At 39.3% G+C, this 144,179-nt stretch overlaps 1 protein-coding gene across 2 annotated transcripts; it reads left to right on the forward strand.

The window, feature by feature from the left end:
• Window positions 1-40,162: 40,162 nt before the first annotated feature.
• On the forward strand, window positions 40,163-98,500 carry LOC110741372 (E3 ubiquitin-protein ligase COP1-like). 2 transcript variants are annotated; one of them, XM_021927298.2, is made up of 3 exons: window positions 40,163-41,071; window positions 60,013-60,160; window positions 97,876-98,500. In XM_021927298.2, the coding sequence occupies exons 1-3, from the start codon at window positions 40,682-40,684 to the stop codon at window positions 97,908-97,910; spliced, it is 573 nt and encodes a 190-aa protein (XP_021782990.2). In that variant the 5' UTR covers window positions 40,163-40,681; the 3' UTR covers window positions 97,911-98,500. The 2 variants fall into 2 exon arrangements, with proteins under 2 accessions (XP_021782990.2, XP_021782989.1); XM_021927297.2 differs by lacking the exon at window positions 97,876-98,500 and having other exon boundaries at window positions 40,730-41,071; window positions 60,013-69,248.
• Window positions 98,501-144,179: the final 45,679 nt, after the last annotated feature.

Genomic DNA, 144,179 nt, shown 5'->3' on the forward strand with positions numbered 1-144,179 from the left:
CCCAGAGTGCGGAACATGATTGTGCAGAGCCAACCTCCCAGGGACTCTCAATCCCACATTCAAGTAGCGTAAGAGGGAAGTAAACTTTTATTATTTGGTGTCCCAAAGACATTGGGGTTGTTTGTTACTGCCACATAATTCAGTCTACCCTGATGAATACAAACACTTTCTGCAGATTATTGAGCAAAACTCTGGCTCCTTTAAACATCAGGTTTCTCCTTTCTCAAATGGCAGTAACTATAAAAATAGCTACACTCATCCAAGGGTCTAAAATTTGCACATCAACAGTAAATCCTTTTCACAATGGCAATTCTTTTCCTTGCCAGATCTCCATTAAAAAGGATGGAAGAATTTGTCTTCCCAAAGTGACTTCAGAACATATTTCCTTCACAAAGGCTAACCTTGGATGATGAAGAATAGTACCAAATATAACAAAAATCTCCAATGAACTTTATCATCAGGCTTTCATTAAGGAGCAGAATCCACTGCTTAAACATTAGCTAGTAAAATCTGAGTCTTAAAAGTAAAGAATTTTATAGTTGAAATGTGTCAGATCCAAGAGATTTGCATCTGATTGACCAGCCAAGTAGGAGCTAATAGAGCAGCAGAACATCCGGTCAGAATACTTTCCTGTTCCCAAACCTGAGAGGACATCTTGCTACCTGCAAGGCTCTGTGAGCCAGAGTACAACCAGGAAGCTTGAGCCTTCCATCTTGCACTATTAAACATCTGTCCTCACTGCTCCCCACTATTGAATGTCATTCTTTGCATTATATGTGTATGTCTGTGTCCCTTAGTAGACGAAATTTCCAGACCACCTTCTTGTCCTATGGGCAGTTCCTATTACAGTATCTATCATGGATGGTCACTAGGTCAGACTTTAAGCATTTCCTGTGAATGGGGACCTTACTGCATCCCAAGACTTTTCTATCTGTGAAAAGAATATTCTTATTTTACATACCAGAACAGACCTCTTTAGAATGCTCCCCGACTTTGAGTCCCATCTCCTAAAATAAAGCAGAATACTTCCGCACTCTCTTCTAGGGAGATTAGGAAGACAATTATCATGTTGACCTTTAATCTTCAACTCTCTTCATGGGCTCTAATGTCTAGACATCTTATCACATTTATCAGGTCTGGACTCTAGTTTTCACAGTCCCTCTTAAAATATGGTGCATAGACCTAGTCTGTCAAGTAACGTGCAATTACTTTGGTGCAGAAATAGCCTCTATTATGGTAATGGTTAATTCTTCAATGACTGACAAGATTTCTAGCTCATTACAGAGACTCGACAAATAAAACTAAATAAATGCATAAGTATAAACAGTACCCTCTGACACGGTCTATGCCAGTTCATCGGAGCCCACATCTTTTTATCATGACCACAGACCTCTGTCCCACCAGTTTTCACTGCACTTCCTTTTCCATGCGTGACCACACAGGAAAACATCGGACTGTTCTGTGTCTTATCAAGCAGTAGACTGCATGTGAGGCTACACTCAAGATCATCTTCCTAAGCACTCTATGCAGCTGCTTTGCTGGCCTCCTCCCTGCTGTCGTACCCTAGGAACTATCTCAGGACCTGCCACATCCCTGGGCAACCTAAGTGGAAAGTAGTGCCTTTCCCTGGCCTAAAAAATTCTACGAGGTCTGTCCCCTGCCTTCTCTAGACTCATCTCATTTCATCCACACACCTCCACCCTGCACCTGTGCTCCAATCACACTGCTGTCTTCTGGCTCCTTGAAGATGACGTGTTTCTTTCTGCCTCAGGGCCTTTGCACATGCTGTTCCTGCTACCTGAAAAAATCTCTCTCTCCCCTTCTACTCCCCTTCATCTAGTTAACCCTTGCACACATCTGCACTTAAACATCATTTTCTCAGAATAGTCATGCCAAACCACCACTCTATGGCTGGGTGTTATTTGGTCATCCTAGCATTGTATACTTTTCTTTCAGAGAATTAATCATAGTTGGTAGTTATGCAGTTTTTATTTTCATCTCTAAGTTTTGCGAGTGCAGAAACTTTACTTATCTTGATCATTGAGTGGTACTCAGTGTCTAAAAGAGCACCAGACATGTAGTAGATACTCAAGAACTATGTGTTAAAAGAATGTGTCTGCAACCTTCTCCTTAACTTGCAAGCTGCATGAGGGTTGATGGTGTTATTTTTGCAGCTCATTGTGTGCCTTAGGGAGGACCTATACAGTAGCTGGCACAAAGTAGGTACTCAATAATGTAAATAAATAAAGAAGGAAGGCAAGATGAGGGGAAGGAAGAACAGGATGAAGAGACATAACTAGTAATAACACCTCCTTTACTCTCAGAAGTGTCTTGGTTTGGACAATAAATTACATGGCCACCGTATTTATGTCTTATTAATGTTTCAAAGATATTTTTTAGGTCAGAGAGCAAGGTATATGAAAGAAATTAGGACTTGGAAATGTGCCTTATCTCTACAGAGGAGTTACAAGGCAGTCAGGAAGCCAGATAGGACAATTCCATTTCTTATGGTCCCTAAGAAGTCACAGGAGTCTTAAGGGTGTTCTGAGTCTCAAAATGGGCTGTCTCTATCCACCTGCTTGTGGAAGCTCAGATCTGAACTTGATTTTTTTTTTATAATATCTCCAAAACATTTCCCTACCCTGTAACACACACACACACACACACACACACACACACACACACACACACATCATACACACACACACAGATGAAAGATGTCTTGGCCTGGCACGGTGGCTCATGCCTGTAATCCTAGCACTTTGGGAGGCTGAGGTGGGTGGATCACCTGAGGTCAGGAGTTCGAGACCAGCCTGGCTAAAGTGGTAAAACCCCATCTCTACTAAAAATACAAAAATTAGCTGGGTATTGTGGTGGGCACCTCTAATCCTAGCTACTCGGGAGGCTGAGGCAGGAGAATTGTTTGAACCCGGGAGGCGGAGGTTACAGTGAGCTGAGATTATGCCACTGCCCTCCAGCCTGCACGATGGGAGTGAGACTCCATAAAAAAAAAAAAAAAAAAAAAAAAAAAAAAAGAAAGAAAAAGACAGATGTGTGAGTTCATTTGGGCTGCTATAACAAAACAACATAGACTAGGAGGCTTATAAATAACAGGTCTATTTCTCACAGTTCTGGAGTCTGGGAAGTCCTAGATGAAGGCACTTGCAGATTTGGTTTCTGGTCTGGGCCTTCTTGCTGTGTCTTCACATGGTGGAAGGGGTGAGGGATCTCTCTTGAGACCCCTTTTATAAGTATCCTACTCCTGTTCATGAAGGCAGGGTCCTTATGACATAATTACCTTCCAAAGCCCCAACCTCCAAATGCCATCCGTGAGGGATTAGGTTTCATCATAAGAATTTTTTGAGACAGAGTTTCACTCTCATCGCCCAGACTGAAGCGCAATGACGCGATCTCGGCTCACTGCAACCTCCACTTCCCAGGCTCAAGAGATTCTCCTGCCTCAGCCTCCTGAGTAGCTGGGATTACAGGTGCCCGCTACCACACCTGGCTAATTTGTGTATTTTTAGTAGAGATGGGGTTTCACCATGTTGGCCCAAAGTGCTGGGATTGCAGGTGTGAGCCGCTGCGCACGGCCAACATATGAATTTTGAGGGGGCACAAATATCCAGTCAATAACAGGGGAAAGCAGAGAAGAGAAATATGTGACTTTTTATGTTTTCACCATTCTCCAAAAGTCATGGCTTCTGACCTGAAACCTTCCCTGTAAGTCTAGTTCATATTCCCTAGGACAAGCCTGATGAAAATCTTGAAAGAGAGAGGTATGTTTGAGCCCAGATCTAAAGAAATCAAAACTATTCTGTCTTGTCCGTCTCCCTCACCTTATAGTAAAGCTTTCAAAGCTGAAATTCTGAACTAGTTTGTTATCCAGTTTAATAGAGAACAGAGTTCATTCCTGACACTCAAGTTCTGGGAACCAACATAGTTCTCAGCGTCCAAAATCTATCTCCCAGTGTCCAATGTAGATTTTTTCCCCCAAAACTTCTTGCTACCCTGGACTTATCTCTCTATGAACTATAGTGATAGTTTATTGTAGCTAGGGTGCCCAGGGAGTCACTTAGACCCACTCCTTTCACATTCCAATGTGAGTTGCTGAGCACATTCAACAGGAGCAGATACTTTCCATACACAAACACACACATGCACACACACACCCCTTACCAATGTGTCTCAGTTCCTTTGAATATGAACACATATATGCTTGCATTTAACCATAGGAATGTTTATAGGAATAAATGTTGCCACTCATAATATATAGACGTGGTTCAGCAAACGTATATATCTACATTTTATTCATATATGAGTATATCGATTCATTCATTCATTCAACACATATGTATACCAAGTGTTTTCTGAACCTAGCTCTGTTCTAGTTGCTTAGAACATTAGTGGACAAATATAGTTTGTTTCATGAACAAACCAGAAAAATAGCCCTGTCCCTCCTAGAGTTTACATTTCAGCTGGCGGGGGCTGAGGGTTGATGGAAGGTGGGGAGAGTAATGATAGAAAGTAAACGTAATAAATAAGTATATGATATGATATCTTATAAGGTGATAAGTGCTAGAATAAAGCAATTTAGATAAGCACATGGGCTGGAATGAGTGGGCTGCAATTTTAAATAGAATGAGTGGTTATATAGATTTCATTGAGAAGCTAATATTTGAACAGACATTTAAAAGAAGTGATAAAATAGTCCTCATGATATCTCATGGCTTTGGTGTCTTCTCCAGTCTCATGACTTAAGATCCATAGTCTGGTGGATCTGGGATGGGTATTTCATTTACAGGGAGCAACCAGTACAAAAAACTCTAAGGTGAGGATGTACTTGACATTTGTGGGACGGCAGGGAATAGTCTGGAATATAATGATGGAGGGAGAATTATTACAGTCATAGGGGAAATAGTCAGGGATGATGGGGACCAGATCATGTAACTCACATGGATATTATATATAGATGCTGTGTATGTATGTATGGTACACATATCTGGGTATGTTTGTAGTTCTACTCTTAAATGTATTTTTAGACTTACATGTATTTTCATATAAATACCTGTTGTAATTGTGTAGAGAAATATAGTGTGTTATATTTGCATGACACCATCTATTTGATTATGCAGATATATGTTTTAGCTATCTATGCTAATAGATGTTCACTCATGTATCTATTGTGCAATTGAGTGCACACATGTATTTATGGAATATGTGTAGCATCCTGTACACGTGTGTTCATGTGTACTTATATACTATACTACTGTACATGTCTACTAATAGCCTGCATCATTTCAAATGACAGAAAAGTCTCATGGGTGTGAAATTTTGTGAAATATCCATGAATTCATGGGTTCTCTCTGCAGACACCTGCCAGGAGGCAAAAACCCCACGTCATTCCTCCTGACCATTCCTTCTCCAGAGAGAACCTTGTTTCCTGGCAGAAAGCATCAGTGCTAAAACTAGCGAATACCAACAGGTTTCAAAGACTATGGATCTTAAGTCATGAGACTGGAGAAGACACCAAAGCGATGATCATTTGATTCTGGAAGAACATGTAAAGGGTTCTGTGACATCAATAAACCACTGGCCTCATTCTGGTGTTTGGCCATTTAACACGGGAGTTAAAAGTGCCAGCCTGTTCTTTGTCATATCCTACAAGATAATTTCTTTTCTTTTCTTTTTTTATCCTTTTTCTTCAACTTGTTGCTGGCAAATCAATTGTTGATACATTCAGATTTCAATTTGAGATTTTATTCTTAAAAAGCTTTGTGTTATAGGGTGAGATATGAGATTGTTTTTTCTCTCTCTCTCTTTTTTTTTTTTTCATTTTCCATACTTGCCAGAGTTGTAAACCTAAGGCCAAGTTAATTAAAGTCAATGGAGAATGTATTTTTTTTATTAAACTTTCTCTTTCTATTGATTTTTTCCTCTCATACAAATAGTACAGACTTAGCTCTCGAAATCAAAAACACCATAGAGCAAAGAAAAGGAATAATTGGGCTCCCAAGATGATTTACAAACTCTGACATAGGATTTCAGAGGTAGCTGAGATTTCAGAGGTGGCTAAACTGGCAAGATGGTGAGAATCAAGGTGAGCTAAGGACAGACAGACCCAGCTGTGTGCCAGCTGAGGTTTGTGAGGCCAAATTCCCAGGTATATTTGGTTTATAAAAGCTGTGTTGGTTTCTCCATGGTGCAAACATGTGGACCATTGCAACAGCCTCCTAGTTTTTCTTTCCACTTTTATTCTATTCCCTGCAATCCATCTTCTATCCAGTAGCTGGATGCATCTTCCCAAGGAATAATTCTGATGATGCCATTTGTAGGGTCAAAGTCTTCAATGGCTTCCTTTAGTTCAGGGTCGGAAAACCACAGCCCATAGGCCAAATATAGCTCAATGCCTATTTTTGTAAATAAAGTTTTATTGGAACTATAAGGAAGCTCTCTCTCTCTCTCTCTACAGTATGAACTCAAGGATTTCTATTTTATGCAATGAGTGGTTGCATAAAATGTTACAATCATTATTTATTTTGATGGTTAAATTGTCCTAGATTTGGGACAAATCTGACTCTTAGTTCCTTTGACTTGTTACCATATTCTTTGAGCATTTTTCTATTTTCCTACTTTCTGTTGCCAAAAATGTATTGAGCTCATCTTATACTTTTCCTGCCTCAGCCTTGGAATCAACCCTTTTTCCATGGGACCTTGTTTCCTTTTAGCAAAAAATTATATTTGGAAAGCAAGATATGGGAGCCGGGTGTGCACATTGCTACTGGAATGGCATTGTTTTTAGGTCCTTTCAGCAGTAAGAAATATATGCATGTATATACATACATTATCACACATGCATATATATACATACATATATATACACATCTATGTCTATTTCTACATCTCTGTATATATATATATTTTAAAACAAAGCTATGAGTTTACTCCTTTATCTCCAGTTCCAATCTAACACTTCAGGTTTCTCTCTAGACTTCCTCTCTCCATATTTGTAAATCTCTTCTCCAATTATGCTCAATATTGACTCTGATATTTTAACAAACTTGAGAGCAAGGATCTTTTCTTGCATTCGCATTCACCAGAGAGCTGCCAATGTGTTCAAAATTCAGGGACTAGATAAATCAGTGCTGTTCTTTGGTGCCTGGGCCAGGGGCAACCTTGGCTTTAGCAACAAAACTACAGACTGGAGAATTTTCAAGAAATCTGGAGGCTAGTTGTGTGCCTCACTTTCTGCATGTGACAAGAGATCTCTTTAACTGACATTACAGGCTTCTTAAAATGAGGAATGAAAAAAAATATTCTCAACGTCTCTCTGAGACTCTCCAGAGACAGGTGCTATATAAATTTAAAGTGTAATCATTGTTGCTGTGTGGAAAAAATGTTCTCCATCCATCGTGTTCTACAATAGATAGAGAATGTTTTCCAGGATCACTGCTCTTCTCAGGCTTCTAAATAGGTAAAACAGCTGAATATTGCATTAGATGCGATGGCATCAGTCAAAATGAATTATAAACACTCAACTCTCATTTTTAAAATTTATTTTACTTAAAAAAATGCAGCACAACCTAGGGAATACACATGAACCTGTCTTGTTACTTAAAGTAGGGAATGCTTTCAACTCAGGTCAGATGGGGCATGCTCTCTGGGGTGAAGCAATAGACAATAAGCCAGAAGTGTCGAGGTGGCCTCAACCAGATAACTCTGTCTTTTCTTCAGTTTGCAGCATCACAGAAAATGATGCTCTCTCCTGCCAGGTCCCATCTTTTGGAAGGAGGAAATTGATTAGGTCCTGGAGGTTTTCATAAATGCATCAAATGACTTTCTTAGCATCATCTGAAACAGTAAGTGAAGAATAAAGACTCAATCAAAGAATGCTACCCTCTCCATTTACCTAACAGCTGCTTTCTGGCCTCCAGATGTAGGTTTCTTAGAGCATGATTATTTATTGCTAGCTATATTTCAGTCCATTAAACTTAGAGACTTATATAGACATAATCTCAGTTTCAATCCCTGCCTAGGATCAGACAGAATAGCCAACATAGAAGGACCTTTAGGAATCTTCTTGTCTAATTGCATCTCTTTATAGATGAGAACACTTTATAGATAAGACTTGTCCAAAACAAGTTCCACTCTACCATGCTTTACTTCCTCTCCCTTGTGATTTGGCCTCCTGATTTAAAAGCTGTATCTTGGTTAGAGGTCAGCTCTGGGTTTAGCTACTTTTCAAGATATCACAGTTCCTCAAAACAATTTTTGATTAAGAGAAAATGATATACTAAGATTTTGCTCTCACTTGGTCTCAAACTGCATGCTTGGCCTAATGGAAAATGCATTAAAATGACTCTTATTCTAACACTGCCACCAACCAGTTGAGTGAGCCTAACCTTTCTGAACCTTAGTTTCCACATCTTTGAAATGACGGTATTGGATTAAAATATCCACTCATTCCCCAAAAACTTATTGAACAAAATAGAAATCCTTCCCCTACCTACTTTATTTGGCACCTGACCTTGGGCAAATTACTAAACCTATCTGTAACTCAGTTTTCTCATCTGTATAATGAGGAATAATAGTTCATTGCACCTACTTCATTGCTTTATTGTGAGGATTGAATGAGATGCCCACACAAAGCACTTACAACAGTAATTGGCATATATGGCAAGTGCTCAATAATTGCTTGCTGCTATTATTGTTATTATAGTTATCATTATTATTATTACTACTATTCTTTCCCTGCTCCTATTCTTGGCTCATGCTGTTTCCTCTGTCTGAGTTGATCTTCCTCTCATCTGCACGTCCAAATCCTACCTGCCTTTCAGGACCCAGTTCAAATACTCTCCCAAGAAACCCTCCCTGATTCTCACCAGCTTCTTCCCTGGAACACCCACCCATGGTACACTGACATCACCATCTCATTTAAATATCATGTATACTCATCTATTATCTGTCCTTCAACGCTTCTTGATGGCAAGGTTTCCGTCTGACTCATCTTTGAGTTCAAGTGGCTGGTGCAAAACCCAGCAACTTGTAGGGAATTACTAAGTATTGGTTGAATGAATGAGGTATAACATTGCTAAAATAGTATGTCTACATGGGTTGTGTAAATGGTTATATCAATCCAACCAAGAGACATTTTTTTCTAAATGTTGTTAATTAAACGCTGAGGATATAGAAACCCCCTCTCAAAAAAAAAAATCTACATTACTGATCCTAAATGCTAGTCCTTAGACCAGTTCAATCTAAATCATCCTTGGAGTTCTTTAAATATGTGAAAACCTAGTACCCATCTCCCAAACATTCTTACTCAGTTGGTTTTTGTGGGAATGGAGGTGACTCAAAAATCTTTATTTTAAAAGGCTTCACAAGGGATTGGGATGTACAGCCAAAACGAGGATGCTCAAGTGTATATTATGTCTAACAACTTTCTTAAGGCTTCCTCCCCAGAATGACTGATAAATTTTAATACGTAATCATCAAAGCCTGAGAAATTTTTGCTCTTTTTATGTTGTCATAATCAATGCTGTTTTTTTCCAGATTGAATATTCTAAAAAAGAATAGTAGCTTTTAAGAGGGACTATAGTGGAACAAGCAATATTCTAAGTGACAAGAGACATAGGTTCTAGAATAAACTTAGCCAAGTGTGTATGAACTTGAACAACCTCCTTTGCCTCTCCAGGTTTTAATTTCCCCATCTTTAAAATGGGAGCAATGATAACAGCAGCATGCAGCTAGTTTGGAGATTTTGAAGTCAGCTTAACTATTTAGCATTAACCCACCGTGGTGCTGCTTGATCTTGCTAGACACAAATCTGTCAGAAGTGAAAGCATCTTGAGGGTGTCTTGGAAGCTGACTGGGAAAATACAGGTTTAGCAGTACCTTTAAAACGACAGGAGCTTTTCTGCATTGTATAGAGACAGAACGAGCTTTGTGTAAACTGTGCTGTAGCACATTATTCTGAAAGCCCACTGGGGAAATGCCAATAGTAATTCAGCTCAAATTATCTCTATTAGCCATAACCCTTTCGGTTGCAAGAGACAAAAACATGACTAAAATTATTTTCGGCTAGAAGGATCGAGCAGACTTGCAGCATAGCTTTGAGAACAGCTGAAATTAAAGACATGAATGCTGCAAGTGTCTCTGCTACTCTATGTTTATTAACTTTATGTGCTCAGCCTGGCTTCCTCCACACCGCAAGGTATATGGCTGTTGCTTACGTTTTCATCTCCATCTTTGCCACCAGAGAGGGACTGCCTTTTCTCTTGTTCCAATTTGGGAATTCTTGGGGAAGGACTTTGCTCTGGCTTGAGTCACGTGTCCACACCCTGAATCAAACATCTGAGGTCATGGAGAAGAAGTACACTGATCGGAAGATCCTATTAATATTGAAAAGTTTGAGGAAGAGAAGGAGCAATTGCCTCTATAAAAGGATGCTACTCCTAGAAAAATGATGGGTGCTGAGAAGGCCAAATGATCAGTGCCTACTGAACTGTCCCATAGGTATTTAGGTAGATATGGGTAATAAACTTCTTGTGAACCAGCCCACTACATAGAATGCAATGTAAGGAAACACAGCTTGGTTCTGACACCAACTAGCTGTGTGACTTTGGACCTCGTAATTTGTCTCTCTGCATTTTGATTACCTTGTATAAACAACGGTCTTTCCCCCAACCCCGCCTTGAGTAGGGCTCTTTGAGATTGGACAGAAGGTATTACTTATATTTACATCTTCAGGACTGAGTACAAAGTATAGCCCTTAATTAGTACCCCATGAGGTGGCTGTTTTTTAAGTTAATATCCAAGCAAAGTTTTTGATGTTGCTTACTGAGATACTTGTAACAACTAGATTTTTTTAATGAAGAAAAGGGTGAATGGAAAATAAACAAACAAGATAAAGCCAAGTGCACACCATAAAGTACTGTTAGAAAACAATGATGATACATTTGCCTTTAAGCTTCCTAAGAGTCAGAGCAAAGATGGGAGATGAAAAGACACTCTATAATTAGGGTTGCCAGATATAGAAAAATAATAACAGAAAGCCAAGTTAAATTTGAATTTCTGATTAAAATGAATAATTTTAGTATTCTATATTTATGCTGTATTAAGGATACATTTATAGTAAAAAAAAAATTATTTGGTGTCTGTCAAAAATTTAGCTTTATCTGGATGTCCTGTATTTTATCTGGCAACTCAATCTATAATCAGGTTTTCCATACCCAAAAGATAAGGACCAAACCAGTTGCTCAGGTGAATTGAGTTTTTCCTAATACCAGATTTCTCCTAATAAAAGAGTAATGGAATGCCTAATAATACTTGGTTAGCTGAGCTTTCCTAAACTCTTGGTTTTCTCCTTTGTACAATGAAGGAGTTTGAATCAATAGCCTATAAGCTTCCTCCTTGTACCAATGTCCTGTGATTGTTTGTGATTTTTCATACCCTGGGATTATGCTTTTTGACTAGATGGCTCTGCTGCAGCCACAAACTACCAACTGGAGTACTTTCATTTAGCTGAATTATTTACTTCACTCAAGGTGGTGGCGTAGCCATGCTCTGATTCCCCAAACCTTTTGTGCCCGTTCTGGCTGGTGGCTCTTGTGCCCAACCCAAAAAGACTAGAGACAGTTGCTTTCCCTCTCTCACTCATTATACATGTGCATTTTACTGCTAACCTCCTAGGCCCAGCAGAAGCAGTGGTGACTGCAGCTTTCCTGAAGGAAGTTAAACTGAGGGCTGGAGTGTAAGTACTGCCCAGGAAGCAAAAGAAGACTCAGGGAAACAAAGCAACTAATCCTGGGTTGTTTGGCCAGTAAGTCACCAAGTGCTAACTTGTATCCAAATTCTACAGCCTTTGCACTAAGTAGCACTGTCTCACAAAGAAGCTGAAGCCCAGATCCTTGGAGAAGTTTGTTTAGTTTACCACAGTAGGACCCAAGTGAAGCTCTCTGAGTTTAGATTCATTTCTTTAACTTATTTATTTATTTATTTATTTTTGAAGCCTGCATGTTTGAGAAAAGAGAGTCTGGAAAATACTTTCTGTTTGTGAAATCAAAAGTTTGTTTGTTTCATGGACCAAACTGGTAATAGTTCAATGAAAAGATGTCAGGCTTACAAGATCAGGCATCTAGACCACCCTTCCAACCTCCTCACTTGGTTTCTGTCTGCCCTGAGATGGCCTAATTCAGTAGTCAGGTAACTGTTTGCATTTCCCTGAAGACATCACTCCCTAGCCTTTGAGCCTCTCCTTACCTTTTCCAAGACCCAGCTCAAGAATCACAGCTTCTGAGAAATCTCTCCTAGTTCCCTCAAGCAGAGCAAGGCATTGTCAATAAGCTCTGAGTGCCTACAACTCTTACTACATAACACTATGATTCCTTGTTTACACATCCTTCGTCCACTAAATCATAAGGTCCTTATAGAATTTTTTGCTTTTTTATCTGTTTATTTTATATCTACATACCTCTGGCATTTAATGTAGCACCTAGCATAAAGTTCGAGCTCAGTAACTATTTGCTGAAGGGAGAAAAGAGGAAAAGGAGGAATGAAAGGAGGGAGGCAGGAACGAAGAAAGAGTATTTGCATTAGTCAGGGTTCTCCAGAGAGAACAGATTACCAAGAGTATTGGCAAACATTCATTGATGACATAGGCCAGGTAGTCCCATGATCTGCCCACTGTGAACTGAAAAACCAGGAAAGTTGATGGTGTAATTTGAAGGCCTAAAAGCTGGAGAGAAGATGGTATAAATTTCCATCTGAGTTTGAAGGCCTGAGACAGGATCACCAAGGCAGGGAGAAGACTGATGCTCCAGTTCAAGCAGACAGGCAGAGAGGACAAATCCTCTCTTCCTTTATATTTTTGTTCTATTCAGATCCTTAATGAATGGGATGATTCTAAGCCACACTGGAGAGGGCAATCCACTTCACTCAGTCCACCAATTCAAATGCTAACCTCTGGTAGAAACTGCCTCACAGCAGATACACTCAGAAATATTGCTCGGGCAGACATCTGTGCATCCCATGGTCCAGTCAAGTTGACACAGACATTAACCTATCACAGTTTCTGTGCAGTCTGCAGAAGAAAGGAAGCCCCTTGATGTTTTGTTTGTTTCTTCTATTATTATTCTCTTGGTGACTTCTTTTAACAGTCCTTTTATTTGTTTGTGGGCTTTATACATAACCAATTTTAATAAGTCCCCACTGTTTTTTAATATTGAACCATTAGGAATAGGACTTACAATTGTCTGGACTGTGCCACAAGGTCTGAGTCAAGGCTGGAGATACATTGGGAGGAAATCTGTCATTATCTACTTCAGTTTTTTCTTTGGTTTGTGTCTTCTCTCTTTGTACTTTTGGGCATAGGCTCAGTTAGTTGCTCACAATATAAGGATAATTGCAATGAAAGCAATTTGCCAGTGCCATTCACTCACACATCCAGTCATGTCACCAACTGCTGCCAATTTTCCTTCATAAATATTTTCCATATCTGCTTCATCTTCTCTAACCACCCTGCCACTGAGTTGGGCCAAGCTTTCCACCTCTCTCTTCTGAAGGATTTGCCACAGCCTCATGGTGTTCAACCAGCCTCTCTACTTCCCTACCTCTGATCTATCCTCTATCCAACCATCAGAACGAGTTTGCTAAAACTCAACTCTCAATTGCTTAATTGTCTTTACTTGTCTTCTATTAGTCTTCAACAAAAAGAACTGGTCTGTCTGAGAATAACACTGTTTGCATTGGATGAGGGTCTACCCTAATAACTTCATTTTAAATTGATTGCCTCTGTGAGGACCCTATCTTCAAATAAGGTCACATTCTGAGGTACCGGGGATTAGAAGTCCACCATATGAATGTTGGAGGGGCACGGTTTAACTCATAACATCACCCATCCAGCTTCTTTCAGACCTCCTTGTTTTTATACACATTGGTTCATTCACTTGAGATTCTTTTCCTCCCAGCTCCTAAGCGCCACAGGTAGATTTGAATAATTAAAATCTTCTATTTTCTCTTCATCTTGTTCATCATTTTCTTGTATTCCTCTTCTATTATAACCTTTCTTTCAATGAATAATATCTATAGGTTTCCATGTCTGTCTCTCTACCTATCCTTTAGGGCAAAGATCCCCTAATTTGCCATTTTGTTCCTAGTGCCTAACAGTTTTTGGCATAGTGTGGATAATTAGATGTGTTAGAATAAATAAATTAGAATGGATGAGACACAGAAATTGACACATAAAGTGAGCCCCACAAAAAGCTCAAAAGTTATCCAAATGAAGAAAACGAGGAAGAGCTTTCCAGGACTGTCCAGAGAAGTGACATAATATGATGTGTTTATTGAATTATTAGTATATAAATTAGTGAGTTAGAAATTATAGGAAGTATGACTAGAAATGTAGGCAGAGACATATTATAAATGGCCTTGTGAGCCAAGGAGTGTGGTCAGTATCTTATCTCATTCATTCATTTTATACACACACACACACACACACACACACACACACATTTACTGACTTCCTAGCACATCATGTTAAATCATTGAAAAGTCCCAAGAAAGGAAATGACATGGCCACATTTGTTTATTAGAATATTGTTAGTTTTGGTAGCAAAGTAATGACAGATTGAAGAGAGTCAAGACTGGAAACGGGGGCCATTGAAGAAGTTGTTGTCCTGGCCCAGGCCTGAGATGATAAATAAACCAGCACAGATATTACAGAGATTGAGAGGAGGGGGGTGAATCACAGTAATACTTCGGAAATAAAAGCAAATAAATGTGATGGCCGATTAAACAAGAGACATAAGAGCAGTTGAGGAAAAGATGAATCCCATGTTTGGCTGGGTGATTGGTTGGATGATAGAGCCATCCCTGGAAACTTCAAAGATAGAAGAGAATCCAGTTGGAAATCATTGAGAGGTGGGATAGAGTAGAAGATAAAATACAGAGGAAGATAAAAGTTGAGTTGAGTTGCAAGTGTTCAAGAAATATCCCATGGGAGATAGCAGGTAGATGGCCATCTTTACCAGTCTGAAACTTGAGAGAGGTTTTGGCTGGAGATGTGGATACTGTAGTCATCTATATAGAGAATATAACTGAAGTCACAGTAATAGATCCGTGTTCCAGAGAAAATGGATATAGTGAGAGGAAGTCGGGACTAATGATAAAACTCTGGGCTTAGTAGCAGTAATCCACCAGCTTTGGCTTTGTCCTATGTCTTAGTAACCCACATATTTGGAAGACTACAGACTTTCTAGGTTCATATTGAATATTATCATCTAGGAATACATTAGTTTATGAAAACAAATACAATCAAATCCATGACTTTGAAGAGTGACCAAAAAAAAAAAAAAAAAAAAAAACCTTTGGTGATCTCATTTTATTTTGTTCATTTATTTTGCTGATTTTATTTTTTTTATTTGGAGTAATGCAATGTATTAAAAATATAGTTATTATTCATAAACCAAATCTCGCCAAGGAGCTCATTCAAAGTTATAATTGCGATAATTAAGTTAGATAAAACAGGTAAAGCTTATCCACCCTCTCTTTTCACCTCCATGAAAGAAAACATAGAAGTACATGGGAGTAAAAAAATCTTTACCTGGCAGAGACCCTATTCAATCATCACACAAAATGGGAGGACTGGAATCCTCCACTTTGAGGCATGAAAACCTAGCTATCAATAATGGGCATGTCACAATTGATCTTTACTAGTAGAGTCAGCCATTTGCAGATTCTATTCTGTCAAGCTACATAACCATGTTCCCTCCCCTCAGCACCTTGGTTTCTTTCCACTGTCCCAGTGCAGCCATCCAGCCCAGAACACAAGAAAAGAGCTGATAAGCCTACTTTTCCTCAACAAACACCTGTGGTAAGCGAAGGCTGTGTCTACTTCTTGACTGTTATATTAATATCTGTGTATTCTTAAATAGTCTCTCCAAATTCTCAAATTTCTTCATCTGTAAAATGGAATTTGTACTGATTTTTCTACCTAATATTCTTGCATTACAAACTACCTTTGGGTTTGACTGTTTTCCTTCTAGTAAAATCATTGGTAGGATTTTTTCTGGCAGGTTAAGCCTTTCTAATTCCTTGGTTGTGATATCACAATACCCTTGACCTAAAAACCCCACTTCTCTACATTATATTGAGAAAATAATCCAAAAGAAAGAGTAAATTTTGTGCCATAGACATTCTTTGAAGTATTATCTATCATAGAAGATGATATCTCACAACAGGAGATTAATTAAGTAAATATTCACTTAATAGAATTGTATGCAGCTCTTAAAATGGCATATTTATGAAGAAAGAACTAAAAGGGTAAAAGATAAAGGTGATAGCCACTTATATTTCTATAATAATCATAGCTATATAGAAATGATTTAGTCATTTAGGCAAGGACTTTAAGAGGACATTCATAAATGAATTTTTAAAAGTCAAATTCTAATAATCTTGTGGTCATCCCTGCTATTACCATTTAACAGAAGAGAAAACTGGACTCAGGAATTGCCCAAGACCGGTTTTAATATGTTGCAGTAGCAATATTGTGAGTGAATTGTCTTTTTTTCATTGTGTCTTCCATTAATGATGTTGGATGATTTTATGCAATTTTTGTTTTAATATTTGCTAGAAAGAAGACTGGGATAATGAGTTCCATCTTGCAATAAGTAAACAGCGTGTTCATTTTTAATTCTGCAATTAGAAGTATAAACTTTAGAACTGGGCAGTCTCCGTATTCCATTGCTATTGTGGAAAATGCCTTGCAATCATTTTGGAAGTGAGTTCCTCCCACTCTCCATGTCCTAGGTACTCAAATGGAAAGGTCTCTTCACCCCCCTCCTTTGTCTTTTCCCATAATCTCTCATGACAGTGGCTGAGAATCTCTGTTGATCATTAATTGGATAAAAGAAATAGTCTTGAGCCATCTCTTTGACTGAAATTTTACCATTGTTGTGAGCCCTGTGGCTCTCTCGCTGTCTCTAGCTTGGCTCCAGCCCCTTTAAGACTGCTCATGCAAGCTAGCTCAGCACATCACTGAGAGAAAACTTGAAGACTCACTTAAATGATTGACCTATTTCTGGGCTCTCTGTTGTTGCAAATTACAAGAATATACTGTGTGCATTTTCAGGTAATTTGATACTATTACCTTAAAACTCACTGGTTCCGCCTCCCCCTTCCCTCCTCTGTTCAGATGGAATATCTGACCTTTTCCCTTGGCAGGCTGCTTCTCTTTTCCAGGTAACTGATGATGATTTTATACCCTGGATGATAATCAATATGTAGAAGCTGTCTTTATTGATTTGGATAAAACCACCAATTATGGCTATTTTGAGCAGAGCTCAATGGGATTAGATGTGATTACATGGCAATGGGGTGTGAGCCCATCAGCAACTCAGGGGCTACTGTGAGGCTATTTAATTGTTACAGATGAAATACAAATGGGTGCTATAACCACTTCCCACTCAGAAGACATACTGCACCTTTCACAGGGCAGAACCTCCAGGCTGGACCACCTGGCCATGCACTTAGGACTCCATGAGTGTGGTTCACAGACAGCGCAGATAAAATGGCTCAAGGAGAAGCAATGGACTTCATGAATCCTGTTTACTCCAGTCTTGGCTGTGTCATTTATCCAGAAATCAGAGGCAGCAACATTTCCAAAAATATATGGATTTCAGGCAGATCAGTAAGAATGTCAGGCAGCAGGAAGAGAAAACACAGCAGGCTTTAGCTCAGGCAGTATCCTTAGCTTGGAATGTTGGAGTGTCCTTCCCAGAATCCCCATCCTGATAGTCCCAGATTCTCTGCTGCTTCCTCTGAAAACTTTCCTTGTCATCTCTTCTGGAAGATGATTCTATGTCCTAGCGATTAGGAACATAGGTTTTGAAGTTCCCCTGTTACTTCTTAGCTAATTAACTTTACACAAGTTACCAAACTTTTCTATGAACAATTTGTACAATATGGACAATGTTGAAATACTTAAAACTATACTTGGCCCTCATCCCCAGCCTTCCATTTGCAATGAAAAAAAATTGGAGTCAGAGATTCCAGTGCACGTCTCTGCTCTCTATACTTCTCAGCTATGTAGCTATGCCTACACTTCCTCATCTGCAGTAGTTACATGATTTAGCATGTGCAGTGGCCTCAGCCTACAGAAGGTGCGCTCTCTCCCTGATTATTATTTTTCTCCTCTCAATCAGTTACTGAGTGGATTGTCTGGATCTTAGACATCTAGGACCACACGTTTCCTCCAGTCACTGAGGGCTTGGTAGCACAATATGATCATAATAATAACAACGACACAGTCTTATTCCATTCATTGATTCATTTATCCATCCATTCATTCCAGAAGTGTTTATTGAGCATTTATTAAAGGAGGGACTGTTATGAACACTGGGGTATATGGCGCTGAGCAAAACAAACGAGGTGTCTGAAACAATGGCGCCTACATACCAGTGAAAGGGGAAAGATAGTAAACGTATGGAAACAAACAAATGGAACATGATAATTTAAGTGCTGTGGAAATATAAATCAGGGTTATGTGACCAAGAGTGACTGGGACATGAGCGTTGGGAAAAGGCTGTGGATTTGATTAGACAGTGCCTCTCTAAAGGGATGACATCAAAACTATGACCTGGAGGCCACAAAAGATCCTTTCAGGTGAAGTTCTGGGAAGAGTTGCAACAAGGTCATGAGGCGGAAACAGAGTAGTATGTTCAAGGAATATCAAAGGCTATCTGGACAGTCCACAGCAAGCAAAAACGCAGGTGCTCCCGCCCCACTGAAGTCATTAGTTCCTACTTATTTCAGGATTCCTGCACTGACTCAGGAACAATCATGACTGAACTCCTGGCTCCCTCGTGGTGACTCTCCAGAGTCACACTGAATGTGGGGCCTGGGCTTTTTATTCCTGCAGTTCCTGTTATGCTATTTGATATTGTCAGTGTTGACAGAGGTCTAGCGGCTGCCCTGTTCTCCTTCATAATCACCACACTAGAGCAAGGATAGAAATGCGTGTTTCGGGAACAGAATATTTCTCCTTGTGTGTATTGTACTCAAGACTTAGACCACAGAGCAGACTTGTGATTAGTTTCCTTGCCAACCTTAATGGAGTAGAATCTATTTATACGATCTTGTCTTCAGGTCATTCAGACTACCCTAGAAGTGCATCCTAGAACCCTTTCACTAATGTGGGAGTTCAACACGTTTAAAAAGTATGGAATCATGCTCTATTCCACATAACTCTTCTCTTTCCTAGTATACTTAGTGGATAGGAGCCCAGGCGTGGAGTCAGATGGACCTGGGTTCAAGCCCCTTTTCCACTGATTGAGTGAACCTGAGCAAGGGAAATAATCTCCCTGTGCCTCATCTTCCTCTTCTGTAAAATAGACAGAGTAATCATAACTGCATCATAGTTTATAAAACACCAGTACAGGACCTATCATATAAAAAGACACAATAGTTGTTCTTCAGTGTTGTTACTTTTGGACCAAGATGTGCACGTTGACCTTCTTCTTGTTCTTCTTCTTCTTTTTTTTTTTTTTTTTTTTTTTTTTTTTTTTGAGGTGGAGTGCAGTGGCGCAATCTCGGCTCACTGCAACCTCCGCCTCCAGGGTTCAAGTGATTCTCCTGCCTCAGCCTCCGAAGTAGCTGAAATTACAGGCACCCACCCCCACACCTGGCTAATTTTTGTATTTTTAGTAGAGACGGGGTTTCACCATGTTGGCCAGGCTGGTCTCAAACTGCTGACCTCAGATGATCCACCCGCCTCAGCCTCCCAAAATGCTGGGATTACAGGTGTGAGCCACCGCACCCGGCCCTGACTTTATTCTTTCAAGAAGAGTTCCTTCCCACTTCCTGTGACACTAAGATGTGATTTTTATTCTCCATGGTTTGGACAAAATGAGACACACCCATCAACTGGTTTGTTGAGTTACTGATTTCTTAATTACTGAGTAACTGATCCCTCCAAAGAGGATCCCCAGACCCTCATATAAGTAAAACTCTTCTCAGCAGTGCCTGGATTTATAGGCGATAACACAGCTGAGTTCCTTTTTTGGAGTTCCTTAAAACTGCAAAAAACAAAGCAAAACTCAGAGCTCAGACTATACTAGCTACTCTGATTTATGCAGACACCTGGACATGCATTAAATTCACGGTGTCAGAAAACAAGCATGGAAAACCCACTGAAGCACCAATCCATTTTTTCCCCTCTTGCTTTTCATGTGCTTTTGAGTAACCAAAGAACATTCTTGTTTAAAGTAAAAAAAAAAAAAAAAAAAATACTAGTATAGTTTGCTTTTGGAGAGAGCTCCTTATAAAAGCTGCAGGCTTTGTGGGGGCTGAAAAACAGAACAATTGGAAACTCCAAGTGTGACTTCTGGCCCTGTCATTTAAGACTGAATTCTTCTCTCTGAGACACAGTGATGGTTACCATTTCATAATTTAGACTCCCGCCATGCACTTAAGTCCTATTCACAGGAAGAGTAGCTCACTCAGCCTGCAGTAAAGGTAGAATATGCAATAGTTCTGTGGTGTTGTTGGAACAGGGCTGACAAGAGAGAATTTTCCTGCTAATCCTCTATCCATTCTGACACCAGCCTGGCATTTGGGAAGTGGAAGGGAGATAAAGATTAGGACTACGCAGGGTGAGCAGAGACATGTAGCAGCCTATATGCAAGTGTCGCTTCTCAAATACAAAACTGAGAAATAGATCACATTTTACACTGAAATTTTGCACTGCTTCTGAGCATCTTGCCAAGAGCTATTCGGAAGACAGCAAATATTTTAGGATTAAGGGTCTCCAAATCTGAGCAGAACAGGCCCAGCCGTGGAGTAGGTCAGCACTTCTGAGGCAGTTGCTTTCACTTTTTGTGGCCATGTTTGTATCCATGTCATGACTGAGTCAGGAAACCCGCCTGTTCTGTTTTGTTTTGTTTTACCAGTTTTGGTTGTTTGACCATCAGATTATACAATCGCTGAGACTCAACATGCTACAACTCAACTTGGCTGCAAAGATAGCAAAACATAGCATTTTTAAAAATCTGCCAGTCTTTAGAGAGTTGAATTGCATAATGTCTGTAGCTTACCAAGTGTTTTTCCATCTTCAGTCTGATACAACCAAACTGAATAGTCTTCACAAGGTGATGTTTATGGTTGCTAAGACAGAAGACAGTTCCCACCCTAAGCCCTGTTCCCTCTTCCCTCTGCTTGCTCCCTGGGTGACTTCCTTCTTTCCTTTAATTAGTCATTCATTTGGTCTAAACTTCATTTTAACAAATGAATTCATTGCAATATGCATGTGGTTGCAGCCACCACCTGATGCTGATGGCAGCCTGCTCCCTCTTCTTATCCACAAGTGAGTACTGCTGTCTGCTGCACACACATTTCCACCTGGCTGCCTCATGAACACTTCTGGTCGTTCTCCCCAGTCCCAAACTCTGCGTTCCTCACACTTAAATGCAAAGCTTAACTCATTCTCTTTCCTCCTCCTTCTTCCGAATTTCTAACTGATGGAAAGCTATCAGCACATTTTGCCCAAGCCAGAAACCTAGGTATAACTATTGATCCAGCTCCCTCACCAATCTTATACAATTGATTAATAAAACTTGCCCACGCTGCCTGTTAATATCCCTGAATTCTGTGCCTTTTCCTGTTGTCACTGTAGCTTAAGCCAATATCTTTTCTTACTGGGATCAATGCATCAGCCTCCCTTCATTTCTCCCCACCTCTATTCTTGTCCAATTTCAATAGACTCTATGCAAGTAAGAGTCATCTTTCTGAAATGCTTATTTGACTATGTCACTCACTACTAAAATCTTTCAGTGGCTCTCCATGGCCCTCAGTCCAACCTCCTTTGTTTGGCTTAAAAGTTTTCCATACCTTAACCCTTTCCTAGCCCTGTTTTCTACTGCCATCTGCCTTCTCCTACCCTCCAACTCTCCCCCAGTCTCTCTACCCGCCTCCCCAGCCTCCTTTCTCTCTCTCACCTCCCTGCATAAATGTATGGAGCCCTTGCTTCTTAAACAGCACTCCTTCTCTTCTGTGCCTGTTTTTTTTTCCTTTTACCCCTAAGTTAGCTAGTGGAACATCCTCCAGGAAGAATTCTCTCATCACCCTCCTCCCTCATTAAACTGTGACCTCCTTAAAGATAGGGCCCATGTCTTCTTCACTTCTGAAAGTCAGTTTCTAGCAGAGAGCCTCCCACATGGTGCTTCATAAAAACTCAAAGGTTGAATGAGAATTTCCATCTCAATGTATGACTGAGAGTCTAAATGCAGTTCTCAGCCCAACATGTTACCCAGAAGGCCTCAGTGACCTCTCATGAAGAGTGACTCCCTGTGTCCTCTTGGGTTTTCCCTGCATCCTGAAGTGAGCACACAATTAAATGGCCATCACTTACAGTTAAAAGCCAAGCAAACCTTCCACACCTTTCTGGAAATTCACAGTAGCACTGTTATCATTTTGCAGATGAGAAAATTGAGGCAAGGGAACAGGTGGCCGAAAATACCCTCATAGCCTTGAGAAAGTCCATCTTGATGCTATCCAGTGAAACTTAATGGCAACCCAGGAGCCAGGCAGCCTGCTTTATTTTGGAAATGAAAATGTCAGTATAGTATAGTTGATGAGAGTTTGAAGAGAAAAGATGCAGCAAAGTAGAACGCTAACACCAATTCCAAACAATTATCAAGAATCATACTAAAGTTACCACGAATCAAAATATCTCATATTTATCTCATTTATTTCTCACAATAATCTTTTTATTCGCGTTTTTTTATAGGAAGAAATTAAAGCTCGAGAAGTTCAATACCTTGCCCAAAATCACACACACACACTAGTGAACAGCATAGTCAACATTTGAACCAACCAGTCTGCCTAATTTCAAAGTCTACGTTCTTGGATGTGAGGGAGATCTGGCTGTGACATCTGCCACCCATTGATCACCAGGTTTGATCCAGCTGATCTGACTGGCTAGGCAGGTGTCCCCTTCCTCCCTCAACACTCCATGTGTATCCCTCCCAAAGCTGCATGCTCAGTTGAAGAGGATGACCATCCCCAATAGAGAAGGGCCAGTCTTCCAGTAAAGGGTATATGAGTAGCTGTGCTCCCCTGCTAGAACCTCCAAATGAGCTTTCAAAGTCTACATTCTTCATCATCAAGTGATATTGCCTCTCGAAAGAGAAAATTGAAAAATTCAGGAAGACTGCTCCTTATGTGTGACCAGGGCTATATATAGCAGACATTCCTTAACTATCTCTTGAATGAAAATGAGTGAGTGAAAAATTTGTCTAGAATCTTCTGCTGGTTTATTTTCAGATTTCTTCTGTTTACAGAACAGACTCCCCAGGGGTCCTCAGGCCAATTCAGACAGTATCTCTTGAGATTTTTTTTTTTTTTCATGGAGTTTCACTCTTGTCACCCAGGCTGGAGTGCAATGGCACAATCTGGGCTCACTGCAAACTCCACCTCCTGGGTTCAAGCGATTCTACTACCTCAGCCTCCCAAGTAGCTGGAATTACAGGCACCTGCCACCATGCCCAGCTAATTTTTTTAGAATTTTTAGTGTCTACTAAAAATAGACACTAAAAATTCTATGGGTTTTGCTATGTTGGCCAGGCTTGTCTCGATCTTCTGACCTCAGTTGATCCATGTGCCTTGGCCTACCAAAATGCTGGGATTATAGGCATGAGCCATTGTGCCTGGCTGAGATTTTTTTAAAGAGAAAAATCTAACCATTGACCATATTAAACATGAACAAGATGCAAACATCTTGAGTAGCATTGTCCAACAGAGCTTTCTGTGACTAAGGAAATGTTCTAGAACTGCATTGTACTATCTAGAGGTAGCCACCTATGGCTGTCCAGTACATGACATGTGGCTCGTGTGACTGAGAAACCAAATTTTAATTTAATTTTAATTAATATTGAAATAGTCATATGTTGCCATTAGATGGCAAAGACATTTCATTCAAGTTATTTATTGAGCACCGAGCTAGAGGATGTCAAATACTGAACTAGCTGATAAGTGAGGTGAAAACTAGAACAATTCCTTGTCCTCGTGGAGCTATAGTCTTTTGAAGCTAGATATTAATCAAATAATTATACCAATAAAAATAAAATTGCAGCAACAATGATTGTTATGAATGAAGGTTATAGAGTCTATTGAGATCTGGAGTAATCTGAGTGTCTCATGGAAGTTTCCTGAAGAAGGAATATTTGGGTCTGATCTGATGGATGTTAACCAGGTGAGAACCTTCCCTGGAGAGGAATTGTAGGAGAAGTCCTGAGATCATTGGCAGAATGGGAACTAAAAGAGGGCAGAGAGGCTAGAATGCTAAGATCATGGGAGCAGTGTAGGGATGGCCTGGGTCACACCATATCAGGTCTTATAAAGCCATGTTAAGGCCTCTATCTCTGTACCAAGCATAAAGTGAATCTATTGAACTGGTTTTGGTTGGATAAGGGGATGCAGGGAAACCAGTGAGGAAACTGCCCGGTAGTGATAGAATCAGTGAACATGGGAGCTCAACAACAGACATGCACTAGAATCTCCCAGGTGCAATACAACTTCTATCTCATCCTTCTCTAGAGCCAGCCTTCCTACAGTTATATGCATGCCTAATTGCAGGGCTGGGTAGGAAGCCCCTCCCACTTCTACTCTCTGCCATCTCACAGGTTCTCGTGCTGAAATCTCCTCTTCTACCATGTACTACAAATCTACCCACCATACAAGGAGTGTTGCTTGTCTGTTTCAGGCTCATGGCTCCTTAGAATGAACTGTGAAGGTTACGAGAAGAACATTTAATAAGCTTAGTGAGCCTCTTCTCTTTGTTCTCTTCTTTCCTCCCAAATAATATTGCTGTCTCACTTTTCCCTTCACGTGGGACAGTCATTTATTCTTTTACTCTTGTGGTTACTCTTTCCAGCCAACCTCTGACAATCTACCTTTCTGACGCCTCTTGCCAAAGGCATCTCACAATCTCAAGGGAGGGATGAAGGTTCACATACATAACATAATACAAGATGGCAGGTGTTGAGTACCATCTTCATGGAACAAGTAACAATAAGCACTTAGACAATAATAAATCAAGAGAGACTTCATAAAGGGATGATATGGGCTATGCCTTTAACAATGTGTGCACGCAGGAGCAGGAAGCCTTTCTAAGAGATAAAAATGTACAAGCAAAGGTCAAGGGCAGGGAAAGGCAAGAACTGCAACTAGAATTGTTTGGTTAGAGCCCTGAGGGAAGCAAGGCAGGCCAGACAAATTGAAGCCAGATGGCAAGGGGCGTTGAGTGTCCCATAAAGCTATTTGAGCTGTTTTCATTAGGTAACAGCCATTGGAAATATGGGGAGGCCTAAACTAATCTGAGCAACATCTCACAAAGATGAATCTTAGAGTCATGTATGGAAGAATTTCATTGGATAAGAGACCAAAGTCAAGGAAACCAGAACAAAAGCTTTTGAATGGCCTGGCCGGGGCTTTCTAAGGCTTCATACTTTCTAAGTGTGCTGACTCTTTCTAAGTGCCTGACTCATTATTGTACACCTGCTTTTGTTTTAATGTATTTATTAAACACTTGCTAGACATTCACCATGCATGTCCAATGCCAGACTACAAAGTTGACCTCCATCCTATCACTATGTTTTATTCATCCTGCATCCATAGACTCTAGCAGAACTCAAGTCAAGTAGTAGGCACTTAACAGATATTTGTTGAAGGACTGGTCAACTTTGGTTGCTAAACCATTGTAGCAACAAAGATAACAACAATAACAACAGCATGAGTGATGTCAGAGGTGTTTGAACCAGAGTGCCTCCATCTTGAATAGGGGCTGGGTATAATAAGGCTGAGACCTACTAGGCTGCATTCCGAGACAATTAGGCATTCTAAATCGCAGGATGAGATAGGAGGTCGGCACAAGACACAGGTCATAAAGACCTTGCTGATAAAACAGGTTGCAATAAAGAAGCTAGCTAAAATCCAGTAAAACAAAGATGGTGATGAGAGTAACCTATGTTCATCCCCACTGCTACACTTCCACCAGCACCATGACAGTTTACAAATGCCATGGCAATGTCTGGAAGTTACCCTATATGGTCTAAAAAGGGGAGGAACTCTCAGCTCTGGGAACTGCCCATGCCCTTCCTGGGAAACTTATAAATAATCCACTTCTTGTTTAGCATATAATCAAGAAATAACCATAAAAATGGGCAACCAGCAGCCCAGGCTGCTGCTCTGCCTATGGAGTAGCTATTCTCTATTCCTTTACCTTCTTGATAAACTTGCTTTCCCTTTGCACTGTGAACTCGCCCTGAATTCTTTCTTGTGCAAGATGCAAGAACCTTCTTTTGGGGTCTGGATGGGGACCCCTTTCTGGTAATAGTAGTAAGAGTGATATCAGGGAGTCACTCTGTCCCAGGCAATGGTATAAGTGCTTCACACAAATCAATTAATTTAATCCTCACAATTACCTTATGAGATAAGCCTATTACTGTTCCCATTTTACAGATGGCAAACTAAGACCCCTAAGAGAAAGGTCTTGCTCAAGACATCACAGATATTAAGTAACAGAGCTGGAATGCAAACCATAGCAATATATCAGCCTATGTTCTCACTCAGTATCTCACACCTCCTTTCATGGGGCTGTCTACTGATTTCTGAACTCTTCACCTTCCGCATTTGGCTTTATGTCTAGAATAGCAAGAAGCAGAGATGCTCTATAAGTAAAAGTTCATCCAGACAGCCCACTGAAGAATTTCTGGAAGGGAAGATTTCCCTCCCTCCCATCTCTATGGTCATTATGGTCACTGTCAGGCAAGAGAGGCCATTCAGAGGTACATCCTGAGACAACATGCAGGATCTTTGTGGGAAAAAAGCAGAAGAGATGACACAGGTGGCCTCCTGGGAAAGTGAAGGGAACCTGAAATTGGGTAATGGGGTCCATCCTACACTGGGCATGAGGTAAGGCATTTTACCTTCTTACAATTCTCACAACTTGTGCTGGAAGTATTATTGTTCTCAAAGAAATTGCCTAATGTCGCACCACTAACAAGGGGCAGGACAAGTCTGTCTGAACTCTTTCCATCTCACCTCCCTGTCTCTGCCTCTACAATAATGGTGAAATTGGGGTGGGGACAATGAGAAGGAAAGTGAGGGGGCATTTGTACCCCTCACCAACAAACGAAAAAGCAGACATTTGGAGAAGAATCATTTATATTCTATGGGCATCATCATTAGGGTTTTGTGGGGAAGTGGGGGTTGTTCTGTGTTTTTGTTTTTGGCATGAAAACTAAATCTACCACATATTTTATCAAAATGACATAGCTATTGCCTGTTATAAGAAAATCCACCACACCAAACCATTACCATTATAATGTGCATTAAAGTAGCAAATTATTTTTATTCTAAGTATATAAATTACTAAATTTTTCAGGTTTTTCTAGTAAGTGTCATGCCAATGCTATTATCTTGTCCTGGTTCAATGAGCCTTATCTTGAATATCACCTAGTGTTTATAATGGAAATTTTAAAACAAAAATCTGAGGTCAAACAATATGTATTGAAAGCAGACACCTGGCCTGAATGACACAACCTCAGGTCATTCAGTGATTGTCCTGATTATCTGTATTTTTGAGTAGAAGAAAATGGTTTTTCAGATTTGTATTTAAATTTCAAAATAACAGTGGTAGAGGCAAATTTCCAAGGCCTGATGTTGTCTTAGATCCACAGTTTTTAGTATTTTTCCTTCAACTCCTCAGTAGCATAAAATCATTACAAAAGTCCCTTTAAGATCTCATTAAGAGGAGACCCCATGAAGCTGAGCCCACAGGGAGACATAGGTAGGGTACAGCCATCCTATATCATAAAGAAAGAACAAGCCCTTCTGATGAATCGCAAACTGTCTTCATCTTAGCCCAAATGTAGGAGTTACATGTGAACCAACCAATCGACATCTCACTCCTTATATCTAACAGTGCCTGCAGAGGCTGTTGTTGGACTCTTTTGTCTTTTGAGGTGTTGACTGAAGTCCTAAGACCCAGAGTTTCTGGTTTCTTCCCAGAGTCCCTGGGCTTGGTGGAGGTCCTGGAATCCAAGCCACAGTGAACTCATGATCCAAGGGTTTACTCACTGGTTCAGGCAACAGGAAGAGAGGCCCAGTTCACCTGGGGCTGGTTTGGAGGGTCTAGAAAATATAAAAAGTGCAGCTCTCCTGGCCCACAGGGAAAAGGTAAGAACATGTGTCTGGGGAATAGGAAGGCACTCATTAGAATACGGAGCATCTCCTAGGGGCAGAGTGATTTTGATTCAGATTCAGACTGTAACAGTTCCTGGTATCATGCAAATGAAAGCACCAAGGAGCCTTTCTTCCATGAAAATGGGGCAAGTTGCCCTTTTTTTTTTTTTCAAGTAGCTAAGCAACAAAAAACATAAATTACATCAGAGAATGGTTGCCTAGAAAGAAGAGAAACTATTTGGGCTTTAAAAATGACCTTTATTTGTGAGAAATATTTAATTGTGTCTAAAAAGTGATAGAAAACAAAAGATAATGAAATGGCCCTAAATCACCTTAGGTTTAAAAATAAGTAAAAATAGTTACAGCTGAGTGTAACAGTGACTGTGAGTAAGAGTGTGTGTGTGTGTGTGAGTGTGTGTGTGAGAGAGAGAGAGAGAGAACATGTAGAAATCTGTCTTCTGCCTAGATTGAAAATCATTTGAAGACAGAGACTATGATATTTGGGCTGAGTTGAAATCAAATAAATGTCTAATGATAAATTAAGATCTACTCTGCTCCCAGTCTTCCTTTTCTTTAAAATGGCACTATTTTCCCCTTGTCTACATATGAGAAACTCCCATTAAATATAAACTTGTGGAAAATAGAGACCACTTACTTATCTTTTTTAGTTACCTAATTCCATAACACTCACCTAGTTCTCTCTCTCTCTCTCTCAGACATACACACAGACACACACACACTCTCTCGAATACTTCATAAGGAAGTCTAGGAAGAGCTAATCAATACATATTTACTGAAACACTTTTGAGTATGTACAATGTGCATGGGAGTTATGAGAATTTGTAAGAACTGCACCAAGAAATGAAATGGTTGAATTCTGATTGTGAATTCCTACACCATAGAAAATACTCGTAAAAAATTATAGCACAACTGGTTCATTGGGATAAAAAGAGAAACATCATCTGTACTGGCTGTTTTCCTACTTCTAAGTGTGTCTATGTATTTTCTTTATTTCATGCAAACAAACACACATTGAGCACCTGTATAAAACACTACTGTAAGAAAGACAGTAAAGGGTCAGATAGGTGTCTGCCCTTAACATGTTCAGGAAGAGAAGAATAAGACAATATGGTTGGCAGAAGAGGTGGAAGTGTCAAGACTGGAGAACGTGTCCATATTTTGCCACTTTCTTGCTGCATGACCTCATATAAGTAGCTTAACATTCCTGAGCTTTAGTTTTCTCTTCTGTAAAACAGGGATAACAGTACCTCAAGATTTTCACAAAACTCATATAAAATCATGAAAGAGATTTGCAATCTATAACGTACTCTTAAATGTTAACTAAAATATAATTTCACAGACAATAAACACATCTGCTATATTCACTGAATGGTTGAAACTGGAATTCTGGCCATCCTGGAGTTAAACCTGCCCTGCATTGTGTGCTTTTAAAACTCTGAAAGAGTTTCAACACTTAAAACTCAAATTCAGATTCCATTAAATAAAAATCTGAAAAATCTTACAGCATTGGACCCACGTTATTAATAACAATAATGGGCTAAAATTTAGTAGCAATGCTACTTTTAGATGGAAGAGTTATCCTTTAGTTAGCCACAGTCCCCACTATTCCCTTTTGGCTTATGTAAGTTAAAAATCACTATAACAAAAGAGAGACGGGGTAAGTGCAACAAAAGAAGGGGAACTGGCAGGGAGATGGGGCTTCTGCATATTCAAGAGAACACTAGCAACTGGAAGGGCTGGGAGAGCTGCCTGGTAAAGGTGATATTTGAGGATTTGAGAATGAGGGGAGTTTAAAAGAAGAACAGTTTGAAAGAAGGTACGGTGGCATGGGAATTGGTAACGATAACCACTATCAAATTAAGAGAAGGGTATATGGAGGGTACTCATTTATTTATCCAATGTGTATTGAGACTCTATGAGCCAGATTCTGGACATCAAGAAACAATAGACAGATACCTGCCTTCTCTGGAGCTCACAGCCTAGTGAAGAAGACAGAAAAGTGGAGGTAACAAAGTTGAACAAATTCCCTTTGGGGGTCTTTGATGACAACTAGGAAAATCACAATATTCCTCGATCTTTACCAACTAGACATGCTATTCAGGAGTTAGGATCATGAACCATAGCCAAGAGTCCAATTTTACCATTAATCCCCGTGTACCCATCAACAACTGGTCATGCTCATACACACCACTCTTTCCTAACTCTTACAAATAGAGATAAAACCAATATCAGCCACTTCCCAGTTCCTTTTGGATGATAATAGTAGAAAATAGAAGTGCAGATGCTTCTTGACATGTGATGGGATTATGTCCCAATAAACCCATCATCATAAATCAAAAATATCCTGTTGAAAATGTCTTCAATACTCCAATAAACTCATTGAAAAGTCAAAAAATCATAAGTTGAACTATCATAAGTCAAGGACCACTTGTAAAAGTATTTGGAATGTAAAATATATTATGTAAGTGCATGTTGTTAGCATTACAATTTCTCTGGTCTCCAGGGATCACTTGCAGCATAGGCAGTAGGGACAATCTCCTATCAGGGAAACGGCAAGAGTAATGCTTCATAACTATTTGTGGGTAATGGAAGACAAGGGCACAATGAATGTGAGCACAAGCCTTTTAACTACACAGACCTAAATTCAAATCCCGTCTTCACCATTTGTTACCTGAACAACTGGGCCTGTTTCCTCACTTATAAATTATATCTAATAATATCTCTTTCCTAAGGTTGTCATGAGAATAGAATTAGAGTTAACGCAGTGCCTGGTTCATAGTAATTATTTGATAAATGGCAATAAAGATTGTTTTACTTACAGCTCAACTATCTCAAGATGATAGAGGTAGCATTGCAGAATCCAGGAATCATAGAACTAGAATGACCTCGAAAATGTTATTTTCTCTTTCTGAGACTATGGTCTTTCACATCTTGTTCTAGCATTTCTCACTCCAGAAGTTGTGATCCGACTTATTCATTACAAGAATTCCTCCTCCTAAATGTAAGGCCATTTTCTCTTATTTTATTCCTCTGTGGAATAACAAGACTAGAGAAAAAATCAGCAGGTAAAGACCAAGATCTAAAATGACCAAATGTTCTGGTTTGCCTGGAACCAAGGAGTTTCCCAGGACACTGCACTTTCCGTGCTAAAATGAGGACAGTCCTGGGGAAACAGAGAGTTGGTCACTCTACCTCAGTTAGTGGTGCCCTGTTTTGATCTCTGGTTAAGCTAGAAAAGCCAAAAACTGTACAACTCAGTACATTCTATTTCTTACTGTATACAAATACTGACAACCAGAAGTGGGAAGAAAACTAGAGGCAAATGCCCCGGGTGGACCAGTGTATGCCCTGCCACCTTTCTCCTTTGGTTAAACCTGGTCTTTACATTGCCAGGACTCTCTGGTTTGGTAGCTATAGTCACCCTGAAAGAAATGTGGCCTTCCCTTTGTAGCTATACATCTGATGCTATTTCAGATGGTGAATCTGACAACTTGATACAAAGTGATTTTTGAATGAACAGTGTCTATATTGAAAGGCTTGTTTTTGTGTCTTGTCTTATGCAACCTGGCTCAGAACAAAAACATGGCACCTTTTTTACTTCAGTGACTGTATGTGAGCTTTGTTTCCACTGATTTAGGCCAAAGTTGAGTTCTCTTGTCAACGTATTTGTCTGTCTGATTAATGGCAGTCCTCTCTTCTTTGGCTCGGGGTGCCAAAAGGACGTTACTGAGTGGCTTGTGAACCAAATAATGATGGCTGAAGGTATGAGCTCTCTGATAAATTTGCACATATCAGACAAAATGTGCTTACATCACATATATCAGAAAAAGTGGGCTTACATTTAGGAAGAGGAATTCTTGTAATGAATAAGTAGGATCACAACTTGCAGCTGTTTAACTTCATTTTTCATGAACTTAAAATAACTTAGGAAACTTTTTTGCTTTGGAATTGTCTTTAGTTTTTCTCTCAGAGTCAAAGCCTTGAAGTCAGTCAGGACAATGTCTGAATACAGAGAGAATGAGAAACATTCCCTCTACAATGCCCCCAATTCCTTTGAGGGTTATAGGAAATAAGACAATAATTTCCAGTGGTCAGTCAGTTTTTCCAGTAATTTGAATGACTCACAGTGGTATAAACCAGGTCCTGTTGAGAAGATTACACTATCCCCTTGTGATGATAAGCAGAAGCTCTTTAGTGAAGTTGCACAAACTCAACTTTCAGCAGCAGCAGCCACATAATCAGGGTAATCTTGAAGAGCCATCTTGATTTTTAAAACATTGAAAAATAGGTCTTTAAAAAACATGAAAGATTTAACAAATGACAAGCTGGAAAAAATAAATTGTAACACATATGACCTACAAGTGATCTGGTTTCCTTAACATATAAAAAGCTCTTATAATTCAACAAGAAAAAGCAGATTAACAATCCAATAGGAAAATGGATAAAGATCCCAAGCAGGCTTCTTCTTAGAATATACAAATGGCTTATAAGATTTTGAAAAGATGTTCAACTTCATTAAAAGCAAATGTTCAAAACCTATAATAAAGCAATAATATAAATTTATTTTATTATGATAAATTACATTGAAACATTTTGAAATAGCAAAAAAAAAAAACCACATATTTTTAAGTGTTCATCAGTTTGAAATTGAACTGGTACAAGAATGGAGATTCAGTATTCCTTCCTTATGAGGATCCTCTCAAAACCCTTTCCTGTTGTAAGAACAGACTTTCTCAGACCATTGGTTGGAGTGGTGATGTTTCCTTTATTTGACCTCCAGAGCTGCTAAATGGGATGACAAAGATCTGTGTTTGGGGACAGGACAATATTGTTGGCAGGAATGCTGGGGTGTCCAAGACTAGAGGATGAATCTAGGTTCTGCATTTTCTTGCTCTGTAACTTGTGAATAAGTCACTTAACATTTCTGAACTTAAGGTTTCTCCTTTGCAAAATAGGGATAACAGCACTTCACAGGGTTTTCATGAGACTGATAAAATCATGAAAGTGACTTGCAAACTGTAAAGCACTATAACATGTAAATTTTTAAAATTTCACAATTAGCATATCTACTTGTACTAATGGGATTGTTAATTCTGCCAGACTTTATAGATCATCCATGGCCATCCTGGGATCAAATCTGGCCTGCACCATGTCATTAAAGCTTTGAATCATCAACATTTCACACTCAAATTTCAGGGCTTTAAAAAGTCTGGAAGATCTGGCAATATACTGCCCACATTCTAGCGTGGCAATAATAGACTAGAATTGAGCGGTGGAGCTTCTTTTAGAAGAGATGACTTGATTGGCTGCAAGTCATCAGTACTCCCTTTTGTCTTAAGCTTCACTCATTTACAATTCCTATCTGTAAGCCTTTGAATTACAACCTGCAGTTAGTCACCATAATTTGCAAAAGAAATCACTGCAGCCCAGGAAAGTGGGGTCTTGGTCACCATCACCGAGCAAGAACTGAAACCCACCAGAAGAATCTTTATGGCCACTTACTCTTTAATTCATGTGTGCCTCACACACCACAACTCTGAAGCTCTAAGCCCATAATCAAGCTCATTTATTTTCTACAAAACAAGAGAGAAGATCCTCTGTTTGTCCTGTAGCTGATCTGGGCTCCCTCTTACTAGCTCCCTCTTGAAAAGCTAGATTTCAAGTGAGAATAATCCTCAAATAAAACCCTGTCTTGATTTCCCTTTTTAGCTTGGCCACTCTTGCCCTCCCCAGTGTCTGTTAGGCAGTTTCTTTGCTACAGTTTCCATGACTATGTGCTCACAGGCCTAGTCACTTTATCAGAAACTTCACTTCAGCAGGATAGGAACACCACAGGGGAAATGGTCTGGCAGAATTTATCTTGCTAACAGTATTACAACTGGTTCAGCAGAAATACCATTTGACCATTGACCAATAGGATTACTGGGTATATACCCAAAGGAATATAAATCATTTTGTTACAAAGATACATGCATGCGTATGTTCATTGCAGCACTATTCACAGTAGCAGAAACATGGAATCAACCCAAATGCCCATCAATGATAGACTAGATAAAGAATATGTGGTACAAATACACCATGAAATACTATGCAGTCATAACAATGAATATATCATATCCTTTGCAGGGACATGGATAGAGCCGGAAGCCATCTTCCTCAGCAACTGACACAGGAACTGAAAACCAAACACTGCATGTTCTCACTTATAAGTGGGAGCTGGACAATGAGAACACATGGACACAGGCAGAGGAACAACATACATTGGGACCTGTCAGGGCAGGGGAGTGTGGGAGGGAGGGAGCACATCAGGAAAATTAGCTAATGCATGCTGGGCTTAATACCTAGGCGATGGGTTGATAGGTGCAGCAAACCACCATAGCACACATTTATTTATGTAACAAACCTGTACATCCTGCACACGTACCCCGGAACTTAAAATTTTTAAAATAAACAACAAAAAACTGGTTCAGGCTCTGAGTGAGCTTCAAGATACTCCTAGATGAAATTCTTCTCTATCCCATGGGATCCAAAAGACCCACAAGGAAAGGAACTCGTGTGTGCGTGCATGTGTGTGTGTGTGTATTTGTGTCATTTATGACCGAGTACATTGGCATTACACAATAAGTAAGCAAATTAAACCATATCTGGACAACTCTTTGCCTTAGAAGTATGATGTTAAGAGATAAATGGGTTGATTCAACACTGAAAATGAAAGTTGGTGATTTATGAATGCATTCATTTTCTTCTTCATGCATTCAACATTAACTGGGTACCTGTTACATTCCTGGCATTTGCTAAGATTCCTGGATAAAAAACAAATAAACAAGCAAAAAAAGCCCAGTTCTTGGTTCCAACAATCTTACTTGACTGTACCATTAACCACCTGTCCAGTTAAACAACCTAACCTCTCTTTCTGTCTCAATTTCTTTACTTTTATAATGGGCATAATAATACTCACTTCGAGAGATTCTGTTAGCCTAAATGAGGTTCGTATATGTTACAGTGGCTTAAAATATATCAACTAGCTGCAGAGATTTAATAAACTCTGATCCAAGTGGAGCCTATCACTTTATAGATAAGCCTATGAGGTGCAGAGGAATCAGATTACTTGCTCAGGTGGGCAGCAAGTTGTTGACTGAGCCAATTGCCAACACTGCCACAGTCACTACCATCACCAGAGCCCAGCAGGTCTGTTGATAACCTAAGCTACACTAGGATGCCTACTTTGATTTCAGTCCAATCACTCTATAAATGATTATGGCACAATTTTGTGTTTTTTAAACATAATTTTGATAACTTTAAGATTAATACTTTTCCTTGTTATCCTATGTATTTTATTTTTATCCATTTAAAAACATTAATTTGAGAAAGAATTAACCATCTTCTCCAGATTGCCAAAGGAGTCCATTGCACCAAAATTTGTAAGAAATTATTACTTTTGAACAGTGGTTTTGAACTGGAAACAGTTTTGCTTCTGGCCCCTGGGGATATTTGACAGTGTCTAGGAAGAGTTGCTACTGGCATGTAGCAATCAGGGATACTGCTGAACATTTGACCACGCACAGGACAGCTCCTTCATAACAAAGAATTATCATACCCCAAATGCCAATCATGCTGAGCTTCAGAAACCCTGTTTTGCAGCAGTGTACAACAAAAGGCCAAAAAGTTGCTAGACTTTGTATTCTCACCTAATTTCCAAGTACATTCATCTTTTTTGATCCGCTTGATCTCCCTATGGATATTCACACAAGTGAAGTGGTTTGATATGTTTTTGTTTATAATTCTTGCACCCACCCCAATTCCAGCAAGTATTACAAGTTCCCCTGGATCTGTGAGCCAGAAGCTCTGTGCAAGGCAGAGTTATGAGTGCTTCTGAATTTATTGCGCTAACTTCTTGGAAATGTAAATGAGAAATCTGTCCCATAGGCAAAAGCAAGATGGTCCATGAGCCCCCTTTGTGTAGCTAGCCAGGCCTTGCATGGACTGCACAGCTAATTCAGTGATTTCCCTTAGGGTGGCCTCACTTAAAATGTAGAACTCCTTTTCAAGGCTAAAAGAGCAGTAGGAAAGAAGGAGGAGGTAAGGGGATAAAACCATTTTCTCCACCTGGGGACCTGTAATAGCAACACAAGGTACAATTGGACCATCTTCTTCTTCCTTCTTTCTTCACTCTTGTCATCCAGGCTGAAGTGCAATGGCATGATCTTGGCTCACTGCAACCTCTGCCTCCCGGGTTTAAGCAATTCTCCTGCCTCAACCTCCCAAGTAGCTTGGATTACAGGCGCCCGCCACCACCACGCCCAGCTAATTTTTGTATTTGTAGTAGAGACAGAGTTTCACCATGTTGGCCAGGCTGGTCTCGAACTCCTGACCTCAGGTAATCCACCCACCTCGGCCTCCCAAAATTCTGGGATTACAGGCATGAACCACTACGCCCGGCCAGGTGTTGACTCTTAAAAATGAATTACTCAAATAGAAAGAACAAAGGTTGAAAGCACCAGGAATTTTTTCTAAAGCAGAACAAAGGGTAGAAGTCAAAATAGCATTTTTTAAATTCTTGTAGGAGAAGCCTTGACAAATAGCTTGTCTTTTCTTAGCACATTTTACGTTTCCCATCCAGGCTGTGAGTGACATTCCTTTCTGCTTGGAGGTTCTGAAAAACATCTGGCCTGGTCTGGCACAGACCCGGCTTGCTGGTGAATCTTTCTTCCTATGTAATAGCAAAAATAGGATAAGTAACTGATGTTCCAGGATGATATAGGTGCAAGAGTGGATCAGGGATTTCCAATGAGTAAAGAATTCAATTCCAGCTGAGCTGGTTAAATCGTGAATTCCCAGTCAACAGTACAATATTTAACACTGGGAGGATATTTAATAAATATTGTTAAATGTATGAATTCACTAATGGATTAAAAAAACACAACTACCCTTTGAGGAAAGATGTATTTCTCATTTGCAGATAAAAAACAACTCAAAGAATTTAACAATGGTTGCCTCAAATTATAGAATTGCCAATAGACTAAGCCAGGACATGGGCTCCTAGTCATTTGACTGGAAACACCTTATTCTAGACACTACTTTTTTTTTCTCTTAGAGCTTTACCTACGAGGGATTTAGTCTCAGTATACCTTATATGGGCTAAAGAATAATCTGGCTGGAATATCAGTCTCACTGCTGACCATTAGCATTGATGACAATAGACAGTTTGGAAAATACAACATTGGCAATATTAAAAGACTTCTTTATTATGGTGCTTATTAGAGCTTCTAATATGCCAATACATGGCAGAAATAGACTGCAACATTCCCTAAACCTCACCAAGCAGTGCATTTTAGACATAGCATAACACCAATGTTGCACAGTACTTTTGAGAAATATGGAGTCACCATTTTGCCTGTCTTATCTTTGCTACCTGATTGGATGGTGGCCAAAATTGAGAAATTGTCTCACTTCATCTTCGGAACAACTAACCTGGCGAGGCAGCTGTTCGCCACCATCTGAGTATGAGATATCAATTTAGAGCATTTCAGAATGAAGACCCGGTCCTATGGTTATTTATCTAACCATTACCTTAAACAAAACCAAACAGCAAACAAAAGCCTGTGCTTGTTTCAAACCTACTCAGGAACTGAGCAGCTTACTGAAAGCTTGTGCAATGCCAGAATGCGTGTTCATCTTTGCTTTCTGACTGCTGGTGTAACTTGAGCCAAAAAAAACCTTGATGAGATACATATGAACAAATTAAAGTTAAAATAATCTCTCTCCTATCATGCCCTCAATGAATAAATGTGACATGAAGTACATTCAAGATGTTGCCCAGATGATCTATAGGACCTTGTTGGGGTACACATGCGGATTGTTTTTGGTCGAATTATTTTGTCTTTGTTGTATATACAGGTCATATTTTAAGAGATATGAAAATGAAACTGAAATAATGATATCAGTTAATTGATAACAGATAGGGTGCCTTTCTGCCTACCTACTTGGCTCTAGGACTTTCAAGAAAATAAAAGGGGCATTCCATGACATATGTATCAACTCAGAAAAGAAAAAAAAAATCCAATAAATAAGTTATATGTAGACCAAACTATTATATAGGTTCTATTTTTTTTTTCTTTTCTTATTATAAAACGGGATTGAAAGCTACATCACTTCACCACTAGAACTCCAATGCACCATCCATTGCTCCACAGAGCTGCCTACAAGTTACATCACTTCGGAGTGTAGTCTTTCTTCAGTTGTCGTGTCACAGCGCTGTATAGCCTTTGCAGGCAAATATTTGAGAAGTGAGTATCCAGCTGCCTAAGACAATGCTGAAAATGCCCCAAATACACAAATCCACTGCAGGGGAAGAGTAATAATCAAAAGTAGCATTAAGGAGATATTTTAGAGTCTAAAGAGGTTTTAAATTCAGAGTCCTCATTTAAGTATGCTTAGTATAGTATGGTGGTTAAGAGCTCAGATCAGGGAACTGAACTCCCAGGTTTTAAACACAGTTCTGTTTTTATAACTTTGAACAAGTTGTTTAAACTTTATATATTTCAATTTTCCCTCTGCAAAATGGAATAAGAGTAGAACCTACCTTACATTATTATGAAGACTCAGTATGTGTTAAGTACATAGAACGGCGTTTGGTGCAACACAAGCTTTCAATTAATATTAGCAATAACGCCAGGTTTGGTGGCTCATGTCTGTAATCCTAGCACTTTGAGAGGCTGAGGTGGGTGGATCACGAGGTCAGGAGTTCAAGAACAGCCTGGCCAACACAGTGAAATCCCGTCTCTACTAAAAATACAAAAATTAGCTGGGCGTGGTGGCATGTGCCTGTAATCCCAGCTACTGGGGAGGCTGAGGCAGGAGAATTGCTTGAACCCAGGAGGTGGAGGTTGCAGTGAGCTGAGATCACATAACTAGGATTACTAGCTGTGTGTCCACAAGAAGTCAGTTCATTCCTGTGGGTCTTATTTCCTCCATCTATAAAATTGAGATCCTCATAATTACATCGCAGTACTATAGGAAAGATCAAGTAAGACAAAGGAGAGAAGCTAAAGTGTAGAACCTCACTTCACAAACCTTGGGAAATTATTTTCTTTCCTGATATGATATGATCTTTATTCATCTCAGTGGATGGTATTTCCTCCTCATCTGCAGGCCTTAGTTTTCCTCTCTGGACACTACTCTTTCCAGTGTACAATGCGGTATGCACTTGCTGTGTGTGCTAAGGAAGGAGCCCCTGGTCCATCATCAGCACTTTGTTTCTCAGAGAATGGCACCATTTGCCATCCAGGGGCAGGAGCCAGAGTGCCTGCATCCAGTTGATGGGCACTTCCTTTTGGGTCCACCCCCAACATAGAGACCTAATCCCTCTACTTCTCCATGTCCTCAGCCATTATTGTAATTCATACCATCATCAATTCTTATCAGTAATAGCCTCCTATACTCCAACTTCCATACTTGTCCAGTCAAATCCATTCCATTCTCCCCAATGGAAAGGGAGAATTTTTTTAAAATGTAATTTTACTCATGTCCCCTTCCAGCTCAAAGTCCTCCAATGGCTTCCTATTCCCATATCCCTGACCTGAACACGTTCCTTACAAGGCTTTGTATGACTGGAACCCTGCCTATTTCTTCAAATTTATCTCACACCATTCCAATATCCCCAACTTCTTCTCCCTACTATATTACTTTCTACACCCCTGTCCTATAGCTCTTTTCTCAGTGATGTGAATACCCTTAAGCTCTTCCGTACCTCAGGACCTTTGTACTTGCTGTTCCTTTCCCCTGGCTCTTCAAATGGCTGCTGACTCCTTTGCATCTCTCATACCTCAGCTCAGATTTCACTTCCTTAGTGAGGTCCTTCCTGACTGCCCCCAAATGCTTGTTTTCATAGTATTTACTGCATAGTTCTTATGAGGTTTAAGTGAGAAATGCCTTTAGAACAGTGCTTGGCACATAAGAACTGCCCATTAAAAGTTGTGATAATTATCATCATCTCATCATCATATCATCCTCCTCCTTCTCTGCCACAGTAGCCTATTAAATTGCATGGAGAACACTAACAAGAGTGTGTGACTGTGATGTGTGTTTACTTCCTTTCTTTTTGTCTATCTGATTATTAGTTCCCTAAGGGATAGATCTTGTTTCTCATTCCCCCTCCCTGCCCGTGTACCCTGGCCTCACAGCAAACTGCCAGTCACAGAGCCGGCTCTCAAACATTTATTGAAGGAATGAATGAAAGTGAGTGCCTCTTGGCTGTCAAAGGGGTTCGAATTGCTAAAACCCCATAAGGGCCCAGGGCAGTTTCACCATTAGGGCAGCCTGGCACCTGGTTCGAGAGAACAGCACTGCATATGCTCCCAGGCGATTGCATTTGCGTGTCTCAAACATTTGCCTGAAACTAGTACAGAATTTCATCTGATTTCTGATGACTCCCATCCCTCCTTCTTCCCTCCCACCCCTTGATCTCCTTCGCGTTTTCCTGTTTGTATTCAACGCGTCCCTGCTTGTGCGAGAAAAGCAAAGAATCCCACAAAACTCTTTTCTTTATCCTCTTTCCAGAAAAATGGGCCAATTCACAGCTGCAATCGTTGGGAGAATTTCCTGTCTGGGAGTCTGGAAACTGCCAAGAGTGGAAAGCTGCAGCCAGCCAGCGAGGCCTCTGTTGTCACTGGCCCAAACAACAACAAAAACAACCGCAACAACAACAACAACAACAAAACATGCCACGTGTGCACCGGCATATACAAACACGCCCACAGAACCAAACCAAGCGGACAAGGCTTCAAGGAGAGCTTCTGGGCGGCTCATTCCCGTGGTGAGGCATATCCCTTGGCATCGTGCCATTGCAGCCCCCCTCCCCCCCCCCCCCCCCCCCCCCCCCCCCCCCCCCACCGCCATCTGTCATCAGCGCTCTGCCTACTGTAAGTGTGCCGACACAGTACACGGAGGCTAACAAGTAGCAAATGGAGGGGAAGAAAAAACAAAGCCACTGCAGTCAGTGGGAGAGGTGGCTAGGGCTTTGACATAAACTGACAAAAAGCTGGGAAATTTAAACTGAAAGTTTGCCCTCAAGACTTTCAGCTGTGAGGGTTGGGCTGGGGAGGAGGGAAGGGTGTACGGTGAGGGAGGTTGGCAGGGAGCAGTCTGCAAAAAAAGCTGGTGAGATAGAGTGAAGTAGGCCGGCTTTTTCCAGACTCTATGAATAATATGAGACATTACTTAAAATCCATTCTGACTGTTCATAGATTGCCCAAGAAGGCTTTCCCTTACAAGAAAAAAAAAAAAAAAGGAACTGAAAAAAAAAACACAAAACTTTTCCCAATAGAACTTCTGAAGGAAACATTTAATCAGGATATTGCATGTAACATAATACAGGTTGCTAAATTTCCTATTAAATAATCACTTCCGGAGCAATTAGGATAAATTGCCCTTATTGTTAAATCCGTTGTCAACTTTATGTTGTCATTTAAGAAATCGTTGAGGAAAATTCAGGGTGTTTTTTATTTTTCAATGTTTTTTCCACTATAACAAAAAATATTTTTTAAAACCTATTTGTCTACCAAAAATCTATAGCAGCAAAAGAACCTAAATCGGCTGAGATTCCTGCTAAAATGTGTCTAGATCTTTTGAGTGAGTGGCACAGACTGTCTGCGTGCACTTGGATGGATGATTGTCTTGTGGTTTTCATTCCTTGTCATTAACTGCAGAGACTCTTTCCCTTAAAATCTTAAATATAAGGACCCAGATTGCCAGGCATTTGATGATCCTCTCACAAGCTTGGCATTGCTCTATGTTAGAGATGGAGAAACTAAGGCTAAGAGAGTTTAAAATTACTCAAAGTTAGAATGGCAGAACCTCAGGCTCTTCGGACTTGAGGCCCTACCCTTCTTTTGTTTTAGACAGTGAGATTCTGCTAAGCTGCTACTATTTCACTTTGCCCTTTGATTTCTCGCCACAAAGCCACAAATGCTATAAATTCTAATTCCCACTATTGAAAAAATATTAATTAAGAAACTAAAATTGCTGTAAGTTTTAACCAGTATGACCAGCAACAAACCAGCTCTCATTCTGTTTGTTTGTCAGGTAAATGTTACTATTTGATCATTTTAATAGTTGATTACTAAAAAAAGTAAACTCTGGAAAAGAAGTTTCGATCTCCAAACAATTCTGACTGACAGCATGAGAGCTTGGCTCATTATCCCTAATCAACAGAGTAAACATGTATTTACAAATAAAAACATACACCAGATGTATTTTCATCCGCAAGGTGATGCTGTCAACTAAAATAGGGAGTGTGCACCAATGTACAGCATCCATCATCTTCAAGACAGGTTTGCCACAAACCCTCCTGCTTCGTGATTCACAGATGAAAACCTGTACGCATGCGGGTGGTTGTGATATTACCAGGTTTACAAAGAAAGGGTGAGGTACTTGAAAAGCACCAGTTCTAAAGTCAGAAGAATGCTCTTTGAGTGCAGGTGCTACCATTTCCAGGCTTATACTGTTATGCCTCAGTGTCTTCATCTGTAATATGGGAATAATAATGGCACCTACACAATTGTTTTAAGTATTAAATGAGATAGCAGATAGGAAGGTGTTTTGTATATAGTAATATACTAATGTAGTTCATTTTTACTATTTCTCCATTTCCTTCAAATAACCTTCTGTTTCTCCCAGAATGATGAGAGTTTAAGAGGAGATATTTTATCTCCCTCTTCCCATGCTCCCTTCAGAAGGTAAAAGTCCATTTAAAGGGACTCATAATATTCTGGAGACCAGCCTAGCACTTTATATCAAAAACCCATTTTGAGTTTCACCTGAGAGGAGAGGAGTACATAGAAATAGCTTTTAATTCCCTTTCCTATGGAATTGAACAGAATTTTCAAAAACCCTACACAAAGTTCTGCTAGGAGCGTAATGAGTCTGCAGGAAATTTCCACACTGTGCTCCGTAGATGTCTATGAGTGAATAATGTAAATTAATATCTTATATCATTCCTCATAACATTCATCCATTGGTTCACTAAACTTGTATATTGAGTGTCTATTTGTACAGGACAATTTGTCAGGGACTTGGGTGATAACAAGGAATGAATGCACTCCATGTGAACAAGTGACATGGTGGTCCTTTCAGTAGGCTTTCCTACTGTGTTAGGAATACTCTAAGTTTTTAGAAGTGTTATTGAATTTTGAGAATATTGTTTAAATGTTGGAGGAATACATTTTTGTAACAGAGCAAAAACAAAAAAAAAATAAGTTTAGGAACCCACTTCTCTTCCTGACTTTACCTACCTATGAAGCCTTGAATAAATCACTCTCCTGCTTTAGGTAGCTCCTGTACTTTCCTGACATTTAAGGCTTTTCAACCTCCTCTTGCTTTGTTTTCAGAGATAGTACAGCAGCTTCACCACGAAATATTTGACTAAGGGTTAAATTTGGAACCAGTTGTGTTTCAGCCTCTTAAAGTTTGTCTTTATCAAATACAGTGTCATAACAGGAGGCTGGGTAAAGATACAGTTCAACAGAGGACTTTGGATAGGTAAAATGAAGCAGGACTTACAAAACAGTCACCCAAATCCTTTACTAAGCTGAAGGGTCCACGAGGGCAAGGTTTTAGGATGCCTCATTCACCACTATTATCTTCTCTCACTAGTACCTCATCTCTACAATGGTGCTGGTCCATGGCCAACTCTCATAAGTATTTGTAAAACAAACACATGAATGAATCAGCTTATGATGACAAATAATATCATAGCATAAAACAGCTAATATAAAGTAAAATATCAGATGATGATAGATCCTCCCAACTGCTTTATCAAACCTTTTGGAAACTTCCCTGAAAAGATGACCATGATTTTACATGGATCCAGTTGCCTTTGATACTGTAGCAGCATCTCAAATACCCTCAATGGTCTCCATTCATAAATTAGAAGATTGGGATAGAAAAGGCACTTTCCAGAAGCCTCAGATCTTGGATTCTGACCCTGGCTTTTCCCTAGCTAGCTGTGTGGCCTTGAGCAAATCGTCTACTTCTCATGACCTAAGTTTTCTCATCTATAAACAAGAGGTTTGGGTTTCTAAGACTCCTTCCAGCATTAGGAATTTAGAAAGAAAGTGGAAAATTATACACATGTGGGCATTTTAAAATTAGAGTTTCACCATCCAAAATGCCTGTTACTTTATTAACTCCATTCCTGTTTTAAACTTGGAAAATTGGCAAAACGAATGCAACTGTTTCAGAAGTTAATGTTGTGTTGGATCAACATAGCAAATAGACACTTGCCTAGAGAGTAATACTTTTGCCAGAAATGGGCTGGCACTGAAAAACATTGCCCTGAAAAGCCCTCTCCAGCCCGCCACTCACATCTTTTTCTTCCCACAACTCAACACCCAAAGACCAACTTGAACTGAGGTCAGAGGTACAATGCAGCAGTAGCCTCTCACCTTAGGACTAAACATTGAGTCATCTCCATTGATAGTTCAACCATAACCTGGAATTCAGTGTGAATAACTGATCTTCAGCCTTAATCCTTCATCCTAAGTCTGGGGAAAATTGGAAAGAGTGGTTTATTCATGCATGCATCCCCACATACTTACTGAGTTTCCAAGAAGTGCCATCTCCCCTCACTCATTCCTGACTTGCACTGGACTCCTTCCCACTTACTTTCCCATGCCCCCATGCTGTCCTCACATACTCACCTATTACTCAACTCCTCTCTTCTCAACAACAAACCTTCTGTTGGCTGCTTCACACAGAAACCTTGACTGCATGTAGATGACCTGGCCCACCAAGTTTGAAAACATTGAAATGTCCAAGACCTTGTTAATATGATTTCTTTGGGCCAAGTGGGTTGGGTTTGCCACTTGCAGGGAAAGGCCAGGTAGAAAGATCCAGCCCCAGTAGGCACCAAGCCACAGACTAAGGATCATGATTGCATTCCTTCACAGATTACAAACTGCCCAAAGAATGTCTCACAGTGGCAAAGATTCATTATCTGAAATGCAACTATTATGGTCCTGTAAGTACAGATGCTGACATGTTAATGTTTTCTAATAGGTGTTACTATTATGGGCTAACAGGATCCCTGGAGCCATTAGAACCTTAACCTTGTTAGACCTGATATAGTTTGGATGTGTCCCCACCCAAGTCTCATCTTGAATTGTAGTTCCCATAATTCCCATGTGTTGTAGGAGGGACCTGGTGAGAGGTAACTGAATCATGGGGATGGTTACTTTCATGCTGTTCTTGTGATAGTGAGTGAGTTCTCACAAGATCTGATGGTTTTATAAGCCGCATTTCCCTCTTTGCTCAGCACTTCTCCTTATTGCTGCCATATGAAAAAGGAGGTATTTGATTCCCCTTCCACCATGATTGTAAGTTTCCTGAGGCTTCCCCAGCCATGCTGAACTGTGAGTTAATTAAACCTCTTTCCTTTATAAATTACCCAGTCTCTAGTATGTCTTTATCTGCAGTGTGAGAATAGACTAATACAGAACCCTCATCCCCATCAGGAATGAGAGCCAAACCTTGAACTCTTTCCAGTAGATACTTGACATCCATCATTGATTCCTACTGCACACCTAGATTTTGGAATATCACCTATGCCTGTGTTCCATGCTCATCCATCAGAAACTCCGTTAAAATCTTCTTAGACCTCTGATTCTAACTGCTCCTATTTTACCTAATACTGATTATCATGTTCAAGAGCTACTCAAGGAAGCCAGCTAAAACTTGTTAAGCATCATGCCCAGAGTAGCAGAGCTCACATGAATAGAGTCCAAGGCCAGTTTCAAGCAGGGACACCTAAAGTAGCGTATCTGCATGAAATGAAATCTTATGGAAGTCCTGCTGGGACCACGGTACCTACCATCAAATCCAAAGGGCAGAGTAAATACAGGAACAAGTGAATAATCACTGAGGTTAGTAACAGGATGGATCCACAGCAAAACAGAGCACAAATCAATGAATAATTGAGGGTAAGTGGTGAGAACTAAAACTGTAGACCTAAGTGAAAGATGTCCACTTGTGAGCCATCTAGTACATGGGACAGGCAGGGAAGGTTTAAAAAAGACCATGACGTTTGTAACACGAAGGATAAATGCTTGCTGAAATAGATACCCCATCTTCCATGATGTGATTATTACACATTGCATGCTTGAATCAGAACATCTCATGTACCCCCAAAATATATATATACCTAATATGTACCCACAAAAATTAAAAATTAAAAAAAAAAATTTTAAAAAGTGAGAATTGGACATGCATATTCTTTGGACCTTGCTTTCTTTGTGTGAGACTGAACTTTCTTAGAGCATCTGTAGATTTGGCCTCCATTTCATCCAGGCTGTTCTATTTCATTGCAATTATTATGCTAGGCCAGGCTAAAATTTTACTTATTTCATGCTGATCATGTATTTGGTTTGAATTTGTTTCACTTTATATAAAACAAATTTAAGATAATTATTAGAAACCCCAATTAGGGTTTGATAATACTGTACGTACTTTTTTGTTTTTCAGGAGATGGGGTTAAAAAATGTTTTCATCTACCAATAATGTAATCTAGAGAAACTAAAGCTTTGTTTCACAGGCTCATTCTAAGTGAGAAACAAAATAGTAGAGAGAGTATTTGCCTCCCCCAATCCCCTTAAAAATGAGGAATAGGGAGAATAAGGCAGAGAAGCTAACAATTTGCCCTAGGTCACACAGGTAGCTAGTGTTGGAGTTAAGAAAGTTCATTTCATATGGCTCCAAGATAAGCAGGAAAAGGCTTTCCCAATTAGTATTGTTTCTCTGGTTTACTTGGGCAAGCTAGTCAGTGGTCTTTGTTTCCAGAAACATTTGTGCAAAGCATATCATCCAGTCTCAAATGCAGCCAGATTCAGCAAGATCAAAGACAAAGTTAAAGGAGGACGTGCCACACAAAGACAACGAACTCGGCCCAGAGATTTTACCTCCGTAGAGACTCATCACAGCCCCAGCTGCTTCTTGGTCAACCAGAGACTCTGGATCTCAGGAAGCCACACACCCCCAAAAAGAGCAATTCTACTGCACGTGTACAGCCCTGTGACTTAAAGCTGGTGAAATCACACTGCTTGGTTGAGTGGCTTTGTCAGTTTGTGCCCCAGCTTTCTCTATGCTTTGGTTTCTTCTTCCAGTCCCTAGTTGCAAAGAACCATAATGCAATTTTGCAGAAACTAAGCAAAAAGGAATACATTAGTCTAGTTACTTGGAAATGCTGCCAAAGGAATAGTATCTTCAACTGATTGCCAGCCAAGTCCCTTATGAGATTGTGTAGACTCTTACAATATTGCTCGGGGAGTGAAACAAAGGGGAAGAGAAAGAGAAGAGCCGTGCTTATTATAATTTATAGTCCATTCTTATGGGAACCTTCTTATGTTACCAGAAGGCTGGTGTCTGGGGTTTTCCTCTGCCCCAGAGGAGATGAAAATGGGAGGAGGGAGGGGAAGGTTATCTTACCAACTTTTTACAGCCAAAATCATCAAGGCCAAAATTCCTTCCTAGAAAAGTCAGTGGCAAGATTCAGACGATTCCCACCAGTCCAACAACTCCCAGATCTGGGTGATTAGCATCATCCCTGACATTCAACAATAAAAATCACCCCACTCACCCCCAGGGAGCAGAGAAATCTCAGGACCTCTTGCTTTAAAAATATTCTGATGAGAGGCATCAAGGAGGAGAACCGAAGTGTTAAATATTTGTCTAGAGGATTGGAGCACCTTGATTGCTGTGGTTTCTAACTAGTTTAATTCTCCTTGTTCTTCATCTTAGAGAATAAAGGAGTTTCAGGTATTCCTATTAAAATTTTGTAACTCGGCTGTCTTTACCATTCTATCCTGTGGGAAGAGCAAATGGATTGTATGTTAAGCAATCTTCTCCAAAGACTATGACTTCTGCTAACCTTCCTTGATTACATTCTCTCATTAATCAGCGTTCTTAGTCAAACAAAATGTGATGCCAGGAGTCACGGCGCTCATCATTGGTGGCTTCATCCCTTTCCTCCTCTCTGTGTGGGTTCCATGACACAGAAGCCTGATGCAAACTAATGGATATCCCTGAATGGATTGCTTTGAGGGCAAGAACCTTGTCTTAGGCATCTTTGACTCTATATTCCACAGCCTAGTTCATGGTATAAAAGACAGCGTGGAATGAATGTCACTGTGAAGCATGAAAAAAAGGGTTACCTTTGCTTGTTAGCTCAAAACTCTCAAACTGAAAGAAATGTGTTGATGACTCTCTACGGAAGTAAAATCTGTAGCCCATGTCCTGGCATATAAATACATTGGTTGTTTCTACCAAATGAGTCAATAGAAAGGAGCATGCTTATGTAATAAAGTTACTCTGGAGAAAAAAAGTAAAGGAAGCAAGTGTTGACCCTCTGCATAGGAAAATATTGTCACAATGAAGATGCACCAATGAGGATGTCTTAACACTAAGGTATGGACCTTCAAGTGGCCTGACCAACTCATTCAATCGTCTACTCTCCAGAAGATGATCTTCAGAGTCATATTCACCTGCAGATGAGTACCACCCTATGACTCTCAAACATGTGACCCCATTCACCTGTATGAAACACCTTCAAGAGCAAATGTAAGTTTATCCCAATTCTCCACCCACTAGCTTTCACTAGAGAAAGCACATGGGTCTAAGAGTGATATAATTCACAAAAAGACACCCTTGAAGTCAATCTTATATTCATTTATAAATTCTAGAATGTTAAATTATATTAATAACAAATCTTACGAATTTTTTTTATTCATTCATTTACCCCCTTGGCAACTCTTTTATTTTTTATTTTTTATTTTTGAGATAGAATTTTGTTCTTGTTGTCCAAGCTGGAGTGCAGTGGCGCAATCTCGGTTCACTGCAAACTCCACCTCCTGGGTTCAAACAATTCTCCTGCCTCGGCCTCCCAAGTAGCTGGGATTATAGGCACGCCACCACACCCAGCTATTTTTTTTGTATTTTTAGTAGAAATAGAGTTTCACCTTGTTAGCCAGGCTGGTCTCAAACTCCTGACCTCAGGTGATCCTCCCGCCTTAGCCTCCCAAAGTACTAGGATTACAAGTGTGAGCCACTGTGCCTGGCCTCCCTTCACAACTCTTTTGACTTACCTGTCTTGACACTGTGAGTCTCGAGGGTCCCATAAGTAAAAAATCCGGTTCTCTCATATACTCTGCTTTTATCTTCCTCCTACCCAGCTTGGGGGCCTTGGCTCTGTTTTCTACTTCTGGCATAGTTCCTAGCTCTTCGAATATTTCATAGATTATTGTCATTTCCCCCGCTTAAATTTCAGCACTTCCTAAAAATCTTGGCCTGAACTCACTATCTGGTACTTGTTATTCTTGTGTGTTTTTTTTATATATATATATATATATATATATGATTCTTCTCCATCCCGTAACCTCCACCTGCCCACCCACTCACCCCACAAGATCACTAAACCTAATCACCAGTGTCAGAGGTGGATGTGAGGGCAATGGAGGGGGGTGGGGGGAAGGTACCCAAAGGGCCTCAGGTGTCCCAGAAGAAGCAGGGTTTGGATGTTGCAGATGTCACAGGACAACTGATATTTCATTCTTCTGCCAGTGTACATTCAAATCTCAGGAGTGAAAGGAACTTGAAAGTTCCTCCATGTCTCCTCCTCTACACCAAAATATTAGCCATTAAGGAAAGATTAGCATTCCACCGTGTCCTCAGAGATCTCTGAAGTGGATTCCATCATCTCCCTTAGTAATGCATTCCAGAGGCTCATCTCGCTCAGAGATATTTTCTTCATGCTGAACCTAAGTCCTGCTGGAAGCAATTTAAACCGCCCTCCTTTGGCCTGACTTTGTGTGGAAAAAAAAGAAAGCTCTTTGTCACTGTCCTTGCAGGGTCCCTCCATAGATTCCTTGGCTTCTCCAGGCACTTCATGTATTAGTTAAAATGAGAGCAAAAAGGAGACTGGGAGAGCAAGAGATGGAGAGAGAGGTCACACAGCAATGCTCATCTTGCCCTCTCTGGTCAACGTTTCAGAAGCACCAAGGCCCTGGGTTTGACCCACCCCTTCCTTCTCATTTCTTTGGCTAAGTCACATTCTCTTTTCACTGCCTGATGACCTACTTTTATTGCGAGCAAGGTTCTCCCCTTGAAAAGTGTAGATAACATGTAGCCCGACCCAGGGTGAATCAGCTGAGCTGCACAGCTGCTGTGACCTTTTCCTTCATCTCCTGGTAACATGAAGGAAGGAATAAAGATGATCAAGTTTTCTGCTGGCCAAACCTGCTTTGCTTTCCTGGCATAAGGACACGAGGAGATAAAGTATATTCTTCTACCCGAGACAGTAAATAAAAGAAAGAATGTTGTGGGTGTATAGGACATTTGGAACATTTCATTTTTGTAATTGTGCATTCTGAGCTAAGAGCCACCACAAAAGATGGGTCTTTGGAAATTGAGGGGGTTTGTGGTTGTATTTTGGGGTTGCAGACCAGCCAGGATTCTGTTTCCATTTTCCCTATTAGTCCTCAAGTTCTAGATTGAGGCCCCCAAAACCCTGGGGCATCTGACTAGAGACAGCTGCCAACATTTTCCCATGATGAGCAATGGAATGTGTATTGGCCGAGCACGTTGATTTGAAAGGTGTTTATAAAGTTTCTTGATCCTTTTTTCCACCTGGTTTGCTTCCGGGACCCAGGGGTGTATGGACTGCAGTGTGCCACCAGGAACAAAGAAACGGGATAAACATCATACTCTCTTCCCTGGAAGCTGCTTTTGCATAATTTTATTTTCAAAATTATTTTGCTTTCTTTACTTTCTTTTCCTTTTTTTCTTTCCTCCCCACCCCCCACTCTGCCTCTGGTGTCTCTGTTTACACAGTTTAGACATTGGGAACATGTCGGTAGTTTTCCAGCTGCTTATGCACAAGTGTAATTGAGTCATTTATTTTTAGTGATGTCAAGACTTTGAGAACAGAAATAAAAGAAACATTACACACTGACTAACTAAAATGTAAGAGAGTCCTCATCTGGAGGATGAAGATACAGTGGATGTGATTATTTTCAAATTGTAGGCTCTTCACTCTTCATTTCAAAACCAGATTTGGAAATAATTTGTTTTATTTTCAGCTGGTGGGGTCTCCGATCTCAAGTGAAATTATCCCGAGCTTTTTCACGGTTGATGGCTGACTGGCAGCTCCTCATTTTCTTCCCCTTTAAGTGAGAGACCCACTTGGATTAGTTCCTGGATGGAAAAGATGAGGCTTAAATTAAAGACCTGTGGGGCATCCTAAGATCCTCATAGAAAAAGGTCATTGGAACATGATCTGTCATTTAAAATGGAACAATTAAATAAGTGCAACAACCTATGTGTTTGATGACCAGCACATTCCAAGTATATTGTTACCTCACTTTCTATGCACCCACATTTATTTTGGATGTAAATCAAACCTGCAATAGAAGTATTCTTTGTTCTTTACAAAGCTGTCATGAAGTGCTAATGACATTGACACAGGTATTCTTTAGGTTCTTTCAATTCTTCCACTCCTAACATTCCCTAAAAATATAACAACTATTAAAATTTTAGCACAATATAACACAGGATATTTGAAAATAAAATTCTGATTAATAAAACTGGTTAATATTAATTGAGTGCACATGATACGCCAGGCATTATTCCAAGTATAGTACTTATTGGGAAGATAGAACTATAGATAAGGAAAGACATGAACAAAGATATTAAGTAATCTACCTAAGGATACACAGCTATTGTTCTATGATCCCAGAGAGTCTCTAGTGTCTTTATTTATGATCACTGTACTCTATGCTGCTTATAGCAATGGAAAGGCAACCAAAAATGGGAGAAATATATGCAAGCTAGAAGGCAAATACGTAATATTCTTTATATATAAAGAACTTTTGCAAAACAATATGAAAAAAGTCAGATACCTTAGTAGAAAAAAGGGCAAAAGATAGGAATAGGCAATTCATACATAGAAACTGCCAAAATGGTTAATAAACTTTTACATTATTAAACCACATTAAAACTAAAGAAACATAAATGCAAACAATGATATGTACTTGTTTTCTGCTAGGTAAATTAGACTAGAAGAAAAAAATGCTGCTCAGGTTTGACAATGGTATGAGGAACAGCCCCTGTTAAACACTGTTAGTGTGGAGTATAGATTGTTGCAACATTTATAGAAAGAAACTTCTCAGTATATAAAGTCTTTAAAATAAGTTTAGTAATTTCTCTTCTAGATATTTATACTAAGTAAATAGTCAAGAGTGAAAACAAACATTCAGGTATAAAGCTATCAACCTCAGCATTATTTAAAATAATGGTACATCTTTATGGTAGAATACCAAACCATCATCAAAATTCATGCCCTTAAAAAATTCATATAAATATAAGATTTCCATGATGTTATTAAATGAAACAGGGGTTTGTATAAAGGTATGGACAACTCGATTCCAACATTATGAGAAGTATATCTATGCATAAAAGAAACACTGGAAGACTGGAGTGTAACTAAGTATTATTCCTGATGATCAGACAACTCATGACTCTCACTTTTTCTGAAACTTCCTCTTCAGTGAAAATGTATTCTCTTATAATCAAAAAAATTAAGTCATATTGGAGTAAATATAGGAAAACATAGATGTGCCCAAACTTTTATAATGAATAAGCTCTTGCAAATTACATTTGAGCATGGACTTTAGCTCTGAAAGTCCTGGCAGAGGAAGCAAAGGGGAAATGAAGTACATATTGTCATTTTTAATAGAAAGAATAAAAATTTCTCTTTCAAAAACACTTTTTCCCTGATATTAAATTAAAAGTGAATCTTATTGACTGTAAGGGACCTTAGGTAACATATTGGACAATGTCTTCACTTTGCCCCTATGGAAGACACAGAAACTTTGTTTAAATGTACAGGCTTCATAGTGGCCCACTAAAAAGGGTAAACACTAAGCAAGTAAGAGTAAATAACAACTTAGAAAAGACATTTTTACAGGGAAGTAAGGTAAAGTAGTAAGCAAATGTTTTCCCTTGGAGTACCTAACCTCTTAATCCAGGGTTAGAGCTTAGAGGACCCTGAGGAACACTTTTGGGTCAAATGCCCTATGTTTTATCTTCAAAGTCATTTAGAGTGAACTGTGTTAATTCAGGGAACAATACTGTAGGCACACAAACAACTCCAAGTTAAATATAATAAAAGTTACAGGACTTTGGGCCTCTAAGAATTCTCTACTGTAATAAAAAGTGTTTCTCCATAATACAGAGTTAGCCTCAGATTAAAGTGAAGAAAGTATAATTTAAAGGGATTTGTGCCAATTCTTCTTTCTGTAATATTTCCTCTATAAGACTTACTACAAAGATAGAAAATCAATGCATGATAACATTTTCAGACTTGAGAAGTTTTAGAGTTTCTGTCATCCAGAGGCAATTAACTTTTAGTAAGCCATGAACACTTCGTGGATTGAACTCGCAAAACCTGTGGAGTCTTGCCCCAGAAATATACATACATGTGCCAAAATTGAAGAAGGTTAAGAATTCCCTCACGTTCATCCATAATTCCCTAGGATAAGAACACCTGAATTAGTTTAACCTTGTTTTCCTGAGAAAACCTTAGAGCGAGATACATTATTCTACCTAAATGAACAATATTTCTTACTTTTGCAAAATTAGTCCCTTCACATGAGTGACGTAACTCATCCAAGATTATAAAGCAAATTAAATGGCAGATCCAGGATAAAAATCAGGTCTTCTAATTCCCAGGACAATCTTCCTTCTCCCACATCTTTCGTTCACTTAGATTTTAAAACCTGCTCAGTTTCCCACAATGCTGGTAGAAAGGAGGATCTCTATAACACACTTAGGCAAATCCCATGGAGGACTGCGGTATCTCCTGGGAAAGCAACACTGAAAAAACTTGGAGTAAAGTTAGGTGAAAAGGGATATGCTAAGTGATATATGAACCAGTTTTCCAATGGACAAGAATTTATGTCAGCATCATATCCAGTTTAGGCAGTTCTTCTTGAATTAATCTTGGGCTGGTTTCTGATTATGGTCAAAGCATCTGAAAGTCAAGCATAATGTCTTACTCTGGTTTGGGAAGCAGTTGTGAATCAAAGCCCTCCAGCAACCCCAGAAATAAGGGTGATGATATGTCTGAAAATAAGAAGGGTGAGGCATAAAGATCAACCATATCAGAGCCCTGCAACTTATTTTCATGATATTAATAGTAAGTAATCATTATTTTCTTTACTTGCCAGGAGGAATCTGTGACTCATGAGCAAAAGAGAACTATAGGATGCTTTTGTGTCTGAAAACACAGACAGAAAATTTAGATCTTTCCGGTTATTTAACAAAACAACTAGGTTGAATAGTCCTATCAGTGGACCACGTGGTTTTTTGTACACTGGTTTTGGCTGGAAAGTCCCCCATGACTACCCTGTTTATGGGAGTCCTATCATCCTCCTAGGTCCATCTCACATCTCATGCTACCCAGAGACACTGCCCCAAATATCCCAGCCCAGGCTCATATCATTCTTCTGAGCAGTCCCTATGGTACGTTTATGTAGGACATAATTCAACAATATTTACCTACTGCTTAATAGATCTCACTAACTGCTTCGTGAATCTTGTTTCTCCACCAGATTATAAGGTATTCAAAGGCCAGAATCATGTTCCCAGTGCTGCTTCCTACTGTGCACTCTGATGGTATTCAAAACTTGTTTGTTGATTGACTGATTAAAATGAGAATATGGCCACTGTCCTGCCTGAATCTGGTTCAGCAGCATTCTCTTCAGAACAGAGTTAAGCTTTCCTGCCTGATGAACCTCTGCTGATGCTTCAAGATCTGGCTGAAAATGCTACATCCTCTGCAACAGCCCCACTAACAGAAAAGTCCTACTAATTCCTTGGCATACCAAATATCACGATATTTCTAAGGAGATGATGCCTGGAAGAACAGGTTCCCCCCACTCCTAAAATGATTGTTTTAATCCAAAAGTGCATTTTAAATGGTAATCAACATTATCGTACTATCATCTTTACCTGAGAGCTAAGAGAGCCAGTGAAAATTTTCAGAGTAATAAGTTGAGAAGAACTTTAAACATCATTTTAGCTAAATTATGGTATAGCAATATAATAGAATACCATACAGCCATTCAAAATAAGATAGAAATATATGAAATGATGTCTAAAATATAATTATACATGGTAAAAAAAAAAGCAAGTTGTAATTAAACAATACTGATACTATAATTGCATTTTTATTTTTAAAATGTGTGTATGAATGCACATATATATGCATTCATATGTATTATATATGCGGAAGCATCCCTGAAAAAAAAATCATCAGTCATTGTTCTATCTGGCAGTGGAATTTGGAGCCCGGAAAAAGGAGGAGAACTAGGCCTCGAACTTTCACTTTAGGCAATTCAGATTTTGCAGTAAGCATTACCTTTATTACTTACGTCAGGTTAGAGTCGATTTTTTTAATTTTCAAAAAAATTACCAGTCCAAGTCTTTTAACAATGTAACCTCGTCTACCTCTCGCTGCTCCTCCACACACTTGGGACCTCAGACCACCCATGTGACAGATGTTTCCTCCATGCTACTTTGACCAGTCCTCTTTTCTCATCGAGGAATGACCGTCCCTCTCCGGTTTCTGTGGTGAACCCCTACTTGTCCTTCAAAGCCACTAAAAATCTCACCTCCTCTGTGATGCTCCCAGGATGAATTAATTGTTTGCATTTCCGTGTCCTCACAGAACTTTCCACATATCTCTGCTAGAACAGAGATGTATGTATATATGTGTAAAACTACATATAAAAATTGTATCCGTCTTCCTCACTACCGTGAATTCCTTCAGGCCAGATCTGTCTGTATTTTGTTCATTTTTGGCACTATCTTTTGCAACTCACGTGGAGCTTGGGACACTGTACTTATAGAAATATTTGATGAATGCAAAAACTGCGCGTCTGATCCTGAGATCCCTTCTCTGCAACCTTGGACATTCCGAATACCCAGTCAATTCTAGGCAACAACCCAGTTGTTGGTATTCTCAATAAAATGTAGCCTTGGACTCGTAGCCAAAAGATAAAACATCCACTTGTATCCTGTGTATTAACTTCAGATAATTTGATATCACAGCCTACTATAAGTCAACTCAAGGGAACCCTTTTGATTGTATTAATGAAATACAATAAAAATACATGTTCCTATAGAAGACATCATGCAGAGAATCTCAGGCAGGCTTCTTGGATCAACGTGACATAAAATTAGGGTGTCGTTTCCATTGAGTCCATATGTAACAAATTTTCTTTCCATGTTGATATTCAATAACTGACCTGATTTGAATGACCTCGCTGTTGTCAGTTACACATTGCTTCTGTGTGAGAACTTCATGTCCACTAGCTTCCATTACTGTTTACTGGACAGAAAAATGAATTCCAGGAGTCTCACCACCAACATAAACTGAAATAAAACCAATAACTGCAACGTTGTAGAAATGGCTCTACATACCTTATTATATTTAACTCTCATAAATGTTTCAAGAGGTAGGAATTTTTAACCCTACCTATGAAGAAGAAAACTGAGGACCAGGGAAGTTAGGTAATTTATATCAGGTCACAGAGCTACTAAATGGTAAGGTCCAGATTAGACTCCATTCCCTCAGCTCTTCTCATTAAGATATGTGCATATGTCATAATATTAAGCCGCATGACCTCCATCTAAAAGATGTGTACCCATCCAATTTCAAATGAGAGATCTTTCATAATCATTAACACACCAAACATGGAGGATTAGTTTTGCTGTGGCAGTCACAGATTTTCTTCCTTTTCTATCTCCCTTATTATGTTTCTTATCTATGTATGGCTATCTAGACATACATGTATCTATTCATTCAACGTTCAATGAGCACCTACTATTGACCAGACATTGTAGCAAGCAATTGGAGTGAACCATGAACCTGAAAAGATAAATATGGGTTCCTGTGTACCCAAGGCAAGCTTATTGATATCCAATGATTAGAACTCATTATCAGGTATAGTTAATTTGATCTCAGAGTAATTTTCTATTAAAATTGCTATAAATATGTGAATATTAATAGCCAACATTTATTGAGGACTTATCTTCTAGGCATTGTTCTAAGAGTTTTACTGTAACTCATGTAATAGTCACTGTAACTCCATATATTTGGTGGCTTTTATTAATCCCACTTTAAAGATAAGGAAAGTGAAGTACAGAGAAATATGATACCCAAGGTCAGACAGCTAAGAAATGGCAAAGCTAGGATTAAAGCCCAGGCTATCTGAACACAGAATGCTTGACCAATTATTTTATACACTCTCTCCATTTAATATATTGGACGCTGACTCTGGGGTCATCGGGATGAATAAGGCATCATTCTTGTCCTCCAGGAGTTAATGAAAAAAGCAGGCAAACAAACAGGTAGAGCAATATAGAGTGGTAAGTGGGATGATAGGACGGGTGTGCAGGGAGGTGCAGGCACACAGAGAAGAGGTCCTGACGGCGTTTGCAATAACCCATCTACTATCTTCATGTAGACACAGTCCAGACTCTTGTCCTATGTCCAGGATTCATTCAGTGCCCAGAGATCTTGGTAAAGGAGAAAGATGGGAGAGGGAGAGACAAGAGGAATGATCAAGGAAAAGAGGGAGAAAGATCTTGAGAAAGGAGGCACATAAAAACATGCTTGCCCAACCATAGTCTTTTGTCTTTGTGAGGAATTCCTATCCCTCAGAAATGCATACATGCTTAGAAGAAAATGAGTAACTCTGGTCCTAATTGTTTCCCTACTCTTCTCCATGGTAGCACAAGAAACAGAAACGTTCTCCCCTTTTCACACCCCTCAGTTATCCTGAGAGGTAACATGATGAAAATCAGGGATCCTAGGAAAGAAAATGTACAAGTCCCTGCTACTCCAATATGTGGATGCACTCCCGATAAATCATGTAAATTATTTTGTCAGCCTTTTACATTGAATTTTCAGGTTGTTTTTAGTTTTCTGCAATTATAAATGATGCTAGGTTGGATATTTTTATACTTGCATTTTTGTACACCTTTTGACCGTTTCCTAGAAAAGATCCCAGAATGGAATTACAAATTCAAAGGGTATATCCTTTTTTTAAACTCTTAATCCATATGGCAAAAACACTTCCCAAAAAGTAGTGACAAATTATATCCCACGGAGTATATTTGGGAATGCTTATCCGATCACACTTTCTCCAGCATTACTATACTTTTAAAACCTTTATTTTATTAGGCAAAAATGTAAGTTTTTTCATTTAACTTTCATTTTTGGATTACCAGTGAGGTTAAATATAGTTTATAAGTTTATTAATCAAATGTATTAATTAAAATGATGCATATAAACCTAGTAGATGCTCAATAAAGCCTAGTAGATGCTTAATTTTTTAATAATGAGTTTGAACATGATTTCATGGTTTCTGGCTGTGTACATTTCTTCTTAGAATTTTAAATTTATTTATTTTTCTCATTTCCCTATTGAAGTTCAGTGGTTTCTCTCAGTGAGCTTTTTATATATTAGATATACTGAACCTTTGTTTTGAAGAAATGTCCAGGCTTTGAAGGATTATTGTCACTTATGGAACAATGGTATATAAAGGCATTATGCTTTACAAATATGACACTTTTTATTTGTCTCACTGATAAGGAAACCGAGGCTTAAAATGCGTTATCTGTTTCCTCTTTTTTAGGTAAAACTTTTTATACAGTCAAATGCATAAGTCTTACATGTACCATTTCATGAATTCTGACATATGTACGCACCTGTGTCACACAAGTTTTTATTAAAATATAGAATATTGTAACACTGAAAAATTCTTTTGCATGCTTTTCTAGTCAATATTGCCTTTACCCTATCCCAACCTTGAGAGGAAACCATTTTTCTGGTTTAGAACTTCATATAAATGGAATTATACAACATGCACTGTTTTTAATTCTGGTTTCTTTCACCCAGCACCATACCTTGGAGATTTATTCATGCTTTTGTATCTGTCAATGGTTTGGGATATTAAAAGTAATGGCAAAAACTACTTTTGCACCAAGCCTATGCAATGACATGAGTTGTTGTGGCTGAGTAGTATTCCATTGTATGAATATACCAATTTGTTCATCCATTCACCTGTTGATGGATATTTGAGCTACTTCCAATTTTTTACTATAATAAATAAAGCTGACATAACATTCTTGTACAAGTATTTTGTGAATAAATGTTTTATTTCCTCTTGGACTTTATACATAGGATGGAATTGTTGAGTCATAGGGTATGTGCATGTGTAGTTTAATAATTAACTGCCAGATCTTTTTCCAAAGTTGTTGTACTCATTTTCCCTTTTTCAACAGCACAGGAAAATGTGCAAATATTATTAAATTATTTTTAAAAGCAATATGAAAAAACATGAGTGTAGGATAACCCTGTTAACCTTATTGTGTACTATGTAATTATTACTTATTATTACTTATTATTATTACTTATTAAGTAATAATGCATACATAGTATATACGTAGTTATGTACATAGTAATACATAGTACATACATAGTATATATATATGAAAAAGGCTAGACACATCTTTTCAATTGTTAATAGAAATAATCTCTGCATACTAGGTTACAAATAATTTTCACTTTTTTTCTTGCATTTTTCTAACTTGCAGCATCATGTATTACTTTAAGACATTGTAAATTTGTTTTTCTAACTACAGGAAAAAGAAATGACAGTAGACTACTGGTCCAAAATACTCTCTTCTATCCAACAAGGCCAAGAGATGCAAAGGATTAATCATGAACCCAGTTGCCCAGAGGAGGAAAAAAAAAAATCTGTTGTAGACGGAAGAAGCAAGAAGTTATATGGTAAGCTTCATTCATAATTCACAGAACTGTTCATTGTGCAGGTCTTTTCTTGAATGCTTGAATTTGTGGTTAGGTAGAAGGACTTCTCTTCCCCTGCCTTTATTTATTCTCTGTGTTTATGTTGTGTTCCAGAACTTTCTGCCTAGACAATAAGTCCTGTGTCTTGTTATTCTGAGGCAAGAGCATAATAGATGCTCACTGTGCTTGTGAAAATACTGGACACTTCGTGGAAAGTGCATTTGACATGGTGGCCGTGTCTAAAACATAGTCATACCATTAATATCAATAATGTAGAAATTAAAGATACAATGGAATGCTTTTACACAACATGAAAAATACCCAGTTACACATTGCATTGGAATGCAACTCCCCACTGCAGGCACAAGGAGGCTACTTAAACTTGAGAAACTACTTGGAAGCCATTCTCAATGTGATTATTCTTTATCTTCAAACAGAAACTCAGATTACAAGGAGTAACTTTTCCCTCAAGGAACAGTATCAAAAAATTTTAAGTAGACCATATGGCATTTGTCAAATGAGAGGGGGGGAAAATCTCCCACTTCTCAGGGATATTTATTTTACCTGTCAGGTCTTTAAAGGAGAGATTATATATAATATCTCTTTTAATCTTCACACACAAAAAGGTGTTCAATCTGCCTACCTGTCTCTGTGGAAGTGTGAACCTAGACAATAAAATTGCTTTTCTCTTACAGCATAGCATAGCATAGTTAGATACTTTTTACAAAGCTACCCTAAAGCAGGATGTTGAGAACCATGCGCAGGGATTTCAAAGTTTACTTCGTCTTCTAACTGGAATGCTGTAAAATCAGAAAGTTGTTAAACAGAAATAATATGGTAAAAAGAATGCAGATTCTGGAGCCAGAATCCTGCTTTGCTTCTTACTGACAATATGTCCTAGTACAAATTACTTAGCATCTCTGTGGTTCAGCTTTTTCATCAGTAATATTTTATCAAAATTGTAATTACTTCATATAGTTGCTGTGAAGACTGATGGAGTAAAACTTTGTAAATGAGTGAATTCATGCTTAAAACCATGCCCAGCACATAGTACTTTTAACCAAAGTAAGTTATTATTATTATTATATTTCTTTAGTACATGTCATTCAGATGTTCAGAGAAGTGTGATTCATTCAGAATGATTAAGAAAAAATCTGCTTGAATTAATGAAAAATGTAGATTATAAAATCTTTTTTTTAAATCCATTATGTTACTTTCCAAAAGATAAAGGTATTTAAACTAAAGTAACTAAAAAGTATTAATGCTAAAAGTTTCATAAGGGGCATACTTCAAAAAATGAGTAAGTTAACAGTTTGCTTATAAAGGAACACATCCTTTGAAAAGTGTTTTCTATTAAGTAGGGTAAGTATTCCATCTCATCACACTATTTGCTTGGCTACAGAACAATCATTTCCCCTACAGAAAGCAATTTCATAAAGTAAAAAAGCATCTTTAGGATAATTGATGCTAATCTCCCTCTTACTCAGGAAACCCTCACACCACACGGGACTTGGTGTCACATGGATTCAGTGAAGAAAACTTATACTTCCATCTCAGTCCAGTCCATCTTTAGAAAGTGTTTCCTTAGATTAGGCTGAAGTCTTCTTAAAATGTCCACTCTCTGTCACTGTTTTGTGGAGTTCCACTGAATGAATCATTCCTCTTCGTTTTGATAACAGTTCAAGAATTTGAAGACAGCTGTTGTATGTTTCCCTGAAATCTTCTCCAAGTGTAACAGCCTCATTTTTGTTTTGACTGTTTTTCAATGGCATGACTTTAGATGCATCATCTACCTTGGTCCTTTCCTTCTGGACTTTCTCCTGTTTGACCTTTTTCCTCCTATACTGGGGTTACCAGAACTGAACATGAAACTCTGGGTATATTCTGATTAAAGCCTTGCTTGTTCTGGACCCAAGATTAATCTTGAAGTTTTGGTAGTCATATGACTCTCTTGACTTATACCAAGGTCAGCAGTACCACCCCCTCTTTTTTGTAGGGGTAAGGGGTATGTATTAGTCAGGGTTCTCCAGAGAAACCAAATCAATATGGTGTGTGTGTGTGCGTGTGTGTACAGAAAGAAAGATTGAGAGACATAGTAATTTACAGGAATTGGCTCACACAATTATGGAGGTTGAGAAGTCTGGACCGGGAACTGCTGAGTGTACAGTTCCATCTGAGTCTGAAGGCTTGAAAGCAAGAAAACTGGGTGCAAGTCCCATCCGAGTCTCAGTCAGAAAACTAGGAGAGCCATTGGTGTAAGTCCCAGTATAAGTCTGAGTCTGAAGGCAGGAGAAGAATGATGCCCCAGCTTAAAAATAGTCAGGCAGAGATTTTTTTTTTTCTCAGCCTTTTATTTTATTCAGGCTTCCAATAAACCAGATAAGGTCCTTCCACATTGAGAAGAGCAAAAATCCACTTTACATAGTTGACCAGTTCAAATGTTAATCTCATCTAGAAAAACCCAGAAATGTTTAACCAAATATGTGGTCACTCCATGGCCCACTCAAGTTGACACAAAATTAACCATCACAGGGTGCTGTGTGCTGTGTCAGCCACATCTTTCCTACCTTCTACCTCAAGTATTTTTACCCATCTATTACTGTTTTAAGTATATTAATGTACTGTTACATGCATATGCATTTTACATCTACTCCTATTCGATTTTTTAAAATATTTTCCCCAGAGATTCATGTTTTGGGGATCTCAGATACTAGCTCCCTTATCATCATATTGGGTAACACTGTGGAATTTCCATGTATAATACGGCTCAATGAGTCTTCTTCTAATACAAAATATTAAACTGGAAACTACCAAGAAGACTTTCATATAGAAAAAATGCTTGGTTTCCATCCATCCATTAATCAGTTGTTTCTGAGGTGGCCATTCATTAGTTATTATCTATCTAATTGTAGCATCAGTTGCCCTCATATTCATAAGGTCTTAAAGATCTGGAATAAAATTGTGTCATACGTTCTTCTATTTGTAGGATTGCATAATCTTTAGTCAAGTACAGACACATTAGAAACATTGAAATGTCGATATACTATGTCTTTAGCATTTCCCTTGTTGACTAGTTTTGCAACCTTACTGAAAAAGAAGTTAGTCTGGTGTGACCAGGTCTCAGTGGACCCAGTCTAGCCTCTAAGGTTCATAATCTATTTCTTTAATATTTTTGAGATTTTTACCTAGGAACAAACTTTTAAGCCTATAATTAGTAGAATTTGTCCTCTTTTCTGCAAATATCTGTGTAACGCCTAATCAAGTCATAAGTAGACTAATTCATCATTTGTCTTCCCAAAGTTAAATCATACAGTTTATTAAAGCTTCATTATTGATCAAAGAATATTACTTCTTCATGTCTTAGGGTGAATTAATTTATCTGCCCATGATTTTAGATTTGAGATTTCTTGGATATTGACTCAGTCATCTAATATATTTGTTGTCACTACCAGATCAGAAAAGAAAATGGGGAGGGAAAATAAAAATGCCTCTTTTACCTAAAGGCAAAGGGCTGAAGTAAATAATCTTCATTTTCTTTTTGTACGAAGTCTGTATAGCTCAGGAGGCTTCATTAAAACACTTGTCTGGGACCATTTTAAGTTTGCTCTTCCCTACTCTGTAATCCCACCGTGAAAGACTTAAACCTCACCAATATTCATATGTGTAAATCTGATTTTTCAGGATAGTAAGATTTGAAAGATATGCTGCATCAACGAATTAGAAAACTAGATTTCACAAACACATAAAATTGCTTTCATCAGGAGGTTTCTAAAACTGTTAGAAGCCAAAAATGCAGAACAAGAAGGAGCTTCAAAATATAACTGTAACCACAAGTTTATGTGCAGAAACAACTTGCCCTTTGGGACCCTTTGGCCATGTCTCTTGACTACAATTCTCTTCCTGTTTTGGGATTGATTTCAAGACTCCCTATTCTTCCTGTCCTTGCTTGGTTAAACGTTCTCGTCACCCTGGCCTATTTCCTTGATTTCCTAGTTGATTATTTTCTGGCTCGTGATCCAGTTCTCTAAATTGGATTCTGGTCAAATTAACTTTTCTCCTCGAAACTTTGGTAGTGATCTTCCACCAGGAAGAAAAACATTTCCTCTCCTGGCTCAGAACAATCAATAATGCTCCCTCCCAGAAAATGAATGTCAATGGCTGTCCTATTCTCCTTGCTGATGGCTCTCATACTTATTAATCCATCCTACATTTTAAGCCTTTATTCTACAAATGAATTGCCAAAAACCAAGTCGCTTTACATAAAAATGAGAATTACAGTAAAATTCAGCTTGTCTAATCTCAGCCCATTCAATTCATCCAGATGCACTACAATAGGACTAACTGTGTGATGATTTAGAAGAGCCATGTTTTGTTTCTCTTTTTGTTTTTATTGTCCTTTGCCCTTAGTGAAGCTGTGGTATACCAATCTAGACAGCTCAGTGGCAAGCACTGAAGCGAAGGCTAATGTGTGCTGTGTTAAATTCAGCCCCTCTTTCAGATACCATTTGGCTTTTGGCTGTGCAGATCACTGTGTCCACTACTATGATCTTCCTAACACTGAACAGCCAATCATGGTATTCAAAGGACACCAAAAAGCAGTCTCTTATGCCAAATTTGTGAGTGGTGAAGAGATGGTCTTTGCCTCAACAGACAGTCAGCTAAAACTGTGGAATGTAGGGAAATCATACTCTCCATGTTCCTTTAAGGGTCATATCAATGAAAAAAACTTTGTAGACCTGGCTTCCAATGGAGATTATAAAGCTTGTGGAAGTGAAAATAGCTCTCTCTATCTGTACTATAAAGGACTGTCTAAGACCTTGCTAACTTTTAAGTTTGATGCAGTCAAAAGTGTTCTGGACAAAGACCGAAAAGGAGATGATACAAAAGAATTTGTTAGTACTGTGTGCTGGAGGGCACTACCAAATGGAGATTCCAATGTGCTGATTGCTGCTAACAGTCAGGGTACAATTAAGGTGCTAGAATTGTATGAAGGGTTAACTCAAGTCAAATTGTACTTGATCCTGCTGAAATACATCTGCAGCTGACAATGAGAGAAGAAAAAGAAAATGTCATGTGATGTCTGTCTCCAAAGTCATCATGGGTTTTGGATTTGTTTTGAATATTTTTTCTTTTTCTCTTTTCCCTCCTTTATGACCTTTGAGACCTTGGGAATACCCAGCCAACTCTCCATCATCAATGTAACTCCATGGACATTAATGCTCTTGGTGATGTGGTTATCTAATTTTTGTGGTAGAGAAACAAATTCTTTTGAATAAAAATAAATAACAAAATAAATAAATAAATAAAAGTTTATTGAGGAAAGAAAAAGAAGAACCATGTTAACTAAAGGTCAGATCTCTGGAATCCTAGTTCTACTCTGTGAGTCCATGACACATCATGTCTTCTCTTCAAGCCTCAGTTTTTTAATCTGTATAAAAATATGGTTTGACCAGAAGGTTCTCAAGGTCCCCATTAACTTTCAAGTTCTTTGGATCTACGGATCTAATAAAGTTGTTCATTATTGATTAATAACATTCATGTGATAGCCTGATCCAACTATTAGCAGTATAGAGATGTAATCACAACTTTGGAGGCAATGAAAGAATAGCAGTTCTTAAAGTAACCAAACCAATTTTTTTCTCTCTGTTTTTCCTGTTTGTTTTTCCAGTTCCCCAAATCTTAACATATTATGGTGAAGGAAGCACTCTTTCCTAGTGTTAATGACAGTAAAGACTATTGCAAAATGTCATAACAATGCCTGTCCTCAACTGATCCAGTCTACATTTGCAGATGCAGGAGCTTGAGATAGTCAGCCTAACTTCTGGATGCCTGTCCAAGCCAAACCTCTAAGTTCTTGGACTTGGGCCCTTCTTTTAAGCTGAAATAAAGACTTGCACTTTCTTCCTGTCTTCAAAGACCTTCAAATTTTGGGGTAAAACCAACCCATAAATGCAAATAGACATCCTTTCACACACAATATACACCTGTACCTAGGTTTATACATGTGCCAGTAACTAGAAACTTCATCATAGGGTCATCTACGCTTCCAAAACATCAATAGAAGGCCAATTTTCTAGAATGTGAGGATGACAATTTAAAATGAGCCACATTAATGAGGTTTCCAGGAGGCTTTTAAGCTGTTCCAGTGATGGCTTTGGCTAGAGTGACCCACTACATAGTTTTGCCCATGATCTGATCACAGTGAGTTGTATTTATTTATGTGCTGTGTTTGAATAGTGGAGACAGTTTGGCAGAGTTATGGATAAGAGATTTAACTGCCGCATATCTTTAAATGCTAACAGCTTTTAACATTTTTTCTATATAACAAGCTATATTTATGAGACAATGAAGGGGTAGGGGTCTGAGGAAATAAAAATGAAGACAGAATAAAGGAAGAGAACAGTAGGGAACTCTGGCCTTGATGGGACTGAAAATATTTTAGAACTCTCAATTTCATTCTACTCTGAAAGCACCAGTTAGTTTTCCAAAAGTTTCCATTCATTATACTTCAGAGTATGATGTAATCCAAAGTTTAAACAATATGTTCATTATATCTCTATTTACACACTCATTCAATCAGTAAACCTACTTGTTGAAAGTATATTTTATGCAGGGCATTATATTAAGCATTGTCGATAGTGTAAAGGTATATAGGACATAGCTCTATCTTTTGACATCTAACTGTCTAATGAGGAGATATAATAGATATGCATAAGACTATAATACATCACTCTGCATTGGCAATTAATTAAAGAAGAGGCATTTTAAAATACACATTAGGATGTAAGAGAATGGAATCCCAGGAAGAGAGAAAAGCATGAGCAAAAATGTGGAGGCAAAAAGTACCAGGCTATTTTAAGGAATGACTGAATCACTGTGTTTGGGTGTTAGAGGAAGGGAGGGGGAAAGTCTTGAAAAAGTATAAGCAGGCTGGAACAAGATATGAATGACTTTAAATCTCACACTGACGAGTCTGGCCTTTTTTACTAGAAATGAGAAGTTAGTGATATTTAGAGCAGGGAAGAGCATGAGCAGAGTGCTGCTTTCAGAAGGAAGACTCATCTCGAGGCAAGGTGAGGAACTGATTGGAGTAAGAAAGTTTAGCGCCATAGTGACCAGTGAAGAGGCACTTTCAGTTGGCTCAGTGCAGGTAATAATGGCATCATCTAGGTGGATACAGATTGGAAGGCAAAAAAATTAATAAGTACAAGAACAGATGTGGACCAATCAAACACCATATATGTAGAACGAGAGAGGAGTTACAGAAGGTTCTGGAATTTTAAATGGGATGGCAGAAACAATGTAGATCCATTGAGGGACAATTAGTAAGTGAGGGATGTTAATAGACTTAATTTTAAACACATAGGGAATTAAGACAATATTTCTCTACGTGCTTATGAGAAATCTCCCTTTTCAAACTTAGACTTGAACTGGGAAATAAGAAAGTCTGGAGATATCTTCTATTGTTTGTTTATAAACCCATTCTGAATTCGAAACAAGAAGGAAAATAGATGCACTTCGTGTTTTTTTTGTCTAGTCATCAATTAAACTGATGATCCAACACCATTTACTTCCATTGCCTTATCCACCTTGCTGACAATAGTAAAAACAGAGCCCAAAATGAGTCCAAGAAGCGTATCCCACCTCCGCTTGTACAAGACTGCAAGTGATAGCTTGAGAACAACCAGCAATGGAAGAAAACACACCCAGTATAGATTGAGAAGGCTAGTATCAAACCCAGAAAATGACTTTCTATTATCAGTGAAGATGAGAATAAATGGCTCCCTAAGGAAATGGTATGTTCTCTTAATAGCTCTCAAATTTTCCAGGTTAGTTTGATCAAGTGGAGCAGAGCTAGCAGGGATACAAATTATTGAAATGGTGGCAAAGATAAAGCTTCTATGTAAAATAAAATTTAAGATGCAAAAGAGATTAACAACTGGCCTTTTTAAGAGAATGAAGGAGGGGGGTTACAGCTTGAAATATATCTGTTTATGTTCTTACTCCATTCCAGTGTCCAGTTCCTGAAGATCAGAAATAGGGAGGATTTGGTAAAACTCTCAGTCTCCAATTTCTATCTAGCCTGGCCCTGTGTTAGTCTTTCACCCAGACTTCTTAACCCCTACAGCCACTGGGAGAAAAGCGTGTTAGAACAAAGTGAGGAAGCCTGAGAGCTTCTCCTCACTTTCTGGCTGCCCTTCAGCAAATAGGGTTCTGATAGGGACAGAAGCATGCACTCTGTCTCCTATTTGGAGTTGGTTGTAGGAAAGAATCTGCACACATAGGCAAACTGCAACTCCAGCACACAGCTCTGGTTTGATTCCAACTGAAGTCAGTTGTCCCATATCCTCTGATTGCAACACATTGTAGGGAAACCATCAGTGCTCTTCACTCAGATGTTGTCAGCCAAGACTGATCCCAAAATAACCATGATGGTCCCAGAGGGTGAATGGAACCCACACTTCCCTTGGTTTTCCAGTGACATTTAGGAAAGTTTTCCTCCAGCTTCAATAGGTGACTTATCTAAGCAATGACTGGAGCGATTTCAAATTAATTAATGTTCATAGTTATTAATACCATAATTAAAAAGTTGGTCATTTGTTCCATTAATATGATATTAATGACACTGGTGATTCATAACATGAATCCCAACTTACCTTTGCATCCCAGTTTATGGTGGACAGCTCACTTCCACAGACGTTGTCAACCCCATTTGCCAACTCAATTCTCTGTTTATGTTATGTCCATCTTCAGAGGAGAAGACCCAGTCTCAGAGAGGTTAAATGATTGTCCCAAAGTTTCACGGTTGCCAAGAGGCAGAACTGAGGCTTTAACCCAACTCTTCTAACTCTGAATCCCTTGCATTTTTCTCACTGCACCACAGAGTAATTATAGGGCATGTTTATCAAGTGGTGTGTGCACCAAGTCGAAAATCCCATTTAACTTCTAATTGTTCCAAACACACCCTCACCACTGGGCTAGTTCTGTTGGGGGGGAATATCAGTGAGTCTGGTGGATTGTTTGGGTTGTTGTATTTTATATATATATGTAATATATATACACACACATATGTGTATATTCCATTAGTTCTGTCCCTCTAGAGACAGATATCTCTCTCTACATCTATCTATATCTATCTATCTATCTATCTATCTATCTATCTATCTATCTATAGAGAGAGGAGTTTAAGTATTAACTCACACGATCACAAGGTCCCACAATAGGCCATCTGCAGGCTGAGGAGCAAGGAGAGCCAGCCCGAATTCCAAAACTGAAGAACCTGGAGTCCGATGTTTGAGGGCAGGAAGCATCCAGCATGGGAGAAAGATGTAGGCTGGGAGGCTAGGCTAGTCTTCCATTTCACATTTTTCTGCCTGCTTATATTCTAGCTGTGCCGGCAGCTGATTAGATGGTGCCCACCCAGATTAAGAATGGGTCTGCCTTTCCCAGCGCACTGACTCAAATGTTAACCTCCGTTGGTAAAACCCTCACAGACATACCTGGTGTCAGTACTTTGTATCCTTCAATCCAGTCAAGCTGACACTCAGTATTAACCATCACAGTTGTTTTTTTTTTCATAGCAGTCAAAATGCCCAGTTGAGCCAGTAAGGTTTTTTCACCTTAAGTGGATTACTTGGCCATGTATTCATTCAGTATAAAACAAATATTTACTGAATGCCTACTATGTTTTACACATAATGCTAAAATTTTCACACAATTTTCTCCCTGTGACTTAGGTTAAAAAATTCATCCAAGTTGAAAATGTTATACACTTCTTTTTGCATTTATTTTCTAGTGTGATAAAGTCAGTTTAGGCTGGTAAACCTTCCTTATTTCTCCTCAGGAGAAAAAAAAAATGTATTTGCATTTAAGGAGGTTCCCCCTCATTTTTCAGTTATGTTCATCGCTATGACCCACTTATTTAGGTTCTTTGGAAAAGGAGAATTCACCTTCTGTGGGTCACCCTATTAATTACTATTGTAAGGAGCTGATTTATGGCCACAGAGCCCTTGCAGGTGTTTGAGAATGGTGCTCCACAATGGGAAATGGAAACAGGGTAATCAATAACCACCCTGAGACTCCTGCTTTAAGGCTGTCCTTGAAGATGTGCTGTGGATCTTTTTCCAGCATGTCTGATGAGCAATCCTTTTGCCGGCAAGGAGCCCTGTGGGAGGAGGAGTAAATATTGTCTTTAGACATGGCACAAGGACCAAAAGACACTGCTAAGACATCAATACTGAGAGATCACAGAGGACTTGTTGGTGAAGGAGGGAGGCTGGACACAGGTGGGAAGGTGAGATTTCTTCTTTTGACTGCTGAGATCACTGGACTTGCAGTCAGAAATCTGGGTTCCAGAGCTGGCTCTATCCTTTATCAGAAAAGTAACCTTGGACATGTTACTTAATCTGTCCACGCATTAGTTTTCACCTCTGTGAAATGAGTATACTGATAGTACCTACACAATGTAGAGATTAGGTGAGATAGTCAAAGTTCTTTCTGTTCCAGGAAGTGGTTTCATATAGTCTTAATGATGCTTTTTCTCCCATTCTCTCCTTTTCATGTGAACTATGACTTTGGTGATGGCAGGACCATGCCATATATAATGCTGTCTTTAGGCCTTGGCACAGGGACTGGCACACGGCAGGCGATGAAAGGTCTTTGTGAAAGATTGCATGCATCTTCCCTTCCCTTGTCTTCCTTCTACTTGCTTTCGACTTTGCCCCCTCTTAATTATCCCCAAATACATGTTGAATTTTTGAGGGAGCAGCAGGGAGGGCTACTTTGGACAGGATCATTACTCCGCTCCCTTTCACTGCAGGGCCTTTTCCCTAGGCTAGTCAGAGAGCTATTTGAGCTAGTTAGGTATAAGACCACTGAATAAGAATGTTGACTCCAAACGAGGCAGCTACATCCCAGTTCTTCAGCTTAAAAGTGGCTATTGCGGTGCCTTAAATAAGTATAAATCCTGACCAAAAGAGAGCAAAAAGTTTAGCCTGGCTGAATTCTGAATCCAACCGTAAACTAGAAAAAGAAGGAGCGGGAAGGCTCACCATGAGGCTGTATCAATAGCCCCAGTGTGAGAAGGCTCAAAGAGTCTGGCCTGAAGCTTGAGCTACCACAGCAGTGAGATGATTTCTAATTTTAGAAATATTAAATAACTGATAATGATATGACCTTGTTAAAGAACCATGTTAGGAAAAAAGGGGACACTGTTCAAAATAGCCTACACTTTCCCAGCTGAAGTTTCCAGGTAAAACGTGGGTTCACCACCATAATGTAGGTTCCAGATGATGAGACACCCCACATTGCAGACAAATGTGGCAAGGCCAAGACTCCTGTGTGTCCTGGAAGATACGCATTTTCAGCAACCAGCGGGGTGACTCTTACATCCTTACCATGTGAGAGAAGTATAAGCACCGGGAAATCAAAGAAATAGGACTGAGTCCTTGTTCTCAAGGGGTGTGAAGTCTAGTCACCAGCCTAATGGTGACTCCAAGATATCCTAATTTTAATATATGAAGCTGTGATACAGTGCCCAAGACCTGACTGGGGAAAAGCAGCCTCATGCAATGCCTAGAAACGTCTGAAACATTGCTGCTGGCATCCTATGAAGCAGGAATCTGAAATGCAAAACCTAAATAAAACCAGCAGGCTTCACTCTGGGAGGACAGACAAATGGAAGATGCAGCAACCCTGGAAGATGAACAGAACCCCGGATAGTTTCCCTATCCTGCCCAGTGCTGTAGATAGACACCTCTGAGGCTTGGCTACCTCAAGGATCATTAAATGCTTTTAGCAAAACTGTCTCTGAGGAGCAACCAGCTTTGAAAGCCAAATTGAAAAATGTCCATCTGATCTTGTAATTGGAGAGAAAGTAGGATCTGTGCCATGATAACACATTAGAGTCATTTGGAGATGAAAGAAAGGAAAGGGTGGTCTCATAATTAGCAGGGGCCTGAGAGTACAGAGAGGGGATGCTTCTGGAGTCAACACTGGAATTCACTTGGCATCAGATGCCATCAGTCCCTCCCTGTGTGACTCTAAATACAAGAAGAATTTGCTGAGTACACCTTGGCTAAATTTTATCTGAGTTTCTTCATGTCAACAATACTTTCAACTATACAGTTTAAAACAGTGGTCCTCCACAGGGGGAAGTTTTGTCCCCCAGGGGACATTTGACAATGGCTGGGGACATTTTTGATTGTCCCCACTTGGAAGATATTTTCTACCGGCATCCAGTGAGTAGAGGCCGGGGAAGCTATTAAACTATTGTAAGACAGCCCCTCACAAAAAAAGAATTATTCAGCCACAATGCCAACAGTGCCGAGGTTGAGAAGCCATAGTGGAGAATAATGAATATTTTCTGAACTGTCATCATTTTCGGGATTCTTTTACTTTTATACCTTGAAAACAAGAGAATTGGTTTACTTATCATCACTACAGTAATAGAAAAGTGCCAACAATTAAGAAGATGCTCCAACAGTGTTTACTCTTTTTTTTTTTTTTTTTTGGCCGGCCAGCGTGGGGAGTCTTATAAACAGAGACCTTGGACAAGAGGTGAAGGGGCTTCTGCAATACTGTCAGAGTCAAATACCTTGAGATTTCCTTTTGTTCCTGCATCTGAGGCCATCAAAGCCCTCTCCAGACCTCACAGCCTGAAATAATGTTTTGGAAAAGCCAAACACAAAGATATGTGATTTTTTTATCTGCTGAGAGTGGGTGGGATCACTCTACTGTTGAGAAAGATCTTTCTAAATAGTAGATTGGATTATGTTACTCTCTTCTTGAAGCTTTCAATGACTGCCCACAGGACAATATATTGCACTGTTCTTCCCCATCTGACTCCTACCATCTCTCCAACCGTCCCATCTTCTGGATCTTCTCAACTCACATCATTTACCCCAGTTATACTGGATGTCTTATCTTCCCCAGGATGCAATTGTCCCATCACACTCTTTTCTTGGTTTTAAACATGGGAGTGTTCCCCTGCCCACAAGCTCCTCCACCCTATTTTCCAACTAACTCCTAGCTATCTGCTAAGAATGATCTCAAATGTCCACCTTGGTTTAGAACCAAGAAAATGGTTCTAAAACCATTTTCTTACCTGGTCCCTGCTCCTTCCTAATACCCTGGCCTAAGTCTGGTGCCCTTCCCAGAAAAACCTATATCTGCCTCCAATATAATACCTACTATCATGAATTTCAACGAATTGTGCATCATCTCTAGGCACTTTGAAGAGAAATGGTTTCCTGTTAATCTCTGTATGTACCTCAACCCTTCCAGGCCCTTCCAGGTATGATGCAGGGCTTCAGTCCCTAACAAGATTTCAACTACTATTTGGGAAAGAATAGAAGAAAAGTACAGGGTGGAGGAGGGCAGGGGGAGGAGGGAAACAAGACAAGAAAGGAATGATGATGGAAGGAAGAAAGTGGGAAGCAAGAAAACGAAAGAAAAAGCAGGAGGGAAGCAAGTAGACTGGGAAGGAGGAAAGAGAAAGAAGGAGGAAAAGGGAGACGGGTAGGGAAGGAAAGAGAAAGAAGGAAGAAGGAAGGGAGAAGGAGAGACCAAAAAGAGAGAAGGAAGAACTCTGTTAATATCTCTTGCTTAGAAAAGATTTCTCTGCTCTCTCTGACTTGAGTCAAATCCCTGCATTAACTATCTTCAAGAACCACATAACTCTCTGTCATAGCACTTTCCCCATTTGTAATTATAGATATATCTGTATGATTATTTACTGCAATGTTGCAGCCTCCATGAGGTCGGCGTCTACATTTTCCTTCACTGTTATAGCTTCAGTACATATTGTGCCTGCAAAAATTCTTTGCTAAATAAATGAAAAAGTGGGCAGACTGCTGGAGCAGAACCAGTAGCTAATTTTATTAGTAAAAAGTCAGCCCCTCTGTTTTTCATAAACCAGTCTGGGGACTTAGATATGGTCTTGTTTAACCTTCACCTAAATTTTTCCGTATTAAAAAACCTCTTCTGCTTCTAGAAAGAATTGTTCTAAGGCATTCAAGACAGTGGCAGATACATTCTCACTTTAAAAATCAATCCCAGGAGCAATTTATTACAGGGAAATTTCCTGGACTCCAAGAAGCACCTTGAAGTCAGGAGATGATTAATTTGATATAACTGAAGAGCTGCAAACATCTGCTCCCCGTTGACATCTGCCTCTCATTAAGTTACAGCCCTCTGTCTCCCTCTGCACTGGGGGCTGGCTTGTGTGTTGATCTGGTAACTCTAATTATATGGTAAGCCCAGTGCTCAAGGCCCTTGTGCCAGCCACCTGGTGGGGGCTCACTAAAAACTTGCTCTATTGCATTGTACTCCAGATCCACCCTGAGCACTTTGTAAGTCCTCCATCACTCCTAAATAATAGAAATAAAAAACAGTAATGAGGTTGGTGGACACATTGTCATCCTGAAGCTCTGGCTAAGGCTGAATCCAGATAGAATCAAACCCTTGATTGAGTCACATAAACAAACAAATTAAATCCATGAAAAATCTACCAAATCTGTTATTTGGCATCAGGTTTTGCAATAACTCTTTAATTGTTATCTCTTACCCTGTTATCGCCTTTCCCACCGATGCTACTATCAACGTAATTGTCTTAAAACACACTGATACTGAGCCACCCTATTCAGAAACTTCAGAGGCTCTGCTCTGCCCATGAACATGTACCACCTTCCTAACCTTGACTGCTAAGCCTTCCACTTATTTGAATAAACCTAACCTCTGTCCCAGTGCTTCCCTTCAGACAGCCTTGTTTTTAGTTATATGGTGTGATTTCTTGCTTCCCAATACTGTTAGTGCTCTACCACTTTCATGCCTTAGCAAATGTAACTCACACAAAGCCCACATGCCATATGGCACCGTCTTGATTCAGTGTGTGTCAAAGGTATATCAACCCTGACTCAAATAGACATACAATTAATTTAATCTTTACTGCAGTCTTTCATAAATATACCCAAAGACAGAACATAGAAAAACTTTCTAAAACCTCTCTTCTCCCATTTCTTTCCTTCCTTTCCTCCGATATGTCTAGGCTCACTTAAAGTCTCTCTCCTCCCCAACTCTAAGCTCCCACTCCAAGATATTCTTCAAGTCCACATTTAGGTTCTTTTGTCTCCCTTCCTGAGTTCTTCGTAGCTACATCATTTCAGCCTCCTGGCTTCTTAGAACTTTCCTGTAAGAGCCCTGGAGCTAACTCAACAAACAAACAAACAAACAAAATTCTTTCTGGCTAGGACATAGGGTAAGGGGAAAAAATGGAAAAACTAAATTAGTTTGTCTTATTCCTGTCACATTTACAGTGTACACTCTGCATGGAATGCTCTTGGCCCATTTCTAACATCAATACACCACTCAACAGCTAAAGCCCAGAACAAAAGATCCTCCTTGAAACATTCCACGATGCCCTCTTTGCACATTTTATCTTGTCTTATAGCTTTTGGTGTAAATGTCTTATTTCTACTTTTGAAAACTGAGACTCAAAGTCATCTGTAAAGCTCTTATTTGCCCTTCAATACTCCCCTAAATATCACTTCTAGGGCAAAGGGTTTCCTCAATACTCACCCAAAAATTTTTTCCAGGGCAATGTCTTCCCTGACTTTGTTTCTGGCCTTGACTTGGTTATCTCTTTGATGCCACAGCAACTGGCACTAACCTGATATATCATCATGAAATTCAGAGGATTATTTACATGTCTATATTGCCTTCTCTCCCTCCAAACACGTATACTTTGAAAACAGGGAAATCTCTTATTCATCCCCACACTTATCCAAGCACTCAGCCAAAACATGTTCTCAGAAAATGTGTGTGTCCAATGTCATGTTTATGAAGTAATGTATTCTCCAGAATATCTGTTTCTATACCTTACTCATTGTAGATTCTCAAAAAGTGTATTTGGAATTGAATTGAACATATATGAAATATTCAGCTTGATTGATTTTTTTCTCTGACATAACTTTATCTGTTTGGTGGTCAAAAAAAGGTTTTCACAGTGGAAAACTGGTGGAGAGAAAACAAAGGATTAAAAATAAACTAGTTTGACCAGTTGCTTTCCCTGTGGATATAAAGCCAAGCTTGAAGCTTTGTCTAAGGAAATCACACTGCCAGGCAAAAGATAATAGGCTGAGAGTGGGTCCTTCTTTTGCAACCTGCAAGGCTGCAAGACCTTTTATTTCGGTATTAGAATATCCCGTTATACTAGGCTCATGTGGCTCCTTTGGTTAATGGTGACAGAAAATGTCACTCCAGGGCCACATAACTGCAAATACTACTGGCCTAGAAGCTGAAACAGATTGATACTATTGGCAAACCACACCTAGGCAGCTTTTTATAAGAGGGGGGAGAAAATAGAGTGATTAAACATAATCACTCTTGTGCATTGTGCAATTAATCTCCAACATCCCTGGACTGCTCTCCGGGCTCCATAACTTACACCCAATCCATGAAGGTGGGCCCATTGACTATGTTTCCAGTACTTAAAGGAGTCTATACACAAAAAGTCATTAATTCTTTTAAAATTCAGTCCTTCTCCTGTGGAGCAGGAGCTTGGAGGAAAAAGGATATTTTTTTTGGCAAAGCTTTTGAGTCAGAAGTTCAAGGTAGAGGCAGCCTGGGGAAGAAAAATACTGTTGGTGCCTATGCTCCCTGCTAACTCCAGCCCCAGGAGTGGGTTATGAACCCATTCCCCTTGACAGACATTGGTTTGGATGGTGGTATGGTTGTAATTCCAGCCAATGAGGTGTGAACTGGAGAACTGTGGGAAAGCATTTCTTTTCAAAAAAAAAAAGACACATAAGAAAAGCTGGTCTCTTCTTTTTCTCTGGACATTGTCTTGTCTGGCTGTGTTATCTGTAACTGCAGCAGCCATTTTGCAACCAAGAGAGAATCCTAGGCTGAGAACAAAGACAACAGTGGCAGATGTGAAAGACAAAAAGACCCTGAATTCTTGATACTACCATCTTGCTACTGAATAACCAACACCAGAGACTCCTTACTTCTGAATTTCTTGTATTATGAAATAATACATTTGCTTATTGTATTAGCCACTTAGAATTAGGTTTGTTTTGTTTTGTTTTTTGTTTTTTGTTTTTGAGATGGAGTCTTGCTCCTGTAGCCCAGTGGTGCAATCTCGGCTCACTGTAACCTCGACCTCCTAGGTTCAAGTGATTCTTCTGCCTCAGCCTCCTGAGTAGCTAGGACTACAGGCACGTGCCACCACACCTTCATTACTTGAGGCCAAAATAATCTTAATATATTTGGATTACTGAATGAGTTAAAACTTTTGAGGATTTTTTTTTTAAGCATAGCTCTTGCACCTACTCCATCACAACAAACAGGTGAGAACCAGTACCTGTCTCATCCACCTCCTCTTCACATCCCAGACCCCACACTCTGCTGTGGACCATGTTACTGGTCTTCATCCTCAGCTGAGTGACCCATTGATTTGCTAGACTATGTCTAGACTCAACTATTGATTCTATTAATATATAGTCCCTTAATTACATGCCCAAATCACATACCACCCCTTCCCTCCTCCCTTAGACTTATAGAACACTCACTTGATAAGCCAGCCTCCTGACAGGAAAGGGAATTTAGAGCACATGCAGGCAGAGGCAAACTATATGATCTACTCCATGTTCTTGCACTGCATTTATTATGTTTCTGTCCATAGCCAGCACTTGGTTAAGCTCTCAGTGAATTAAAAGGACACATTACCTAACCTCTGAGGGAACCTCAAAGCTCTGAAAAGCCATTTCTCAAGCAACTACCTGGATATTCCTGTTTTTGAATGCATGAGTTTATTTATTTAATTTATTAAGGATTTAGTGAGCAGTTAATCTAGGCCCCATGCATTCTGCTAAAGATTGGGGATACAACAGTGAATGAACCTTTTATTCATTCAACAAACATATAATGAGTTTTTACTATATGACAGAGAACCACTAGGGCCTAACCTATAAAGGAAAAAATATGCAGAGATTGCCCAGAAGGAGGGCACAGCAGAGACAGACGTTGTATAGTAGAGACAGATCTTTATCACATACTCATCCAAACACTAAGTAAAGGGCAAGAGTAGGGCAAGAAAGAACATTCTAGACCAAGGAAACTGCAAAAACAAAGGCACAGAGGCAGGAAGAGGAATGGCACAATACAGAAAACCAAAAGCTAGTGTTACTGGAGCACAAGAGCAAGTGGGAAGCTATTTCAAGAGGTGGCTGGGAGAAATAGGAGGCAATGACTTGATCACAAGACATCCTTTATACCATGTCAAGGAATTTGGACCTTTTCCTAAAGCTCCACTGGAAAATTTTAAGCAGGGTTATAAACTGACCAGACTTTTGGTGGAAGGGCCAAGCTCGGAGTCAGAACGACTAGTAGAAAAATAAACATGAAATAAGGAACATCTTAACAAAGACGGTGGCAATTGGGAATAGAGAAGAGAAGACGAAAGAGACATCAAGTCAGTGGAATCAGTAGAAGATAACTGCCAACAGCCTATTTTAAAAGCAGGGGAGGAAGAAGGACAAGGAGGAGATGATTCCCAGGTTTCAGGAGAAGGCAGTTCGAGAAGGAATGGAATTAGACTGCATTTAGTTAACAACCTGTTGTGTCCGATGTGGGACATTCAAGTTAAGCATTAAAGACATACAAGAGAAAAATCTGGGCTGGAAAAAAAAATAAATTTGGGTTCCACAGCAAACTGTGTGTATTTAAAAACGTGAGAATGAATGAACTCACCCTGAGAAGCGATATGTAGTGAAAAGAGAGGAGTCCTACTGGAGATCCCTGAAGACAGTCTTGTTTGCAGGATTTTGGGCAAGAGTACCAATGGAAAGCAATACATCAAACCAAAAGACTGTTAAATAAAATGTTTAATCCTCCTGCTTTTAAAAAGATACCTTTATGGCCAGGCGTGGTGGCTCATGCCTGTAATCCCAGCACCTTGGGAGGCTGAGGTGGGTGGATCACCTGAGGTCAGGAGTTCAAGACCAGTCTGGCCAACATGGTGAAACACTACCTCTACTAAAAATAGAAAAATTAGCTGGGCATGATGGGGGGTGCCTGTAATCCCAGCTACTTGGGAGGCTGAGACTTGAACCCAGGAGATGGAGGTTGCAGTGAGCCAAGATCATGCCGTTGCGTGCCAGCCTGGGTGACAGAGCGAGACCTCGTCCCAAAAAAATATATAAAAAATATACATATGTCTTTATAATAATACAACTTTAAGTGTATAAAATGATGGTTTTTATATGTCTAAAATTTGGCAAAAATTAATAGGATGACTGAGTTCAATTATTACTTTGAATGTCTGTGTGCTCTGTTGATTGCCCAGCAATGTGCAAATGAGGGATGAAAAAAGATGTGCACAGTTGAGTTATTATAAATTTATTCCATGAAAATTATTTTCTTGTCTTCTTTTCAACAAAATCACTAATTATGTTGTTGTAATCAAGATTCTTATATAGTCATGTTCTTTTCATGGTAGTGACAAAATAGAAAACTGAGGCAGTACCAACTGGAGATGTCAACAAAATTGTTAAAGCAACATTTCAATTCAGAAACAAACCATTAATTTTACAATTGTGTTCAACCTTTGTAATATACAGAATATAAGGAAAATATTGCAAAATATTTAACCTTCAGTATCTCTTAGAGTAGTATCTAAATCTATAGAGTAATAGAGATTCAGTGTCGTACCTCACATTCATTACATCTAAACCTGTATATATACAAATTTAAGAGCAATATGAGTTGTTTTATATTGCAAAGGTTTTCCTGCATCTGTGTGCCAATACTGCAAATCCCACATTAATCATGAGTATTTCAAATACTATGAATCAAAAAGTAAAGAGAAACAAGAAAATGGGCACTTGGATATGATACTTTATTATGCAAGAATGTAGAGTGCATTCATGATATCTGAGAAGAAAGACTCAACACATTAATTTGTCTTTTCTCTTACCTAAACACTTCTGTCTCTCCAATCTTCCCTGCACTCCAAAGTGGTGCCCAATCTTTGACTTCTGCAACAGCATAGCCCACACTCATTTATGGAATTTGGTCTTAGACATCTTGTGTTTAGAAGACATGGGTCAACAGATGTAGACAAGGATTTCCCCTTGCCTGAACAGCATTAGTCACGAGAGCAGTTGTTTAAGGTTAGGAGACACACTGTCCCAGTACTGAGTACTGGAGCCCAATTGCAGTGGTGCCCTTGTGTCCTTTAATAAATGTACTGGGACATTGTGACATATGGGGCCTTCAAGAAGATGCTCCAGGCAGGGCTTCCTATTGCTGAGTCTAAAGACGCATCTGAAGAGCATCAAGAGTTAAACAGTGAGTGGAAGAAGAGAATCCCATGACAGAGTTTGAAGTATCATAGCCAGAGAAATTAGAGCAAAACCAAAAGTGGTATTATAAAAGTCAAGGGAGAAGAATTTCTAAGTAGTTATCAACAAAGGCAAACATTGAGAGAGGTAAAAAAAGCAGGACATTGAATAAACGAAATGTGGCATATTCATACAATGGAATGTTATTCAGCAACGGGAAGGGATAAGTCCTGAAATATGCTACAGTGTGGCTGAATCTCAAAAACACTCTGCTAAATAAAAGAAATCAGTCACAAAAGACCACGTATTGTATAATACAACTTATATGTGATGTCCAATATAGGCAATTCCATAGAGACAGAAAGTGTTTTGGCAGTTGCTGGGGGCTGGCAGAGTGAAGGGAAACGGCAGTGACTGCTAATGAATATGGGGTTTCTTTTTGGGGTGATGAAAATGTCCTAAATTTAGATTATGTTGATGGTTGCACAACTCTGTGCCATTGAACTGGACACTTTCTATGACTAACTTTATGGTATGTAAATCACATCTTAATAGAGTTGTTTTTTAAAAAATAATAATAAAAGAAAAAAATAGGAAGATATATATGCTACTTCTAAGATCAAACCACTCTATACAATCACACCAAACTCTGTCCATCTAACTGAAAACTCAAGTCTTGGGAGCCATCAGATATTTAAGACTAAATAATCTTCCACGATGACTGGCCCATTGCCGCTGACCAAAAAAAAAAAAAAAAAAAAAGTCTGTTTTTTGAGAAAAAAGGGAATGAGATAAAGGGACCATTTCATAATAAAGGTCTTTCACACTAAAGTAAACTTGAAAACAGAGAACATTTATGCAAAAAAAAAAAAAATCCATTTACTATGTCAGTAATGTTCAGCATTTCCCCTGCTGTTATTGTAGATAATTGAGTAAAAGCTTTTCCTTCTCTACATAAAGCATCAGTTTCCAACTGATTCTCTTAGAAATTTACTTTTGAGATCTCACTTCAAGATCATGACTGTAGAGTTTATGGGAAATGCATATGTGTTTGAGTAAATAGAACTATTTCCTTTTCTTGAGGCAAACACTTGCAACAACTGGAAAAAAACAGAAGAGGGAAAGAAAGAAGTAAAATTTCCCACCAAGTTTATCAACACAAAGTCACAGCTACTCTTTTGTAATTTCCAGGTGACTATACATCTAGGCTATGAACCCACATCTTTCTCACCCAACTCACTATTCAAGATTTATGTGATTCAGGGTATTAAATGCTAATATATTTCTGCTACTCAAATTTTTAATGTATGCATTAGTTCTGAAGTCCATAAGCTGGTTAATATCCACATTCTGGCTAACGTGTCGTGTTGAATTCGTACCTTCTAAGAATTTTTTTAGACTACAAGTTGAGGATATAATATCCACAAACAAGCAAAATGTAATGGAGAGTTTAATAACTTATAAGAAATCTTATCCCTCTACCAATAACAAACACAAATAATAGGATAATTAACATATTTTACAGGTTATACAACACAGTCAATATAATACTTTGATGGTCATGAAATAGGTAGAGCGGGTATTACTATTGTAATCTCCATTTTTAGCTGGATAAACTAAGGTTGGTCAAAACCATTAAATGACTTGGGTAGGTACCCTTGCTCACTGTTTCCAGAGCCCCTGTCTGTAACACTCACTTGTGTCTGATTACTTGACGCGTGCCTTCCTCTGTAAGTTTCATGGAAACAAGGTCCTAGCACAGCATCTGATGTGCAGTATGTGCTCCATAACCATTTGTTGAATTGAATTGATCAAGTTCCCACAACTAGTGAGGCATGGAGACATGATGTCAGATGTCCACGTCACTTGTTCTTTTTAAGCCTTAGCTATGTTTTATTTACCTATTGTTATGGTTGGCTCATAAAAATTAGAAGAAGATGCCAAGTGAGACAGCTAGACTGGGAATGTTTATTTCTATACCATAAAATACTTACTTTTATACCTAAAACCACCTGTGTGAAACAGCACTTTGGCATATGGCTTAGTGATCATATGGCTTTATGATCAGATAGCTCAGTGGTTACATAGTCCCGTGGTCATAAGCCTCAGAGGTCATACGTCTCCATGGTCATGTAACTCAGTAGTGAGTTCAGTGATCATATAGCTCTGTAGCTATAGAGGTCTATGAACAGATAGCTCAGTTGTTATATGTATAGGCCAGTGGTCACATAGCTCCTTGGTCATATCACTCAGCAGTCATATATCTCAGTGACCTCAATGGTTACATAGCTTAATGGTTCAGAGTCAGAGGGCATATGATCTGAATCCCTTCGTCAGAGCCTCCCTGCCCTCCTCTCAGCCTGAGCCAGCCAGCAGCTCAGAATATGGTTGAATTAAATTTATACAGACATTGACACTTCATTTTTGTCTTTGTGGATATTAGTAAAAGAGGGCATCAAAAGTAAGGAACTTAGGTATAATCCTGATTTCAAAACAGTTTAGGTGACTGAGTTGTCAGCAAGTTATTCCATGTCCCCATAACTTGATTTACACATTTGTTAAATGAAAATATAATAACACCTAGTTCATTGACCTGTGATAAGATCACATAAATAAAAATACTTTGTAAAATATAAGACATTCCTCAAAAATATTTTGATTGTTAGACATGATAGTATAGAGAAAGAAAGGTAATGCAAAATTAATATGAATTTAGGACCCATTGAGTGATGGGTACTCTAACTGCTAAAATGTTACTTTCTTGATATATGTATCAAGAAATTATCTTGTATCTACATTTATTTTTGTTCAAGAATTCTTTTGTCTTCCCCTGGTGTAGAAGATGATGGCCAATGCTCTGTCTATGTTCCTTTTCTCTCCTTACATCCTTTCTCCTGTCAAGCTCAGCTCTTTCCATTATTACTACTGTCAGCTTCAGACAAATATCTCACAAATTTACCCTGAAGGCTAGGGAGTCAGGAGACCACCAAGGAGCAGCACCAAGCAGAACATCATCACATTATGGAGAAGCCCCAGGTGGTACCACTTCACCTAGATGGTGAGCACCCTGGAGGTCAGTGCCATGGAGGACTCATGGTGAGGTCTAGACCATTAAGAATGGGTAGAATTTAAATGGGTCAATATTAAAAAGAGAAGGCTATCCAGAATGTGGAAAGGTGTGATCCAGCCATGTAGGAATGTATAACAAGAGCATCTGGAGCATATGCATGAAGAGTTTGGTTCATTTATTCATTCAACCATTTATCAAGTGCTGTATTACTTTTCTGTGGTTGCATACTAATTTACCAGAAAGGTAGTAGCTTGAAAAATCACATACTTTCCATGAGTTAGGAGTCCAGTCATGGCTTAGCTTGCTTCTCTGCTTGGAGTTTCATGAGGATGTTGCTGGGCTACATTCCTATTTGGAGTCTCAACTGGAGGAGAATCCACTTCCAAGCTCATTCAGATTATTGGAAGAATTCATTACTTGCAGCGCTGTGACTGAAGTCTCATTTTCTTGCTGGCTGCCAGCTGGGGACTCCTATCAGGTCCTAGAGGCCACTCTCATATTCTCGCCACATGGCTGCCTTCAACAGGCCCTCTCGGAACATGAAGGCTTCCTTTTTCAAGGCCACCAGGAAAATCTCTCTCCCTTCAGGAGGACTCAGTCCCTCTTTTAAGGGTTTTAATCTGATCGGGTTAGACCCACCCTGGATAAGTTTCACAAAGCCAACTAATTAGGGAATTTAACTACATCTGCAAAAACCCCTTCACCTTTACCAAATAATGTAACCTACTCCCAAGACTGGCATCCATCATATTAACAGATCCTTTCCATACGCGAAGGCAGGAGATTATATAGAGTATGTACATTATGGGGTGGGATTCTTGGGGGTCTTCTTATAATTCTGCCTATCACAAGCATCTATTATCTGCCAAGCAAATAATTGACATAAATAATATGAACAATAATCTGATGTGTTGTCTTCAAAAAGTTATAAATTGGATGATAAGCACACCAAGATTATACGGGTAGATGGATAGGATTAAGTGGGGGAAAAAATACATGTAAAGTGTTTATCTCAGTGCCTGAAAAATGAAAATTAGTGTTCCAAAAAGTTAGTTCTTCTTATTATTAAATAATTAAAGTACAGTCTACTAAGAGGTATATTAAAGTTTTGGACAAGGCATATATTGAATGGGGGAAATGCTCAGTTGTTTGGGAGATTAGAAAAGGCTTAAAAAATAGAAGCCACTGGATCTCAGTCTTCTCAAAAATTTTACCAAATAGTCCCTATTAGACCATATTTTAAAATGTTTGGAAACTGAGACTCAGTTAAGAAACTTACTCAAGGACACTCAACTAGTAAAAGATGAAGGCATGTTTCACACCGGCATCTTTTGGTGTGGGAACGCTTGTCCCTCATGGTATGTGTGTGTGTTTACAGCAACAAGGAGTCCATGTTAGCCACAGGGAGACATGTGAGAGGGGGGAGGTAAATACCCATTCATCTGCCCTATCCACTGCTGCTGAGTAAGAATGGAGTCCAGCATTGTCAACCATTCTGATTATTCAAAGGAAACTTGAGAAGCAAATTTTGTATAAAACAAGCTTGTGTAGATAGCATGGGTTTATGTCACTAAAAATCAGGGAAGGGGATTTAAAATTAGATAAAACAAAACAAAAAAGTAGATACATTTTGTAGGAGAATTCCCTAATACCTCATCAGACTATTATATTAGGAAAATTGTCCTGGCCTTGGTGGGCAAGATGCATTACAAGGCAGCAAGGAAGTACCTGGGTGGGGAGTTGATCCAAGGAAGCTGCATTTGTACTTCAGATGTGCAGCTGGATCAGTGGAGAAGAACACTGGCAGAAGTGATGGAAATGGGAATGAACAAGTAAGTTCGAGTTGGATAAAAGGCCTGGTGGTGTTGAACCCCTCCTCAGAACTCCCTGACCCTTTCCCCGAAAACTCTCTTCTATCTTCCCTCCCTTAAACTCGTGTGCCATGCCTCAGTTAACCTGCACCACCCAAGTGTTGGCAACGCACTCCAGGCTAAGCTTTTCAATGCCTGTTTGCTTGGTGTTTTCATCCCTGGGAATAGCCTTCCTCTTATTCTCCTCTAACAAAATCCTAATCTTCCATCAATGCTCATATTAAGTACCACCTATTTCAAAGAACGATCTATAATCTTTCCTGGCTTCCCAAATTGGTGTGATCTCTAGCTTCTCCAAACACTCAGACTGTACCTAAAAATTCATACCATACCACTTAGCACTTTGATACATGCTTTTATGGAGTTCTCTAATTGATTTTAACTCAGTACAAGGAAGGCCTTTCCAAAAATTAGAGCTCTCTGACTGCCTATGAGGGAGGAGCTGCCTGTGAAGGCAGGGAACTGATCCTCACTAAGTTTGCATGCAGTTTCAGTAATTGTCAGGAAATTGAAATGAATCCCCAAACCTGCTGTAAAGACTTTAACATCTAATAGGAATGCAGGTCTGGAAAAATCTCTGAAGTACTGCATTACTCAGAAATTCTGGATTATATATAGCAAGGTAGCATTTATTCTATAAACATCTTCTGAGCACCTACTTTGGGCTCCAATCAGAAAAACAAACTCTACCAGGCGTGGCGGCTCACACCTGTAATCCCAGCACTTTGGGTGGCCCAGGTGGGCTGATCACTTGAGGTCAGGAGTTCGAGATCAACCTGACCAACATGGTGAAACCCCGTCTCTACCAAAAATACAAAAATTAGCCCAAGTGTGGTGGCAAGTGTATGTAATATTAGCTACTTGGGAGGCTGAGGCAGGAGAATTGTTTGAACTTGGAAAGGGGAGGTTGCAGTGAGCTGAGATCATGTCATTGCACTCCAGCTTGGGTGGCAGAGTGAGACTCTGTCTCGAAACACAAACTCAATTGCTTACAGGTGACATGTGAGGAAGGTGACTTTCATCAGGAAGGGGGATGCATATTGGGTATCACTGGCAAGTGGTGGAGAGAGGGACACGCTGGAGCAGACATGCTCTGTCTAAAGCAAATACCCATTTATCTGCGCCATCCATTGTTGCTGAGTAAGAATGGAGTCCAGCATTATCAACCATTCTGATTACTCAAGGTAAATTTGAAAAACAAATTTTGTATAAAATATCTCAAATTTTTAAGTTGAAAAATAATTATGTTTACAAAAACAGAAAACAAATTAAACAAAACAAAACAAAACATGCAGGCCCAAGTAAATGCATCCCAGGTTTAGAGTCAACCCTCAGGCACCAATCTTGAGCCTTGACACTAAATAGTATACAAGATGCTTGGGGTAAGAAAGATAAACCTGACCTTGAGAAACCCTACACTCTTATGGGGAGACAGGCATTTGAACACCTAATTCCATTATAAAGTACATTTAGCATTCAGTGTTGTCTTCAACAATAAATGAGGCTATTTCATGGCAAAACAAAGAAAGAAAGACTAGTGTGTAATCAATGTAAAAATATACACTCAATGTGTGTGGGAGCACAAAGGAAGAGATGGAAAACCTAGTAAGGAGCTCAGGACAGTAATCAAGCATGAAAATAACAAATCAAACTGATATTTGTAAGAATAGAAAAGAAAGGTAGTGACTTTCCAGTAAAGGTGAACATAGACCTAAATCTATATTCAAAAACATGTTGAATTGCTCCCTAGGGCAACTAGATAGAGGAGTAGTTTTTATTTGAGGAGAAATATGATTCATTCAGTTTGGAACAAGTTCCACTGGATATGGCTATAAAACATCCAGAAAGCAATGTATAATTGACCAATTTCATCATGGAGTTGGAAGGTTGGAAGAAAAATGAGAACAAAAGATGAAGATTTGGGGGTCGTCTACAGAGGAATATGGTTTAAAGTTATGGATGCAAATGAATTCAACAAATGGGAGAGTACACAGTGAGAATAGTAGAGAATGGGGGCTCATATATTAGGAGATAAGGAACAAGATAGGGAGTAAGAAAATCCAACAAAGTTAACTAAAAAGAATATTTTGAAAGCAGGGAAAGACCTGAGTCCTTGAAGCCAAGGTAGGTATGTTTGTTGAGAAGTCATTCTCCTTCCATTCCTTTACATGTAGGTCATCCTCAAGGTACATATACCAGGGGGGGAAAATGTAATCTCTAAAACCAACAACAGGGCTGATTTCCAACCTGGGCAGGAATTCCTACCAGTGAAGTGCTGATAGTAAGTCTTGAAGAGAATGTTGTTGGGTGGTAGACTGAGCCTTTCATTTTGGATTGTCACCAGGAGAATATTCTTTCCATGGCTGAAAGAAGGCTTCTTTTCATTGGAGAAGAAACAGATTTTTGCTGTGACTCTGCAAAGACAATATAGGTTACGAGGAAGGGATTCATTATTTTCAACTGCAGTCTTTCCATAGTTCTGACACAAATGTTATTCTGCACCCAGAAACACTCAAACTAACTTCAAGGCGGTTGAACACATACATGTTCTTAGGTTGCAATTATTCATCACAGTCAACTTTATTTTTCTTAAGAAAAATAGATAAAGATTTGCTGGGAAAAGAAGGAAAATGAAGCAGGCCAAATGAGGAGTTTAGTGGACTTGAGATGTGAATTTTCAGAAAGTCCCTTGTCCCCCATTAATCCTTCTTTTTTGTCCTTTATCCATTATGTGGGATTAGTTCTTTGTAAATTTGGATTTGTCCTGATGAATTAAATTCTTGGCAACTGCTGTTCCTGCTGACTGGGTGCTTCTTTGTGCTCTTTGTAAGATCTATAACTCATTGCACCTGTTGCATCTGAATAGTCCTCCACAGCCAGGGTGTGTGTGTGTGTGTGTGTGTGTGTGTGTGCTTTAAGGCATTCTATGATGTTCAGTATAAGAGGAAAAACTCCAGGATGACAGGAAGTGTTGTTAAACAGTGGACTGACTTACAGAGGCAAGTTGTAGAAATCTTTTTCATAGGAGATCTTTTAAGAAAGGCACCAGAAATAGCTCTAAGAAGCGCAGTGTGCATCGGGACTCATTTTGGGCAGGAGGCTAGAAAGATGAGTTCTGAAGACCTTTCCAGTTCTCGGGGGCTGCTATATGTTTTCACCAGGGATCAAGAAAGGAATTTAGTGATCCTCCAGTCATTTGAACACGTAACTCCATTAGAATGTATATTTACCGTAGTTCAGAGTTGTCTTATATATATATATATATATATATATATATATATTTTTTAGACGGAGTCTCTCTCTGTCGCCCAGGCTGGAGTGCAGTGGCGCTATCTGGGCTCACTGCAAGCTCCGCCTCCCAGCTTCAGGCCTCAGCCTCCCAAGTAGCTGGGACTACAGGCGCCTGCCACCACGCCTGGCTAATTTTTTGTATTTTTAGTAGAGACAGGGGTTTCACTGTGTTAGCCAGGATGGTCTCGATCTCCTGACCTCATGATCCACCCGCCTCGGCCTCCCAAAGTGCTGGGATTACAGGTCTGAGCCATTGCCCCCAGCCCTAGGGTTGTTTTCTAATGGGTTAAATCTAGGTCCAAAACATTTAATAGTAAGTTACCCAAAGTAATAGAGCTAGTTAGTGCAAGATGGGGAACTAGAATCCAGTTTCTTATGTCACCCCTCCCGAAACACCACATTATATCCCGTTTTATTCTTTCAGATAAGTATTAAGTAGCTGGTTTGCCAGGCCTTTGTAGGGAGCTCCATGTTTTCATCAAGTTTCACATATCTAAGAAATTACATCAGAATTTATGTCAAAAGGATGTTGTATTTTTTCAATGGAATAGATTTTTTAATGGAAAAAAGAGAAAGTGGCCTAGGATATATATCTTAGCAGCTGAATAAACAGGTCTACAGAACAAGCATTTTTGGCTTTATATGTTATATATTATTTATAGTACAATCATTCAATTTATTAAAGATTGGACCATTAGTTTCATAATATAATACATTCACTCATCTTATTTCCCATCCAGAACTCTTTCTAAGTTGGAACTTGGCCAAATGGAGTATAGGCATCTCTCCCAGAGGTTCTGTTAGGTTTCCTTCTCTCTTGTTTTCTCTATTGCTACCCACCACCACCACACCAGAGATGAGCATTTTCCCAAGCATCCTTGAATCCACCTACAAGGTATTTGGCTATTAACTGGGACTTCAAAAAAGTGGAACAGGTCTAGCCCTGAGGATGAGAATATGTACACATGCATACACATATATGTGTGTGTGTGTATATATATATATAGACATAGGGCTTGGTCCATTTATATATTATAATGTGTATAATATATTATATGTCATTGGAAACAATATCTATTATATATGGCTGCAAATAGACATATATATTACTCCATTTATATGTGTCCATTTGCAGCAACATATAATATATATTATATATTACAATATGTCATTGAAAACAATAATATATATTATATATTGCTACAAATGGACGAATCCCTATGTCTATATACATATATATATATATATATATATATATATATATATATATATATAATGTGTCATTGGAAACATCAACATAGAACTGGACACTGAAATCCCCAGAAATTTATCAGTTAAGAGGCTTAGATATGTAAATGCTTCATGATCCCAGTCAGTCTTCTATGACTTGCTGTCTTGCTCTGTTTGAGCAGCTATAAAAAGAAAATCTTGGACTAGGTAATTAATAAGCAGTATACATGTGTTGCTTACAGTTCTGGAAACTGGGTAGTCCAAGATCAAAGTGCCCACAGATTCAGTGCCTGGTGAGGGCTTGCTCTCTGTTTCAAAGACGGTGCATTCTAGCTGTGTCCTCGCATGGTAGAAAGAGAGAACAAGCTTCCTCAGTCCTCTTTCATAAGGGTACTGATCCCAATCATGAAGGCTCTGTCTTTGTGACCTAATTACCTCCCAGAAGGCCCTGCCTTTTAACACTATCACATTGGAGATTAGGTACCAACAACTGAATTTTGGAGGGACACAAACATTCAGACCAAAGCACTTGCTAAGGGATTACTTTCATCTGGGATGATTCTGACATGGCAATTGGAACACACTAATCTGAAAAAGCCATTTCCCATGAACTATCACACCATTGCAGAAATAGAAAAGCATCTTGAGAGATTGAGGACACAGACAAAAAGCTTTGATATGAGAGGAAATGTAAGAAGGGTTGAGCATCATCTGAAGCTAGAACAACTCTGAGATGTGCAAGTAGACAAAGAACAAGAGAAAAGATTTGCCAAAGACAGACTTTAGCCACTTCACCAATAGGTACAGAGCTGTCTTTCTCTGGATGCTATGGGCATGTGTCATTAGAATGGTTCAGCGTGAATGTGTTCATCAATAGTAACCTGGGGGGAATGGGGTCAATCTCCTGTTCCAAGATACTGTTTCAGTTTTTGGTTTTTGGTTTGATAACCTTTTTTTTTTTTTTGAAACTGGAAAAATGCAGATGTTTGCTCTGCTAAAAGTGGAAATTTAACATAAACTTCTGACTTCATAGATTGCTGTATGCCAAGTCTCATTGTATCTCCATTATTAACAGTAATCCGAAGGAGGAGAAAGTCATTAAACATTTTATGGTTTCCAATTGCCATCAAGATACTAACATCTGACACTGATTGAGGACTTACTATGGAACAGGCTCTTTTATTGCCACTACATATACTACACACACACATATAAAGGGACATACATATATATACACACACACATATGCAAATACTATACACTATATACTTACATACACTATGTATACTAATGCATGATACCACTATATACTACCATTACATATAAATATATAAATATATATAATCAACTCCAGAAGGTAGGTACACTTTACAAATAAAGAAACCAAGATACATATAGTTTACATGAGTCTACGTAACTAGTGAGTGACAAAGCTGGAGTTAAAACTAGGCAGTCTAATCCTGGAGCCCATATGGGTTCGTGGCATATTTGTGGTGCCCACACTGTGCTAAGCATTGTGCCACATGTGAAGGTTCAGGGATGAATAAGGGGTGCCACTGTTCCTAAGGAGTTCACAGTTGATGGAGGAGACAGGCACATCATTACAGTAAGGTGCAACAGTGCTGGCTGAGCTGGGTCTTGATGATTAGGATTATATATCTTGGAGCACACCAAAACAAAGTATTCCACCCCCAGGTGCAGTGTGTACAAAGGTAAGAAACAGCTATAACAGTCGTGGAGTTTTAATCAGGATGAGCCCCTGCAGAGAATCTGCAGAATCTAGGGGAAGAGAGAGCAACATGAAGCCAGAAGAACTGACAGAGACAATGCAGTGAAGAGCCTTGAATGCTAGTTTGTACTTTTATCCTGTGAGAAATGCAGAGTTGGTGAAGGTTTGTAAGCTGGAGATGGAGATGATGGGATGTGTTGCAGAAGTATCGCTGTGATAATCTTGCAGAGGCTGGACTGCAGGAGAGAATGTAGGACTGGGGACCAATTAGGACACTCTTGCAAGAGCTCATGCTAGAGAGACTCTGCTAGAAAATGCAAACCTTCCCATTTTCTTAAATGATCACCTTAAAACTTTCAATGATCTCCATTGCCCGTGGGATAAAATGCAAATCCTGTGATCTTGAATCATCTTGAATGATTGGACAAATGTCTATATTAAAGTCGTTAAGTCTCACCATTCCCACTTACTACCCTGCATTTCAATCACACAGAGGGACTCAATTGCAATTTGTTGGATTTGCCAATCTTATTTCCTTCCCTACTTTGTGTGTTTCCTCAACAATTTCAGAGCATCCTGAGAGAGGGAGACCTTTATGCCCATTGTACAGATGAGGAAAATGTAATGCAGGGAGTACAGTAACTTAGCCCAAGTCATATCACTTGATAGAGGTGGTGGAGATAAGATGCGAATTCAGAAGCTCTGAACCATTCAAGAGTATTGCAATGAAAGTCACAAAAATCTATGTTTAAGTCCCACTGGCACCATCTCACTTATTTTAGAAAATGACTTAACTTCCCTGCACCTCAGACTCCTCATCTGTATAATAGATCTGTTAAGCCTACATCCCATGTTGTTAGGAAGATACTGTGAGATGTCAAATATAAAAGCATCCTGTACTCTTTACTGTAAAGAAATATTGCTTAACTCACTCTGCCTTCAACCTATTCATGTAAATAAAAAATAAGTGTAGGTGGATAGTTAAAAATAACTAATCCTAATCTTTTTAGCTAAAAATTTCAGCTTTCCACAACACAACAATGTAATTTTTAAAAATTCAATGGAACCATTCCTCATCTGTCTTCTAAACCCATTTACACCCCTCTTCTGGGCAAATCTAAAATATTAGCAAATGACAAGACATGGAGTTAAAAGACTTCATTGTCAATTAAATCACCTGAGCGTTACAGTTAAGCTCTACTAAAATGCTAGTGAAAACTTCCTAGCTTTCATTTCTCCTCTGAACATAGACTGACTCAAAAACATCAAGTCTCCCTAAGAATTACTATCTTAAACGCCAAAGTTCAAAACACAGGAGGTCAGATCTAACACATATATAAGTCAGAAGATTATGTCTAAAGCCATGAGGGATTAAATATGGGGATTAAATACGTGGGTCCATGTTTGGTGGTAATGGTGGAGAGGAGTTGATTTCAGGACTTAACTTTGGCAAAGAGTTGTCCTTTATAAAGAACCAGCTCTCTTATACTGCCTGCCTAGAAAACATTACGCCATAACCAACACTTTAGCATTCAACAGATTCACTTAAAAATTTTATTGCATTCTAGCTGGGCTCCCTGGTTCTGCATTTGGAAATTATCACACCTTCATTATCCAAATAAACACCTGCCACTACTCACCCTAGAGTATGCAATGTAAAGTTGCCCACATGAGAAGCAGCTCCCACTTCTATTCCACACCTGCAATGCAATATGTCTTCTCTTAGGATTTTTATTTGGGGCTATATTTAAATCACTCATATTTTCTCTCTCCATGCACATTTCTCTGTCCTACATAAGCTGTAATTTAATTCAGACCATGCCAAATATACCCTCCAGGTTTGGTAAACATCTATCTAGCTATTTGCTTGATGGGGCAACTTACGAGCAATAAATAATTTTATGTGTGTTAATTCAATAATTTATGCATTCATTAACTCATAAAACATTATTGAACACCTATTCTGTGTCAGGCCCTATGCTAGGACTTCAGAGTGAATGTGATAGACATAGTTGCTGCTGTAAAAATGCTCACTCACAGCCTCCTTGGTGATGCAGGCAGGCAAATAAATAACATGTCTCAATCCAATAGCAGAGCTGTAATGCAAGCGTGTGCAGAGCACTGGAGAAACAGAGCAGAGAAGGTGATGGGTTTTTGCCTGGAGAGGCATGATGAAGGGCTTCATAAAGAAGGTGATGGTTGAGCTGTGCTTAAGGGATGAGCAAAACTTCCAGGACTGGGGTATGGGAGACAGGCCTTCTAGGAAGAGGGAACAGTGTGAAAAAAAGCACGGAGTCCTGAAGTGGCTTCTGTAGGTATGGGTGTCATGCACGGGTAGGCAAAAGCATTAGATATAAGCCTGGTAAGGTAGGATGGGCTCAGATCATAAAAGGCCTTGACTGTCTTCCTAAGGAGTTTATTTTTGTCCAGTAAGCAATGGAACCATGGAAATATTTCCTTGAAAAATGATTCTGTCTGCAGCGTTGAAAAATGTCTGAGAAGAGAAGCAGTTACTGAAGATAAGACAATCAGCTAGACATTTACAAGGATCCAGAAGCAAGGTGATAAGTCTGAAATAGAGAGATGGAAATGGATTCAAGAGGCATTATTGGATAAGAGTTGACAACATTTGTTGACAGAATGGATATATACTTCCATGTTTTCACCATACATGCTTCGGCTGTACAAAATGTCCATAAGCTCTCTAAATGCATGAGCAAGGACACGTAATTCAATGAATAGATCATCAACTATTCCAAATAAACAGCATTAAGGTGCTAGGGGGAAAAAATCTCTTCTGGATTCTGAGTCAGCGGTGCATGGGCTGGTGTTCCAGCACTGCTGCTTAGTAACTGTGGACATCAGACAAGTCCCTTCTCTCTGAGTCTCTCTTGTCTCCCAAATGGAGGGGCTGGCTGAGATGATTTATCTCCAAGGCCCTGTCCAGCTCTCACACTCTGTGAGTCAAACACTTGTGATAAGGGGCCACGAACCCTGGCCTTTCCCAAGCTGAGTCACCTCTGAAGCAGGGATTATTCTGGGGGCTGACCAAGAAATATGAATCCAGTCACTGCAGTAATATCCCAAGATTTATTCTCCAGAGTTAGGGTCCAGTAGGTCTGATCTGAGGCTGGGACAGCTCCTTGATTATTCATTCTTCTCCAAGCTTCTGCCCCTCAAGTGTGCACCCAGATGGGGGGCCACAAGACCCTGCCTGGGCTTCTACAGAAGAAAGAGCCCTTTCCCATAGGCCTCCAGGTCTCTGGATTTCTGTTTTTCCTGCTTGTGTTACTTTTCACAGCCAGTCATCCTTTTTACATTTTTCTAAAGCTATTCACAGGACTTGTCATTTGTCCTATTTACATTGTTCTAAAGCTGTTTACAGGACTTGTCCACAAGAATCCAACATTCTTAAGTGACTTTCGCTGACTTCCTCTTCCCCAAGCACAGCTGGGAATCCCCTTCCCTCAGACAGCAGCAAGCCTTCCTCCTCAGGTCACCAATGCAGGGCTCCATCTCTGCCTATTTCTAGTCATCTAACTCTTAGTGAGCACCCACTGTGTGTCACTGAGCACTGCCGCAAGCCAAGGGTTTCATGCAGCCACCCCACCAGGTGGATGTGACTTCCCCATTTTAACAAGGTGGAAAGTGAGGTTTAGTGAAGAAAAAGTGCCTTATCAAAGGCTGAACTTCTAGGATGTGGCCAAGCCAGGATTCAAACTGAGGTCTGTCTGAGTTCCGGTCTGCTGCATTCTCCTTCCGGTGACCAGAGTTAAGCTCTATTAAATGACAGCCTGCACAAGTGTGAACTATCTGCAAAACCTCCAAGCAGATCTGCTGTCCTTTTTCACCCAAGGAAGACATAGTCCACGTTTACTTTAGGCCAAGATACCAAAAGAGGAAACAGGTCATAATTCCCCTAACCAAGTGCAGTCATGTTAGACATCAGATTCTTTCCAATGTTTCCTGATAAATTTGTAATTTACTGCTATCAGTCGGTACTGTATAGCAATTAAAATGAAGAAACCCTGTGAATCAGTTTGCCTGGCCTTGAATTCCCTTTATCATATAGTAGCCAAGTAACCTTGGCCAAATCACTGAGACTCTCTAAGCCTCAGCTTCCCATGTATAAATGGGGATGAGAATAATACTTACCTCATAGTGTTATGAGGAGCAAATAAGATGATGCATGGAAAGCACTTAAAACAGAGTCTGGCATATGGTGTGAGCTCGATAAATCCCAGCCATTATTATTATCATAATATCTTTGTGCATAAATCTATCTGCAACTCTGATTGTTTTCTTAGGACAGATTCCAACAAGTAAAATCACTGTATCAAAGGGTGGCTCTTCATACTTAGTGCTTAATTATCCTCCAGAAATTTTCGAGCGATTTATATACCCAACAGCAGAGCCTGCAGGAGTAAATGCAATATCCTTCATAGCAATAGACTCAAAAGATATATCAAATGCAGATGACTGTGATACTATAAAAGATGTTTGAATATCCTGCTGTTTTCACATATATGGGTATAAACTTTCTCTTTTTAATGCCCTTTCAGTCATGGAAAGAACCAAGGCCCTGCCGGTCATCCCAAAGGCCTTTGATTTAAGAGAAAAGAGTTCAATTCCACGTTCTTATGAGCTGTGAGATTTTAAGCTGGTTCATTCCTCTCGTGTTGTTTAAAAAAAAAAAAAAGGTTTTTTTTTTTTTTTTAAACACGAATTATATATGGGCAATATCTTCCTGTAATACTTGCTGTACCTACATATGCAGAGTAAATGTGACTATGCCTGGTGATAATAGCTGTCAATGTTTTTCTTTTTACATTTTTCTATTAATGCTTTGCAATTGTGATTGTTCAATGTATTATTATAGATATTTATTAGTATAGCTATTCACTTGCTCATGTCCAGTGTAGTTCATATCCAACTCTACCAAAATCTTGCTGTGTGACCAAGGGTTGGTGACTTCACCACTCTGGGTCTCTTTTTTTGTAACAATGAGGGGCGTGGTCCAGATGATCTCCAGTGTCCGTGTTTCTATCATCTTGCCTTTCCATTTTTCAGGATTTCTCAACTTCAGCACTACTGACATGATCTGATTCAGATCATTCTGTTTTGTGCTGAAGGGAATGGGGTGGGAGGTGGCTGTCCTGAGCATTGCAGGATGTTTTAGCAGCATCCCTGGTCTTTACTATCCACAAGCATCCTACCCAAGTTGTGACAACTGAAAATACCTTCAGACATCGCCAAATGTTCCTGGAGGGTCAAAATCATCCCGTTAAGAATCTGCCATATGCTTAAGCGTGTCAAGCTTTGAATGTTAAAGACTTGATTTAGAAGGGCTTTAATATATCTTCCAATCACAGAATTCCAAATGACCATGATTGCTGTGACTGATTTGAACTTGCACTCATGCACATGATACATATTTGGGAGAAGCCCTTGTCCTCTCCAGTGTCTCTTCCACCTGTTGATTTCCACAGGGATGATTGACTCAGCCATCTACATCTTTGCTAGAGGTGACAGTTGAAATATCCAAACTATGGACTTGGGGTCCATCTGACCCAGTCACCGTCAGGTGCCTCTGGGGAAATTCTTTAGTTTTTCTAATCTTTTTTTCACATGTGAAATCTGCATGACACCTCAGAGCCATTCGAGGATGACTAAATGTGACAAGCACAAGTGTACCTGGTACCAAGGATGAGGAGGAATCCATCTGAGGGAAGCTGTTGCTTTCATTGTTTCCTATCGAATATGATTACCACTCAATTATTTCCCAGTCATAGCCTCGGGGTTTGGACCAACTTTTCTTTTGACTTAGGTGTTTCCAGTCAGAATCAAAGAGTAGCTCCTGAGGAATGGAGAGGACAAATGGTCCCGTTAGCCGTCAGAGAAATGCTGTGGACTAAGAGAGTGACTTTGGTTCCAGCTGAAATGTCAGCAGAGCGCTGGGAGAAAAGAATCTGTTTAGCAGGTGTGTTTGGAATCTGGCAGAGAGAGCTGGGTCAGGTCCAGGACCACTGAGCTGGTCTGAATGCCTTCTATGTTGACTCTCTGGGACTGAGACTCAGGAGTTAAAGGAGAGAATGTCTAAGGTAAACACATAACAGCCAGACAGTGGCTAGAATTTTTCCTCAGGCTTTCTGTGTCTCTTGCAGAACACCAAGAGGCCGGCAACATGAGTGTGGCCTGAGTCCGACGCCTTCGCCCACCCTCTTCCAGATCACCTGATCCGAAAGAAGTTCCGAAAATAGCTCAGAATCTGGGCCTGCCTGGAAGAGACATAAAGATTCATTTACATGGGAAGGTGACTGCTCTGAATATCCACAGACGACCAATCTATGCTAATGGTTCAGTCTCCCTCAAATCTGGAATTTATATAACTGGCTCCTACCCTCTGTCCTTGCCAGCAGAAATGCCTGAATTATCTTAATTCCAGAATGTAAATTATTCCAATTTTGAGGCCATCATTTTAAAGCTGTCAAAGTCAATATTTTTAACAGCCTAGAAAAAAATTACAACTGGAAAATGTCTAAACAAGTTGTGCTTGAGGTCTTGAGGCAACTCCTGGCAAATATCTGTGCTGAGGTGGATAAATACCCTACACTAATTTCACAATGAAAGAAGAACATAAATTTCTCTCAACACCAATTTGTGTGCCAGAGTAAATGTGTTCGTCCACTGGCATTGACCATTTTCAATCTGTTACCTTCCATTTATGCTCTAACCATTTGTCTTTATTTATTAATTTTTCTTTTTTGAGACAAAGTCTTGCTCTGTCACCCAGGCTGAAGTGCAGTGGCGAGATCTTGGCTCACTACAACCTCCACCTCCCAAGTTCAAGCAATTCTCCTGCCTTACCCTCCCAAGTAGCTGGGATTACAGGCACCCACCACGATGCCCAGCTACTTTTGGTATTTTTAGTAGAGAAGGGGTTTCACCATGTTGGTCAGGTTGGTCTTGAACTCCTAGCCTTAAGTGATCTGCCTTCCTCAGCCTCCCAAACTCCTGGGATTACAGGTATGAGCCACCACACCGAGCCCCATTTATCTTTTAATGTGAAGACTTTTAAAATACATTAATTCTTAAAATAATAACATTCAATACTTGGTTATGAGAAATGGGGAAAAATCCTTCCCTCGCCTCCATTCTTCCTAAATTTTCATTTCATTTCTATTTTAATCCACTTCATCCATTATTCTCTGAGTGCTACTGTGTGCTGGACACAGATCTATGGATGCTGAGATCTGTAAGAACTTCCTCAAGGTGAGAGAAGAGGCTTTCAAAGGAACTACATCTTGGTCAGGAAGGAAATGGCATTTCCTTTTTTAATGTACATATCAGTTTCCACACAGGTGAATCATCCTCTCTACCTTATTAACTCTTTCCTGCAGAAACCTGGGATTGAAGGAAGTGAGAATGGAAGGAAAAGACTATACAAAGAAGAATCACATTTATGGTTTGCCTTTGGGGTAGAAGCCATTCTTTTGCACCTGGGGAACTGGCCAGGCTGTAAGAATATGGTGCCAACCAACTGGCACCTCTGCCCACCATTGCTCTAGAGGCCAGGCTAAATGGTCCTTGTGAAATAGGGCTGGAAAATCTCTGTTATGGGCCCATCTCCTATTCAGAGGCTGGAAAACACCCCATTCCTATAGCTCTGAAGCAGGATTAATTGATTGGTCTCATATGAACGTAAAAGCTGTTAAGAGCAAAGAGGATGAAAAGCAATTCAAATTGCTTTATTACCATTTTCTAGTAAAGTACCAGTTTAGTTCTCAGCCCTACTGTGAAGCAGCAGGTTTCCAGATATTGACTGTGCTGGCATGTGCTCCTAGAAGAGAGGAAATGCCTGGGTCTGAAAAGCTGAAACATCTGCTCAGATCTCTGGCAGGCCTGTTGCTGGAGCTGCTGGGGGTGGTGGTTGGGGGGTGGTGGGTTCCCTCCAGGTGGTGTCACTGCAAGCAGGAGACAGAGGAAGCACTCCCAATGGGGGAGTTCTGGGCTGTGGGTAGAGACTCCTTCTCCTTTTTCTTTTTTTTAAAGACCTCATTCATTTAATGTGGGGGAAACAGATTATAAATAGTTTTAGAAGGTGATCTGATAGAGGGCAGCAAGGCGACTATAGTAGCTACAATGATGATTATAATAATAATAGCCATCACATACTGCTTGTATATGCCAAGCACAGGGCACTTTACATATCTTAACTCATTTAATTCCAAACAACACTACAAGGTAGGTACCACTATCATCTCCCTTTTATAGATGAGAAAACTGAGGCACAGGAGGGAAATAACTTGCTCAAGTTACCAACTAGTAAGTGTAAGAGTCAAGCTTTAAGCCCAACTAGTCTAGTTGCAGGGTTCCTAGCTATAGTAATAATTACTGCACTGTGCTAGATATCAGATCTAGCATACACCACACACATTACTTTCTTTGATCTTTACGGAAATACTATGAGTCAGATATTATCATTCCCAATTTTCAAATGGGCACACTCCAGTTTAGAGCTGTGAAATAATTTGCTCAAGATCATGAGGCTAAGGAATGTCAGAGGCTGGATTAACCCCAGATCGAGCTGTTTTTCCAATGCCTGATACCGCTCCATGACCTGAAAGTTTAGAGTTGAGCTACACTTTCTCTATGGGAATCTACCCCAGAATGCCAATAACAATTCAATAAGGCCTGTCTTAGACATAAATTTCCTCATCACAAATCCCTGCAAATCAGATTGTTATTATCCTCATAAATCAAAGATGAAAACATGAAAACCCAGTGCATTTCTACACACTAACAATGAACAATGTGAAGAGGAAATTAAGAAAATTCCATTTACAATAGAATCAAAAAGGATAAAATAGTTGGGAATAAACTGACACCAAAAGTGTAGGTGATAAAAGAAAAAATAGATAAATTAAACTTCATCAAAATAAAAACTTTTGTGCATCAAAGGATACTATAAAGAGAGTGAAAAGGCAAGTCATAGAACAGAAGGAAATACTTGCAAATCATAAGGAACTGACATTCACAATATATGAAGAACTCTTAAACTCAATAGCAACAAAAAAAACAAACAACCCGATTTTAAAAAAGGCAAAGGGCTTGCATCAACATTTCTCCTAAGAAGATATGGCCAATAAGCACATGAAAAAAATGCTCAATACCATTAGTCATTCAGGAAATGCAAATGAAAACCGAAATGAGATACCTTTTTACACCCATTAGGATGGCTATTATCAAAACAAAACAAACCCCCCACTCCAAAAAAAAAAAAAAAGAAAAACAAAACAAAATAAAAAAAAACAGAAAACGACAACTGTTAAGTGTTAGTGAGGATGTGAAGAAATTAAAACCATTGTGCATTGTTGGTGAAAATGTAAAGTGGTGCAGCCACTGTGGAAAACAATATGGCAGTTACTCAAAAGTTAAACATAGAATTACCATATGATCCACAAATTCCACTTCTAGATATATACCCAAAATAATTGAAAGCAGGAACTCAAATTGCTATTAATATTTGCACACTCATGTGTATAGCAGCATTATTCACAATGACCAAAAGCTGGAAACAACCTAAATGTCCACTGACACATAAATAAACAAAACGCAGTACACGTACAATGGAATATTATTCAGCCTTAAAATGGATTGAAATTCTGGCATATGCTATGACATCAATGAATTTTGAAGATGTTATACTGAGTGAAATAAGCCAAATACCAAAGGACAAACAGTCTGATTCCACTTACATGAAGTACCTAGAATAATCAAATTCATAGAGAAAAAGAGTAGAATGACAGCTGCCAGGGCCTCATGGAAGGGGACAATGGAAAATTGTTGTTTAATGGGTACAGAGTTTCAGTTTGAGATGACAGAAAAGCTCTGGAGATGGATAATAGTGATGAATGCATAACAATGTGAATGTACCTAGTGCCACTAAACTGTGCACTTTAAAGGGTACAGTTTTAGGTTATGTATATTTTACCACCAAAAGCAAACAAACAAGAAAACAACTAAAACCAAGATGGGAAGACTTGCTCAAGATCACACAGTGAGCATGCTACTGGCACAGCCTACGCTAGAATTCCCAGGTTCCTGAAGCCCAGTCTAGTGCTATTCATATCTGTGCTGTAAACTAAAATAGGGCTTACAGTTACAGAGTATTTGTAAACACAGTTAAATATCAAGTATCTTAAACAAAATGAACCAAACTCATCACAAACTGTTTTCCCCAGACTCTCTGAATAAAATAAGAAACTCACAACAAAAACATATAATTGGTGGAGGTGGTGATGATAGTTGTAATGATAGCAAACCTTCCATGCCTTGAGGCATGGGCCAAAGTGCATTTAACTCAGTGTCCTGAACCCTATACTCTAACTATAAAAATATTCCAAGCCCATTACTAAACACACTTAGGCTTTGTTTTTATTTTTACTCTAGTAAAATGGGACTAAGTAAAAACTCAGTCATAAAGTCACTGATCTCCCAATTGATTGTGTTTTTTCTGTTCAGATCCCTTTATAGTAATGTATTTCTAAAAAAGAGAATTCAGGGCCGGGCGCGGTGGCTCAAGCCTGTAATCCCAGCACTTTGGGAGGCCGAGACAGGCGGATCACGAGGTCAGGAGATCAAGACCATCCTGGCTAACATGGTGAAACCCCGTCTCTACTAAAAAATACAAAAAACTAGCCGGGTGAGGTGGCAGGCGCCTGTAGTCCCAGCTACACAGGAGGCTGAGGCAGGAGAATGGCGTAAACCCGGTAGGCAGAGCTTGCAGTGAGCTGAGATCCGGCCACTGCACTCCAGCTCGGGCGACAGAGCGAGACTCCGTCTCAAAAAAAAAAAGAGAATTCAGGAAAGTACCTGAAAATATTTTTAGTTTCAGGGTTGGAGCTGGATTGGCCTTCTCTTCCTCCTCTTCTTCTTTTTTCCTTCCCACTGTCAGATGGATACCTGTTTGGCATCTGAAGAAACTGTTTACACCACGGTAACACTTGCCTTGCAAAGGCAAATAAGCCTGTGATGGATGTCATTTATCAAGGCCGTTTGACCATTCATTCACTCAGTGTCTACTTCCCTTAGTCAAGGGTTAGGAAAGAGAGAAGAGCAAGAAAAACACTAAGGTTTGTAGAACAGGATTACAGCAAAAACTAGATCGCCAACTCCGATCAAATAATGCTAAATTGACATATGTTATTCTGCTTCACGCCTTACAGTATTGTTTTCAGCAACATTGTTGCTGATAAAACTGATTTGTCTTTTTAGTAATGTTCAGATTTATCAGAAATCCTAGCTATGAAATGCTTTCAATAAATTAAAATGTTAAATTCCCAATTACATTTCCCTTTCAGTCTCAAAAATTTTTCAAAAACGCTCTTAGGATGTAGCTTCAGGTGTAAAGTGAATTTTAATTGTTCCATTTTTCCACAATAACCTGAATATGGTTATTGATTTTTCTTAAACTGAGTTTAAGTGTTTGGAGAGATGAAAATTGTTTCCCCTGTCCCCTTTCCACTTTGTTTCTTCATTTCTATTGTCCATTAAGAATACATGTTAACTATAAAGAATGTTTGTGATATCAACTTTCAAGCTTAAAAAAAAAAAAAAAAAAAAAAAACCTCTTTCATTTTTTTTAAGTTCAAGCATTTTTATTGAAATTTAAAATAAAAAGAAAATTTTATATGTCATATAATTCCAACAAGCTATTAACCACCTTCATCCTAAAGAAGTGTACTTTTCTGCTCTTTTAAAACACTGAAGTTCAAGGACTTGAAAATCCCTCCTGGTTCTAGGAACATTTCAACCCTGCATTCTGTTTATGTGCATGAGAAACAGTGGCTATTAATTTAAGCTTTGCTAATTCAGATCTGTGAACTATTGCTTATGTTTATTGCTGTTGAATAATTAGATTATCTGGATTTGTACTGTTAACAGATGGGGAAAATACCATCTGAACATGTTACCTTGTCAATTCTTCTTTATATATTTCTTGAGCATACAATCTTTCTCTGCTCCAAATATTAAGGGGTTAACAGACATTTCCCTGGCTGCTCTCCTCTGAGTTAATAGTTGTTCTCTAGTAGCCAGTTTCTCCAAATGCAAACACACGTGGTAGATTTTTACTTGGGAATCTCTAGCTGGTCCTATTGTCACTCCCATACTCTTCTCCTTGGCCCAGCCTCTACCCACCTTCTGGTAGCAAAATACTCATCTTCCAGTCAATTTTCAGTAATGTGTGAATTGATATTAAAAAAAACTGTTGGCCGGGCGCAGTGGCTCATGCCTGTGATCCCAGAACTTTTGGTGGCCGAGGTGGGTAGATCACGCAGTCAGGAGTACGAAACAGCTCTGACCAACATGATGAAACTCCATCTCTAATAAAAAATACAAAAATTAGCCAGGCGTGGTGGTTCATGCCTGTAATCCCAGCTACTCAGGAGGCTGAGGCAGGAGAATCGATTGAATCCAGGAGGCAGAGGTTGCAGTGAGCCGAGATTGCGCCACTGCACTCCAGCCTGGGCGACAGAGAGAGACTCCGTCTCAAAAATAAATTAATTAATTAAATTAAACAAAAAATTGTTAAGTAATATTTGGCAATCACATTATGGTTTACAAAGCACTCTTTTATCAGATTTGCATTTTACATTTTTTCTAAAATGTATTCATTTTTTAATACAAAGAAAAAAACATCTCTTTATAACTCCACAAACCACATAACCCCTCTTACCATTTCTTAAGCAAAAACAATACGTTCATAATCTCTAATGACAGAAAGCAGATCAATGGTTGCCTGGGTCCAAGAGTAGGGGAAATGACTGAATAGGGGAAGAAGAAACTTTTCAGGGCAATTAAAGTGTTCCATATCTTAATCATGGTGGCTACATGGCTATACTCATTTGTCAAAAGTCGCCACACTATACACTGAAAAGGGGTACATTTTGTGATATGTAGATTATACCTCAATAAAATTGATTAAAATTTTAGAAATACTGATATTTTTATTAGGAAAATCAAATTGGGCTCCCAGCTACATATGTTACATTTATTTGACTTTTCTCTTTCCCATAGCCTCACTAGAATGGCAGTAAAGGAATGGATGAAAGACATCCAAGGACAAAGAGAACAGAAAAACGTTTTCAGAATGTGAGAATTCAACAGATTTTAGAACTTAGCCTAGCAGAGGAAATTACAAACTCAGTGCCGACAGATGGATGAAAAAATCATGAGAATTTAGTGGGCAGTTTCCCCTGCAGAACACTTAGGAGGAAGAAGTAGGGGGAAGCTTAGTACTTGGAGGGAGGAGTGAAACATAGAAATGAGAGAGAGATTGACTAAAAGTCTATATGGACAGGAATGGGACTCCCCAAGCCCTCCTTCAGTATAGGCAGTCAGATAATTACCCCTTCTTATCCTCCCCAGTGGTCAGACAGAGGCTTATTTCAGAGCGACCCCAGACTCAGAGGCACCAGGCACAGTGGAGAGCAAGGCTGAGGTGGCCGACTAAGATAGGCCCTTTACAAGTAAGTTGACCTCCTGAACTGCAACCCCTTCAGCCCACTTCAGATTACCACCACAGGTCAGTAATCTAAAAAGTTTCAAGTAGAAGTTTTAAAGATCTGTATCTCTGGAAAAATGAAAGTAGTTCTGGAGACTATGCAATTCCACGATTTCACCAATGGTCAAACTGTCTTGGTCCTTGATCTCCCCAAACTGAAGCCCACAGGTTCACAAGCAGTCACCCAACACACACACGCACACACACACACACACCCCCCATCCAGATAATGGCTTCATTTTAAACAAAAGCAATCATCAGGCATCGAAGAAATACCATCTTTTTTTTTTTTAAAAATAAATTAGTTGAAACAAGCTTTTTTAAAAAAATTATACTTTAAGTTCTGGGATACATGTATAGAACGTGCAGGTTTGTTACACAGGTACACATGTGCCATGGTGGTTTGCTACACCCATCAACCCATCATCTATATTAGGCATTTCTCCTAATGCTATCCCTCACCTAGTCCTCTATCCCCTGACATGCCCTGCTGTGTGATGTTGCCCTCCCTGTGTCCATGTATTCTCATTGTTCAACTCCTACTTATGAGTGAGAACATGCGGTATTTGGTTTTCTGTTCCTGTGTTAGTTTGCTGAGAATGATGGTTTCCAGCTTCATCCATGTGCCTGCCAAGGACATGAACTCATCCTTTTTATGGCTGCATAGTATTCCATGGTGTATATATGCCACATTTTCTTTATCCAGTCTATCATTGATGGGCATTTGGGTTGGTTCCAAGTCTTTACTATTGTGAATAGTGCTGCAGTAAACATATGTGGGCATGTCTCTTTATAGCAGCATGATTTATAATCCTTTGGGTAAATACCCAGTAATGTGATTGCTGGGTCAAATCGTATTTCTGGTTCTAGATCCTTAAGGAATCAACACACTGTTTTCCACAATGGTTGAACTAATTTACACTCCCATGAACAGTGTAAAAGCTTTCCTATTTCTCCACATCCTTTCCAGCATCTGTTGTTTCCTGACTTTTTAATGATCACCATTCTAACTGGCGTGAGATGGTATCTCATTGTGGTTTTGATTTGCATTTCTCTAATGACCAGTGATAATGAACTTTTTTTCATATGTTTGTTGGCCACATAAATGTCTTCTTTTGAGAGGTGTCTGTTCATATCCTTTGCCCATTTTTTGATGGGGTTGTTTTTTTTTCCTGTAAATGTGTTTAAGTTCCTTGTAGATTCTGGATATTAGCCCTTTGTCAGATGGATAGATTGCAAAAATTTTCTCCCGTTCTGTAGGTTGCCTGTTCACTCTGATGTTAGTTTCCTTTGCTGTGCAGAAGTTCTTTAGTTTAATTAGAACCCATTTGTCAATTTTGGTTTTTGTTGCCATTGCTTTTGGCATTTTAGTCTGAAGGCTTTGCCCATGCCTATGTCCTGAGTGGTATTGCCTAGGTTTTCTTCTAAGGTTTTTATGGTTTTAGGTTTTACGTTTAAGTCTTTAATCCATCTTGAGTTAACTTTTGTATAAGGTGGAAGGAAGGGGTCCAGTTTCAGTTTTCTGCATATGGCTAGCCAGTTTTCCCAACACCATTTATTAAATAGGGAATATTTTCCCCATTGCTTGTTTTTGTCAGATTTATCAAAGATCAGATGGTTATAGATGTGTGGCATTATTTCTGAGGTCTCTTTTCTGTTCCATTGGTTTATATATCTGTTTTGGTTTCAGCGTCATGCTATTTTGGTTACTGTAACCTTGTAGTATAGTTTGAAGTCAGGTAGCATGATGCCTCCAGGTTTGTTCTTTTTGCATAAGACTGTCTTTGCTATACGGGCTCTTTTTTGGTTCCATATGAAATGTAAAGTAATTTTTTTCTAATTCTGTGAAGAAAGTCAACGGTAGCTTGATGGGGATAGCATTGAATCTATAAATTACTTTGGGCAGTATGGCCATTTTCATGATATTGATTCTTCCTATCCATGAACATGGAATGTTTTTCCATTAAACATTAAAAAAAAAAAAAATAGAAAAAGAGATGAATAGAGGGTGCTTAAGAAAGGTTTTTTCTTTCTTTCTTAAAGAACCTTACATTTAATATCTTTAGAGTGGTAAGAAATGATATTACATCCATAAAATAAGAAATGGGTGCTATAGAAAGGAAATAGAGAAAAAGAGAAAACACTCAAGTGTTTAAAATATATTAGTCTAAATAAAAGTTCATTAGAAGTATTGAAGTAAAGAACGTCTCACAATAACCAAAACAAAAAGACACAAAGATGGGAAAGAGGATCAATCAGGGGAAGCAACATCCCAATAATGATAGATAATGAAAAAGAGAACAAAGAAAAAGGAAAGGGAGAAACAAAGAATACAAATCTTACAATTAAAAAGGCCCATGCCAGCCTAGGACCAAAACTGCAACAGATTCACAAAATGCAAATTATCATAAATTTTAAGCCGGGCACAGTGGCTCATACCTATAACCCCAGTACTTTGGGAGGCTAAGGCGGGTGGATCACCTGAGGTCGGGAGTTCAAGACCAGTCTGATCAACATGGAGAAACCCCGTCTCTACTAAAAATATAAAATTAGCCGGGCGTGGTGGTGCATGCCTGTAATCCCAGCTACTCGGGGGGCTGAGGCAGCAGAATTGCTTGAACCTGGAGGGCGGAGGTTGCAGTGAGGCAAGATCACGCCTTTGCACTCCAGCCTGGGCGACAAGAGTGAAACTCTGTCTTAAAAAAAAAAAAAAGAAAGAAAAAAGAAAAAAGTTAAGACACCATAGATTAAAAATAAAAATACAGAAACTTTCAGAAATAAATTGCAGGCCACAGACAAGGAACCGATGTAAGAGGCATTTGAATTATCAGCATCTGCATGGATTTTTAGTCAGTGAAGCATGGTCTTAAAAATTTGGAGAGAACTTTTTTTAAGGTAGAATTTTATATCAAGCTCAATTATCATTCAGATTAGAATGAAAAATGCAAAAAATTTTATACATCGAAAGCCTCAAAAAATATTTACTTCTTAGGCAAATTTCTCTAGAAGCTACTAAAAAAATGTACCTCAGCAAAAGAAAAACTGTGTCAAGAAAATGGAAGTCAAAAGATTTAGGAACTAAAGGCTTTGACACTGGAGAATGGCACATGGAATTTTCTAATGTGCACCAGGCCTAGAGAGAAACTGTAAGAAAGAAATCCCTATGGAAAAAAAGATATACAATTGATAGATTTTATCTAATGTATTGAAGCATTTGGAAGAATTACTGCTGGTTAATCTGTTTGACATATTTGTTGGTGTGTTTAGAAAATTTTTAGTGCGATAAGTAAATAGAAAATTGAATAAATAAAATATGAGACAATAACCACATAAAAAACAAAAAGTTAAATGAGAAAGAGTTTATATCATACTTGGCTAGACACTAAACTAAATATTCATGATAGTGTTATTCTTTCTAGAGTTTTGGGCAGAAAATGTTATATAATTGTATTGCGAGGCTGGAGGATGAGAAAAAGAAGACATGGGTTTATAAGAGATATAAATCCTCAAGTAGTATAATAGAAATTTAATATGTAATTTGTAAAAAGTAGACATTTGGAGGAAAATATCAGAAGAGACTGCTAAATAATTTGAAGTATCTCCCTCTGAGGAGTAGAAGAGGTATGGAAAGGGTTGGAGTAAGGAGCTGTCATATTTTATTTATGGCTTTAGTACTACTTTATGTTTTAACTATATATATCACACTCATGATTTTTAGTGTAAAAGGAAGGATGTCTCCTGTTTTCACTATTACAAATAATATTACAAAGCACTGTTATATCCATTTTCTCATTTCGTTTTTCACAAGAGTTCTCTGAGATAGAATTTACTGTGAGCCCTATATTACAAGTGAGGACATTGAGAATCATGGAAATGAAGTGAGTTGTGGCAAGTCTACTGATCATAAATCCTTACCTTTCCCTCCATCCAAAGGCTAAAGAACACAATTATAGTATTATTCTATTTACAACTCCGCCTGGCTCCAAAAATAGGTTCTTAAGGTAAATTATGAAGATGAATATAACATTGTTCCATAAATTGAATTAAAAATAAATCCTCTCAGAAGCACTTAGGAGAAGATACATAGACAGTTGATTCAAAGATAAGGTTAGTTTAGCAAATACAGAACAGAAAATCCTATGTATCACAAGAAAAGTGATTCTAAAATTTGATCCTGAGCTTCCTAGCAGCCAATGCTAAAAAGGAAGCAAGAATAACAAACTGGACCATTCACTATATCCACAGTGTAAGACTGTATCAGATTATCAGACTTTTTAAAAGAGTTTTATCTGTCCCTGATGCTGAAGTCAGAATTTACTTTCACCTACTAATCTTCATTAAGATGAAATGATATCATGTAATGAGCAATGTCAACATTGTTCTTAAAATATGTCAGTGATAAGTATAATTTTTGTTCCTCAATGTAGAACAATTTCATCACACCAAAAACAATTTGACTAAAAATAAATGAACAGAGGTAGGAGAAGGGGCATCAAAATATGACATGCCCTAGGTATAAGAAAAAAACTCAAAGCAAATATATAGTAATGTTCCTATTAGTCATATATACACAAACACATGTCACACTCATGATTTTTAGTGTAAAAAACACACACAGACACACACAGATGACACCTATAAATGGTTTTGAAACAATTTACCTTCCTGGTCCACTTGCCAAGAGTAACCAACTACAAAATATCCACAACCTAACAGATTTATGCCATTTGTTGTATAGATTATTCATGAAAAATGAGATTAAAATTGATTTATGTATCCAAAATAGTGACATTTGGATTGATCAACAGTTATTCTTTCTGTTATAGACAATTTTATCTTAATATATTCCTGATCCTGAATAATAAAGTCATATTGTCTGTCGAATGCTGACTCTAGATGAGGGAGATTGAAATTCTCTCTCCTTTTAATGACTTCAGTTCTATCCCAAGAGTTGTCCAAATTCCAACACATTTCACTAGGCCACAGTACCAGGGAGTATTGGTTTAAATGAACCAACATGAAGAAAACTCTCAGTCTCAGAGAGAAGAAATTAAATATTCCCACTGTATTGGTTTGCTAGGGCCGCCATAAGAACTTATCACAAACCGGATGGCTAAAAACAATAGAAATGTATTGTCCCACAGTTTTGGAGGACCCTGCTTTCAAAACAAGGTTTTGGCAGGGCTGTGCACTCTGTTACTCCCTCTGAAGGCTGTAGGAAATAATCTTTCCTTGCCTTTTGCTGGTTCCTGGTGGGTGCCAGTAATCCTTTACATTCTTTGTAGCTGTATCACTTCAATCACTGCCTCTGTCTTCCTAGGGCCTTATTATAAGGATACCAGTTATTGGATTTAAGGCCCCTCTAATCCAACAGGACTCCATTTAACTAATTCTATCTGCAAAACCCTATCATTTCCAAATAAGATAGTATTCTGAGGTTCCTACTGGACATGGACTTGGAGGGAACACTATTCAATCAAGCACACACACATTCAACAAAACTCAAAAAGTGCCAGATAGGAAATACAGGGGGCTATGGGAGCACATGAATTGGGACCTAATTCAGACTCAGAAGAGTCAAGAAAGTTCAGAATCTAGGAAGACAGTGAGTGGGTGAATGCTCAGAGCAAGAGTTTACTTGTTAAGGGACAACTTCACCCCTTCTGTCCCAAGACACCCACCGATAGCTTCTAAACCCTTTCTCTCTAACTCTTCATTTGCCAAGGTCAAGTCCCCAAACTACCTCCTTCATAAAGCCTTTTCTGATTCTTCTCTGTCCAGACTCATCCCTCCTTTCTCTATTAACTACTGCTTAGCATTTGTGACTTTCTTTAAAGGAATAAAAACTGGGATACATTAAGTGTCTTCTGTGAGTCAGGGATATGCTAGTCACTTTTACATACCCGGTAATTCCTGTAAAGTGAAATCCCAGTTTTAGAGGGGGAAAAACTGAGACTTGGAGTTCAACGACTCATCTAAGAACACACAGCTCCTAGTCAATCTGGACCCAGATGTCATGCATGATGTTTCAATGCACACTTCCTGCATTTAGAGCCTCACATTGTCCTAGACGTCTGCCTCCCCAGGTCTGCAGTGAGAGAGCTGAGAGCAGGGATTGTGTTTTACTCCTGGCATGTGGAAGAAATGCTGCTAGAACACAGCTGAAGGTCCCATCACGTTGAATGCCCACAAGGCTTCCGAAGGTCTGTGAGTGCACCCATAGCTCTCTGCGTCTTCCACACACCTCCCTCCAACCCTTCTTTTCTCCCAGGAGAAAACCAGATCGGCTGGGAGTGTTTTCACCAAGAAAAATTCATCTCTTAGCAAACATTCTTCCAGTCCCTAAGGATTCATCATAAGAGCTTTCCACTGCACCCGCTCACAGGGCAGACAATGTGCTAAACCAGCTGTTTAACACGAGAGGCTCCCCGTCCCTGGAGACCTGAGACAAGCTTCTGAGACATGCAATACGTCTCCATTAGCAAGCAACCATCTTTGGGTGTGCTTTCTAATTCCATATTCCTGTGTTCGTTAACTATAAGCCTGCCAGAAACACAGGGCACCAGCTTTTCTAAGCAGAAAAGAGGCAAGTGTGCCTTACACGAATTCACATAGATCTGTGTTTTTTAGGACCCTGTATTACAGAGGCTTGTCACCACCATAACCAGTGCAGACTTAGCCGCAGGGCCTGCTGAGATGTCCATGCTGAGGCAACTAAGAAAAGTGAGTAAACAAGGATAGGCATGGCTGGGAGAGAGGGGCTGACCCTGCAGTGCGACAGGTTCCAAGCAGCCATCCAAATCCTAATGTTCAAAGTAGCAAGAGAAGGACTGCAGGACAGCAGGGAAGACCTCAGACTCCAAAGTCAGATAAAACTGGTTTGGAATTCTGGTATTGCCCCTTAGCAACTTTCTGACCTTGGGCAATTTGCATAACTTGTTATGCCATGCCTTAGAAGTAATAAAAGAACCTCCCAATTGTTCTGCGGTCAGAAAGAGATACTGCTTTTAGAGTTCTTAGCACATGGCCTGTTCAATGGTAAACTCTGAAGTAATGCTCTTTCCAGACTGATTTCAGTCTCTAAGGGAAGAAGGGGTCTTGGCTGGTACAGTAACCTCCCATCAGAGGTGCCCTCACAGAGAACGGCAGCTTCACGACCAGGTTACGACAATGTCCAAATTAAGCAGAGTTGGGTCAGGGCCTGCGTTGTCCAATACGGTAGCCGCTAGTCACATGTGGTTCCACATTGAGATGTGAAGTAAGTGTAAAATCCACTGGATTTGAAAGACTTAGTGTACAAAAAGTCAAATATTTCAATAATCTTTCTTACACTGCCTACATATTGAAGTGATAGTACTTTGGTTATATTGGGTTAAATAAAATATATTATTAAAATTATGTTTAAACAAATTTTATTGTGTATATTTGTGGCATATAACATGATGTTATTGGGATACATATATAAAGTAAAATGGTCACTAGAGTAAAGCAAATTAATATATCCATCAGCTCATATCGTTACCCTTTTTTTCTGGCAAGAGCAGTTAAAATCTATTCATCTAGCAGAATTTCCAAATACAGAGCAATTTTATTACCTATCATCCTTCTGTGGTACATTAGATCTCTAGAACTGTTCATTCTATATATCTGCCCTTTGTATCCTCTGACCCATATCCCCATTTTCTCCCGATCACTGCCAAAATTAATTTCACCTGTTCCTTTTTCCGTTTTTTAATGAGGCTACTAAAAAAATTAAAGTTACATATGTGGCCCAGGGCCCACAAGCCTGGCTCGCATTACATTTCTGTTGGACCTTGTTCGTTTAGGCCAGCAAGTGTCCCAGCCAATGGGTTGGTCTCAGAGGCTGCTATAGTTTGAATATTTGTGTCCCTTCCAAAATTCATGGCGAAACTTAATCTCCAATGCAACAGCATTAAGAGTAGGGCCTTCAGATGGTGATTTGGTCATAAGGGCTCTTCTTTCATGAGTGGGACTAAGGCCTTTATACATGAGCCTTAACACAGCATTCAGCATTTTTTGAGACAGCATTCATCCCCTCCAGAGGATGTAGCATTCAAGGTGCCATCTTGGAAGAGACCAGGCCCTCACCAGACACTGAACCTGCTGGCACCTTGATCTTGGGCTTCCAGCTTCCAGAACCGTGAGAAATAAATTTCTGTTCTTGATAAATCACCCAGGCTAAGAGGTGTGTGGGTGTGTGTGTGTGTGTGTGTGTGTGTGTGTGTGTGTGTGTGTGTTTTGTTGTTGTTTTATGGGTTTTTTTTTTTTTTTTTTTTTGAGACGGAGTTTCACTCTTGTTGCCCAGGCTGGAGTGCAATGGCACGATCTTGGCTCACTGCAACTTCTGCCTCTCGGGTTCAAGTGATTCTCCTCCCTCCACCTCCCGAGCAGCTGGGATTACAGGTCCCTGCCACCATGCCCAGCTAATTTTTGTATTTTTAGTAGAGACAGGGTTTCACCATGTTGGCCAGGCTGGTCTCGAACTCCTGACTTTATGTGATCCCCATGCCTCAGCCTCCCAAAGTCCTGGGATTACAGGCATGAGCCACCACACCTGGCCAGGTATTTTGTTATAGCAGCACAAACAGACCAAGCCAGGAACCCAGTTTTGCATGTGTTAGAAGTGGAGCATGATCAAAAAGCCGAGCCAGGCAGGGTTCCAAGCTAATGTACAGGCCTGCCAGTACTTGGGCTTGGCCCAGGTCTTCTGGAAACAGAGATGACAATGACAGCAGCAGGATACATATCTTACCTCACCTCCTAATGGGGAGGAGCCCCAGACAAAGGGCCAAGTCTGTGAATGGGTGGGACTAAGGCCATGAGCTTCAGGACCTGCACTGGGCAGGGTTGAGGCCTCCGCAGACAGAGTCACCATGTTTGGGATTGTTTATAAACTTGGTAACGGGTAAGCACCTCATAACATTGTGAGTTCCTCCCTTGCATGTGAATGGCGGAGATAAGGATCAAGCCTTATCTCAAAGAAATTTCTCAAAGAAATTCACATCCAGCTCTGACTCTTGGGTGGGAAGAGAAAGTCAGAAAGAATCGGGAGAAGAAGCAGAAGTTTTGGAAGTAACTTCAAAGTGTTTCAGACTTTCAAAGTATTAAGTATGTCTGTAAGCCAGGCTAGCTACAGCCAATTTCTAACATGGACACAAGAAGAATTCTTTGTGAACTCTATCTCATAGTCTCTTGAAAACATGCCCATAGTTAGAACCATATGTAAGACCTAACATGTTTAAGGAAACTCCTGGCTGTCCCCTTTAATCTCACAGTCCCAAAGAGCCTCTGAAATGTGGTTAGGTAAAATCTGAGCCCAGTCTCCTCAGAAGCATGACATCAAAACCTGTTTATTAACTCCAAAAGTGAAACCTTTCCAAGACTGTGTGTTTTCCTTAAGTGAATGAGGGTAAAATAATGTCTCCAGTTTAGGAACTGAGAAGTGCAGTATTTGATCTTGCCTCCATAAAGCATAAACCAATGAACTTAAATAAAGCAGGCATATGAAAAGCACGGGACATTGAAGGAAAATAAGATTTCTCAGCTGATGAGACCTCTGTGATACACTGTGCTTTGGGCTTGGATTATTTTTAGTCTTTGGCACTAAAATCAGGATTAGTATTTCACTTCTTGGCCTCTGAAGACACTCATATGACTTTGTCTTTCTGGACATAGCATGTGTTCTGATACAAACTCTGTGAAGACCCTTACCAGATTCAGTGAGACAGACTAATCCCTGAGTATAATGAGCATTTTAAAGGGCCATAGGGCCATGACAAAAACAAACAAAAAAACAAACAAACAAACAACCGGCTACTTCCACAAGACATGAAGAAACCTTGAATAATCTCTGGAAACCACCGGAAGCCACCCCAGTGGCATACCTTCAACGCGTCTTATGAAAAATCCATTACATTTGACTGTCTTCAGCATTTTGATGTTGCCTGTTTATTTCAACAGTATGGATGACTCACTTTCATAACCAAGCATAGCATGATTGGCCCAGTTCTAACAAACAAACAGGAATTTCGGCAAAGTGGGGATTCTTTCTCTGTAGTCTTGAGACCCCTGAAGGTAACCCTGTGTTGTGTCCTGCATCACAGGCTAGCCACAGATTCCACTGGCTGCTCCACTGGGGCCACTCTTGTTTGTGTCCACTCCATTTAACAGATCCCGGCACACACTGAGCACTTTATAAATGTGTGTTAAGTAAACAAGAATGAGTTACTGTCTAAGCTCTGAGTTTCACCTTTCCCGGTGACACTGGCACTCTTTGCAACAAGGAGAACCAAGTCATCTAGCAATTCATTGGGTTGTAAAGCTGGCTTCTAGCAAACCACTTGAGAAGGCAGGCTTGGAGGAACAGAGCAGCGAGACGTCACTTCATGTAGCTTTCTCACTACAAGACATGCCAATCTATTGTTTTCCACATGAAAAAAGTGGATAATATAGTAGGCAATAGAAAAATGGGATCAGGCCAAGGGCTTCCAAGAGGCAGGGTTGGTTAGGTAAGCCAGACATGACCAAATTCAGGGTGAGCTTAAAAGAGGCAGACATCATACAACCTCTCCAGGAAACTCTTCATCATAATATTCATCATGATAATAATATGAAGAATATCCACTTATTCTTTTAATACTCATGCCATAAGTTCCTACAATGTTCCAGACACTGCTCTGCGTGCTGGGAACACAGCAATCAATAAAATAGGTAAAGTCCCCACCCTCATGGAGACAGGGAGACAATGTGAGGAAGTAAATAACTAATACGTCACACAAGAGTGGGCATGTCAGGGGATGTGATTTTATACAAGGTGGCCAGGGAAGGTCTCAGAAATATGGTAATGTTCGAGCAGAGACCTGAAAAGAACATTCCAGAAGAAACAAGTGCAAGCACGCTCTGCACAGTCAGGGAGGTGCAAGGCAGCCAGAGAGCCTTGGAGCGAAGACAGCCAGGAAGAACAGTAGGAAACAACATCAGGAGGACGGATGGCAAGAGGGCAGGTGATATAGCTCATTCACTCCAAGATGTCCCAGTCCACTGCTTCCCATATGAGACGGGAAAATATAGTGTCTCATGGTCGTGTCATAAAATATAAAAACAACCATCACAATAACAAAACTTCTCACTGAAATCAAGACCCTTAAAAGTCTCCCCTACCAAGCCCTAGGCAAAATGATAAATGTCAGCATAGTTTACTTTTGACTCTTGTTAATAAACAGGTTTCTGATGTGCATGTCTTTCTTGCAAGCAAGATACCATGTTCTACGGTTTCATTTGTATAAAGTGACACACAGCTTTACAAGTGGGATCCAGGTTTTGTTGGACAGTGCTGGACTGTGTCAGCTTCTTAACTCCATGTTCATTAATTTAAGCCTTACAATAACTCTATCTGGTAGATGTTATCACTCCCATTGTGTAAGCAATACAATAAAGCTCAGAAGATCATTTTCCCCAAAATTAGCCAGCTTATAAGTGGAAGCTCCAGAATTCCCACCCAAATGTATGGCTCTGTGTCTAGAGTACCTTGGCCATTCGGTCATATCTTGCAAAGAAAAGAAGGAGAAGAACAGTGGATCCCTGAGTGGGTGTTGAGAAACTGGGAATAAGATCAGTCCTGCGATCCAGAGATTCAGAAAACTTTCAGCATGCATTTAGTCCTCAAGAGAGTGAACAACAAGGAAATGTGAACAACTGCTTCCTTGGATGGCCAAGAACATTTATGGGAAAAAGAAACCTTGACTGAGAACCTTTGAAAATTAGACTGAAAGAAAATCTTCTAAAATTGTCAAATATCAAGAATCTGAACTAGAAAACTACATGTTTGGGAGAAAGTTTAATCTTGATGGCACTGCCAGGATGAGGGAAAACACCAGAAACCTTGAGTGTGGCCTTGGCTGAGACTGGGCACTAAGGCTGTGAGGCATTGATAGAATGGTAGATGTTAGAAGAACCAGATATTCCAAATTTAAGCAGCTGTCTGTCTTGTGAGAGGTAAATGTGTGAATACATTTTCAGTGTTTCCCTTTCCTCTGGCTGAGCAGCCCACAAAAGCCGATATGTTTGTGCAAATATAATGCAAATACCTGGCTACTGTTCTTGGAAACCCATTTTGCAGTGGCTTCATTAGCCAGCATATAAAATGGAGATGCTTAAAAGTTATAAGTTTTAGAAGCAAAACTGATTTCTATGATCTAAGCAATCATCTATCCTGTTTTGTGCAAGAAGGTAAATTTGGGGTATCTTTAGGCTGAGCTGTGTTTCTGCAGTCCTTCTGCTGTTTCTTTGCAAGTGTTTCTTCTCTGGAGCTGGGTTCCCAAACAAGAGCTGGGATGGTCCCAGATGCAAAAATAGGCAGGAACTACAAAGCCCTTACTGCAGGGCTTAAGACAGAAGTCTCCAAACACAAGAAAACTCAAAGAAAGAACTGATACCAACTAGCTTTCCAAGGGAATTCTGAATTTCCGGTAGTTGTGTGCCATGGTGACTGCTTCCTTGGAGTGCATTTTTTTAAATAGCTCAAGCAGCATTTGACTGTTGTTGTCCTCATGGGGTTGTGTTTGTTCTCACAGGGTCATGCTCACAACAGTCTAGAACCAACTGCCAAAGGAATATAAGAGAAGGCACTGTGATATTTCCCTCTTAGACTGGAGAAAGAAACCATAAAGATGAGCTGACCTGGGACTTGTGCAACTCCCCAGACTGATGTATCAATATCTTATGTGTGGTGCTATATAAGGATGGCAAACCCAGACTTAGACAAACGTTAAAAATGAAAAGATCTTGCTGATGATTGCATACATCTGTGAATATACACAAAACTATTGGATGTCACACTTGGATGGGTGAATTGTATGCTATGTGGATTATATCTCAACAATGCTGTTTGAAAAATTGAAAAGCTGCCTTTTCTTCATATAGTTAAAAAAAAAAAAAAGGTAACAAAGGACATCCCTGTCCACCACTATGCTATATATGTATTTCTGCGATGACTCATGGACTTATTTTGATGTCTTCAGTATAGGGTAAAGTCTTAAAAGATGGTGAAAGAGTCTGCCATTAAGCAAGTGACACCTCAATAGTCAGTCATCCTGTAAGCAAACAGAAACAGAAAACTGGAATTTATAAGGCAGGCCTTCAGCAGAAGACACACCCTTCTCTCCATGCATCTGTGTCTTGGTTCTGGAATCTGGAGATGAGACCATGTGAGCATAGCTCTATAGTATGGACAACAGGACTTTAGCTCATGAAAACATCCTTTTGTAGGCCCCTGGCTAGAGATGAGTAAATGTTATCTTATAGACCAGGTGCCTATTTGTTTGTTACTATGTTATTTTGGTTATCTCTGAACTTCCAGTAAAGTCTTGTTTGTGAATCATCCTCTTTTCAGCTGGTTGAATACTGGTACAACAAATAAGTCACATTTGTTCAGCATTCACCTATTCTTCACAAAAGCTTTATTAGACACTATTAGTATTAGTTTGCTAGTATTCGTATTAGGCTGCCATAACAAAATACTACAGATTGAGAATAGACATTCATCTTCTTACACTTCTAGAGGCTAGAAAGTGCCAACAAATTCAGTTTCTGATAAGGGCTTTCTTCTTAGCTTATAGATGGCCACCTTCCTGCTATATCCTAACCTGGCCTTTCCTCTCTGCTCCTGCTAGGAGGGTCAGCTCTCTAGTGTCTCTTCCTGTTCTTATAAGGACATCAATCCCATCATATTAGGGCACCACCCCTATGACCTTATTTAACCTTAATTATCTCCTTAAAGTCACAGTGAAGGTCAGGGCTTCAACATATGGGTTGGCATTGGTCAGGGGTGCAATATTCAGTCCCTAACACTATTATTTTTTTCCCTATTGTACGCCTAAGAAAACTGAAGCTTAGAAAAGTTATTTTTGTCATAAAGAGCAAGACTGGAACCCGGAATGTCTGATGGAAGAAACATATTTTTATGCACTTTATTTATACCATTGTAGTGAATTAATGTGTGGGTACACTTTGACAAACATGTTAATAGCGGATCAGGCTGAGTGATGGTGGTAAAGAAATCTATAGTGAAAAGAACATCTTAGCAAGGCTACAGTCATGACAACCAGGTTCTGCCAGCCTTCCCTACATGGGCTTCCCTGTCCCTTGCCAGGCTTGAATGTTCTGGATCTAAATTTATTAAGAGAGATGATAGTTTTATTTTCATTATTCTAAATAAGAAGAAACATTATAGTCCAGACTTTGGAGACCCCAAGAGTTTTGATGATGGCCACACAAATGGTGGCAAAGCAAGTAGCCTGTGGTTCAGTCACCTATACCTTTCAATACACATAAGTATCATTCAAACCATGGACAGCATAGTACTTCTTATTACTACGACAAACAGATCTGCCTACCCCAAATGGTACCTGCTCTGCCAGACTTTTCCTTTTCTCTCCTAACATCTCAATATATTTGTCCTATTCCACTGTCCTATTCCTTCTGCCTGATACATGCTGGCTAAAATGTCTTCTAAGGGTATTTCACTTATTCATTCGTCACATGTTTATTACTTCCCTATTAGAAATCAGTTATTATTCTAGGCACTAGCAAGAGAATAGTGAATAAGTGAACAGTGTCCTCAAAGTACAAGAGTCTTCGTAAGGAACTTTGTATATTATTGTGAGAGTCTTAACATTCTTGGAACCTGTGAACAGAGAAGGCTCAGAGATGGCTATGCCTTTATCTTAAGAAGAGCATTTCTACTGCCAAATCAATCAGAAACACTGTGAAAAAAATGCAATGTGATCTGCATTCATGATTAAATGGTTTCAAGCCCTAGCTTCATGTCTTTCATTTTCTCGTGCAGCATCCACCATGTACCAGGAATTATGCTTCTTTCTGGTGGTACAGAAATTACTAGGGGAGAGGGACAGGCCATTACAATGCAATGTGCTAAGTGCTATGAAAGAATCACCATCAGAGTGCTTTGGAATTACAAAGGAGGGAGCAGTTTGGTCTCTTTGACAAAATGTAGAGAGCTTCACATAAAACATAAAATTTGAGCTAAGTGATTGAGGAACAAGTATTTTCTAAGTAGAGGAAATGAATTAGTCTATGTCTCTGTATTACTAGAGACATACAGTTTTTGAGGAGAAGGAAAAAAAAATCAGTATGGCTGATGAGAATTTCAGGCAGGTAGGAAAAGTTAAAGGACCATGTCTAGCCTGTCTCTGTATTTCTAAGATCCTTCCATAAACTCAACCCCCACACCTTCATAAGTTAATGGCACAGAGAACCATAAATAATATTTACCTCTACAAATGCTTGTCTTCTCAAAGTATACATATATACATGTATACAGATGCATATTTTAGCCTGTAAGACATCATAATGAGACATAATAAGTACCGAGTTGCTTTTTACTCAACATATTGGGGATTTGATTTTAGCAATAGTTACTCAAATTTGGCTTGGGATATAAAACATCTTACTTCCTATTAAGGTATAAGAATTAGCCTTAGCAGAGTTTGCTGTGAGCCCAGATCGCGCCACTGCACTCCAGCTGAGGAACAGAGCAAAACTCTGTCTCAAAAAAAAAAAAAAAAAAAGAATTAGCCTTAGATGCTGGGCGCTGTGGCTCATGCCTGTAATCCCAGCACTTTGGGAGGCCGAGGTGGGTGGATCACCTGAGGTCAGGAGTTCGAGACCAACCTGGCCAACATGGTGAAACCCTATCTCTACTAAAAATACAAAAATTAGCCAGGTGTGGTGGTGAGTGCCTGTAATCCCAGCTACTTGGGGTGCTGAGGCAGGAGAATCGCCTAAATCCTGGAGACGGAGGTTGCAGTGAGCCCAGATTGTGCCACTGCACTCCAGCCTGGTGACAGAGCGAGACTCCATCTCAAAAAAATAAAATAAAATAAAATAAAATAAAAGAATTAGCCTCAGATGACATAAAGTTGAGCACATCAGAACTTGCATCAAAGACTGTGCACTTGTACTTTCAAAATCTTTGGCTCAATTAAATGATGTTTAAAATCTATTGCTTCAAATTCATAGTGGTAAATGGAAAGCAATCTTTTACTTTGAACCAGATGACAATGGATCACAGAAGAGTACAGTGCTCTAAAGAAGCTTCCTAGCACTTATTCAGAAACTTGTCTAACAACTTCATGGCCCTTCCTTCATAAAGAGATCAGGGAACAATAAAGGATAAACGTGTTACTTTGGTAGCCTTAGCTCTGTTTGACACATAATTCTAGCTTTCTGCCTTCCAGGTACATGGTAGGATTATAGTTCCTTCAAGATGTTATTCCAGATACTCCAAAGCATTTTTTGCCCTTCCATCTTGATGGCCAATGATAACAGCTGCTTGATCAGGATCAGCCTGGTTCCAGAATGGGAACAAGACAAAGCAGTTACCAGACACTTCATAATGAACATACAAAGTAAGTGAGAAGTAAACTTTCGTTGCTACAAACCACTAAAATGTGGGAATTGTTTGTTTCTAGGTATAATCTAGCCTCTACTGACTGATAAGTTCTACATATTTGAGAGTTTAATCAACAATACAGGATTTTAAAAGTATAATTAACTATTCATGTGTCACACACAAAACACACACTGTGCTACATATTTTACCTTTATTTTCATACCTCGTGGATGGCATATTTTATAGGCATATTTTATAAATGATAAATGATGTAGGTATATTTTATAAATGATAAAACATGGTCAGAACACTAAGTTGCAGAGTCAAAATACAAACCAAACCCTCTCATTAGAAAATTGGCCTCCCTTTCACTCTACCCCATGACCACTCCTATTTCTCTTTTTTTTTTTTTTTCCCCGAGACGGAGTCTGGTTCTGTCATCCAGGCTGGAGTGCAGTGGCCAGATCTCAGCTCACTGCAAGCTCCGCCTCCCGGGTTTACGCCATTCTCCTGCCTCAGCCTCCCGAGTAGCTGGGACTACAGGCGCCTGCCACCTCGCCCGGCTAGTTTTTTGTATTTTTTAGTAGAGACGGGGTTTCACCGTGTTAGCCAGGATGGTCTCGATCTCCTGACCTCGTGATTCGCCCGTCTCGGCCTCCCAAAGTGCTGGGATTACAGGCTTGAGCCACTGCGCCCGGCCGACCTCTCCTATTTCTAGGGAATAATGTGGTCTCGTCAAATGTAACCTAGCTATCACTTGAATCTCAACCTCCAAGACCTAGACATATGATTTGAATCCCATATTGATGTTTTATGGAGCATCAAATCTTTTCCCAAGAATTTTGCAAAAGCCCAGAGGGTTTATGAGCCCAAGCTCTTCCCTGCCTCCTAGAATCCTGATTCTTCATTTGAATCCCTCCTGCAAAATATGAAACCAGAGGTGACACTCAGCCCCTTCACCATTTCCATCAAAATAAAACAAATTGACCGTCAAAAAAATGCGCGTATACACACACATATACACAAAAAAATATCAGGTAAGGGAGTCTGAGAGCACACTGTAGATCAAACAACTGAAAATCTCATGTTAGACATTTCTAGTCTTCAAAGGTTCTTTCAGACCACCTACCTCCAGAGAGGTTTGTTTTGTGATCCTTGCCCCACAGAACACCTAAAATCCTGCCTGGCCCCTGGTTCCTTTTTCCCCTTGCTCCTCCCACCAACCTCCTAGATTTTCTCTGCAACTCTGAATTCCTCTTCCTCAACCATTCAGAACAAGTCAGCTCTCTCTAGTTCCTACTTTCTGACTTGAGGAGTCAAACTTGCCAAACCTATCGACCTTCCATTTAATAAAAACTACCCTCTTTAACAGTCAATTGTGGTTTTTAAAGTACTTTTTTCTGTTATATAAACTATAAAATAGCCCTTTCAGATATGAATGTGGAATCAGCATTAAGGCAATGCCCATTCGATTCTCTTACTCAGTGCCATCTACCATCAGACATATCCTGAGACTTCTGCCAGTCAAAGTAAGAGATGCAAAAGACTTAGCTCCAGACCTCAAGATGTTTACCTTCAAACTGAAGACCCACGATTATTATACATCAAACGTCACGAAAACCTCCCAAGTCCTTGCCTACAAAATAGGATTTATGACGGCAACAAGAGTTTAGTAAAGACTAATGTGTTCAAGTGAGGCCTCATGAAAAGACTGGGACTTCAGATAGGAAGTTTATGTGCAGGGATTGGTAGCTATATAAGATAAGGTGGATAGGATATAAGTGATAGAGTATAAGGAGAGTGGATAGAGTGGATAAGGTATAAGTGACAGAGTATAAGCCAAAACCAGTTGGGAGGAGTGTGTTTACTCTTCTTAAGAAGAGCATTTCTACTGCCAAATGGTGTGTGCTGGCAACACTTCATTCCATCCTCCAGTATCTTTCTAGTCTACTGTGCCTAGAGTCATGTAACAATTTTAAAAAGCAAAATATGTATTAAACCCAAGTGTTTTTTATCTCAACCCCAAGACTCTTTCATCTCCCAGTAGTTCTCCAATGGTGATACCACAAGCGAACAGTTTGTCATGAGCTGGACTGATGGGTTCTGCCTCTACAATCTGGTCTTTTTCGAAATGTTGAGAAAAGATATTCATGAATAATATCTGCTCAATTTTGAGTTTTTCTTCTCTAAATTTTTCAATCCTCTCACACTAGTTTTCTTTGTTGATAACAAAACAAGTTGCAAATAAACACTATGGGAAAAACAAGAAACAGTATGTACTCTTAGTTTTCCTTGGTTTATTTGTTTGTTTTTCATGAACAAGTATTCATGGAGGGGGAAGCCCAGGATTGGGAGCCATTCTCCCTGAATTCACACCTCTACCTTGCCCCTCATAAGCTGTGTGTCCTTCCCTAGGGAAATCATCTAATCCTGCAGTGCCTTGGTGTCCTACTTGTAAATCGGGGATATTTATAACACCATATTGCAGGGTTGAAGTGAGAATTAAGTGTGTATATACATTAGAAACAACTCTACCATTAGGAACAATGATAAAAATTGTAATAATAAAAACAATGATAATAATAGCTAACATTCTGAGAACTTAGTATGTATCAGGCACTATTTATTTATCAATAAATATTAATTATTATTTTTTATCAGTATTCCTTATTGTAAAGTTCTACCAATGCATATAACAGAAAGAAATACATCATTATTTCATAGTGTTCTGAAATGAGCTGTATGACTCTCGTCATGTTCTCTGCTACCTGGAAAGCATTTGAGAAGCCCCGAATGCTCGTCAAAGAGGTTGATGTCATTCTTCCCTCATTTACACTTTCACACCACTAACTTTCTGTCCAAATTTCAAAATAGAACATTTGTTTCTGGTTGGATGAAAATCTTTGTTCTGAAGGCAACAGGCCATCTAGGATTCACTGACTGTTCTGGTGGATGCCAGATAAAGAGAAGCCCCAGAGGAAAATGCTTAAAATTTTCTACTATTATTGCTGCTATGGGATTTCTTTATGCATGTGCTACAGACAAGAATGTATTTATGTAGTTACTTAGTTCTCAAATGCAATATATTTCAGTGTTGGAATCATGATCAGAGCTTCTTACTATGGCTTCAAATCCTGCCTTCATTCAAATGATAGGATGAGTTCTTATTAAAATGGAGAAAACTGAACAAGATGCATTGCAAACCCATTTTCCTATTCTCTGGGTAAACAAATTAATCCCAACATCACTGTCAAACTGAGTACATCCTGTGCTCAAATGGTTACTCTGAACCATACTGAAGAGTCTTTATCAAGCCTCCTTCTTCACAGAACTCATGTGCTAGGATGCTTTCATTCAAGCTTCAACCAACCGGAGAACTTCCAGTTAGAGAGTAGTAACTAACTACCATAGGCTGTGATAAGAATTCTCAGAGATTCTGCTACACCCAAGGTGAAGGTGTGAAATTAAATGAATGAATTATTAGTGCAACACTTATTTCGAACCATTAACTATTGTTTAGAAACTGACATTTTACAAATAAAATCAATGTCCTGGAAAAGGCAAATCTGTTTGCATCGGAGAGGTATCCTTTTTTCTCCAAAACTACAAATTTTGGAATTTATTAATATGCACATTTTAAGATTATCCTGCTTGAAAAGACTGTGATGAACCAACTCACTTAAGTGAAGTTATGGTGATTTTTAATGACTCAGGAAAAATCTCTACATTATCAATAGGCTGCATAACTAAGTCTCTTAGAAATCAAGGATGTAGCTTCCATGAGAAGCACTTTCACCAAAGCATAAACAAAAATCCTGAAACAACCAACTTATTAAATCTAGAAAAGTTCTCATTCCAGAATTTCTACAGTTAACTTTAGATATAACAAAATAACCAACCTGCAGAAATTAACATTAAAACTCTACTCACAAATTTATCAATTTGAAGTGCAAGTTCTCCAAAAGGAAGGGTAATGTTGACAGAGCCTGCTTATCAGAATCCATTAAACTGGAATCCAGAAACATTATTATCAGCACCCTTAATCTGTCATCAAGAGTTCTTGATTATTCAAATACAATCACGGGCCACATAATGACATTTCAATGATAGACCGCACACACAATGGTGGTCCCATAAGATCATAATGAAGCTGAAAAATTCCTATCACCTAGTGACACCTTGATGATCCTGACCCTGTGTAGGCATAGACCAATGTGTGTTTGTTTCTTCATTTTTAACGAAAATGTCTAAAAAGTAAACATAACTAGAAATTGTAAAAATAAAAGCATGCTTATGGAATATGGACATAAAGAAAGAAAATATTTTTGACAGCTCTACAATGTGTTTGTGGTTTAAGCTAAATGTTATTACAAAAGAGTGAAACGGATTGGAAAAAATTAAGCTTATAAGGTAAAAAAGCTACAATAAACTAAGGTTAATTTATTTTTGAAAGAAGACAATTTAAAAAAATAAATTTAGTGTAGCCCAAGTGTCCAGTGTTAATAAAGTCTACAGTAGTGTACAGTAATGCCCCAGGACTTCACATTCACTCACCACTCACTCACTGACCCACCCAGAGCAACTTCCAGTCCCATAACCTCCATTTATGGTAAGTGCCCTGTACAGGTATACCAGTTTTTATCTTTTATACCTTATTTTTACTGTGCCTTTTCTATGTTCAGATCTGTTTAGCTGTACAAATATTACTTACCTGTAGGTTACAATAGACTGCAGTATTCAGTGCAGTAACATGCTTTACAGGTTCGTAGCCTAGGATCAATAGGTTATATCATATAACTTAGGTATATACTGGGCTATACCATCTAGGTTCATTACGTACACTCTTACCACGTGCAAACAATGATGGAATCATCTAATGATGCATTTCTCAGAATGTATTCTCATCTGTATAATGATGCATGACTGTATAGTAAATGAAAAGGGTTGAAGCACATTCAGAGAAGATAGGTTAAGCAGCTTCTGATAAATACTTAGCAGTGGTTACTAATTCTACAGGCTTCATATGAAACATTTTTACATAAACATCATTTTCAAACCTCATAATAATTTTGCAAGTTGAGTATCATTATCTCCATTTTACAAATGAAACAACTAAGGATCAGGAGTGTTGGGTCATCTTCTGAAAACCTAAGAGATAGAAACTGGTCGAACCAGGAATCAAAGACAGGTTTGCCTAACACCAAACCTGGTGCATTTCCCCACATATTGAACTACTTCACTAATGTACGTGTGGTGCTTTTCTGTATACTAATTGCCTCATTCGCTCTAGTCAACAGTCCTCTGATAGAGGTATTATTATTCTTGCTCTAAAGACAGGAAAATTGAGGTTCAAGAAAATAAATGGCACCAAAAGCCATACAGAGAGTAAATGATAATTCTCTCTCAATAACACCACAATGCATCTCCCCAAGAATTAGCAACAGAACTCCATCACCGACCAGGAGAGTAAGGTTCAAAATGAACCGAGTTGTGGTAGATCCTTAATCAGACACATTCCATTTAACTTTTTTCAAAGTCTGTTGCCATGGTTGTTAAGACCAGCATGCATTCCTTGAGATTACAACAATCTCACAGCTGACGATGCTGGAAATTGCATTTTGAGGTGTCATTACAAGGGTAGTAAAACCAAAACAAAACAAACAAAAAAATTAGTCTACGGCAATAAGCTTCAGTAGTCAAGACAATCATTCCACTTAGGATTGTATTTAAATATTTTCACTAATCTTTACTATTATTATCATTATTTTAAAAGTACATGGTCTTTACAGAAAAAATTGTTGAGTTAAAACATAGAAAGAATATGGGGGAAATGTATAGTTTTTAGCATCCCAAGTCCACTACAACTGACAGCCTGGTTTTTTTTTTCTTTTGCTCTTTTTAATATTTATAGTTGTATATACCTTTGTGTATTTTTTATAAAGTCGTCATCATATTATACATATAACTTGGTCTTACTTTTTTCGTTGAACATTGTAACATGGGAATAACAAGCACCATGTTACTAGCTGCTAATATTCTATGGAGCATGATTATCATGATTTGTGTATTTTTTTCTTAGTACAATAGTTAGTTCTTTTGAGTTTTTCCAATTAATCTCTGTTATAAAAATCTTTGCGATGTTTCTTGATCCATAAATGCTCTGTTCAATATTTAGGCTTATTGCATTGGATAAATGCTTAGAAATAAAATTAATGATCATTTTTAAGACTCTGGGTAGATATTGTCAAATTATTTTTCTAAATGCATGTATTTCCCACTTGAAATGTCATTAATATCATTTGAATATCCCAATTTCAGCAAAGTGACAGAATATTTCCCAGAGTATTCTCTGAAAACCTATATGAATCTGTGTCATTTATTCTGAATTTAACCACTTAATTAGTTCATTCTCATGTTAAAAATAATCTTTGGTTCCAAAGAAGAAATTGAAGACACTTCCATAGATAATAAAAGTGTCCTGAAACCATCACTGCCTTTTAGCCATACTTTAGCCACTTCATTATTGCCTTATAACTGGGCACTGGGCAGAATGTAACTGCAACCACAAACACATAAGCAGCACCCATATGCAGTATCTTTGGACAATCTGACTCTGGATGACTTCACTGGTGTTGGGGACTTTGCAAAGCCTAGCCTTGTCCAAGCTGGTCAACAGCTGATCTTTGATGAAGCAACCGTCACTTCTGAGAGGTTATTTCAGGTTACAAGGTTTCCGTTTGGAAATTCTTTCCTTCATAAAATTTTTCAGTGTCTGGGTAGCTTTGAAGAAATACACATTAAAAGAGATGAAACTAGGACTTCATTGAGTCTAAAAAAAAACAGAGTGCTAATGCAGATATCTGCCAGGAGAGAGATAACACTATTCCACCAGAATCCTGGTCTGGGTTGTGGAGTAGAAGGAATGTTCCCAGAATAGGAAAATGGAGCCTTGTCTTGACTGGGGAAAGGAAGATGGGGGAGGGAGGAACACAGGGAGAGGGTCAGAGATTGAGGGAGAATCAGAGATTGAACTAGAAACAGAAAGAAAAGAACTTTTTTCATGTCTTTGGATAGTTGTGAGATTGAAGAAAAATTTTAACATATTTTGCCCAATGATATAATACTGTGTAAACTCCTGGACTAGCTCTTTAAGAAAAGACTGTAAAGATTCACATTGTTTCCCAGTCTTCCGCACTCAAATGCTCTACCACTGAGCTGTGTCCCCATTTTTTTGGTCTTTTGGAGTTAAACTTGTAGTAGTTTGAGGTGGAGTGTGAGATGACAAAGATCTGTCCAAGGAAACCATTCTGAATTGACTGGGTCTTCACCAAAGCTCATATGGTTTGTAGGTTGACATGCTGCTATCAACTTTGACCCTGGGTCTTCTCCTATCCTACCCCAACCCCACCCCAGATTCTGACTTTTACTTGTGGAATCTAGAATCTGAATAACTTTGAAGATAGGTACCAGGATAGGTATTGACTTAAGCCCTGATCACTGTCCCCATTCGTCACCCCTTATTTTGTTCTTCCTTATAGTGTGAGCTTTGCCATCTTATCCATCTTGTACACACTCCCACAGCATTGCCAGCCCTGCCTGATTTGGCTCAGTAATATTAGCTTGGCCTAGGCAGCTAACACTACTCTATACAGCAGAGAGAATATACTGATCACACAACCAAAGGAAGATACATTCATGAAAATCTTTTGATTGCCTGATATTTTCACAAATTATAAAACAGGAAAAAATGTGGAAGTCAAGTTGGAATTTCAGCTTCCCCTTCTTAAGTAATGACATCAATACTTTACCCACCCCCACTCCCACCAAGGAGTGGAGTCATATAGTTTTCCAGTGTTTGCTTTTTGGTTAAAACTGTGTATCATAAAAAAATTACTTTTAAAAATCCCTTAGATAACCCAAAAAGTTTTATGTAAATCTTCAATAATTCTAAAAGCTGAGCAAACCCAGGTTTTCTTCTAGTGTTAGAATACATCACCAATGGCTTCAGTTGAGCCCTGGAGAAAATCATTATGTGTTTAGAGGCCGTGTTGTATAAAAAAATGTAAACTGTGTCTTGAACTCTAGATCAACATGTCAGTATGTTCCCAGTAGGAGGGTCACATGGTAATATGGAGACATAGGAGCACCAGAATCACAGCTTCCAACCCACATTCACTCTGGGGTAGAAGCTCACTGAGTGGAAATATGAGCAGAAATATCTATGCATCATAGTAGCTATAATGTATCTACTCCTAAACTAAAGCAGGGGTGTTAAGTCTTCCTAGAACTATTTATTAATTCATCTATTTCAGAAACATACACCACAGGCTTATTCTATACCAAACATCGGACTGAATACTGCAGCAGTGACATAGAGCAATGAAACATATTTTTTATTCTCCAGGAGCTCATTGTTGGGTGAGGGAAGAACAGACATTTGGGCCAATACTGGTCATTCAATTCACCAACATTATAACAGAGGTGTAGGCATGAATTGATGAGAACATAGTGGAGGACCTTATTAATTCCACCTGGATAAATTATGGTGGAAGTTACAGAAGCCTCTGAGAAGAGGTTCACTGATGATAAATTTACAATTCTTAGTGCAAAAACAGGCTTAGTAGCTCCTACTCTAAAGGTAAGCAACATATATTTCATGCTGTGTTTTCTCCCAAGACAAAGCTTTCAATATGCTTAGTACTACTTGCTCATTCATTCACTCATTCACTCAATTTTTCAAGCACTTAGCTATAGAGATGAGAGTATGGGGTCTGGAATTACTTGGCCTGGATACCCTTTGTAAATCTGACAATTACTCAAGCCCTCTAAATCTTAATTACCTTCTCTCTAAAACATGACTAGAACCCTGTATTAGTCAGGGTTCTCCAGAGGGACAGAACTCATAGGATAGATGTATATATGAAGGGAAGTTTATTAAGGAGTGTTGACTCACATGATCACAAGGTGAGGTCCCACAACAGGCCATCTGCAAGCTGAGGAGCAAGGAAGTCAGTCTGAGTCCCAAAGCTGAAGAACTTGGAGTCCGATGTTCGATGGCAGGAAGCATCCGGCAGAGGAGGAAGATGTAGACCTGAAGACTAAACCAGTCTGGTCTTTCCACGTTCTTCTGCCTGCTCTTCTTATTCTGGCTATGGTGGTAGCTGATAAGATGGTGCCCAGCCAGATTAAGGGTGGGTCTGCCTTACCCAGTCCACTGACTCAAATGTTAATCTCCTCTGGCAACACCCTCACAGACACATCCAGGAACAATACTTTGCATCCTTCAATCCAATCAAGTTGACAACAGTAACCATCACAAACCCACATCTTGTGATTTTTAAAAACTGATTGAGGCCAGGTGCGATGGCTCACGCCTGTAATCCCAGCACTTTGGGAGGCCAAGGCAGGCGGATCACTTGAGGTCAGGAGTTCGAGACCAGCCTGATCAACATGGTGAAACCCTGTCTCTACTAAAAATGCAAAAAATTAACCGGGCATGGTGGTGGGCGCTTATAATCCCAGTTACTTGGGAGGCTGAGGCAGTAGAATCACTTGAACCCAGGAGGCAGAGGTTGCAGTGAGCTGCGACGATCCTGCCACTGCACTCCAGCCTGGGCAACAGTGCCGAGACTCCATCTCAGGGAAAAAAAAAAAAAAAAAAGACTGATTGAGACTATCCATGTAAAGTACTTAGTATAGTGCCTGAAGCAGAATAAACGGCCAATAAATGCAACTGTTATCTGTCATTGTGCTAAGTTTTTAAAGATGACTAGGATCCCTGGGGCCAGGGGAGGGCGGGGAAGAGGAAGTAGAGAGGTGGATTCTAGGGAGACAAAAACACTAATGAAAACAAATAGAATTAAGAAAGCTTGTGAAGAGTATGTGATTGAAGGGAGCGACAAGTAATGAGATTGGAAAGATAAATTGGGTCCTGATTGTGAAAGGGCTTGTAAACCATATGAGCAAGTTTGAACTGTATCCCTCAGGCAAAGAGAAGACAATGGAAGTCTTTTTTTTTTTTTTTTGAGGTGGAGTCTGGCTCTGTCTCCCAGGCTGGAGTGCAGTGGCTCGATCTCTGCTCACTGCAAGCTCCGCCTCCCGGGTTCACGCCTTTCTCCTGCCTCAGCCTCCAGAGTAGCTGGGACTACAGGCACCCGCCACCACCCCCAGCTAATTTTTTTATATTTTTAGTAGAGATGGGGTTTCACCCTGTTAGCCAGGATGGTCTCGATCTCCTGACCTCATGATCTGCCCGTCTTGGCCTCCCAAAGTGCTGGGATTACAGGCGTGAGCCACCATGCCTGGCCGACAATGGAAGTCTTTAAGCAGAGAAATAACTTTATGACATTTTTTTAGGAAGAAAATCCTGGCAGAAGAGCGTATGAAAAATTGGAAAGATGAAAATCCAGAGGCAGGGATATCAGTGGGAAATGTTTACAATAATCTTGGCAAGAAAAATCCAAGGTAGTGGTAATGAGTGAGAAATGAAGTGGAAGAATTGGACTTGAGGAGTATTCTAAGGTAGGATGAGCAGACCATAATGATTGACAGAATGCGAGGAGCAAGAGAGAAGAAGAGTCTGTAATCTATAATGACTCAAGCTAGAATAAAGACAAGAGAAGCAGAGGCAGAGTAGATTTTGTTCAGATGAGCAGTATGTGTATGCAAGACATGCTAGTAGGACTGTTGAACAGGTAGTTGGAAACTGGGTCTAGAGTTTAGAGTTCATTGCAAAGCTCCAAGCTAGAGATATAAATCTGGGAGTCATCAGAGAATAGCGAGCAGTGAAAACTCTGGGATTGATTCCAAAAAGAGGAGTTGAACGTGCTTTCTTCTTGGTCTGTTGCATTAGTTTTCCTGCTATTCACTCTTCTGAAATGAAGTGCAATCCATGTTACATGGTCTCCAAAAATAATGTCTTCAAGCCATCCTAGAGCTATTCACCTTTCACACTTTTATTCCACAAAATGTAACCATGGTTAAGTCACCTCACTGTGTCATGTAGAAGAAGCATCCTTTGGCATTGAATTCATCAACAAAAAACTGCTCCTTGGATTTTTGGGACTGTTTTCTTGACAGAAACCAGTCTCTTACCATAAACAATTTATGGCCTCAACTTTGTTCAGCCTCGAAATATTGGAGGACTAAATTGACCACTTTTTACAATGCATACTCATCTTCAGGAAGTAGCTGCATACAAATTTACCAAGAAACCCATAATTTTATTACAAATCAATATTTCAAAGGCCTTCCACCTTTTACATTTTTTCTTCCTCTCAAGTCTTAGCAGACAGATTCTTCTCTACAAATAAGGCTAAGCCCTTTATCATGTCCCAGGTCCATAATGAATTGCATGACTCTTCTAGAATAAGAAATTTTGATCGCAGAAGATGTCACTAAAGGGCTAATGATGATCTAAAGGGTTTATAAAGCAGATATCTACCAGGAGAGAGAGAACATTTTTTTCCACCAGAATCCTAGTTTGGGCAGGGTAGGAGGAGGCCCCAGGCCAGTTATTTGAAGCAAATGAATGACCAAACATTGTCATTTTGGGCAATAGTTCACCATTTGCTTTGGTTGAATGTAAAGAATTATGGGCAGGGCCATGATTAGACAGCCATCATATCTCATCATTCTCAAGCTTAATGTTGGGCTAAAAAGAGGTTGCAGACTAAGGATGCCTTTGAGTTGACTGATGGATATAATTAACCAGAACAGCTTGGTGGTTTCCTCATTGCTCAATATACCATGTACTCTTAACAATAGGCACCAGTTATAACAAATCATCAATAAAAGAGCACAGAATCAAAATTTAGAAACATTAGGTTCACATTCCAGCTTCAATCTTGAGCAAATTAATTAAACATTTAGGGGCTTATTATCCCTATTTGTAAAACATTGAAAATAGTACCACTTTACAGGGTTTTTTTTTAAGCATCAGTGGGATAATACATGTGAAAACACTTAACACAGCACCAAGTAAATAAAGACTTGCCCCCAAACATCAATACTGGATCAGAAAAACAGCTTGGGGTCCAAATAAGATCATGGTCTGCTTATGCCAGATGTTGAGTCTTTGTTCTAATGACATAATAGAATAAGTCTTAGTTCTAATGAAAAAGTCTTTGCTCAATTGAACTTATAGATCCTGAGTCATATTAGTTGGAGACCATACATGACCCATCTTTATATTAACTATCAGCAAATGCGTTCTTATTTGAGTGACTAGAAAATTCAGGACTTTTAAGAAGTCATAGCTTTTCTGATTGTGATTATTTTAGGGGCACAACAAGAGAACATACGTTTACCTCAATGTAAAGAAGCCATAAAAATCTGACCATACAACTGCTTAAATTAAAAAAAAAAAAAAAATGCAGAACTTCAGACAGAAAAGGTAGAGTATCCCTCAGATTTAGTAAAGTTTTGGGTACGAAACTAGCTGATTTTAAGACAGTAGACTAGAGCTGCCTTGATATTATAACATAGTATGCATGATTAGTATCTGGCTTAGTTTTCAAACATAAATCTATTCCCCATAAACTTTGACTATGTGTGGCTCCCTCTCCAGTGTAAAATTTTGTCTGAGGAAAATTCCAAAGAGTTTCACTGAATACAAAAAACTGAAGAGAGCAAACTGAACAAATAAGCCATTTTGGAAAAGGTCAAAGGATATTTAAGAGAGCTTGCCAAGATAAACAGCATAGGTTCAAAGAAAAAAAAAACTTATAATAAATTAATATTTTAGAATCCAATATATGTCACTCTCCTTGTATATTAGAATGAAATAAGTATACATTTAACAAGTACTCACCAAGGAGAAATTGATTTTTCGGGCCCACTGGACATTCACACCACAGTTTGCTACTGATACAAAGAAAGGTTAATGTACCCAGTCACACAGAGCCAGTGAAGGAGGCTTGAGGTTGCACCTCAGTCATGACTAAATCATCTTCAGGCAACCAAGAGACTTCCTGGAAACATCTGTGAGAAGCTGTGGACTTTGCCATCCTGGGCCATTTATCCAGGCATGATGTTTAATTAGTGCACACGAAGTTGATGTGAAAGGCTTGGCAACTCATCCTCTCACCCCTGTTGGGTTCATTGCCTCATTAGAAAAGCCCTGGATGACTAACCAGCCAGACAAAAAAAAACAAGCGCATTTTCCACTGTCCACAGTAGCAGTAGCTAGCATTTTTATAAAGATTTAAGGTTTACAAAGCGATTTTATGTATGCAATACTCTGTTGCAGTGTAGCAGACAAAGCACCAGACCTTGCATTTCAAAGACCTAAGTCTATATCTCAATCATTTCAATCCTGCCATTATGTGACACTGGAAAGAGTGCTAATGCTGCCGCCTCACAGGGAGTTGTTTGGATTATCTGAGATGGTACATGTAAACATAACTATCCCTTTGCAGGTGCCCAGTGATGATTGTCGTGACCCAATCCACTGCCTTCCCACTTCTCCATCCATTTAATTTGAAGAGTGAAATTGTCTAAATTTTCTGCTATTCATCTGAAGATATGGTGACCCCATAGTGAGGCTCTATGTAGATCAGATAGTCAATGACGATAGAGGTTAACTGAGAAGATCATAATAGGAGATTCAGATGGGAAAGCTGGAATAGAAGACAATGTCAGCTAGGTTGACCCTCCTTCAGATAAAATCTTATTGCCAATCCAGACTTCCTAGAAATTATTTTCTAGCTAAGCATGATTCTTGTTAGTTGCTGAGCTAATGTGATTATGCTGTATCCATGTGACCAAAGGAAACATTTTGAGTAAAACATAGAAGAATGTTAAAATTTAACTCTAGAATAGTGGTCTTGTCTCTTGCCTCTTTTTCTTCTCCCATGTTTTGTTTCTAAACTCCAGGACTGAGTCCTCAGCTCCCTCAAGAAAAGGGGGCTGGGGCTCACACAGCAACTGTATTTGAAGGAAAGCAGCGATTACCTCTCCTATCTTTCACAGTCAAATAAATATTTACTAAGTAAGGACACACAGCATACATTAAAATTAATGCTTCGCACAGCTTTGGAAATGTCTGTCATATCTGTCAATGTTTCAATAGCTCCATGACTGTGAATGGCTCTGCTGTCTCTCAGTGAGAGCTGCCATTTTCCTGATGGTGCTCTGCAGGAGGCTGGGCCTGATTACACACTCGGAGCCTGAGGACGGGCAGCTAAGCAGATGAAAGCTCAAGGGAGAGAGAGAGAGCTTATAAAGTTATTGTTCAGTGAGGTCTGCGGCTGCTCTACAATATTTTTGGAGAGCAATTTAATGGTGATTTCAAATAAAGGAAGCTACACCTAATAGGGACATCCGTGTTTATAGACTATTAACAAAGAAAAACTGGAGAAAACTGACAATCATCTTTACTTGGTTAAATAGCCTATGCAGAGTTATGTCTTCTCCATGTCAAGTTGTCACCAGCCCAAGGGTTTCAGAAAGGACAGTTTACACTTGAAAGATATTGATGTGTGTGTTTTCCCAAGTGTCATTCACCCAATGTCTGTGCATCATGGAGATATTTGGACTTGGATAATTTTCTTTTAGTGCTCTTCCCTCCTCTAGGAACAGTGTCAACTCCTGACACTAATCTGGCTGCTGAAATGATGGCTTCCAGTTTCATTCATGATATATTTACGATCCTTTTAAAATGCCAGTGATCTACTCTTTTTGGAAAATATACACAGCCATTAAGAAAGCCATATTTTTCAGCTGTTGCTCCTTCCGTTGGCACCTCAGTTTTACTGCAGCTACAGTCACCAGAGGATGGAAGGAAATTCGACGGGCTATTTTGGGACAGTGAGAGAAACAGATCTGGAGAGAGATAGAAATAGAGAAAGCAAGAGGTGAAATGGGAAATAGCAAACAGAGAGGTATGTGTTACACAGTTGACTACATTTTCCCAAGTATTCAGAAATAAATTAGTGACATTCCTGAATGTGCTGGAATGTCTTGCTTCATTCCAGCTGTGTTTTTTCTGTGACTCATATGTTAGGGTCCCATCTCATCGTCTCTAGCATATGAGTGTTCTGATTTAACATCAGTGCTGGCTTCCTGGGTTTTTTTGTTTTTTGGTTTTTGTTTTAGAAATACGCAGTTCTTTTTGTCAGGAAGAAAGCCAGTCTTTCCCATCAATATTTTTATCAATGCATATGCCTGCCCATAAAAGGTATTTTACATTATAGAAATGAGATTGGAAAATCATTACAGAGGTTCTATCTCTAATGCTTTTTGAAGTTACTTGGCTAGTTGGAACATTTGTATTACCTCAGTGTAAATGGCAAAATAAATAAATAAATAAGCTTGCATGTATAATTCTAGCACTGAGAATCAACAGAGGTATTCATTTGAGTTTCCCAGAAGTAGAACCTGAGATGAGGATTCTTTCATGGGTGACCTACTAAAGAAGGATTCTCTGGAGAAATTGATAAGCATCAGGAAATCAGAATAGGAAAAAGGAAGAAGCTGAACGTGATGTTATAGCAGGTGAAGTTTCAGCCTCAACCTGAATCTGTGGGGAATTCTGGAGGATATTTAATGTTGCAGTTTGGTCCACACCGGCGCAAAGGACCTGGAATTTCATACTGCTGCACCAGTGAAACACTGGCTTCAGATGCCCTCAAGGGATGTAAACTACCAAGCACTTTGACTCTTGGGAGGTCCAAGCAAAAATTGTCCAAGAGCTCAAAAGTGATCCTCTTCAGAAGGTCACTAGTATAAGCTGTTAGAGGCAAAACAGCCAGAAGTTGTAGGATGGTATCCAAGGAGATTTGTCTGGATCACCAACAGCATCCACTATGACATATGACTTTCATTTATTCACCAAATAATCATTTAGTGCCTACTGTGTGCCAGGTTCTGGGCCAAGTGCTAGGCTTATTAAAGTGAACAAGAAATCATTTTCCGAAAAAGTTCAACACCCAGCAGAAGGAATGGGATATAAAGAGGTCACTAAAATATAATGTGTTTTGTGCTTTCAAAGATAAAAGTACTGTGAAACCATATAACAGCCAAGAGGGGATGTCATGAAAAACTTCGGAGAGAACATAATTTTTTTTTTTTTGAGATGGAGTCTCACTCCGTCACCCAGGTGGTAGTGGCACAATGTAGGCTCATGGCCACCTCCATCTCCCAGGCTCATCTTCTCTGCCTCTGCCTCTGCCTCAGCCTCCCAAGTAGCTGGGACTACAGGCACCCACCACCATGCCTGGCTAATTTTCGCATTTTTAGTAGAGACGGTTTCACCATGTTGACCAGGCTGGTCTCGAGCTCCTGTCCTCAAGTGATCCGCCCTGCTCAGCCTCCCAAAGTGCTGGCATTACAGTGCTGAGTCACTGTGCCCAGCTCAAAGAGAACATAATCTTAAGCATGAAACACTCTTGAACAAGTAGAAGAACTCGAAAACATTGTGAAAAGATGAAGGATTGCATCCTCAGCTCCTCAGCTTAGCTGAGCTCACCCTGGATCATTGTTGTTGTTTTTCTGAGATATTCATTAAGTATGTGCCCTGGAAACATTTTCTGAGGATCTGATATGTTCTAGGAACCGCAACAGGCACTGGAGACACAAAGAAAAACAACAGTCCCAACCTTTAGAGGAGCTCACATCTTGAGCTCATCATTTCCCATTCTGGAAATTCAGATTCTTCATCTGAAAAACAAAATGTATAAACCCTTGGCACCTGCCTATACTCAAGAATAATACATGGAAAAAAAAAAAAAAAAAAGAAAGAACTCAACAGAAATGCTCCAAACAATTAAAATCTCAGATCTCAGAAGCCCCCAGAAAACAACAAACAAGCAATTTTTCTTTTTTTTCCCCTTCTTTGTAGAAGATGTGGGCACAGTTAGTTACAGATTTAAACTCAGCTCTTAGAATGAATGACTATCATCCCCAATGACATATCTATAATGTCTTAATCTATGGCCGAAAGTAAAAATAAAAAGTAAATGAATCTTAAGCTCCCTGTGATAATAGTCCTTACTATGGACAGCCAAGCAAAATCAAATACAAGAAAGCATCAGAATGAAGGATGGAGACACCCTGGGCCAGATGTGGACATAACTGTCAGTAGAAAATGAAGAAGAAAGGAGAATAATGTAGAAGGAAAACAAGACCTAAGCAATTCTTGCCTCATATAGCCTGCCCCAGTTTACAAACTGAGATGCCCTCACTTGGCCAGTCCAAATCTTGTCTAAACTTTCCCATCAAGCCATGTTGTATTTTTCTAATGAAATAGTCCAAACCCTTATTTTAACTCTGATAGTTGTGCTGACATCAGCCAGAGTTCTCTACAAATCATCTGGCCTAATTTCTTAACTATCTTTTGTATTCCCTATTAGTATGTAAACTCTTTGAAGGTAAACATTTTTCTTTGTTTCTTCTTTTCACTCTCTCCAAGCTGAGTGAAGGGAAATGGAAGACAGGAGAACTTATGCTTGCTAAGGAAGAAATGGGTCGAGTCTCCTCAAGCTCTAAGTGTTCCTTCAAACTCTGAAAAACAAAGCAAAATGTGGGTGCAGGGAAAGATCACACATTGGCAACAATGCAGACGAGTCATCAAATTTAGTAAGATTAGCATGGAAATGACAGAAAGGATGGCTGAGATCTGAGTCTGACTCCTATGAGAAGGATGCCAACACTAATTAAAGGGTTGAAAAGGACACAAGGCAGGAAAGAAAAAGTCAAGATCAGAGCTAGCAGAAACTAAAAGGGAAGACAACAGAGAAATAAAATTTGAAAGCTAGGGCCACAGTGTGCAGACAGCTCTCTGCTGAGGTCCACCTCTTTTGATGGCAAAGTCTCCACTCAGCAATCATTACTGAATTGTGGTCATGGCCACCCAAAAGCATGATAAGTTGCATATCTTCAGAGTTTATATGCAATTCCACTTTTAAGGATGAAAATCTTAAAGACTACATCGGCTCTCTGTTCTTCTATTTAATGTGCTGAAACAATTACAGAGACTATGAAATGACTATGACCAAGAGGATAGAAGAAACTGTCCTCCAGGTATGTGAACAATCTATGAAGATATTTCCTTTGTTTCCAATATGTATCTTTGACTTTTTTATAGTAATAAGGGTGAAAATGGGTAGAAATTTCCTGAAAGTGGAAAAACACTTAAGGAAGTAGAGAAATTAAATACCTGGGTCAACACTGTCTATAGAGCCTTCTGTTATTACAGAAATCTTCTGTATCTGCCCTGTCCAATCATTGTGCTGGCCACTAGACGTGTGTGGTTATTGAAAACTTGAAATGTGACTGAAGAGGAACTGATTTTCTTTTAATTTTCTCTAATTCTAATTAACTTAAATAGACACATGTGGCTAGTGGCTCCCATATTGGACAGTGATAACCTAACCATCATCTAAAAGGATGAAGAGAAAACAATAAAATAAAGAGCTTGAAGGAAGAGAATAAAAAAGAAAAATATGACTAAATTGAGAAAGTGATGAGAATGGGCAACAAAGGTAGTCAATAGAAGGAAAGAGTGAACAAGACCATCTAGGAAATCTGTTTTTATTTAAAAGAAGATTTGTTGCCAGGAGATAGATCAGCCTAAGACCAGAGTTAAAAGAGCTTAGCTAGGAGAGGTGAGATTGGCAAGAGGCCTTGTCAGGAAACATCAACTAGTTTCTACAATCTGGAAGAATGTTGAGCTAAGAATTCCTTCTATGTTCAATTTCTAGGATCCTAAATAAAGCCATGTGCACTGTCTGCTTCAATTTTAGATTGGGCCAAGGAATATCCCTACGAGTCACTTTATTTCATGCTACTTTCTAAGGAATGGCAGTTCTCATTCTTTGAAAGACAACTCTGACTAGTTGGGTCTTAAGTTCAAAAAATAAGACAAAAATTAACAAATGCTGGCAAGGATGTGGAGAAAAGGGAACTCTTATACACTGTTGGTGGAAATGTAAACTAGTACAGCCACTATGAAGAACAGTATGGAGGTTCCTCAAAAAACTACAAATATTATAGAAAGAGCACATGATATAGCAATCCTACTACTGGGCATTTGTCCAAAAGAAATCAAATCAGTATATCAAAAAGACATCTGCACTGTCCTATTTCTTGCAGCACTATTCTCAATAGCCAAGACATGGAATCAATCAAAGTGTCCAACAACAGATGAATGGATAAAGAAAATGTGCATATATATATATATATATATATATAAAATGGAATACTATTCAGCCATAAAAAAGAATGCAATCCTGTCAATTGCAACAACATGGAAGGAACTAGAGAACATTATTTTAAGTCAAATAAGCCAGGAACAAAAAGTTAAACACCAGCCGGGTGTGGTGGCTCACGCCTGTAATCCCAGCAGTTTGGGAGGCCGAGGTGAGTGAATCATGAGATCAGGAGATCAAGACAATCCTGGCTAACACAGTGAAACCCTGTCTCTACTGAAAAATACAGAAAACTAGCTGGGCATGGTGGCGGGCACCTGTAGTCCCAGCTACTCAGGAGGCTGAGGCAGGAGAATGGTGTGAACCCTGGAGGTGGAACTTGCAATGAGCCGAGATCGTGCCACTGCACTCCAGCCTGAGTGACAGAGTGAGACTTTGTCTCAAAAATAAATAAATAAATAAAAAACGTTAAACACCACATGTTCTCACTCATGTGGAAGCTGAAAAAGTTTATCTCATAGAAATAAAAAGTAAAACAGAGGATACCATAGGGTGGGAAAGGAGGATAGGGAGAGATTTGTTAAAAGATACAAAACTATGGCTAAATAGGAGGAATAAGTTCAAGCGTTCTACAGCATTGTAGAATGACTATGGCTAACAATAATATATTGTATAGTTTCAAATAGCTAGAATGAAGATATTGAATGTTCCCAACACAAGAAGGATAAATGTTTCAGGTGATGCATATTCTAACTGTCCTGGTCTGATCACTATATTTTACATGTATTATATTTTACATGAAACATCGCTATGTACCCCATAAATATGTATAATTTGTATATACCAATTTTTAAAATTAAAAAATAAATTTTATAACAAGAAATAATATTCATCCTTGAATATTATTGGATTTCATTGATTTACTGACTGTAGATGTTTGTGGCATTTTGTCCATACGTACACAGAAAAGCAAATAGCTTCACTTTTCATTGATGAAATGGAAAACTCTTAACACAGGTGCATAAACCAAACAAACCAATCAACTTTGCTCCTGTTCAGTCAGAGACATTTTTCTGAACACGGGGAGACTCCACTGAGGTTATTAAAAACTTCAACGGAGGGGAAGTACCTGCAGAAGAGGAGCAGAGGAAACGAGCTTTCTTTTTTCTTTAAACATAGGAAGTTGCTCCCAGACCAAGTCATTGCATTGTTTGTTTTGCACCTTCCCCTTATGTAGGCTATGCCTATCTATTATGCTCATGTATTATACAAAAAAGCTACCCAGTGGGCAAAAATAACTAGTGTATTCAATGAGTTAAAACATTAAGAAAGCCTTTCCACAGCAATTAGCTCCATGATCCCCAGATCCTCCTTATTTTGTCAAAAAGACAACTAAGACCCACAAGATATGGTGGTCTGCACAAGGTTGCCCAGCTGTGGAGTATGACGGGCCAGAGCAGCCCAGGTTTCCTTCAGCGAAATCCTATAGGAACGCACTTAAACCCAGGACCTGACTTGTAAGGAACTGACTGTTTCCTTCCTCAAGACCATGTACACAACAGAATTCATATTTCTCAGGCCAAAGGAAAGTTCCACAAAACAATACCTGAAAACCAGACAGGTCAAGAGGCATCAATGCATTTAGATACTCACTGTCAAGTTTACTCTTATATGAGGCACACATCTCCCAAATGTTGGCCAGAGGAGAGAAAAGGAATTAGGAACAGAATGATTGTTGAGTAAAGAAAGTAGGTGCAAGAAATGTTACAAACCAAAAATCTGAAGCGAACTTTTTAGGTCCAAATTAGTGACTGGTTGAGAAGAAAAGCTACCATATTCTTACTCTATGTGGGACAATGAGCTCAGAGTTTCATAAGCAGTTTTCTCAAAAAATAAAAAAAATTCAAAGTTGATTCTATAGTAGCTATGGCGACTCTCCAACATTTATTTCTCTTGAGATGACTGATTTGCAACAATCATGATAATTCTATCCTCACTGCTAGTCATTACTTTGGGAATAAGCCACTAACCCAGTAGCCTTTTGTTTTGTTGTGTTGTGTTTGTTTTAGGAACAGAGTCTTGCGCTGTCACCGGCCCTAGCTCACTGCAGCCTCAAACTCCTGGGCCCAAGTGATCCTCCCCCATCAGCCCCCCGAGTAGGTAGGACTATAGGCATGCACCACCACATCCAGATAATTTTATTTTTGTTTGTGGAGACAGGATCTCACTATGTTGCCCAGGCTGGTCTCAAACATCTAGCCTCAAGTGATCCTCCCACCTTGGCCACCCAAAGTGCTGGGATTACTGATGTAAGCCAATACACCCAGCCATACCAGTGGTCTTGAAATAAAATTTCCTTCACATTTAAGAGGCACGGGAAAATGCGGCCCTCTGAAAATGAGAGTTTGCTTCTGAAAGAAGTCAACCCTGAAAACGGTAACACTAAAAGATGGAAATAACATCACTGTGTCATTGAATCTCTCACAACCTTGGAATCCACTGTGCCTTTGAACTTCTCACTATGTAAAATAATCAATTATTTTATTATCAGAACATCTGTTTTTTATAGCCAAAATCATCCCAACTCATATATTCTATTAGCCTCATTTAAAGAAAAGAAAACTGAGGCTTGGAGACATTAAGCAATCAAATCACATAGGTAGTAAATAGCCAAGTTGGGATTTGAGAACAGATCCATCTGATTTCAAAGCACAAGATCTTAACCACAAAATGAACTGAACCTATTTTCTTAAGTTTCCAGAAATTGTTGGCCACTACCATACCAAAAATCTTTGTACTTCACAGTAGAAAAGTGCCAGACTTAACAAAAAATTATTTGACTAATTATGTTTTTAGATCTATTAACTCTGATTCTCATGTATTACTCTTTTTTCCCTATTCAAATACTCATGCACACCCTCAAGGAACTCAGCATCAAGTACAGTGAGTGCAGCAGTTCTCAATTCCTTTTGTATTTTTTATTTCTAAACACAAGAATATATTTTTAAATACTAGAAATCTGGGCATGCATCTGAAGGGTTTAGGTTTCCTCCATCAGTCACAAAGTAGTGCCTCACTGTTGGGTAAAGCATGGGCTGCTCTGGCATGGCACATAAATTTCTGATCTTTAACCATTTCTGGTCTGCTATTGACAATATTTAGCTCTCCTTGCAGCAACTAGCAACCTGCTTTAGACCACATTGCATAATTTACTGATATGGTTTGGCTGTATCCCCACCCAAATCTCATCTTGAATTGTAACTCCCATAATTCTCACGTGTTGTGGAAGGGACCTAGTGGGAGATAATTGAATCATGGGAG

The sequence above is a fragment of the Papio anubis genome, chromosome 13 (assembly GCF_008728515.1).
Source record: "Papio anubis isolate 15944 chromosome 13, Panubis1.0, whole genome shotgun sequence".
NCBI lineage: Eukaryota > Metazoa > Chordata > Mammalia > Primates > Cercopithecidae > Papio > Papio anubis.

What these genes read in the sequence shown, in the direction of transcription:
- LOC110741372 (XM_021927297.2), top strand. Translation starts at nt 64,543, where the DNA reads ATGTTTTGTTTCTCTTTTTGTTTTTATTGTCCTTTGCCCTTAGTGAAG.